We start from the raw sequence: 133,256 nt of genomic DNA on the forward strand, positions 1-133,256 counted from the left end.
CCCTAACAGTAAGTAAGTATTGATCGGTCCCCCTAACAGTAAGTATTGATCGGTTCCCTAACAGTAGGTATTGATCGGTTCCCCTAACAGTAAGTAAGTATTGATCGGTCCCCCTAACAGTAAGTATTGATCGGTCCCCTAACAGTAGGTATTGATCGGTCCCCTAACAGTAAGTATTGATCGGTCCCCTAACAGTAAGTATTGATCGGTTACCCTAACAGTAGGTATTGATCGGTTCCCCTAACAGTAAGTAAGTATTGATCGGTTCCCTAACAGTAAGTATTGATTGGTTCCCCTAACAGTAAGTAAGTATTGATCGGTTCCCCTAACAGTAAGTAAGTATTGATCGGTCCCCTAACAGTAAGTATTGATCGGTTACCCTAACAGTAGGTATTGATCGGTTCCCCTAACAGTAAGTAAGTATTGATCGGTTCCCCTAACAGTAAGTAAGTATTGATCGGTTCCCCTAACAGTAAGTAAGTATTGATTGGTTCCCTCTACATATGTTTAGTGGTGTTTTCTCCACTTGACATCCGTGTCACCAGTCAGATCTGAACCCTGGTCTCCCACATATCAAACCAACACCTTAATCAATAGGCCAAGAGGACATTCTGTCTCAAGCGGAGGGTGACACGTATTTTATGCCTCAGGTAGAACCTCATCAGTAGAGCTTGAGTCCGACTCACCTCCACTACATACAGGGATGATCACCAAGGAAAATGCATGTCTTTTAAAGCTCGTTGTCTAACGGTCTTTTTCAGTATCTGGTCTGGGGATCATTCAGCTGGGGAAGACTGGAGCAGGGATGAGTGTGACAGGAAACACCAAACAGGTGTTTATAGAGGAGTTCTCTTCTGAGTCTGTGACGACACAATGTGATGATGTCCAGAGGATTAAGAGGACAGCTTCAGACACTACTGAAACAGCAGGAGGGGGAGCAGCAGCAGCAGGAGGTGCAGCAGCAGGAGGAGTTGCAGCAGGAGGAGCAGGCATAACAGAAGGTGTACTAGCAGCAGTACTAGGAGGAGTAGCAGGAGGAGGAGCAGCAGGAGAAGGAGCAGCAGGAGCAACAGAAGGTGTACTAGCAGCAGTACTAGGAGGAGTAGCAGGAGAAGGAGCAGCAGGAGAAGGTGCAGCAGGAGCAACAGAAGGTGTACTAACAGCAGTACTAGGAGGAGTAGTAACAGGAGCAGGAGTAACAGAAGGTGTACTAGCAGCAGTACTAGGAGGAGTAGCAGGAGGAGTAGTAACAGGAGCAGGAGTAACAGAAGGTGTACTAGCAGCAGTACTAGGAGGAGTAGCAGGAGAAGGAGCAGCAGGAGAAGGTGCAGCAGGAGCAACAGAAGGTGTACTAACAGCAGTACTAGGAGGAGTAGCAGGAGGAGTAGTAACAGGAGCAGGAGTAACAGAAGGTGTACTAGCAGCAGTACTAGGAGGAGTAGTAACAGGAGCAGGAGTAACAGAAGGTGTACTAGCAGCAGTACTAGGAGGAGTAGCAGGAGGAGTAGTAACAGGAGCAGGAGTAACAGAAGGTGTACTAGCAGCAGTACTAGGAGGAGTAGCAGGAGAAGGAGCAGCAGGAGAAGGAGCAGCAGGAGTAACAGAAGGTGTACTAGCAGCAGTACTAGGAGGAGAAAAGGAAGCAGCAACAGAAGGTGTACTAGCAGCAGCACTAGGAATGTCAGGAGAAGGAGCAGCAGCAGGAGGAGCAGGGGAAGGTGTAGTAGCAGCAGTACTAGGAGGAGTAGCAGGAGGAGCAGCAACAGGAGTATTGGTATTAGCTTTGGGAATACCAGCAGGAATAGCAGGAGCAGGTGTAGCAGCAGTTGCAGGAGTAGCATTTGCAGAGATTTTTCAAAAACTTATGCCGAAATCTACAAAAGGCAGGTGGAAAAGAGAAAGCCTCTGAAAAGGGAGTACAGATCTGGTTAACAACAATGAAACTACATGAGAGGATATTGTATGTTTGTTTCTCTAGTTAAGACTAATGTAAAAATGTATGGGTTCAAATTATAAAACAAAACGTACATCAATATACCTTTATGGAAGGAACTTGTGTACTTTTTAAAATCAGTCCATCCCTCTTATTTATCGTCATTTTTTTTCAATGGAACGTTTAGGGACCCCAAAAAATCATTCTTTAAGTTGCAATGTGAATAAATGTTACTATCATGTTTGTGTAGTGAAACATGGGTAATTTCATGGTGATTTTAAAGTAACCAATGAAGGATATATCACTGATTAAATATAATTTGTCTATTGTGTCTTGCATGCAATATAAATATAAAAACAAACATTTATTGACATGTTGTGTACCGTTAGTAAATGGGTGTGGCGTTAGATGCGCCCCCTCCTGCACCAATAGCAAACAGGTATGAGATTCCATTACGGGTTCTAGAGGAAACTAATGTGAAACTCCCATGTCCCCTGTAATCAGACTCAACACATAGATTGACAGAAAAATCGACGTTGTGAGGATCCATTTCTCTCCGGAGTCGGTTGGATAGAAGATCCTACAGCCACTTTGTCAATTTGAAGGCAAACTGACATAATGCCTAGATTGGTCCCCTGCAGTAATCCTTGGCTAATGCAGTGTTCCATTAAAAAAAAGAGCATCTGTGCCATTATTTCAACTTCTAACAATAATAATAATAATATTTTGTCATTTTAGATTATATTAATTGAGACAGTTTTATATCTTGTGTCATTGCTGTACTGCAACATAAAAACAATAATCAAGATTACACAGTCCGTGACGTCACTGCTTTGAGTTTGCGTAGGCCTACAGTACATATTGCCATCTACTGGGCAGGTTGTGTTACTACATTTGATTTCCCTCAACTGTCATTCAGTGTGTAGAAGAGATGCCCATCTGACTCAATGCGTAGGGTGACAGAAAATCGACTTTGTGTGGATTAGTTTCGGAGTCTGGTGGATAGAAAATCCTACAGCCACTTTGTTCATTTGAAGACAAAGGTAACGTTTAGATATGTCATCTGCTCCCGCGGTAACCATAGGCTACTGCAGCGTTCCATAAAATGTATATTTCAACTTAACAATAATACTTTGTAATTTTAGGATCATATTGAGACAGTTGTATTTCTTGTTCATGCTGTACTGCAACATACAAAAATAAATCAAGATTACACAATCCGTGATGTCACTTACTTTCAGTTTGAATAGGCCTACGATACATATTGCCATCTACTGGGCAGGTTATGTTACTACATTAGATACCCCTCATTGTGGAGAAGAGATGGCTGTGACGTGGAACACATTGTTAAAGTAACTTAGTGTAAATCGATATGATTACTATAGGACGGTAAAAGACGCTTGTAATTTCAGAGCGTCCACCAGGAGAAAGATATGGCATCTTCGTCTGGTTCCGGTAAGTCTGTCAGGGTTGTGGAGAAGTTCTGAAATCTATTTTTAATCTACTAGAGAATGTTGTCAGTACCATGTACTCTAACAATGTGCTTTGTTTTTATATCAACAGTGGAGAGGAAGAGGAGAGCTAGCATTTCAGTTCCTCCCCACAGTAAGTATTGACTGAGCAGTGCTCTCTTTTCACACGCACGTCAGGTGGCAGGCTGCCTAGCGGTTCAGAGCAATCCGCGTGCTGACTAGGGCACATCAGATTTCTCACCTAGTTGCTCCAGGGTCACCTGAGATAATAGCTGATGCCTTGCCCCCACTCTCAGGGTGAGATATGAAAAAAAACATTTAAAAAAAAGCCAATACACACTTGTACATGTGTACATATTAATAATAATAAGGGTGCTTACATTTATCTTAACGCCATATTCTGGCAAGTCCACAGTCAGGGGAAACACATTGTTTTAATGCCTTTGTTGTGCACTGAATATTGCTGATAATCAAAGGGCATTAGGTCTATTACAAGATGCATTATGTAACTTTTTGGGAGACCACACAAAAATTCACATAGAAATTTGAGTTATAGATCTGTCATTCTCATTGAAAGCAAGTCCAAGAAGCGGTAGATAGGTCCTATTTCTAGGCTTCCCATTCTGGAGTTTCATTTTCGCATCTTTTACTTTGTTTCGTACACCAGCTTAAAAACAGATGAAAATACAATGTTTAGAGAAAATATATTTCACAGCAGTTTAGACGGCACAGTGATTCTGGTTAATCAGCTGTGTTTTGCTGGGATGGAGCAAAAGTGTGACCCCAATCGGGCCCTCGAGGACTGGAGTTGCCCACCCCGTTGATCTACACTTTACATACTTGTTTTGTCACAATCTGAAATTAGGCTGACTATCACAATTTATCAACCAGGAAATGGCAGAGCGATATCTGTATAGTGTACCTTCAAAGTCTCTAACTGTTTCTTCTATAGTGCCTGAAGAACCGAATAACTCTGATCTGAGGATTGTTCTGCTTGGTCCAGTTGGAGCAGGGAAGAGTGCCACAGGAAATACCATCCTTGGGAGAGAGGCCTTTAAAGTGGACTCATCTCCTGAGTCAGTCACCAAGGCATGCGAGAAACAGAGTAGGGAGGCAAATGGGAGGAAGATTGAAGTGTTGGACACCCCAGGACTCGGCGAGGACAGGAGAAGCGAGATAGCCAGATGCATCATGGACAAGACAGTCCCGGGTCCCCATGTGTTCCTGCTGGTGATTCGGCTGGGGGTAAGGTTGACAGAGGACGAGAGGAACACTGTGAAGTGGATCCAGCAGACCGTCGGACAAGATGCCTCAGACTACACCATGATATTAGTCACCTGTGCAGATTCACTCAGAGAAAACACAGTGGATGACTACGTGAAACAGAACCAAAACCTACAGACACTCATCGCCAGCTGTGGAGGCAGATATCACTCATTTAATAATGAGGATAGGGACGCCCACAATCAGGTCACAGAGCTGCTGGAGAAGATAGAAGAGATGGTGGAGGTGAATAAAGTGGGGCACTACACCAACGAGATGGACCAGAACGCTCAGAGTGACATCACAGCCCAGAAGATAAAGAGCAGGTCTACAACTTGGGGCGCTACAGCAGCAGCTCTTCTGGCGGCAGCCATTACATTGTTAATACTCTCAGGGGACCAACAGACCTAGCGGAACCAACAGTATCAACCGGACCAGCATTGGGAATAGCAAAGCTAGCGAGATCAAGAGGAAGAGCCGGACCAGCATTGGTAGTACCAACAGAAGTAACGCGAGTAGCAGTCGGACCAGCATTGGAAGAAATAAAAGGAGTATTGGGAGTACTAGTAGGAGTAGCAGGCGTAGCATTGGTAGCACTCACAGGGGTAGATGGACTAGCATTGGTAGTAGCAGCAGGTATGGCAGGAGTAGCAGGGTCAGCAGTAGGAGTTGCAGGACTAGCATTGGGAGTAGCAGCAGGTATGGCAGGAGTAGCAGGGTCAGCAGTAGGAGTTGCAGGACTAGCATTGGTAGTAGCAGCAGGTATGGCAGGAGTAGCAGGGTCAGCAGTAGGAGTTGCAGGACTAGCATTGGTAGTAGCAGCAGGTATGGCAGGAGTAGCAGGGTCAGCAGTAGGAGTTGCAGGACTAGCATTGGGAGTACCAGCAGGAGTAGCAGGGTCAGCAGTAGGAGTTGCAGGACTAGCATTGGGAGTAGCAGGGTCAGCAGTAGGAGTTGCAGGACTAGCATTGGGAGTACCAGCAGGAGTAGCAATAATAGCAGGAACAGGAGTAGCGGGACTGGCAGGAGTAGAATTAGCAAAGAACTTCCAATGGTATCACAATAGACAGCATAATGGACAGGAGAGGGGTGGAAAACTGATAGAGGAATTCTAAATTCCTATATGTTTTGTAGCCAAAACCAAATTCACACTCTTATCTATTTCATGATAAGTTGTAAGTTTATCATTTTGCATGAATTAGCAAGAGACCAGTCTTAAAAACAAGTTCAGCATTTATTCTTGATGAGTACTGACCCAAAATACAAAGAACATTACATTTTAAAGAGAGAACATAAAATGACGTCATCAGTTTCACACTCTCTCCCATCCTTACAATAGCGTAGTATACTAAGGCCTGGAGATCTTCTACTCCCCTCATAAGACAGACATTCCAATCTGTCTAAAATAAATACTTTTTCTCCCCTAATGGAACATAACCCAAACATTCTTATCATCTCTCCCCTTAAACTTCCCAAGAGGCACAGACAATTAATTTGTTCTGCTTACATTTTCAGTAACAGCTTATTAACCAAAAACTCTTACTTTTCATATCATAACATAATAGTATTAGAATAAATGGTTCTAATCAATAATGTATACATAATTAATCATTTCAACTATAATTTCCTCTAACAAAAACAGAAAGCCTCCTAAGATAAGTACAGATCTGGTTAAAACAAAGAAAATCCTAGATGGGATGGTCCTGAAGTGTAAAATAGATTAAAGTCTGGGCGGGATGGCTGGGAGGTAACACAGTGGGTATGTCTGCATGAACAGAAAGAGAGGGTGGACTTTTGACCTTTTATTGAATAGATGTGTATCTTTGGTCTCCGTAGGGTTCAGACGGTGTAACTGTTAACAAAATGATGGCAATGTCAAGGAACAAACAAAAACACAATGTTGATGCAAAACAGAAGCACATGGTAAATAAAAGGGCAAACGTAGCCAAATGAAGGACTCCGCATGCTAGTGTTACAAAAAGCAAATAAGAGAAGTGCACAACAACCAAACAGGAAAAAAATATCAATCTACATACCTTGGCCAACCGCTCACAGGCCGACCCCTCACAGGCCGCTCACCACAGGCAAACCGACCACCACAGGCAACCCGCCCACCACAGGCAACCCGCCCACCACAGGCAACCCGCCCACCACAGGCAACCCGCCCACCACAGGCAACCCGCCCACCACAGGCAACCCGCCCACCACAGGCAACCCGCCCACCACAGGCAAACCGCCCACCACAGGCAACCCGCCCACCACAGGCAAACCCCCACCACAGCCCACCACAGGCAACCCGCCCACCACAGGCAACCCGCCCACCACAGGCAACCCGCCCACCACAGGCAACCCGCCCACCACAGGCAAACCGCCCACCACAGGCAACCCGCCCACCACAGGCAACCCGCCCACCCAGGCAACCACCACAGGCAACTGCACCTCTGAGTGGTCTTTGCTGTTTGGTTGAGAGATAACTAATGACTGCATGTAATTTAAAGGGATAGCCCTACCTCTTTCAGGTGGTGGCGATCGAGTTGATTAGTTGTGTGTGTCGACCAATGAGAAGCAGGCTCCCCTCCTACTCGGGAGGGGTTTCGTACAAGTACTTGTTTCTCTTGGAAGAAACATTTAAATGCTTTAAAAAAAGTGTTGAAACCATGATCTTACGGTCATATCCCGTTGAGTATTGTTGGTATATTGCCCTTTCATTTTATTTTTAAATCTTCACCTTTTTTTATGGGATGTTTAGGGATCAAACTAAATGTGTTCTTACAGTTTCAATGTATATAATATTACTATCATGTCTGTGTTGTGAAACATGGGTCAATTCATGGTGTTTTTAAAATAACCCATGAAGGATATTTAACAGATTCTATTCTGTCCCTTTGTACCTTGCATGCATGTAAGAAAATAAAACACCAACTATTTGATTGAGATTTTCATTGCCGTTTTGTTAAACCAATGTATTTATTCTAAGGAGAATTTGATTTATGTACTGCTGTCTGCTGTCTAAAGATGGTGCCAACATAGAGGGCCGCCTCACTTCTAGTTCTTAGGAAACTTTGCAGTATTTTTTTTTTTTACATTGTTAGCCAAGAAAATGTTATGTGTTATTACATACAACTGGGAATAACTATTTTTCACAAGCTTTTCGCAACACTCGCAATAACATCTGCTAAACACGTGTATGTTCACCAATAAAATTTGATTTGGTCATGTAATATATTTGTGATTATGAGTCGGCCATTTATCCAGGACGACTGGCTTTTACAAATCTGTCCAAAATGAGAAAACACAAAGTAAAGAAAACATAAGATGCTGAAATTGTAGTACAAGTATGTGTGTATATGTGCATGAATACAGCACTGCCTCGTGTGCCCGATGCATCATGAATACAGCACTGCCTTGTGTGCCCGATGCATCATGAATACAGCACTGCCTCGTGTGCCCGATGCATCATGAATACAGCACTGCCTCGTGTGCCCGATGCATCATGAATACAGCACTGCCTCATGTGCCTAATTGCTTTTATACCAACATATTAAAATAACAATGAATTAACATATTTTCATTAAAACGTTATTTGATACTTCAATTCATACAATTTCATTCTTCCACAAGGAGATACACTGCATTCAGAAACTATTCAGACCCCATCACTTTTCCACATTTTGTTACATTACAGCCTTATTCTAAAATTAATTAAATGTTTTTCCCCCCCCCCTCACATCAATCTACACACAATACCGCATAATGTACAGCACTTTGTGACATTGATGATGTAAAAAGGGCTTTATAAAACGGCAGGTCCGGGACAAGGCAGCACGTCTGGTGAACAGGTCAGGGTTCCATAGCCGCAGGCTGGACAGTTACAACTGGAGCAGCAGCACGACCAGGTGGACTGGGGACAGCAAGGAGTCATCATGCGACGTAGTCCCGAGGCACGGTCCTCGGGCTCAGGTCCTCCGGGAGGGGAGAGGGAGAGAATTAGAGGAGCATACTTAAATTCACACAGGAAACCTGATAAGACAGGAGAATTGCACCAGATATAATAGACTGGCCCTAGCCCCGAGGCACATAGACTATTGCAGCATAGATACTGGAGGCTGAGATGGAGGGGGGGGGTCAGGGAACACTGGGGCCAACCAGGCAGGTTAACTCCACCCACTTTGCCAAAGCACAGCCCCTACACCAGCAGAGGGAAATCAACTGACCACCAACTTACTACCAAGACAAGGCTGAGTATAGCCCACAAAGATCTCCTCCACCGCACGAGGCACAACCATACAGAGCTGGAAATTCTAAAGGGAAACATTGTTTCTGAGATCAGGCAGGGAGACAGTAACCCTGTTATTTAAGGGATAATCAATGAGGGGCTATGCATTCTATGGAAAATAATGAAGGAGGTGGAAGGTGTGTTCAGAATTCTGATTGGCTGAAAGCCATGGTATATCAGACAGTATACCATGGGTATGATAAAACATAATTACGTTGGCAACCAGTTTATAATAGCAATAAGGCTCCTCTGGGGTTTGTGATATATTGCCAATATACCACGGCTCAGGGCTGTGTCCATGCACTCCGCGTTCCTAAATACAACCATTAATCGTGGTATATTGGCCATACACCACACCTCCTCTTATTGCTTAAATAAAGCACGCTCTGCAATGCCATTCAAGCCAATCAGAAAGTAGGATTCAACAATGTCATTGTATAAACCAAACTTAATGCTAGGCTAGAAGCAAGAGGGAATATATGTTCGAGATGTGATAAGTACAAGAGATGATTCGGACATCAACTTGAACATGATGGCACAGCGATAATTCATATGAAACTGTTAGCAGGCATAGGCGCTGGAACACTGCTCGTCCAATTAGGATCCATGATCCAAACATCCAGTTTATAATACAAAATAATTTTAAAAAGGCATATAGACTATGGCTGTTAAAATAAGGAAGGATAGTTACCTGTAGCCAGTTCTATTTTATACGTATATTGTGCCTTGGAAAACAAACAAACACGTATTTATTTTTATGTACTGTACATATTGTGTGCTCTCTGACTGTTTCATTCACTGCTGTCCAGGCTTGTAGCATACTACTAATTTTTTATATTTTTTTCATTAGGGAAATCTATAAAATATGATTATTCCCACAGTAACTGATTAGAAAAATTGTTATACCGTCACTCGCTTTTGTTAACTGACAGACTGGATAACCAATTACAGTGTAGAGTTTTCTGGTCAGCCAATAGTCGTATGGGGAGTGGCGTCCTGCTTTCGGATGACCCAATGGGAGAAACGAGGAGGTGTCGTTTGGTGACCCTGGCTAAACATATTCGCCCACTGCTGTGTCCGTTGCTCCTGGTTTGCTAACGGCTACAGTAGCTAGCTTTAAATATATTTTTAAAAATCCGTCAACAACAATAACATATCATCAAATTATGGAAGGTCGTGGCTACAGTTCAGGTATGTATCAAAATATTCCAATGGGTTTATATTTTCACTAGGTTATCCATGTTCAAGATGTTATATTACTAACGTCAGCTAGCTAGCTAATTACTTACAAGCTAACGTTAGCTAGCCATTCAAGGTGGCTAGCAAGCTAAAATAGTAACGTTATTTTGTACGTTATACATTGTCATTTTACAGAACCGGTAATGCATGTAATACGTAGCTAGCTGTGGTTTATATAGAAAGAGAACGCCACAGTCTTGGAGTGTAATCTCATTAAAATGGAGTCCGTCTGCCACGACTTGAACTCACAATAGCGTTAAGAAAATGGCCGCCATATGCCGTTTTTCTACATTCCCCCTCCAGAGAATACGTTCCCCACAGCCCTTCACGTGTATGTAACTATCGTTAACGTACTAACTAGCTATGATTGCCACCGTTAACGGTATAGCTAATGTTTTTTTTTACCAAATGGGTTGTAAAAGTGCAAGGTTGCCGAATAGTTAAGTAACGTTGGCTAGCTAGCTAGATGTTAGCTTACAGGTAAGTTAGCGGGCTAACTAGGTTCTTTGTTGTCAAACGTTCACCCGTGTGAATTCATTAGCTAGCTATGCTACGCGTGTGTTATTCTGATATGCCACATTGCGTTATACAACCCGTTTTGGAGTGTTTGTAGATAACCCTTTAATTTGAAACCTCTTTAATCTGCTAGGAGGATACTCGAGCTGGGGAGGAGGGTCGGGGAGCCGAGGTAAGAGAGAGAGAGAACGTACTAAACCCGTTGAAACCAGTCTAGAACATTACATATCTGAATTGCCCAAGAATATGTGCCAGCGATTTTAGTTGAATAAACAGTAACACTTTACACCACAGAATGTTAGCTGGCACTTTGCTTGGGGAGGACAGGCTCACGGTAATGGCTGGAGTGGAATTAGTGGAACGTATCAAAAACATCGTTTCCAGGCGTGATGCCATTCCTTCCGCTCTGTTCCTGGACATTGTGTGCCGTCCTCCCCTCAGCAGCCTCCTGTGCTTTAAACATAATTGATTGTGTTGACTTATCATATTTATAAAATGCACTTAGCCAAAGGTGCCCATATCAAAATTATTGGAATTTAAACGAGGTAGCCTATGATTTGGCTCATTTTTGATTCAGGTAGCTAGCTAGCTACATCTCTCTACCCCTGCCTGTAAACTGTGATCCTCACCTTAAAATAATCTCTGCTCTCCCCCGAGGCTCAGACAACTATGACCCGTATGGAGGGGGCTACAAGGACTCCATGTCAGGGATGGGGGGCTACGGAGGGGGGCACAAGAGGGGTCTCTCTGGGAGCTCTCTGTTGTCGACGGGGACCAGTGCAGACGCTGTCATCGCTAAGATCAACCAACGCCTTGACATGCTGACCCAGCTGGAGGGAGGCATGAAGGGTGGGGGGCGCAGCGACAGGTAACACACACAGATCTCTAGCTGACATGCACACACTTTTTCCCCCTGGCTGGTAAAGGTGTCCTCGTGCTTCACAGCCCAAAGTGTCCGGAACAGCTCGTGCATATATCATGACGACATTGTGACATTTTTGTGGTCTTCGGTACATTTCCCCCTGGGTTGTTCTGTCAAACAGTATCGATTCTTCAGGAAAGTCTTTGTCATTCAACGAGAGATGATGATTGGTTTTCAAACAAATTCTTTCATTGAGAAATACTGCACAAGACATCTTAGTTACGTGTAAAATTGACTATGATCCCCTCTGCAAAAAAAAACCCGTAAACATTTGATATTCCATGAGTTATTAGATACTGCTACGGTGCCTCACAATGGACAGACTATTGCCGCGTTTCTCATTTTTCAAGCGAAGGTCTTTTCAGGGAGTATGTGATCACACTCGTTCAGTTTGCCTAGTCGACTATTATAGCTAGCACCAGCCGAACTGAAGCAAGCTAACACCATAACTCCTTCACTCTCTCCACTGGTTTCAACTCGCCACACACACACACGTCTTTGCACTCAAGATCAATCACGCACCTTCACACAGTTGTGTAGTCTGCCTTTCCAACACTAAACATACACACACTCAATCATCTGACCTGCACCTCTCCTGTGTTTTCCACACATCTGCAGCTAGCTGTTTTCCATATCAATCCTCCTTTCTCTTCACGCCTCAATCACTCTCAATCATCTCACAATGCTGCTGCCACACCCTCTCTTTCCTGCTTTAATAACCTCTCTGGGATATGTGGGACGCCAGCGTCCCACCTGGCCAACATCCAGTGAAAATGCAGAGCGCCAAAGTCAAATAAATTACTATAAAAATTAAACTTTCGTAAAATCACACATGCAATACACCAAATGAAATCGACACTTGTTGTGAATTCAGCCAGCGTGTCAGATTTCAAAAAGGCTTTACGGCGAACGCAAACTATGCTATTATTTGAGGACAGCACCCCAGCGATCGTATTTCGACCCTACAGGCGCAACGCAGAAATAAAGATATGAATCATGCCGTACCTTTTGACTTACTTCTTCTGTTGGCACTCCAATGTGTCCCATAAACATCACAAATGGTCCTTTTGTTCAATTAATTCTGTCGATATATATCCAAAATGTTCATTTCATTTGGTGCATTTGATCCAGAAAAACACAGGTTCCAACTCGCGCAGCATGACTACAAAATTTCTCATAAATTACCTGTAAGCTTTGTCCAAACATTTCAAACTACTTTCCTAAAACATTTTCGGTAAAAATTTAAGACGGGATTAACTGTGTTCAATACCGGAGGAAAACAAAGTGGATCCTCTAACAAAGAGTACACCTCTCTAGCCTCGTTCTGAACGGTGCTACTTCTTCATTTCTCAAGGGGAAAACCTCAACCAATTTCGAAAGGCTATTGACATCCAGTGGAAGCGATAGGAACTGCAAGAAAGTCCCTTACAAATCTGGATTACCAATGAAAATCCATTGAAAAGAGTGACCTCGAAAAAACAACATCTGAATGGTTTGTCCTTGGGGTTTCACCTGCCAAATAAGTTCTGTTGTACTCACAGACATTATTCAAACAGTTTTTGAAGTTTGAGTGTTTTCTATCCAAATCTAATGATATTCATATCTTAGCTTCTGGGCCTAAGAAGCAGGCAGTTTACTTTGGACACACTTTTCATCCAGACATGAGAATACGGCCACCTATCCCAGAGAAGTTAATCACCTCACAATGCTGTTGCCACAGCCTCTCTCTCCCTGCTTTAATCACCTCACAATGCTGCTGCCACAGCCTCTCTCTCCCTGCTTTAATCACCTCACATTGCTGCTGCCACAGCCTCTCTCTCCCTGCTTTAATCACCTCACAATGCTGCTGCCACAGCCTCTCTCTCCCTGCTTTAATCACCTCACAATGCTGCTGCCACAGCCTCTCTCTCTCTGCTTTAATCACAATGCTGCTGCCACAGCCTCTCCCTCCCTGCTTTAATCACCTCACAATGCTGCTGCCACAGCCTCTCTCCCTGCTTTAATTACCTCAATGCTGCTGCCACAGCCTCTCTCTCCCTGTTTTAATCACCTCACAATGCTGCTGCCACAGCCTCTCTCTCTCTGCTTTAATCACAATGCTGCTGCCACAGCCTCTCCCTCCCTGCTTTAATCACCTCACAATGCTGCTGCCACAGCCTCTCTCCCTGCTTTAATCACAATGCTGCTGCCACAGCCTCTCTCTCCCTGCTTTAATCACCTCACAATGCTGCTGCCACAGCCTCTCCCTCCCTGCTTTAATCACCTCACAATGCTGCTGCCACAGCCTCTCTCTCCCTGTTTTAATCACAATGCTGCTGCCACAGCCTCTCTCTCTCTGCTTTAATCACAATGCTGCTGCCACAGCCTCTCCCTCCCTGCTTTAATTACCTCACAATGCTGCTGCCACAGCCTCTCTCTCCCTGCTTTAATTACCTCACAATGCTGCTGCCACAGCCTCTCTCTCCCTGCTTTCATCACCTCACATTGCTGCTGCCACAGCCTCTCTCTCCCTGCTTTAATTACCTCACATTGCTGCTGCCACAGCCTCTCTCTCCCTGCTTTAATTACCTCACAATGCTGCTGCCACAGGCTCTCGCTGTAATCACTACATACCACCCACATATTTCCTGTCCCCGCCCTCCTTAGCTAGCCCCTCCCCCTGGACACGACTAGGATGTAACGGTAAGGGTTACAGGGTAAATATCCAATGTATTTCGGGTTGGGGAAACGTTTTGATTTAAAGGGTAAACTCAAGGTTGGTTTTGTAGAATTGGGAACCCCCCCCCCCCCCATGGGGATTTTCAGATCTCAAGGATACGTATTGCTTCAATTTGCTGAAACATGACATGTTAAGGATAAGTGGTCTTATTTCTCCGATTCCAGTCCGTTAGTTTGGGTAACACAAGTAGGTTTAGTCTAAACCAGAAGGTAGCTAGCTGTAGTTAGGGGTTTTTAACTGTTGTTGAAGTAACGATAGTAACTATCCAGATGAGCCTCTACCTGGCTCATCCCACCCAGAACTAGAGATATGAGCCTCTTCCTGGCTCCTCCCACCCGGAACTAGAGATATGAGCCTCTTCCTGGCTCCTCCCACCCGGAACTAGAGATATGAGCCTCACCCTGGCTCCTCCCACCCAGTATGTTGTCCTGGGTGTAGTTGGTTTGTCTTCATTATACTGTCATGCTTACGGATTCCCATTCATATACCCAGGTAGATCCCTCACCACCACAGTCACCAGACACGGGGAAGTCAGCAGCAGGTCGTTATAGTATACTGCCCCCTGTGTCATGGAGGTAGAAGTGCAGCACCCACAGATCCCCCAAATGCACTCCCTGTCTGATCTATCTGACTCAGAACAGACAAATACACCAACATGTCCACCTCATCCTGACTCTCTGTGTCTGAGTGGGAGGTTGCTCGAGGGGGGAGGAGAGAGAACCAATGCCGGTGACAACAACCAAGGTTATATTTTGGCTGAGGCCCCACCCTGTAAATGCACAACGAACACCAACTAAATGTGCCCCCCCGCCCCCTCTGTATTGTGGTACAGTCTAATCACCCCCACATGCAATTTGCCACATGGAACAGTCCTGTTTCTATAAGGCTGCTCTTGTCTGTCTCTCTGTGACCCATGAACCAACCCTGATATTCTGTACAGCTCCAGCTCTGTCCCCACCTCCACCCCACACGGTGAGACCTCACCTTGACTAGAAAGGGAGTAAACCCCCCCTCCCCCACTACTGGGGTACCAATCAACCCCCCCTTTGACCTCAGAGAGAAGGGTGGGGTGGATGAGAAATGGGGAATGCTCAAATGTGTGTAAACCAAATGTTGACAGAGAAAAGCCTTCCTGCCATGAATGCCTACATCAAGACTCAGCAGCGTTGGGATTGGCAGAAACATTCTGCATCATTATGACATCACTAATGTGGCTCATCATCTTGGGGGGAAACATGTCATATAGAGAGAGAGAGGAGTAAAAGGAGGGGAAGAGAGATTCCCTCCCTCACTCTCTGCTCGTTCTACCACTCCCTCCCTCCCCCTTTTCGCAGGTTTGACCAATACGAGTCCTTCGACTCGCGGGGCCCCTCCTCCCTCCCCTCCCGGGATCTCTACAGATCCGGTAGCTATGGTTACGGCGATGGCCGAGGGGACATGACCCAAAGAGCTTCAGGCTTCGGAGGAGGTGGTGGTCTAGGCTCAGGCTTTGACAGCTCCTCCTCCTACGGGGCTGCTAAGATGCAGCGGCAGAACATGAGAGATTCCTTCTCCAGTGGCCAAGGAGGAGGAAGCTGGGCCGGAGCAGGCCAGCGCTCCCCGAGAAGGGGGAGGCCGTGGAGGGTTTGGAGGCCGCAGATCCGACCCCACTCCCATGGGTGGAGGTGGTGGTAGGATGGGTGGAAGAGGAGGAGGCCGGGGAGGTGGCGGTCACTCCCCTGGGGGTAGAGGCAAGCTCCCATCCCTCCTGGGGCACCGCATGCCCCCCCCAGACCGGGGCCTTCCACCAGTCCGCTCAACAGGGCCGGGTCCCTGGGCACCAGGACTTCCCAGGGCGCCACTTTGGAGGGGGCCCCCAGGGAGGCCACCAGCGCGGGCGCAAGAGGCCCCTCAACCGAGTAAGTACCCTACCGTACTGCCCGCCAGTCTGCCAGCCCCACAGCAGGGCATGATGACCTACCTACCAACCCCCCCCCCCACCCCTGTTCATCAACCCCCGTACCCCCTAAACGCTCCCCTACCCTGCCTACAGTGCTAAGGGACTGGGGAGGCGTGGATATAATTGACATGACAACTACCAACAACTACGCCCCCAAACTCATAGTTTGGTCATCATACTATCGCCCCCAGTCCCTATTCAATATAGCCACAAATACCTCTTTGATTGAACCGAACTGTCCCCTTCCCATTGAAAGGAAACTGCCCTGCTCCAAGAAATAGTGGCCTCTACCAACACCACCCAGCAGAGATCTGGACCAAACTCCATTATAATGTCCGTTCTCTGGGTTTTATTTTGCCTGGTTCTGCCCCTGATGGAGGCCTTATGGTAATAGTGGAGATATGTCAGGGAGTCCACTGTAAGTTCCTTTTGAGAATCTATTGAAAAGTTCCTTTTGAGAATCTATTGAAAAGTCTATTCTAGTAATGGTGAAGGGATCCAAGTTAAAAATGGAAAAAAAGTTTTATTAGTCCACTGATAGTCCCAAGATATTTTGCATGTCAGCAATCACGTTTTCAAGATATTTGACTTTGAAGAAGCAGTGTCACTGGCCACGTCACCAATGTGATGATGATGTCCCCCAGCAGCAGCAGCAGCCTGGTGGTGGTCAGCGTGACGGTCAGAAGAAGAGAAAACAGACTCTGACCGCAGCAGATGAACCAGAGTCCAAGATGAACAAGACAGAGAGCGCAGGTGGAGAGACCACTGAAGGTACCACACACTGAACAGACAACAATGTCCACACACAGTAACTACCCCTGTGCACTGTCTGACCTGACTGTCTTTCTGTCTCTCTATGACAGAACCAGCAGAGAACAACGGTGAAGAAAATGAGGTGAGGAGCTGCTGTGACTTAACTAACACATCTGTGTGACCGTGTGTGTGTGTGTGTGTGTCAGTACTCATTTTGTTTCTGTCCTCTCCAGGCAACCAAAGCCCCAGCTGATGGAGAGAAAGGTAAGATGGATTCATCTCCTCTGTTATTAGACCTCCTACTCTCCTCTCTTCATCAACTGGCCCCTGTTCTCCTCTTCCTCCTCTCTTCATCAACTGGCCCCTGTTCTCCTCCTCTTCCTCCTCTCTTCATCAACTGGCCCCTGTTCTCCTCTTCTTCCTCTCTTCATCAACTGGCCCCTGTTCTCCTCTTCTTCCTCTCTTCATCAACTGGCCCCTGTTCTCCTCTTCTTCCTCTCTTCATCAACTGGCCCCTGTTCTCCTCCTCTTCCTCCTCTTCATCAACTGGCCCCTGTTCTCCTCCTCTCTTCATCAACTGGCCCCTGTTCTCCTCCTCTTCCTCCTCTTCATCAACTGGCCCCTGTTCTCCTCCTCTCTTCATCAACTGGCCCCTGTTCTCCTCCTCTTCCTCCTCTCTTCATCAATTGGCCCCTGTTCTCCTCCTCTTCCTCCTCTCTTCATCAACTGGCCCCTGTTCTCCTCCTCTTCCTCCTCTCTTCATCAACTGGCCCCTGTTCTCCTCCTCACAAAACGACCCTCAATAGTTTCCATGAACTTGCCCAGTGATTTAAAGTAATGATAATTAGTGGACATTTAGAAAACATTGTAATGAGATGGGACAATAGCCTGCTACGGTGAGTTTCCATTGAACTGTGTTGTCATAGAAACAAACAAACACATTCCCATCTAGTGTCTTGGAGGTATTTCCATGATTTATTTAGCCTGCCCTCCCACCTATCTGTTTCACGTCTCAGTTAGCCTGCGAAAGCCAGCGTGGACAGAATGCAATAATTGACTAATGAGCCATATTCTAATAATTCTCATATGCCAAAGTGTCGCCATGGTGAAACTTGCACTCCTGTAGATCTGGAATAATTGGATGGTGAAACAGGAAGACCAGAGATGCCTCATCCCTGATTGGCAGATGAGTGGCAACCCTGATTAGAAGCACCAGCTGCTCATTGGTTGTTCCCTACAAATGCTGTTTTGAAGATATATATATATATTTTTTTTACCTACGCACTGAAGAAGGCTGCCAAAGCGGAAACATCTGTACGCTATCCTTGATGCAGTGAAAATAATATCAATCGAAAAATTGCCTTTGTCAAATGAACCTGGGTCAATGCAAACCTACTGACAGTCTCTCTTTCCTGCTCCGCTCTTCTTTTATTCAAGCTGGGTGACGTTTCACAGCTCTAGATGTCATTTTCAATAGACTGCCCCTCTCCTTGCTTCCCTCCCCTGCCCGCTTCCTTGTCACCTCCTCCCTCTTTCCCTTCAACTCCAACACGAAAACCTTCTCTCCCTTTCCCTCTCTTTCCCCCGTCTACCCCTCCTCTCTTTCCCCCATCTCTTTCCCCCTCCTCTCTTTCCCCTGTCTTCCTCTCCAACTATAACCTCTCCTCTCTCCCCAGTGGTGTCGATGCAGGAGGAGATCTCTCAGATGAAGAAGAAGCTCCAGACAGGGAAACAGACTCCTCCCCAGGACAAGGTCCCCAAAAACAGGAGGAAGAGGGGCGGCTTCCTGGAAAGGTCAGGGGTCACACTAACACCCAAAAGTCAAACCCAGAGGTCAGTTATTACAAAATACATCTCTTAATTTCTCTTCGTCTAATTTTCTTCCTTTTCTGTCTTTCCTTTACATCTCTTCTCTCTCTTCTCTTTCTCAGAGGTCAGAGTTATTATACAGAATCTTCTTTTCCTAAATACAGAGCCTTCAGAGAGGATTCATACCCCTCGACTTTTTCCACATTCTGTTACAAAGTGGGATTAAAATGGATTTAATTCTCTTTTTTTTGTCCATTACATGTTAGAATAACCTTTTTGTCAACTTGCTTGTTGATCATTGCTAGACAACCATGTTCAGGTCTTGCCATAGATTTGAAAGCAGATTTATGTCAAAACTGTGACTCGGGAACATTCACTGTCGTCTTGGTAAGCAACTCCAGTGTATATATGGCCTTGTGTTTTAGGTTATTCTCCTGCTGAAAGGTGATTTCCTCTCCCAGTCTGTTGGAAGCAGACTGAACCAGGTTTCCCTCGAGGATTTTGCCTGTGATTATCTCCATTCCGTTTTATTTTTATCCAGAAAAATTCCCCAGTCCTTAATACAAGCATACCCATAACATGATGCAGCCACCACTGTGCTTGAAAATATGGAGGGTGGTACTCCATAATGTGTTGCATATGTCCCAAACAACATTGTATTCAGGACAAAAAGTGAAATGCTTTGCCACAATTTGTATTACTTTAGTGCCTTGTTGCAAACAGAATGCATATTTTTGGAATATTTTAATTCTGTTCAGGCTTCCTTCTCACTTTTTCAGTTCGGTTAATATTATGGAGTAACGTTTGTTGATACTCAGTTTCCTCTTAAGTTCTGTGGCTGTAAAAGTCACCATTGGCCTCATGGTGAAATCCCTGAGCGGTTTCCTTCCTCTCCAGAAACGTTAGGAAGGACGTCTGTATCTTAGTAGTGACTGGATGTATTGATACACCATCCAAAGTGTAATTAATAACTTCACCCTGTTCAAAGGGGTATTCAGCATATGCTTTTTCTTTAAATTTTAATTGAGCAATCGGTGCCCTTTGAGGCATTGGAAAACCTCCTTGGTCTTTGTGGTTTAAATTTACCGTGAGATTGAGTGACCTTACAGATAATTGTACATGTGGGGAACAGGGACGAGGTCGTCATTCAAAATCATCTACTGTGCAACAGAGTGAGTCCATGCAACTTATTATGTGAGTTGTTAAGCACATGTTTACTCCTGAACTTAATTAGGCTTGACATAACAAAGGGGTTGAATACTTATTGACCCAAGATATTTCAGCTTTCATTTTAAATACATTTGTAAAAATTTCATGAAACATCATTCCACTATGACATTATGGGGCATTGTGTGCAGCAGGCCAGTGACAATAATAAATGTAATCCGTTTTAGATTCAGTCTGAAACCCAATGTGGAACAAGTCAAGTGGTGAAAACTCTCTGAAGGCTCTGTGTGTTCTCAGTGAGGGCAGAATGACCTGTCTTCTCTCTCCTCCCTCCCCGCTCTCTCTCTCCTCCCTCCCCGCTCCCTCTCTCCTTCCACCGTCTCCTCATTCCTTCTTTTCCTAGATATTCTCTGAGGGCAGAATGACGTCCTGTAGTCTTTCCTCTGTCTCTGTGAATGGATGGGGGGGATAATGCATTACTCAACACTAACCACTTGGCTGTAGTTTCACTCACCACACCGTCCAACATATCTGCCTCTGATTGGGCCGGCAGGCTTGTGGTCTGACGGTTGTTCTGTGTGGTCGACAGGGTGACGTTTGCGTGCTCGGTGTGTAAGTTCCGTTCATTCTACCACGAGGACATGGCAGCCCACCTGGAGAGCAAGTTCCACAAAGATCACTTCAAGTTCCTGTCCAGTCAGCTGTCCAAACCCACCACAGACTTCTTACAGGTAGACACACACGCCCACACACACAATCAAAGGCGAACACACAGGCATACACACACACCCAATCAAAGGTGGACACACACAGGCAGACCCATGCAGATGGGGTCACACTCAGGCAGACCCATGCAGATGGGGACACACACTCAGGCAGACCCATGCAGATGGGCCACACACACACACTCAGGCAGACCCATGCAGATGGACACACACACACACACTCAGGCAGACCCATGCAGATGGACACACACACACACACACACTCAGGCAGACCCATGCAGATGGGGACACACACACACACACACACACAGGCAGACCCATGCAGATGGGGACACACACACACAGGCAGACCCATGCAGATGGGGACACACACACACAGGCAGACCCATGCAGATGGGGACACACACACACAGGCAGACCCATGCAGATGGGGACACACACACACAGGCAGACCCATGCAGACCCATGCAGATGGACACACACACACACACACAGGCAGACCCATGCAGATGGACACACACACACACACACACACACACACACACACACACACACACACACACAGGCAGACCCATGCAGATGGGGACACACACACACACACAGGCAGACCCATGCAGATGGGGACACACACACACACACAGGCAGACCCATGCAGATGGGGACACACACACACACACAGGCAGACCCATGCAGATGGGGACACACACACACACACAGGCAGACCCATGCAGATGGGGACACACACACACACACACAGGCAGACCCATGCAGATGGGGACACACACACACACTCAGGCAGACCCATGCAGATGGGGACACACACACACACTCAGGCAGACCCATGCAGATGGGGACACACACACACACACACACACACAGGCAGACCCATGCAGATGGGGACACACACACACACACACACACAGGCAGACCCATGCAGATGGGGACACACACACACACACACACACAGGCAGACCCATGCAGATGGGGACACACACACACACACACACACACACAGGCAGACCCATGCAGATGGGGACACACACACACACACACACACACACACACACACACAGGCAGACCCATGCAGATGGGGACACACACACACACAGGCAGACCCATGCAGATGGACACACACACACACGCACACAGGCAGACCCATGCAGATGGGGACACACACACACACGCACACAGGCAGACCCATGCAGATGGGGACACAAACACACGCACACAGGCAGACCCATGCAGATGGGGACACACACACACACGCACACAGGCAGACCCATGCAGATGGGGACACACACACACACACAGGCAGACCCATGCAGATGGGGACACACACACACGCACACAGGCAGACCCATGCAGATGGGGACACACGCACACAGGCAGACCCATGCAGATGGGGACACACACACACACACACAGGCAGACCCCTGCAGATGGGAACAAACACACACACAGGCAGACCCATGCAGATGGGGTCACACACACACACACAGGCAGACCCATGCAGATGGGGACACACACACAGGCAGACCCATGCAGATGGGGACACACACACAGGCAGACCCATGCAGATGGGGACATTCACTCAATCTTCTGTAAGATTCCCGTGTGTTTTGAGCGAACCCCCCTCTTACTGTGTGTGTCCCCACACCAGGAGTACCTGAATAACAAGTATAAGAAGACGGAGCAGAGGACCAGTCAGATGGAGAACCACTGTGCTGCCATCTGTCAAGTCTACAAGGAACAGGACCTCACGAGGCGTAAGGACAGCAGTGTGTTTGTGGTGTCTCCCAGGGGTTCCGTTTGTCGCTAATAGCAGGCTATTGTGACATAATGCATTTGAACTTTCCCACCAATGAAAATACCGACTGGTGATTTAAGGTCAGACAGCTGTTTGTTGCTGCTGCTTTAAGCTCAGACAGCTGTTTGTTGCTGCTGCTGCTTTAAGCTCAGACAGCTGTTTGTTGCTGCTGCTGCTTTAAGATCAGACAGCTGTTTGCTGCTGCTGCTTTAAGATCAGACAGCTGTTTGTTGCTGCTGCTTTAAGCTCAGACAGCTGTTTGTTGCTGCTGCTTTAAGCTCAGACAGCTGTTTGTTGCTGCTGCTTTAAGATCAGACAGCTGTTTGTTGCTGCTTTAAGCTCAGACAGCTGTTTGTTGCTGCTGGAGTAAAACATGTCCGTTTAATAAGACCAGTCATTGCGCCACAATCGTAACAACAACCTACTTTGTAATGAGCTGGAGGCCGTGTGAATCTTTTGAAAACATGTACTTCATTCTGTGAAATATGTTTTTTATCTTGCTTCAAAGGAGCCAGAATCCAACCAGCCGTGCAGGCAGTTATTTGATAGACTTCCCTATTGCCATTGAAACCAGGAGCCCCTTTCTCCTGTTCTATTGGTTTTCACATCAACTTTCAGGTTTAAAAATTTTCTTCTCCAAACTTTACTTTTTTTTTTAAACGTCGCATTTATAACAAAACATTACATGTATTCTCGCATAGAGCTTCCTATTCCTCACGTGGTGATTGGATAGACATCGTTTAGCCTAATAGTCGGCCCTAGAGTAGACACAGGCGATATATTACATTTGTTTTCTCTTTTCTTTGCACGGGAAAAAGTTGGCCTTTTTCATAAACACATTTCATGCAATTCTACCAGACTTTAGAGACATTAGCAGAGAGACTGGAGACATTAGCAGAAACTTTTTTTAAATAGGACATTTACGTGATAGCCTACTCTGCTGACAAACAGATCAATAAAAAGCTCATTTGTAGGCTAATTAGGATGTATCATTTTGGCAATTAAAATTAACTTTAGGGGGAAGCCTCCCCCGAGCCTTATGGACACCCCGCCTATGTATTGTATCATCTTCAAATTGCGTCTGAATTACATGTTCAGTTACGAGGTCATTACCATGTAATTATTATTATTTATTACTGAACCGTGGGCAGACGACCTAATCAGGTAATGCAACCAATGCATGTGTGTCTGGTACATGTCTTTCAACGTCCGGGAGATGAAACCGCTGCCGGTCAAATATCCGGCGCTACTTTTTCCTAACGGAAACCATGTTGTGTACGTACTGTGTGTGTACGTACTGTGTGTGTACGTACTGTGTGTTGTGTGTGTACGTACTGTGTGTGTGTTGTGTACTGTGTGTGTGTTACTCTTCTGTGGAACGGGGTGGATTTGTAAAGGCTTTGTTTCTGTGTTTTTCTTTTCTGCTGGTCCAACTGTTTCCCTGTTTGTCCCTCCTCCGTAACAGAGTTGGGTATGGAACACTTCATGAAGAAGGTGGAGGCAGCCCACTGTGCAGCCTGTGACCTCTTCATCCCCATGCAGTTCTACGTCATACAGAAACACCTCAAGTCCCCCGACCACAACTTCAACCGCAAGGTCAGTACGCGACACAGCTCAGTGTATAGTGACTGTAACCAGGTCACTACACAGCTCAGTGTATAGTGACTGAAACCAGGTCACTACACAGCTCAGTGTATAGTGACGGAAGCCAGGTCACTACACAGCTCAGTGTATAGTGACTGAAACCAGGTCACTACACAGCTCAGTGTATAGTGACTGTAACCAGGTCACGACACAGCTCAGTGTATAGTGACTGAAACCAGGTCACTACACAGCTCAGTGTATAGTGACTGAAACCAGGTCACTACACAGCTCAGTGTATAGTGACTGAAACCAGGTCACTACACAGCTCAGTGTATAGTGACTGAAACCAGGTCACGACACAGCTCAGTGTATAGTGACTGAAACCAGGTCACTACACAGCTCAGTGTATAGTGACTGAAACCAGGTCACTACACAGCTCAGTGTATAGTGACTGAAGCCAGGTCACGACACAGCTCAGTGTATAGTGACTGAAACCAGGTCACTACACAGCTCAGTGTATAGTGACTGAAACCAGGTCACGACACAGCTCAGTGTATAGTGACTGAAACCAGGTCACGACACAGCTCAGTGTATAGTGACTGTAACCAGGTCACTACACAGCTCAGTGTATAGTGACTGAAACCAGGTCACTACACAGCTCAGTGTATAGTGACTGAAACCAGGTCACTACACAGCTCAGTGTATAGTGACTGAAACCAGGTCACTACACAGCTCAGTGTATAGTGACTGATACCAGGTCACTACACAGCTCAGTGTATAGTGACTGATACCAGGTCACTACACAGCTCAGTGTATAGTGACTGAAACCAGGTCACTACACAGCTCAGTGTATAGTGACTGAAACCAGGTCACGACACAGCTCAGTGTATAGTGACTGTAACCAGGTCACTACACAGCTCAGTGTATAGTGACTGAAACCAGGTCACTACACAGCTCAGTGTATAGTGACTGAAACCAGGTCACGACACAGCTCAGTGTATAGTGACTGTAACCAGGTCACTACACAGCTCAGTGTATAGTGACTGATACCAGGTCACGATCCCAGGTCACTACACAGCTCAGTGTATAGTGACTGATACCAGGTCACTACACAATATAAACCCTGCTTGGTTGAGATTGGCAGGGAGCACCATACACTATAAACCCAGCTTGGTTGAGATTGGCAGGGAGCACTATACAATATAAACCCTGCTTGGTTGAGATTGGCAGGGAGCACCATACACTATAAACCCTGCTTGGTTGAGATTGGCAGGGGGCACTATACACTATAAACCCAGCTTGGTTGAGATTGGCAGGGAGCACTATACAATATAAACCCTGATTGGTTGAGATTGGCAGGGAGCACTATACACTATAAACCCTGCTTGGTTGAGATTGGCAGGGAGCACTATAAACCTTGCTTGGTTGAGATTGGCAGGGAGCACTATAAACCCTGCTTGGTTGAGATTGGCAGGGAGCACTATACACTATAAACCCTGCTTGGTTGGATACAAAAGATTTGGAGGAACAAGTACTTTTTTATTATTATTTTTTGCTCTGCCCTCTCTGACCTTACCCCCACTGACTCCTGTGTGACCTTTGCTTCCTGCGTGACCCCAGGGTATGATGGAGCAGTCTAAGAGGGCCAGTCTGTCAGTGGCTCGCAGCATCCTCAACCACAAAATCATCGGAAAGAAGCTGGAGAGTTACCTCAAGGTACACAAACGCCTATCTCACACACACACACACACACACACACACACACCTTAGAAACACTGACTCTCTGTGCCTCACGCACTCGTTCACTCACTCACAATCTCTCTCTGACCCTGCCCTTCCTCTCTCCTCTCTGCAGGGTGAGAACCCCTTCCTCGGTAACCAGGACGACCAGGACCCAGAGGACTCAATGATTATGGAGGTGTCAGAGGCTGAGCTGACCAATGAGAGCCTGGCGGAGACCACCAAGGAAGAGGCGGGGCCAGAGACATCGCAGGCGGCCACCGGGGCTGATGGGGTAGAGGAGGAGAAGATGGAGGAGGGGGGAGTGGCGGTAGCAGATGGAGGGGAGGAAGAGGCGCAAGTAGAGAAGCCAGCGGAAGGAGAGGGGGACACGCAGGGTGAGGAGGAGACGCAGGGTGAGGTGGAGGCTGAGGGAGAGCTGGAGCAGGTAGGAGAGGAAGAGGAGGAAGGGTTTGAAGTAGGAGATGAGTTCGGAGAGGAGGATGAGGGAGTGGAAGGAGAGCTGGGAGAGGAAGAGGAGGATGAAGGAGTGGGAGGAGAGGATGAGGGTGTGGCGGTAGAGAAGAAAGACGAGGATGCTGACGTGGTCGTCATAGAGTGACCTTTACCCTCAATGACCCTTTGACCTCCCTCTGGACCAATTAATACATCCCTCTCTCCCTTGTCCAGCCAATCCCACTCTACCCCTTCCACAAACAGCCAATCAGATTCATTTATACTTACCGCCCCCCCCCCCCTTCCTCCATTCAGAACTGAGACTCACTAATATACTTCTGATACATCTGTTTTCATATATAGTTTCTCTTCTGTGTAAGTAGACTTTTTTGTTGTGCCTTTGAATCTGCCGGGCTGCGTTGGAATATTTTGACAATGTTTCAGTGGGTAGAGGACCGTGAACTTAGTGTTATTGATATGACACACCCCCTACCTGGTATTACTACTGGACGCACTCCCTGTCCGTCATAGCTAGATTCCCAGGAAGTCTGAGCTGATTGGTTCGTCTCTTATCGACTCCTCCCAAACGTGCAAAACTTATTTGAAATGTATTTGTTGGTGTGTTTAGATTGAAAGACGGTGCAGGATTTAGTTTTACAGACGGTTGCTGTTGTCATCCATGTTCTTTTTTGGACAGATGAGAATAAATGTTTAAAATGTTTATCTGTTGGTTTGGTTTCTTTGTTGAGCTGATTGCTTCTAGCCTGATCTCAGATCTTTGTGCTTTTGACAATTCCATTGCTGTTGTCAAGACACATGACAAATAATTATAGTCAGCATGATCGCACAAACAAGACTGGCTGATGTTCTGGGTTCAGATTAGAATAGGGTCAAGGGTCAAATTCTTTCTTTATACACATGGTTAAAAGGCTCAGGACAACCTTAACACGACACTGTAAATCCAATCATTCACATTGGGTGCAGCAGGATGGCGGCAGGCAGTGGTTAGAGCGTTGGGCCAGTAACCCGGAAGGTTGCTGCACCCAATCCCCGAGCTGACAAGGTAAAAATCTGTCTTTCTGCCCCTGAGCAAAACAGTTAACCCACTGTTCCCTGGGCGCTGAAGACGTGCCCCCCCCCCACACCTCTCTGATTCAGATGGGTTGGGTTAAATGTGGAAGACATATTTGTTGAATACATTGTTGTTTAACTGACTAGCTTATCCCCCTTTCCCTGATCAGAGCAGTATGTTGTTTAAAAGGGCTTTTGGCAGTAACTACATACATTTTTGGACTTCTAAATGAACATGTACCCATTAATTCATGAACATCACTTCTAAATGAACGTGTACCCATTAATTCATGAAGAACATCACTTCTAAATGAACGTGTACCCATTAATTCATGAAGAACATCACTTCTAAATGAACGTGTACCCATTAATTCATGAAGAACATCACTTCTAAATGAACGTGTACCCATTAATTCATGAAGAACATCACATCTAAATGAACATGTACCCATTAATTCATGAACATCTCTTCAAAACGGCTCCATGAGCTTTTAGTTCAGTTGTCAAACCTTATCAGAATCCAAAATATAAGCTTCATTTACTCCAATGTTTAAAACTATAATGTTGATATCATGGATGGTCAGTCTTTGCATCCATCGCTCTATGAATTTGAGTGGTTATATTTCTGCAGTCCCATCCCTTGGCTTTTTACTGAAACAGCAGGCTTTGTTATTTCTGCTACTTTAAGGTCTCGTCTTAATGTAACACTGCATTCTGCATAATACAATCTTGTTGACTGTGACGACCACGAATCAACTAAAAGGAAGGAACAAGTGGGCTGCATCAGTGAATTTAAATAAATCCATAGATGAGGGCGGAATGAATTTCACATGACTGGGAATAGATATGCATCTGTTGGTCACAGATACCTTAAAAGAAAGGTTAGGGAGTAGATCAGAAAACCAGTCCGTATCTGGCGTGACCTCCATTTGCCTCATGCAGCGCAACACATCTCCTTCACATAGAGGTGATCAGGCTGTTGATTGTGGCCTGAGGAGTGTTGTCCCACTCCTTTACAATGGTTGTGCGAAGTTGCTGGATATTGGCGGGAACTGGAACACGCTGTTGCACACGTCGATCCAGAGCATCCCAAACGTGCTCAATGGGACGGCAGGGGAGCCTAGTGGTTAGAGCGTTGGACTAGTAACCGAAAGGTTGCAAGTTCGAATCCCCGAGCTGACAAGGTACAAATCTGTCGTTCTGCCTCTGAACAGGCAGTTAACCCACTGTTCCTAGGCCGTCATTGAAAATAAGAATTTGTTCTTAACTGACTTGCCTAGTAAAATAAAGGTAAAATAAAAAATAAATGGGTGACTTGTCTGAGTATGCAGGCCACGGAAGAACTTGAACATTTTCAGCTTCCGGGAACTGCAGATTCTTGCGACACGAGCCTTGCATTATACTGAAACATGAGGTGATGCAGCGGATGAATGCCACGACAATGGACCACAGGATCTCAGCACGGAATCTGCATTCAAATTTCCATCGATAAAATGCAATTGTGTTCGTTGTCCATAGCCTATGCCAGCCCATACCATAACCCCACTTCCACCATGGGGTGCTCTGTTTACAACTTTGACATTAAAAAAGGGAGATACTTAAATCAGTTGTACAACTGAATGCCTTCAACTGAAATGTGTGGTGTTATCACAAAACGGCACATTTAGAGTGGCCTTTTATTGTCCCCAGCACAAGGTACACCGGTGTAATGATCATGCTGTTTAATCAGCTTCTTGATATGTGACACCTGTCAGGTGGATGGATTATCTTGGCAAAGGAGAAATGCTCACTAACAGAGATCTAAACAAATTTGTGCACAAAACTTGAGAGATTTAAGCTTTTTGTGCTTATGGTACATTTCTGGGATCTTTTATTTCAGCCCAGGAAACATAGGACCAACAATTGACATGTTGCGTTTCTATTTTTGTTCAGTGTAGGATCAGACACCGCCTGTCCCTATAATTTTGATCTGAAAGACCTGAACACAGAGGATTGATACGACCAAAGATTGTCTATTATATTGACAAGATATTTGAGTGATGGTTTTAAAGATGGAAGACAGGTGGGAGAAGTCAAGATCAGGTGGGAAGGGAAAGTGGGATACCTTGTCAATTGCACAACTGAATGCATTCACCCGAAATGTGTCTTCCGCATTTAACCCAACCCCTCTGAATCAGAGATGTGTGGGGACTTGCCTTAATCGACATCCACGTCCTGGGAGTAGTTGTTGTTGGGGGTTAACCGTCTTGCTCAATGGCAGAACGGCTGATTTTTCCACCTTGCCGGCTCTGGGATTTGAACCAGGGACATTTTGGTTGCTGGCCCAACCCTCTTAGCCAATGTCAGGGCAGATACATGTGTGAACAACAGTCCATAGAGATAGATAGCAGATTCATTATTGTATCTGTGTCATTATAGTGTCTGTGAGGGTATGAGCAGCGCCATTGAGGCTATCTCCATTATGAAGTAGTTATTTTTTTGTTCTTCATTAGCGGACTGCTCCCAATTCATAGGAATCACCACCCAGTTGGCTACTTTAAAATGGTGGAAGCCCTCAATGGCAACGCTAAAACGGTTTATATCCATGAGTCTTCTATCGCTATGACAACAGGCACAACTCCAATAAAAATGTTTTGCCATGTGCGTCCATATCAGTACATTCATGAACAATTTAACCATTAACAAACTTCTATTTTATCAAATAAGCCTCACGTAGCAAATGAGCAATGACATGTTTTGTTGACCAAATTCGGCACTAATTGACCTCCAAACAAACATTTCTCACTTCGTGGCATTATTTTCGTGTATACATTTCGGGCGGAGTAAACCTCTCACTTCGCCTTTTCCTCTCTGATACTACCATACTTGTGATTAATTGACCACTAGGTGGAGGGCTCACTCCACTATAGGTGGAATTAATTGCGTTTCTTCAAGGTAGAATTTACCATAACATGAGTTTATAATAAGAGTATTAAGAACCTATAGTTTATAAGATTATGTGATTTATAGAAGGTGAAATTATGCAATTGTTACAATATCTATTACAATAAATTACCCAGTCCATTGACCGTGTGTGGTTACGCGATAATAGGGCAATTAATTGTGATGCTATGTATGGCCATTTATGCAGACCAGTGTATATTGGGAATTTGTCAATAATAATTTTCAGTGTTTGAAGGTATTGCATGTTCCGGGAGACAGAGGGGATTCGTTCGTGGAGAGGTGACATTCCTCCGAATTACGTCCTGACGTTCCCCTACGTCTGACGTCACTGACGTCGAACGGGGCTGTTTGTTCTGGATTCAGGGGTGAGGAAGACCTGCGCGCGCTGACAACCGACAGAAAAAGGTAAATAAACGTGTTTTGGTGTGTCGCTCTACCGACACCGGTAGGGTAAACGAAGGCATTCAATCTCAGGAATCCGATAAAACACTCAGAACCACACTCGGTGCAGTATTTCGGTTGGTGTCAGTGCGCGAGGTGCCTAGTGGGGCATGGACTGTCTTATCACAGGCCTGTCGCCGGTGCGGGCGCACGGGAAAATGATGATTCTCCCTATTTACGTTACCTGATTTGCAGTTTAGTGCACATCTTGTGTTTTCGTTCTCTATGCTCCTTGGTGGTACATTAACGGTGTTTTTCAGGGGCATGGGCGCTCCCTGTTGTCATTGCGCACGGTAGTTGGGGGACGGTAGCAGGCTAACGTTAGTAGCTAGCTAGGTTGTTTGTTTGTAGCCCCGTAGGCCGTATTCTTGACAGAAGTTACGCCTGGTTTGGGGCGTATTTTACGCTCCGTGGCGCTGAAAGCACGTGAAATACGACGTAGGTTTTTTTTCTAGAATAACGTCACAGTCCAAGTTGTATTCTGAAAGGGTGTTTACGTACGGAGCTGTCAGAAAAATGCTGACAGCGATCATGACTAGCTGTTGTATCTCTAGACCAGGGGTCCCAAACTTTTGCAGGTTTTAATTTTATTTCCTGCAATTCTACACATGTTGTCATGGCATGCAAATATTTTTTTTGCAGTTGTAAAGCACATTTCTTGCCATTCTGCCATCTAATGTGTATTCATGTGATATTTGAGTGACAAAAAAATACTATCTATGGGCTAAAAAAATCTATATTTAAAAAAAAACGTTAGCTGACATGAGCTACTTGATCTGGACATTTCTGACAAGTTATAAATAGTTCTCCTAAGGTCTGTAATGACTAACAAGACAAGAGGAACTGATGATGTACTACCCAATTTAGAGATTACAATTTTCAAGAGTAAGTTTAAAGCTGGACTGAGTTCCTAAAATCAATAAATAACCTGTGGCGACCCCTCCAGTTGGGGAACCACTGCCCTCGACAACTCAACCTAATCATCTGCTATGCATATTGCATCTCTAGAAATAGTTTTATTTGAATAAAAGACTGCCATATGTGACAAGAAGCACCATTTTCTATATTTACTCGTTGGTTTGGGACCTTATATTCAGGGTGTTTTGACTTTGCCTGATCATTTTTCTCACTTCATTATCTAGTCTGATAAATCAGGCTGTAATACACAATTAATTGGTATAGCTAGACAGCCTTAGACATTTGTGTGAAAGACAAAATGTTCTATGAAATTGCATTTAAACTCTACCTGTTGTCTGTGCGGTTTGTCCTTCTGCTGCTTGAAATTTGAGACAAAATATCCACAGGAAAGTATTGTTTACACAACTTATTAGAGAGCCCTTAGGTACCGGGTTTAAGTTAGTTTTATATTGGATATTCAGATTTAGATATTCCAAAAAATAAAACAAAGGCATGCATTGTTCTCCATCCTACCTTGACTCAGAATATAGCCTTCAATTTTCATTGTCATGGCATGCTTGGTTCAGTAGCTATTGACAAGAGAAATGAATATCCAATGTAAAACACATTTTTACCAACGTAACCAATATAAAACTACCTTTACCGTAATACCAACCATATACTGAACCTAAAAAGTCAGTTAAACAGTCATTTCCTGTGGATATTTTGTCTCAAATTTCGGGCAGCAGGTCAACTGCACAGACAACCAGTAGAGTAAGTTTAAATGTAATTTTATTCAATATCAAAATGATTTTTCACACACATGTCTTAGGCTGTTTTTACCAATTCATCGTATTACAGCCTGATTAATCAGACTATTGGTTATCTAGCTAGTTAAAACTCTTTAAAGTTAATGTTATTTGAGGGTAGAGGCCTATATGTTCTGGAGAAATGTGCGTAGCTAAAATGACCCACTTGCTGTGAGATTGGGTTCCAATGTTTTGACAGTGTTGGGTTTGTCATTGTCAATTGTGTGTGTGTGTGTGTGTGTGTGTGTTTTCCTCCAATAACATAAGCAGTAAAACATCATGCTTTACCCCACAGGTGTCAGTCATTCCACGGAGGGCCGAATGTCTGTGGGTTTTTGCTCCTCCCTTGTACTTGATTGATGAATTAAGGTCACTGATTAGTAAGGAACTCTCCCTCACCTGGTTGTTTTGGTCTTAATTGAAAGGGAAAAACGTAACCCAGCAGACACTCGGCTCTCCATGGAATGAGTTTGACTCCCCTGCTTCACCCCTCTCTCTCTCTCTGCTGTGGGCAGAGACTTAGACAAAGGCTCTCATTTACAATGATTGTCAGTCACATGGAGACATGACTACTTGTTTTCACGGTTTCATCACAACAGACAGACGCTCTGCATATTGTTGTCTTTGTCTATGCAAACATACAGTGCAGTCAGAAAGTATTCAGACCCCTTGACTTTTTCCACGTTGTTACGTTACAGCCTTTTTCGAAAATTGATTAAATATTTTTTTTCTCCTCGTCAATCTACACACACTACCTCATAATGACATCACAATACCTCATAATTACATCACAATACCTCATAATGACATCACAATACCCCATAATGACAAAGAAAAAACAGTTTTTTTTTAGAAATGTTAGCAAATTGATTAAAAAAACAACTCAAATATCACATTATTCAGACCCTTTACTCAGTACTTTGTTGAAGCTCCTTTGGCAGCGATTACAGTCTTGAATCTTCTTGGTATGACGCTACAAGCTTGGCACACCTGTATTTGGGGAGTTTCTCACATTCTTCTCTGCAGATATTCTCAAGCTCTGTCAGGTTGGATGGGGAGCGTCACTGCACATTTATTTTTTCTCCAGAGATGTTTGATCGGGTTCAAGTCTGGGCTCTGGCTGGGTCACTCACGTCACTCAAGACGTGTCCCAAAGTCACTCCTGCGCTGTCTTGGCTGTCTGCTTAGGGTCGTTCGCCCCAGTCTGAGGTTCTGAGCGCCCTGGAGCAGGTTTTCATCAAGGATCTCTCTGTACTTTGCTCCATTCATCTTTCCCACAATCCTGACTAGTCTCCCAGTCCCTGCCGCTGAAAAACATCCCAACAGCATGATGCTGCCACCGCCATGCTTCACCGTAGGGATGGTGCCAGGTTTCCTCAAGACGTGATGCTTGGCATTCAGGCCAAAGAGTTCAATCTTGGTTTCATCAGACCAGAGAATTTTGTTTCTAATGGCCTGAGAGTTCTTTGGGTGTCTTTTGGCAAACTCCAAGCGGGCTGTCATGAGCATTTTATTGAGGAGTAGCTTCTATCTGGCCACTCTACCATAAATGCCTGACTGGTAGGATGCTGCAGAGATGGTTGTCCTTCTAGAAGGTTCTCCCATCTCCACAGAGGATCTCAGGAGCTCTGTTAGTGACCATCGGCCCTTCTCCCCGATTGCTCAGTTTGGCCAGGCGGCCAGCTCTAGGGAGAGTCTTGGTGGTTCCAAACTTCTTACATTTTAGGAATGATGGAGGCCACTTCTTGGGGACTGTCAATGCTGCAGAATGTTTTGGTACCCTTCCCCAGATCTGTGCCTCGACATAATCTGTCTCTGAGTTGAATTTACCACAGGATGGAATTTACCACACAATGGAAACCTGAGCTCAATTTCGAGTCTCATAGCGAAGGGTTTGACTACTTATGTGGTATTTCTGTAATTGTTTTTATTTTATACAAATTGTCTAAAAACCTGTTTGCTTCTGTCATTATGAGGTATTGTGTGTAGATTGCAGAGGACATTTTTTAAATACATTTTAGAATAAGGCTGTAACAAAATGTGGAAAAGACAAGGGGTCTGAATACTTTCCAAAATGCACCGTACACTACGCCTTCTAGACACACCACACACACGGCTGACGTACAGTCACACTTCAACCATTCTCCCCCCCCCCACCCCCTCACCAGTGTTGTGATTCCTTGTCTTTCTACAGCTCTCTCTCAGACCCCCTCTACTCCCCTCGTCAACCAACCGAAGACTGGTTGGTCTCTGTTTCTCTCTCCACCAGTGTTGTGATTCCTTGTCCTTCTACATCTCTCTCTCTCTTTCTCTCTCTCAGACCCCTCGTCAACCAACCAACTAAACAATCGAAGACTGGTCGGTCTCTCTGTTTGTCTCTCTCTCTCCACCAGTGTTGTGATTGCTTGTCCTTCTACATTTCTCTCTATCTCGCTCGCTCGCTCTCTCTCAGACCCCCTCTACCCCCTCTTGTCAACCAACAAACCAAAGGAAGTCTAGCCACTCTCTCCTGCCCCCCTCCAGGTCACTACTCTTCCTCTCCATTCTGAGAGATGACACTCCCTCTGGACTAGACCAAGCCTGCACCACAACAGACAAACATGTAAGTCCAGCTGTAAGCTAGCAGCCTGTGTGTGTGTGTGTGTTCTAGACTAATTGACAACCTACTGGGACTAAACATCATCATTGGGGAAAGGGGGAGACCTCGTCAGTTGCACAACTAAATGCATTCCAAAAAAATGTGTCTTCTGTATTTGAACCAAACCCCTCTGAGTGGGCTCTGGATTCAAACCTGTCTTAAAGGTTGGTAGGTGTATTTATGTCAGGCTAATGAGTAAACGACTACTACACATAATCATTAGATGGGGGGGGGGGTTGATGCAGTTACATATTTTTTTTAATAAATCCTAAAGTTTTGACAGTATCCTAATATTATTTTTTACGCTAGTTGGCTGTGCCTGCACCAAAACTCCAGTATTTTTTTCTTCATAGCTTTGTTCTTCATCTTCTTTTTATGTTGGGAGTCAATTTGTTTTCAGCACTTTTATTTCCATGACTGATCAACACTTGTTTTCTCATATCTCTCTCTTGTCTCTCTGCAGCATCAGTATGGTGAGCAATATGTTTGGAACATCGAATCGCAATAAAATCCCAGTGTTGAATCACAATACATATAGAATCCTGAGAATCACAATACGTATCGAATCCTGAGAATCACAATACGTGTAGAATCCTGAGAATCACAATACGTATAGAATCCTGAGAATCACAATACGTGTAGAATCCTGAGAATCACAATACGTGTAGAATCCTGAGAATCACGATACGTGTAGAATCCTGAGAATCACGATACGTATAGAATCCTGAGAATCACGATACGTATAGAATCCTGAGAATCACAATACATATAGAATCCTGAGAATCACAATACATATAGAATCCTGAGAATCACAATACATATAGAATCCTGAGAATCACGATACGTATAGAATCCTGAGAATCACGATACGTATAGAATCCTGAAAATCACGATACGTATAGAATCCTGAGAATCACTATACATATAGAATCCTGAGAATCACAATACGTGTAGAATCCTGAGAATCACAATACGTATAGAATCCTGAGAATCACAATACGTATAGAATCCTGAGAATCACAATACGTGTAGAATCCTGAGAATCACAATACGTATAGAATCCTGAGAATCACAATACGTATCGAATCCTGAGAATCACGATACGTATAGAATCCTGAGAATCACGATACATATAGAATCCTGAGAATCACAATACGTGTAGAATCCTGAGAATCACAATACGTGTAGAATCCTGAGAATCACGATACGTGTAGAATCCTGAGAATCACAATACGTGTAGAATCCTGAGAATCACAATACGTGTAGAATCCTGAGAATCACAATACGTATAGAATCCTGAGAATCACGATACGTATAGAATCCTGAGAATCACAATACGTATAGAATCCTGAGAATCACAATACGTGTAGAATCCTGAGAATCACAATACGTGTAGAATCCTGAGAATCACAATACGTATAGAATCCTGAGAATCACAATATGTATAGAATCCTGAGAATCACAATATGTATAGAATCCTGAGAATCACAATACGTGTAGAATCCTGAGAATCACAATACGTATAGAATCCTGAGAATCACAATACGTATAGAATCCTGAGAATCACAATACGTATAGAATCCTGAGAATCACGATACGTATAGAATCCTGAGAATCACAATACGTATAGAATCCTGAGAATCACGATACGTATAGAATCCTGAGAATCACAATATGTATAGAATCCTGAGAATCACAATATGTATAGAATCACAATACATATAGAATCCTGAGAATCACAATACATATAGAATCACTATATGTATAGAATCACAATACGTATAGAATCCTGAGTGTCCTGAGAATCTCAGTATAAATCATATCGTGACAATATTGTATCTTGAGGTTCTTGGCCATTTCCAGCCCTGTTGGTAGGAGTGTTAAAAATTCAACTACTACTACACATCATCATTAGATAGTCTTATTGGATTAGTTAGTAAACTAGATATCTACCTCAAAAGGACTTCCCTGAAATGAGGATGTATTGTGTTATGTTGGGGTTTTGGTTCTATTTTTAGTCTTCATTTAAGTAGACAAGCCAGTTAAGAACAAATACTTATTTACAATGACGGCCTACCGGGGAACAGTGGGTTAACTGCCTTGTTCAGGGGCAGAATGAGAGATTTTTACCATGTCAACTCGGGGATTCGATCCAGCAACCTTTTGGTTACTGCCCCAACACACTAACCACTATCTGTCGCCCCAATTTTTTGTTGTCTATTGAATGGAAAAGTCCATCATCATCGGTTTGCTTCCTCTACATGGTGTGTGTTTTTGTGCATGCCTGAGTGTGTGTACTTGTGTGTGTCGGCATCTGTGTTTGAGCAAGCTGCCTCAGGCTAGTGCTGGGTTAAGGGGGGTGGAGCGAGTGGGCGAGAAAACGGAGGGATGGGTGGAAGGGGGTGTGGCGCTTTAAAGTATGACCAACCAGAAAGAGACAGGCGTTCTGTCTGAGAGAGGGAGAGGCGTTCTGTCTGAGAGAGGGAGAGGCGTTCTGTCTGGGAGAGGCATTCTGTCTGAGAGAGGGAGAGGCATTCTGTCTGGGAGAGGCATTCTGTCTGAGAGAGGGAGAGGCATTCTGTCTGAGAGAGGGAGAGGCATTCTGTCTGAGAGAGGGAGAGGCATTCTGTCTGAGAGAGGGAGAGGCGTTCTGTCTGAGAGAGGGAGAGGCATTCTGTCTGAGAGAGGGAGAGGCGTTCTGTCTGAGAGAGGGAGAGGCATTCTGTCTGAGAGAGGGAGAGGCATTCTGTCTGAGACAGGGAGAGGCATTCTGTCTGAGAGAGGCATTCTGTCTGAGAGAGGGAGAGGCGTTCTGTCTGAGAGAGGGAGAGGCATTCTGTCTGAGAGAGGGAGAGGCATTCTGTCTGAGACAGGGAGAGGCATTCTGTCTGAGACAGGGAGAGGCATTCTGTCTGAGACAGGGAGAGGCATTCTGTCTGAGACAGGGAGAGGCATTCTGTCTGAGACAGGGAGAGGCATTCTGTCTGAGACAGGGAGAGGCATTCTGTCTGAGACAGGGAGAGGCATTCTGTCTGAGAGAGGGAGAGGCATTCTGTCTGAGAGAGGGAGAGGCATTCTGTCTGAGAGAGGGAGAGGCATTCTGTCTGAGAGAGGGAGAGGCATTCTGTCTGAGAGAGGGAGAGGCATTCTGTCTGAGAGAGGGAGAGGCATTCTGTCTGAGAGAGGGAGAGGCGTTCTGTCTGAGAGAGGGAGAGGCGTTCTGTCTGAGAGAGGGAGAGGCGTTCTGTCTGAGAGAGGGAGAGGCGTTCTGTCTGAGAGAGTGAGAGGCGTTCTGTCTGAGAGAGGGAGAGGCATTCTGTCTGAGAGAGGGAGAGGCATTCTGTCTGAGAGAGGGAGAGGCATTCTGTCTGAGAGAGGGAGAGGCATTCTGTCAGAGAGGGAGAGGCATTCTGTCTGAGAGAGGGAGAGGCATTCTGTCTGAGAGAGGGAGAGGCATTCTGTCAGAGAGAGGGAGAGGCATTCTGTCAGAGAGGGAGAGGCATTCTGTCTGAGAGAGGGAGAGGCATTCTGTCAGAGAGAGGGAGAGGCATTCTGTCTGAGAGAGGGAGAGGCATTCTGTCAGAGAGGGAGAGGCATTCTGTCTGAGAGAGGGAGAGGCATTCTGTCTGAGAGAGGGAGAGGCATTCTGTCTGAGAGAGGGAGAGGCATTCTGTCTGAGAGAGGGAGAGGCGTTCTGTCTGAGAGAGGGAGAGGCGTTCTGTCTGAGAGAGGGAGAGGCATTCTGTCTGAGAGAGGGAGAGGCGTTCTGTCTGAGAGAGGGAGAGGCGTTCTGTCTGAGAGAGGGGAGAGGCATTCTGTCTGAGAGAGGGAGAGGCATTCTGTCTGAGAGAGGGAGAGGCATTCTGTCTGAGAGAGGAGAGGCATTCTGTCTGAGAGAGGGAGAGGCATTCTGTCTGAGAGAGGGAGAGGCATTCTGTCTGAGAGAGGGAGAGGCATTCTGTCTGAGAGAGGGAGAGGCATTCTGTCTGAGCCAGGGAGAGGCGTTCTGTCTGAGAGAGGGAGAGGCATTCTGTCTGAGAGAGGGAGAGGCGTTCTGTCTGAGCCAGGGAGAGGCGTTCTGTCTGAGCCAGGGAGAGGCATTCTGTCTGAGCCAGGGAGAGGCATTCTGTCTGAGAGAGGGAGAGGCATTCTGTCTGAGAGAGGGAGAGGCATTCTGTCTGATAGAGGCATTCTGTCTGAGAGAGGGAGAGGCGTTCTGTCTGAGAGAGGGAGAGGCATTCTGTCTGAGAGAGGGAGAGGCATTCTGTCTGAGAGAGGGAGAGGCATTCTGTCTGAGAGAGGGAGAGGCATTCTGTCTGAGAGAGGGAGAGGCATTCTGTCTGAGACAGGGAGAGGCATTCTGTCTGAGAGAGGGAGAGGCATTCTGTCTGAGAGAGGGAGAGGCATTCTGTCTGAGAGAGGGAGAGGCATTCTGTCTGAGCCAGGGAGAGGCATTCTGTCTGAGAGAGGGAGAGGCATTCTGTCTGAGAGAGGGAGAGGCATTCTGTCTGAGAGAGGGAGAGGCGTTCTGTCTGAGAGAGGCATTCTGTCTGAGAGAGGGAGAGGCATTCTGTCTGAGAGAGGGAGAGGCATTCTGTCTGAGAGAGGGAGAGGCATTCTGTCTGAGAGAGGGAGAGGCGTTCTGTCTGAGAGAGGCATTCTGTCTGAGAGAGAGAGAGGCATTCTGTCTGAGAGAGGGAGAGGCATTCTGTCTGAGAGAGGGAGAGGCATTCTGTCTGAGAGAGGGAGAGGCATTCTGTCTGAGAGAGGGAGAGGCATTCTGTCAGAGAGGGAGAGGCATTCTGTCTGAGAGAGGGAGAGGCATTCTGTCTGAGAGAGGGAGAGGCATTCTGTCTGAGAGAGGGAGGCATTCTGTCTGAGAGAGGAGAGGCATTCTGTCAGAGAGGGAGAGGCATTCTGTCTGAGAGAGGGAGAGGCATTCTGTCTGAGAGAGGGAGAGGCATTCTGTCTGAGAGAGGGAGAGGCATTCTGTCAGAGAGGGAGAGGCATTCTGTCTGAGAGAGGGAGAGGCATTCTGTCAGAGAGAGGGAGAGGCATTCTGTCAGAGAGGGAGAGGCATTCTGTCAGAGAGGGAGAGGCATTCTGTCTGAGAGAGGGAGAGGCATTCTGTCTGAGAGAGGGAGAGGCATTCTGTCAGAGAGGGAGAGGCATTCTGTCTGAGAGAGGGAGAGGCATTCTGTCTGAGAGAGGGAGAGGCGTTCTGTCTGAGAGAGGGAGAGGCATTCTGTCTGAGAGAGGGAGAGGCATTCTGTCTGAGAGAGGGAGAGGCATTCTGTCTGAGAGAGGGAGAGGCATTCTGTCTGAGCCAGGGAGAGGCGTTCTGTCTGAGAGAGGGAGAGGCATTCTGTCTGAGAGAGGGAGAGGCATTCTGTCTGAGAGAGGCATTCTGTCTGAGAGAGGGAGAGGCATTCTGTCTGAGAGAGGGAGAGGCATTCTGTCTGAGCCAGGGAGAGGCGTTCTGTCTGAGCCAGGGAGAGGCATTCTGTCTGAGAGAGGGAGAGGCGTTCTGTCTGAGAGAGGGAGAGGCGTTCTGTCTGAGAGAGGGAGAGGCATTCTGTCTGAGAGAGGCATTCTGTCTGAGAGAGGGAGAGGCATTCTGTCTGAGAGAGGGAGAGGCATTCTGTCTGAGAGAGGGAGAGGCATTCTGTCTGAGAGAGGGAGAGGCATTCTGTCTGAGAGAGGGAGAGGCATTCTGTCTGAGAGAGGAGAGGCATTCTGTCTGAGAGAGGGAGAGGCATTCTGTCTGAGAGAGGGAGAGGCATTCTGTCTGAGAGAGGGAGAGGCATTCTGTCTGAGAGAGGCATTCTGTCTGAGAGAGGGAGAGGCATTCTGTCTGAGAGAGGGAGAGGCATTCTGTCTGAGAGAGGGAGAGGCATTCTGTCTGAGAGAGGGAGAGGCATTCTGTCTGAGAGAGGCATTCTGTCTGAGAGAGGGAGAGGCATTCTGTCTGAGAGAGGCATTCTGTCTGAGAGAGGGAGAGGCGTTCTGTCTGAGAGAGGGAGAGGCGTTCTGTCTGAGAGAGGGAGAGGCGTTCTGTCTGAGAGAGGGAGAGGCGTTCTGTCTGAGAGAGGGAGAGGCGTTCTGTCTGAGAGAGGGAGAGGCGTTCTGTCTGAGAGAGGGAGAGGCATTCTGTCTGAGACAGGGAGAGGCATTCTGTCTGAGAGAGGCATTCTGTCTGAGAGAGGGAGAGGCATTCTGTCTGAGAGAGGGAGAGGCATTCTGTCTGAGAGAGGGAGAGGCGTTCTGTCTGAGAGAGAGGGAGAGGCGTTCTGTCTGAGAGAGGGAGAGGCATTCTGTCTGAGAGAGGCATTCTGTCTGAGAGAGGAGAGGCATTCTGTCTGAGAGAGGGAGAGGCGTTCTGTCTGAGAGAGGGAGAGGCGTTCTGTCTGAGAGAGGGAGAGGCATTCTGTCTGAGAGAGGGAGAGGCGTTCTGTCTGAGAGAGGGAGAGGCGTTCTGTCTGAGAGAGGGAGAGGCGTTCTGTCTGAGAGAGGGAGAGGCATTCTGTCTGAGACAGGGAGAGGCATTCTGTCTGAGAGAGGCATTCTGTCTGAGAGAGGGAGAGGCGTTCTGTCAGAGAGGGAGAGGCGTTCTGTCAGAGAGGGAGAGGCATTCTGTCTGAGAGAGGGAGAGGCGTTCTGTCTGAGAGAGGGAGAGGCATTCTGTCTGAGAGAGGCATTCTGTCTGAGAGAGGGAGAGGCATTCTGTCTGAGAGATGGAGAGGCATTCTGTCTGAGAGAGGCATTCTGTCTGAGAGAGGCATTCTGTCTGAGAGAGGCATTCTGTCTGAGAGAGGCATTCTGTCTGAGAGAGGGAGAGGCATTCTGTCTGAGCCAGGGAGAGGCGTTCTGTCTGAGAGAGGCATTCTGTCTGAGAGAGGGAGAGGCATTCTGTCTGAGAGAGGGAGAGGCATTCTGTCTGAGAGATGGAGAGGCATTCTGTCTGAGAGAGGCATTCTGTCTGAGAGAGGCATTCTGTCTGAGAGAGGCATTCTGTCTGAGAGAGGCATTCTGTCTGAGAGAGGGAGAGGCATTCTGTCTGAGCCAGGGAGAGGCGTTCTGTCTGAGAGAGGCATTCTGTCTGAGAGAGGGAGAGGCATTCTGTCTGAGAGAGGGAGAGGCATTCTGTCTGAGAGAGGGAGAGGCATTCTGTCTGAGAGAGGCATTCTGTCTGAGAGAGGGAGAGGCATTCTGTCTGAGAGAGGGAGAGGCATTCTGTCTGAGCCAGGGAGAGGCGTTCTGTCTGAGAGAGGGAGAGGCGTTCTGTCTGAGAGAGGGAGAGGCATTCTGTCTGAGAGAGGGAGAGGCATTCTGTCTGAGAGAGGGAGAGGCGTTCTGTCTGAGAGAGGCATTCTGTCTGAGAGAGGGAGAGGCATTCTGTCTGAGAGAGGGAGAGGCATTCTGTCTGAGAGAGGGAGAGGCGTTCTGTCTGAGAGAGGGAGAGGCATTCTGTCTGAGAGAGGCATTCTGTCAGAGAGGGAGAGGCATTCTGTCTGAGAGAGGGAGAGGCATTCTGTCTGAGAGAGGGAGAGGCGTTCTGTCTGAGAGAGGGAGAGGCGTTCTGTCTGAGAGAGGGAGAGGCATTCTGTCTGAGAGAGGGAGAGGCATTCTGTCTGAGAGAGGGAGAGGCATTCTGTCTGAGAGAGGGAGAGGCATTCTGTCTGAGAGAGGGAGAGGCATTCTGTCTGAGAGAGGGAGAGGCATTCTGTCTGAGCCAGGGAGAGGCGTTCTGTCTGAGAGAGGGAGAGGCATTCTGTCTGAGAGAGGGAGAGGCTTTCTGTCTGAGCCAGGGAGAGGCGTTCTGTCTGAGCCAGGGAGAGGCATTCTGTCTGAGAGAGGGAGAGGCATTCTGTCTGAGAGAGGGAGAGGCGTTCTGTCTGAGGGAGAGGCATTCTGTCTGAGGGAGAGGCATTCTGTCTGAGGGAGAGGCATTCTGTCTGAGAGAGGGAGAGGCATTCTGTCTGAGGGAGAGGCATTCTGTCTGAGAGAGGGAGAGGCATTCTGTCTGAGAGAGGCATTCTGTCTGAGAGAGGGAGAGGCATTCTGTCTGAGAGAGGGAGAGGCATTCTGTCTGAGAGAGGGAGAGGCATTCTGTCTGAGAGAGGCATTCTGTCTGAGAGAGGGAGAGGCATTCTGTCTGAGAGAGGGAGAGGCATTCTGTCTGAGAGAGGGAGAGGCATTCTGTCTGAGAGAGGGAGAGGCATTCTGTCTGAGAGAGGCATTCTGTCTGAGAGAGGGAGAGGCATTCTGTCTGAGAGAGGGAGAGGCGTTCTGTCTGAGAGAGGGAGAGGCGTTCTGTCTGAGAGAGGGAGAGGCGTTCTGTCTGAGAGAGGGAGAGGCGTTCTGTCTGAGAGAGGGAGAGGCGTTCTGTCTGAGAGAGGGAGAGGCGTTCTGTCTGAGAGAGGGAGAGGCGTTCTGTCTGAGAGAGGGAGAGGCATTCTGTCTGAGACAGGGAGAGGCATTCTGTCTGAGAGAGGGAGAGGCATTCTGTCTGAGAGAGGGAGAGGCATTCTGTCTGAGAGAGGGAGAGGCGTTCTGTCTGAGAGAGGGAGAGGCGTTCTGTCTGAGAGAGGGAGAGGCATTCTGTCTGAGAGAGGCATTCTGTCTGAGAGAGGGAGAGGCATTCTGTCTGAGAGAGGGAGAGGCGTTCTGTCTGAGAGAGGGAGAGGCGTTCTGTCTGAGAGAGGGAGAGGCATTCTGTCTGAGAGAGGGAGAGGCGTTCTGTCTGAGAGAGGGAGAGGCGTTCTGTCTGAGAGAGGGAGAGGCGTTCTGTCTGAGAGAGGGAGAGGCATTCTGTCTGAGACAGGGAGAGGCATTCTGTCTGAGAGAGGCATTCTTTCTGAGAGAGGAGAGGCATTCTGTCTGAGAGAGGGAGAGCGTTCTGTCAGAGAGGGAGAGGCATTCTGTCTGAGAGAGGGAGAGGCGTTCTGTCTGAGAGAGGGAGAGGCATTCTGTCTGAGAGAGGCATTCTGTCTGAGAGAGGGAGAGGCATTCTGTCTGAGAGAGGGAGAGGCGTTCTGTCTGAGAGAGGCATTCTGTCTGAGAGAGGGAGAGGCATTCTGTCTGAGAGATGGAGAGGCATTCTGTCTGAGAGAGGCATTCTGTCTGAGAGAGGCATTCTGTCTGAGAGAGGCATTCTGTCTGAGAGAGGCATTCTGTCTGAGAGAGGCATTCTGTCTGAGAGAGGGAGAGGCATTCTGTCTGAGAGAGGCATTCTGTCTGAGCCAGGGAGAGGCGTTCTGTCTGAGAGAGGCATTCTGTCTGAGAGAGGGAGAGGCATTCTGTCTGAGAGAGGGAGAGGCATTCTGTCTGAGAGAGGGAGAGGCATTCTGTCTGAGAGAGGGAGAGGCATTCTGTCTGAGAGAGGGAGAGGCATTCTGTCTGAGAGAGGGAGAGGCATTCTGTCTGAGCCAGGGAGAGGCGTTCTGTCTGAGAGAGGGAGAGGCGTTCTGTCTGAGAGAGGGAGAGGCATTCTGTCTGAGAGAGGGAGAGGCATTCTGTCTGAGAGAGGGAGAGGCGTTCTGTCTGAGAGAGGGAGAGGCATTCTGTCTGAGGGAGAGGCGTTCTGTCTGAGAGAGGCATTCTGTCAGAGAGGGAGACATTCTGTCTGAGAGAGGGAGAGGCATTCTGTCTGAGAGAGGGAGAGGCGTTCTGTCTGAGAGAGGGAGAGGCATTCTGTCTGAGAGAGGGAGAGGCATTCTGTCTGAGAGAGGGAGAGGCATTCTGTCTGAGAGAGGGAGAGGCATTCTGTCTGAGAGAGGGAGAGGCATTCTGTCTGAGAGAGGGAGAGGCGTTCTGTCTGAGAGAGGGAGAGGCGTTCTGTCTGAGAGAGGGAGAGGCATTCTGTCTGAGAGAGGGAGAGGCATTCTGTCTGAGAGAGGGAGAGGCATTCTGTCTGAGAGAGGGAGAGGCATTCTGTCTGAGAGAGGGAGAGGCATTCTGTCTGAGAGAGGGAGAGGCATTCTGTCTGAGAGAGGGAGAGGCATTCTGTCTGAGAGAGGGAGAGGCGTTCTGTCTGAGAGAGGGAGAGGCATTCTGTCTGAGAGAGGCATTCTGTCAGAGAGGGAGAGGCGTTCTGTCTGAGAGAGGGAGAGGCGTTCTGTCTGAGAGAGGGAGAGGCATTCTGTCTGAGAGAGGGAGAGGCATTCTGTCTGAGCGAGGGAGAGGCGTTCTGTCTGAGAGAAGGAGAGGCGTTCTGTCTGAGAGAGGGAGAGGCATTCTGTCTGAGAGAGGGAGAGGCATTCTGTCTGAGAGAGGGAGAGGCATTCTGTCTGAGAGAGGAGAGGCGTTCTGTCTGAGCGAGGGAGAGGCGTTCTGTCTGAGAGAGGGAGAGGCATTCTGTCTGAGAGAGGGAGAGGCATTCTGTCTGAGAGAGGGAGAGGCATTCTGTCTGAGAGAGGGAGAGGCGTTCTGTCTGAGAGAGGGAGAGGCGTTCTGTCTGAGCGAGGGAGAGGCGTTCTGTCTGAGCGAGGGAGAGGCGTTCTGTCTGAGAGAGGGAGAGGCATTCTGTCTGAGAGAGGGAGAGGCATTCTGTCTGAGAGAGGGAGAGGCATTCTGTCTGAGAGAGGGAGAGGCATTCTGTCTGAGAGAGGGAGAGGCATTCTGTCTGAGAGAGGGAGAGGCATTCTGTCTGAGAGAGGGAGAGGCATTCTGTCTGAGAGAGGGAGAGGCATTCTGTCTGAGAGAGGGAGAGGCATTCTGTCTGAGCGAGGGAGAGGCGTTCTGTCTGAGAGAGGGAGAGGCGTTCTGTCTGAGAGAGGGAGAGGCATTCTGTCTGAGAGAGGGAGAGGCATTCTGTCTGAGAGAGGGAGAGGCGTTCTGTCTGAGAGAGGGAGAGGCGTTCTGTCTGGGAGAGGGAGAGGCGTTCTGTCTGAGAGAGGGAGAGGCGTTCTGTCTGAGAGAGGGAGAGGCGTTCTGTCTGAGAGAGGGAGAGGCATTCTGTCTGAGAGAGGGAGAGGCATTCTGTCTGAGAGAGGGAGAGGCATTCTGTCTGAGAGAGGGAGAGGCATTCTGTCTGAGAGAGGGAGAGGCATTCTGTCTGAGAGAGGGAGAGGCATTCTGTCTGAGAGAGGCATTCTGTCTGGGAGAGGGAGAGGCGTTCTGTCTGAGAGAGGGAGAGGCGTTCTGTCTGAGAGAGGGAGAGGCGTTCTGTCTGAGAGAGGGAGAGGCATTCTGTCTGAGAGAGGCATTCTGTCTGAGAGAGGCATTCTGTCTGAGAGAGGGAGAGGCATTCTGTCTGAGAGAGGGAGAGGCATTCTGTCTGAGAGAGGGAGAGGCATTCTGTCTGAGAGAGGCATTCTGTCTGAGAGAGGCATTCTGTCTGAGAGAGGGAGAGGCATTCTGTCTGAGAGAGGCATTCTGTCTGAGAGAGGGAGAGGCATTCTGTCTGAGAGAGGGAGAGGCATTCTGTCTGAGAGGGAGAGGCATTCTGTCTGAGAGAGGGAGAGGCATTCTGTCTGAGAGAGGGAGAGGCATTCTGTCTGAGAGAGGGAGAGGCGTTCTGTCTGAGAGAGGGAGAGGCATTCTGTCTGAGAGAGGGAGAGGCATTCTGTCTGAGAGAGGGAGAGGCATTCTGTCTGAGAGAGGGAGAGGCATTCTGTCTGAGAGAGGGAGAGGCATTCTGTCTGAGAGAGGGAGAGGCATTCTGTCTGAGAGAGGGAGAGGCGTTCTGTCTGAGAGAGGGAGAGGCATTCTGTCTGAGAGAGGCATTCTGTCAGAGAGGGAGAGGCGTTCTGTCTGAGAGAGGGAGAGGCGTTCTGTCTGAGAGAGGGAGAGGCATTCTGTCTGAGAGAGGGAGAGGCATTCTGTCTGAGCGAGGGAGAGGCGTTCTGTCTGAGAGAAGGAGAGGCGTTCTGTCTGAGAGAGGGAGAGGCATTCTGTCTGAGAGAGGGAGAGGCATTCTGTCTGAGAGAGGGAGAGGCATTCTGTCTGAGAGAGGGAGAGGCGTTCTGTCTGAGCGAGGGAGAGGCGTTCTGTCTGAGGGGGAGAGGCATTCTGTCTGAGAGAGGGAGAGGCATTCTGTCTGAGAGAGGGAGAGGCATTCTGTCTGAGAGAGGGAGAGGCATTCTGTCTGAGAGAGGGAGAGGCGTTCTGTCTGAGAGAGGGAGAGGCGTTCTGTCTGAGCGAGGGAGAGGCGTTCTGTCTGAGAGAGGGAGAGGCATTCTGTCTGAGAGAGGGAGAGGCATTCTGTCTGAGAGAGGGAGAGGCATTCTGTCTGAGAGAGGGAGAGGCATTCTGTCTGAGAGAGGGAGAGGCATTCTGTCTGAGAGAGGGAGAGGCATTCTGTCTGAGAGAGGGAGAGGCATTCTGTCTGAGAGAGGGAGAGGCATTCTGTCTGAGAGAGGGAGAGGCATTCTGTCAGAGAGGGAGAGGCATTCTGTCTGAGCGAGGGAGAGGCGTTCTGTCTGAGAGAGGGAGAGGCGTTCTGTCTGAGAGAGGGAGAGGCGTTCTGTCTGAGAGAGGGAGAGGCATTCTGTCTGAGAGAGGGAGAGGCGTTCTGTCTGGGAGAGGGAGAGGCATTCTGTCTGAGAGAGGGAGAGGCGTTCTGTCTGAGAGAGGGAGAGGCGTTCTGTCTGAGAGAGGGAGAGGCATTCTGTCTGAGAGAGGGAGAGGCATTCTGTCTGAGAGAGGGGAGAGGCATTCTGTCTGAGAGAGGGAGAGGCATTCTGTCTGAGAGAGGGAGAGGCATTCTGTCTGATAGAGGGAGAGGCATTCTGTCTGAGAGAGGCATTCTGTCTGGGAGAGGGAGAGGCGTTCTGTCTGAGAGAGGGAGAGGCGTTCTGTCTGAGAGAGGGAGAGGCGTTCTGTCTGAGAGAGGGAGAGGCATTCTGTCTGAGAGAGGCATTCTGTCTGAGAGAGGGAGAGGCATTCTGTCTGAGAGAGGGAGAGGCATTCTGTCTGAGAGAGGGAGAGGCATTCTGTCTGAGAGAGGCATTCTGTCTGAGAGAGGCATTCTGTCTGAGAGAGGGAGAGGCATTCTGTCTGAGAGAGGCATTCTGTCTGAGAGAGGGAGAGGCATTCTGTCTGAGAGAGGGAGAGGCATTCTGTCTGAGAGAGGGAGAGGCATTCTGTCTGAGAGAGGAGAGGCATTCTGTCTGAGAGAGGGAGAGGCATTCTGTCTGAGAGAGGGAGAGGCATTCTGTCTGAGAGAGGGAGAGGCATTCTGTCTGAGAGAGGGAGAGGCGTTCTGTCTGAGAGAGGGAGAGGCGTTCTGTCTGAGAGAGGGAGAGGCATTCTGTCTGAGAGAGGGAGAGGCATTCTGTCTGAGAGAGGGAGAGGCATTCTGTCTGAGAGAGGGAGAGGCGTTCTGTCTGAGAGAGGGAGAGGCATTCTGTCTGAGAGAGGCATTCTGTCTGAGAGAGGGAGAGGCATTCTGTCTGAGAGAGGCATTCTGTCTGAGAGAGGGAGAGGCGTTCTGTCTGAGAGAGGGAGAGGCATTCTGTCTGAGAGAGGCATTCTGTCTGAGAGAGGGAGAGGCGTTCTGTCTGAGAGAGGGAGAGGCGTTCTGTCTGAGAGAGGGAGAGGCGTTCTGTCTGAGAGAGGGAGAGGCGTTCTGTCTGAGAGAGGCATTCTGTCTGAGAGAGGGAGAGGAGTTCTGTCTGAGAGAGGGAGAGGTGTTCTGTCTGAGAGAGGGAGAGGCATTCTGTCTGAGAGAGGGAGAGGCGTTCTGTCTGAGAGAGGGAGAGGCGTTCTGTCTGAGAGAGGGAGAGGCGTTCTGTCTGAGAGAGGGAGAGGCGTTCTGTCTGAGAGAGGGAGAGGAGTTCTGTCTGAGAGAGGGAGAGGTGTTCTGTCTGAGAGAGGGAGAGGCGTTCTGTCTGAGAGAGGGAGAGACGTTCTGTCTGAGAGAGGGAGAGGCGTTCTGTCTGAGAGAGGGAGAGGCATTCTGTCTGAGAGAGGCATTCTGTCTGAGAGAGGGAGAGGCGTTCTGTCTGAGAGAGGGAGAGGCGTTCTGTCTGAGAGAGAGGAGAGCATTCTGTCTGAGAGAGGCATTCTGTCAGAGAGGGGAGAGGCATTCTGTCTGAGAGAGGGAGAGGCATTCTGTCTGAGAGAGGGAGAGGCATTCTGTCTGAGAGAGGCATTCTGTCTGAGAGAGGCATTCTGTCTGAGAGAGGGAGAGGCATTCTGTCTGAGAGAGGGAGAGGCATTCTGTCTGAGAGAGGGAGAGGCATTCTGTCTGAGAGAGGGAGAGGCATTCTGTCTGAGAGAGGCATTCTGTCTGAGAGAGGGAGAGGCATTCTGTCTGAGAGAGGGAGAGGCATTCTGTCTGAGAGAGGGAGAGGCATTCTGTCTGAGAGAGGCATTCTGTCTGAGAGAGGGAGAGGCATTCTGTCTGAGAGAGGGAGAGGCGTTCTGTCTGAGAGAGGGAGAGGCGTTCTGTCTGAGAGAGGGAGAGGCGTTCTGTCTGAGAGAGGGAGAGGCGTTCTGTCTGAGAGAGGGAGAGGCGTTCTGTCTGAGAGAGGGAGAGGCGTTCTGTCTGAGAGAGGGGAGAGGCATTCTGTCTGAGACAGGGAGAGGCATTCTGTCTGAGAGAGGCATTCTGTCTGAGAGAGGGAGAGGCATTCTGTCTGAGAGAGGGAGAGGCGTTCTGTCTGAGAGAGGGAGAGGCGTTCTGTCTGAGAGAGGGAGAGGCGTTCTGTCTGAGAGAGGGAGAGGCATTCTGTCTGAGAGAGGGCATTCTGTCTGAGAGAGGGAGAGGCATTCTGTCTGAGAGAGGGAGAGGCGTTCTGTCTGAGAGAGGGAGAGGCGTTCTGTCTGAGAGAGGGAGAGGCATTCTGTCTGAGAGAGGGAGAGGCGTTCTGTCTGAGAGAGGGAGAGGCGTTCTGTCTGAGAGAGGGAGAGGCGTTCTGTCTGAGAGAGGGAGAGGCATTCTGTCTGAGACAGGGAGAGGCATTCTGTCTGAGAGAGGCATTCTTTCTGAGAGAGGGAGAGGCATTCTGTCTGAGAGAGGGAGAGGCGTTCTGTCAGAGAGGGAGAGGCATTCTGTCTGAGAGAGGGAGAGGCGTTCTGTCTGAGAGAGGGAGAGGCATTCTGTCTGAGAGAGGCATTCTGTCTGAGAGAGGGAGAGGCATTCTGTCTGAGAGAGGGAGAGGCGTTCTGTCTGAGAGAGGCATTCTGTCTGAGAGAGGGAGAGGCGTTCTGTCTGAGAGAGGGAGAGGCGTTCTGTCTGAGAGAGGGAGAGGCGTTCTGTCTGAGAGAGGGAGAGGCGTTCTGTCTGAGAGAGGCATTCTGTCTGAGAGAGGGAGAGGAGTTCTGTCTGAGAGAGGGAGAGGCATTCTGTCTGAGAGAGGGAGAGGCGTTCTGTCTGAGAGAGGGAGAGGCGTTCTGTCTGAGAGAGGGAGAGGCGTTCTGTCTGAGAGAGGGAGAGGAGTTCTGTCTGAGAGAGGGAGAGGTGTTCTGTCTGAGAGAGGGAGAGGTGTTCTGTCTGAGAGAGGGAGAGGAGTTCTGTCTGAGAGAGGGAGAGACGTTCTGTCTGAGAGAGGGAGAGGCGTTCTGTCTGAGAGAGGGAGAGGCGTTCTGTCTGAGAGAGGGAGAGGCATTCTGTCTGAGAGAGGCATTCTGTCTGAGAGAGGGAGAGGCATTCTGTCTGAGAGAGGGAGAGGCATTCTGTCTGAGAGAGGGAGAGGCATTCTGTCTGAGAGAGGCATTCTGTCTGAGAGAGGCATTCTGTCTGAGAGAGGCATTCTGTCTGAGAGAGGCATTCTGTCTGAGAGAGGAGAGGCATTCTGTCTGAGAGAGGGAGAGGCATTCTGTCTGAGAGAGGGAGAGGCATTCTGTCTGAGAGAGGCATTCTGTCTGAGAGAGGCATTCTGTCTGAGAGAGGCATTCTGTCTGAGAGAGGGAGAGGCATTCTGTCTGAGAGAGGGAGAGGCATTCTGTCTGAGAGAGGGAGAGGCATTCTGTCTGAGAGAGGCATTCTGTCTGAGAGAGGGAGAGGCATTCTGTCTGAGAGAGGGAGAGGCGTTCTGTCTGAGAGAGGGAGAGGCGTTCTGTCTGAGAGAGGGAGAGGCATTCTGTCTGAGAGAGGGAGAGGCATTCTGTCTGAGAGAGGGAGAGGCATTCTGTCTGAGAGAGGAGAGGCATTCTGTCTGAGAGAGGCATTCTGTCTGAGAGAGGAGAGGCATTCTGTCTGAGAGAGGGAGAGGCATTCTGTCTGAGAGAGGGAGAGGCATTCTGTCTGAGAGAGGGAGAGGCATTCTGTCTGAGAGAGGGAGAGGCATTCTGTCTGAGAGAGGGAGAGGCGTTCTGTCTGAGACAGGGAGAGGCATTCTGTCTGAGAGAGGGAGAGGCATTCTGTCTGAGAGAGGGAGAGGCATTCTGTCTGAGAGAGGGAGAGGCATTCTGTCTGAGAGAGGGGAGAGGCATTCTGTCTGAGAGAGGGAGAGGCATTCTGTCTGAGAGAGGGAGAGGCATTCTGTCTGAGAGAGGGAGAGGCATTCTGTCTGAGAGAGGGAGAGGCATTCTGTCTGAGACAGGGAGAGGCATTCTGTCTGAGAGAGGCATTCTGTCTGAGACAGGGAGAGGCATTCTGTCTGAGACAGGGAGAGGCATTCTGTCTGAGAGAGGGAGAGGCGTTCTGTCTGAGAGAGGGAGAGGCATTCTGTCTGAGAGAGGCATTCTGTCTGAGAGAGGGAGAGGCATTCTGTCTGAGAGAGGCGTTCTGTCTGAGAGAGGGAGAGGCGTTCTGTCTGAGAGAGGGAGAGGCGTTCTGTCTGAGAGAGGGGAGAGGCGTTCTGTCTGAGAGAGGGAGAGGCGTTCTGTCTGAGAGAGGGAGAGGCGTTCTGTCTGAGAGAGGGAGAGGCGTTCTGTCTGAGAGAGGGAGAGGCGTTCTGTCTGAGAGAGGGAGAGGCGTTCTGTCTGAGAGAGGGAGAGGCGTTCTGTCTGAGAGAGGGAGAGGCGTTCTGTCTGAGAGAGGGAGAGGCGTTCTGTCTGAGAGAGGGAGAGGCATTCTGTCTGAGAGAGGGAGAGGCATTCTGTCTGAGAGAGGTAGAGGCGTTCTGTCTGAGAGAGGGAGAGGCATTCTGTCTGAGAGAGGGAGAGGCATTCTGTCTGAGAGAGGGAGAGGCATTCTGTCTGAGAGAGGGAGAGGCATTCTGTCTGAGAGAGGGAGAGGCATTCTGTCTGAGAGAGGGAGAGGCATTCTGTCAGAGAGGGAGAGGCATTCTGTCTGAGAGAGGGAGAGGCATTCTGTCTGAGAGAGGCATTCTGTCTGAGAGAGGGAGAGGCATTCTGTCTGAGAGAGGCATAGGCATTCTGTCTGAGAGAGGCATTCTGTCTGAGAGAGGGAGAGGCATTCTGTCTGAGAGAGGGAGAGGCGTTCTGTCTGAGAGAGGGAGAGGCATTCTGTCTGAGAGAGGGAGAGGCATTCTGTCTGAGAGAGGGAGAGGCGTTCTGTCTGAGAGAGGGAGAGGCATTCTGTCTGAGACAGGGAGAGGCATTCTGTCTGAGACAGGGAGAGGCATTCTGTCTGAGACAGGGAGAGGCATTCTGTCTGAGAGAGGGAGAGGCATTCTGTCTGAGAGAGGCGTTCTGTCTGAGAGAGGGAGAGGCATTCTGTCTGAGAGAGGGAGAGGCGTTCTGTCTGAGAGAGGGAGAGGCGTTCTGTCTGAGAGAGGGAGAGGCGTTCTGTCTGAGAGAGGGAGAGGCATTCTGTCTGAGAGAGGGAGAGGCATTCTGTCTGAGAGAGGGAGAGGCATTCTGTCTGAGAGAGGGAGAGGCATTCTGTCTGAGAGAGGGAGAGGCATTCTGTCTGAGAGAGGGAGAGGCATTCTGTCTGAGAGAGGGAGAGGCATTCTGTCTGAGAGAGGGAGAGGCATTCTGTCTGAGAGAGGGAGAGGCATTCTGTCTGAGAGAGGGAGAGGCATTCTGTCTGAGAGAGGCATTCTGTCTGAGACAGGGAGAGGCATTCTGTCTGAGAGAGGGAGAGGCATTCTGTCTGAGAGAGGGAGAGGCATTCTGTCTGAGAGAGGGAGAGGCATTCTGTCTGAGAGGGGAGAGGCATTCTGTCTGAGAGAGGAGAGGCATTCTGTCTGAGAGAGGGAGAGGCATTCTGTCTGAGAGAGGGAGAGGCATTCTGTCTGAGAGAGGGAGAGGCATTCTGTCTGAGAGAGGGAGAGGCATTCTGTCTGAGAGAGGGAGAGGCATTCTGTCTGAGAGAGGGAGAGGCATTCTGTCTGAGAGAGGCATTCTGTCTGAGAGAGGGAGAGGCATTCTGTCTGAGAGAGGGAGAGGCATTCTGTCTGAGAGAGGGAGAGGCATTCTGTCTGAGAGAGGGAGAGGCATTCTGTCTGAGAGAGGCATTCTGTCTGAGACAGGGAGAGGCATTCTGTCTGAGAGAGGCATTCTGTCTGAGACAGGGAGAGGCATTCTGTCTGAGAGAGGGAGAGGCGTTCTGTCTGAGAGAGGGAGAGGCATTCTGTCTGAGAGAGGGAGAGGCATTCTGTCTGAGAGAGGGAGAGGCGTTCTGTCTGAGAGAGGGAGAGGCGTTCTGTCTGAGAGAGGGAGAGCGTTCTGTCTGAGAGAGGGAGAGGCGTTCTGTCTGAGAGAGGGAGAGGCGTTCTGTCTGAGAGAGGGAGAGGCGTTCTGTCTGAGAGAGGGAGAGGCATTCTGTCTGAGAGAGGGAGAGGCATTCTGTCTGAGAGAGGGAGAGGCATTCTGTCTGAGAGAGGTAGAGGCATTCTGTCTGAGAGAGGGAGAGGCGTTCTGTCTGAGAGAGGGAGAGGCGTTCTGTCAGAGAGAGGGAGAGGCATTCTGTCTGAGAGAGGCATTCTGTCTGAGAGAGGGAGAGGCGTTCTGTCTGAGAGAGGGAGAGGCGTTCTGTCTGAGAGAGGGAGAGGCGTTCTGTCTGAGAGAGGGAGAGGCATTCTGTCTGAGAGAGGGAGAGGCGTTCTGTCTGAGACAGGGAGAGGCATTCTGTCTGAGAGAGGGAGAGGCATTCCGTCTGAGAGAGGGAGAGGCATTCTGTCTGAGAGAGGCATTCTGTCTGAGAGAGGGAGAGGCATTCTGTCTGAGAGAGGGAGAGGCATTCTGTCTGAGAGGGAGAGGCGTTCTGTCTGAGAGAGGGAGAGGCATTCTGTCTGAGAGAGGGAGAGGCGTTCTGTCTGAGACAGGGAGAGGCATTCTGTCTGAGAGAGGGAGAGGCATTCCGTCTGAGAGAGGGAGAGGCATTCTGTCTGAGAGAGGCATTCTGTCTGAGAGAGGGAGAGGCATTCTGTCTGAGAGAGGGAGAGGCATTCTGTCTGAGAGAGGGAGAGGCATTCTGTCTGAGAGGGAGAGGCATTCCGTCTGAGAGAGGGAGAGGCGTTCCGTCTGAGAGAGGGAGAGGCGTTCCGTCTGAGAGAGGGAGAGGCGTTCCGTCTGAGACAGGGAGAGGCATTCCGTCTGAGACAGGGAGAGGCATTCCGTCTGAGACAGGGAGAGGCATTCCGTCTGAGAGAGGGAGAGGCATTCTGTCTGAGAGAGGCATTCTGTCTGAGAGAGGGAGAGGCATTCTGTCTGAGAGAGGGAGAGGCATTCTGTCTGAGAGAGGGAGAGGCATTCTGTCTGAGAGGGAGAGGCATTCCGTCTGAGAGAGGGAGAGGCGTTCCGTCTGAGAGAGGGAGAGGCGTTCCGTCTGAGAGAGGGAGAGGCGTTCCGTCTGAGAGAGGGAGAGGCGTTCCGTCTGAGAGAGGGAGAGGCGTTCCGTCTGAGACAGGGAGAGGCGTTCCGTCTGAGACAGGGAGAGGCGTTCCGTCTGAGAGAGGGAGAGGCGTTCCGTCTGAGACAGGGAGAGGCGTTCCGTCTGAGAGAGGGAGAGGCGTTCCGTCTGAGACAGGGAGAGGCATTCCGTCTGAGACAGGGAGAGGCATTCCGTCTGAGACAGGGAGAGGCATTCCGTCTGAGACAGGGAGAGGCATTCCGTCTGAGACAGGGAGAGGCATTCCGTCTGAGAGAGGGAGAGGCATTCCGTCTGAGAGAAGGGAGAGGCATTCTGTCTGAGAGAGGGAGAGGAATATAAAAGAAAGATCTAGAATGAAATTCCTCTTGTTATTCCTTCATCTGCTTTTCTCTTTCTTTCCCCTCTATCTCTCTTTTTGTTTCACTGTTTCCTTCGCTCCATCCCTCTTTCTGTGCTCTGGGATCATGGAGAGAGGAAGGGCAGGATGAATAGAAGGAGAGATGTGGTCTTTCTCTTTCTATCGCACTGTTGGAGCTGGCACCAGGTCGTCTTCAGACTCTTCTGTTCCTAAAGAACACGAGGAATCCTTTCTCCTGCTCTTCACTCTTCTGTTCCTAAAGAACACGAGGAATCCTTTCTCCTGCTCTTCACTCTTCTGTTCCTGAAGAACATGAGGAATCCTTTCTCCTGCTCTTCACTCTTCTGTTCCTGAAGAACATGAGGAATCCTGTCCCTGCTCTTCACTCTTCTGTTCCTGAAGAACACGAGGAATCCTGTCCCTGCTCTTCACTCTTCTGTTCCTAAAGAACACAAGGAATCCTGTCTCCTGCTCTTCCAGAACTCCTGTTAGTGTGTGTGTGGTGTGTGTGTGTGTGTTGGGATTGTTCCGAGGTTTGTTTAAGACTTTTTCTATGGACTTTAAGATGCAGTCTAGATCTAACAGTCTGCTAGACTTCCAGACACGGTATCTCTTACCGGAGAAGATAGCACGTTACTGTGAGGAGGTAACTCTCACACACACACCCTCACTCACGTGGTTGTCCTTGACTGGTGTCTGTCCTTTTCTTCAGTCTCTTCCTGGTTTCCACTTGTGCGTTATCTTGGTTTCCATGTAAACTCTTGTTTTTGTTATGGAATACTAGCATGAGGTATTAGGTCAGTGTTCTGGTGATGTCAGAGGATGGCCGAACTCTTTCTCTGTCAGTGTTCTGGTGATGTCAGAGGATGGCTTAACTCTTTCTCTGTCAGTGTTCTGGTGATGTCAGAGGATGGCTTAACTCTTTCTCTGTCAGTGTTCTGGTGATGTCAGAGGATGGCTTAACTCTTTCTCTGTCAGTGTTCTGGTGATGTCAGAGGATGGCCTAACTCTTTCTCTGTCAGTGTTCTGGTGATGTCAGAGGATGGCCGAACTCTTTCTCTGTCAGTGTTCTGGTGATGTCAGAGGATGGCCGAACTCTTTCTCTGTCAGTGTTCTGGTGATGTCAGAGGATGGCCTAACTCTTTCTCTGTCAGTGTTCTGGTGATGTCAGAGGATGGCCGAACTCTTTCTCTGTCAGTGTTCTGGTGATGTCAGAGGATGGCCGAACTCTTTCTCTGTCAGTGTTCTGGTGATGTCAGAGGATGGCCTAACTCTTTCTCTGTCAGTGTTCTGGTGATGTCAGAGGATGGCCTAACTCTTTCTCTGTCAGTGTTCTGGTGATGTCAGAGGATGGCCTAACTCTTTCTCTGTCAGTGTTCTGGTGATGTCAGAGGATGGCCGAACTCTTTCTCTGTCAGTGTTCTGGTGATGTCAGAGGATGGCCGAACTCTTTCTCTGTCAGTGTTCTGGTGATGTCAGAGGATGGCCGAACTCTTTCTCTGTCAGTGTTCTGGTGATGTCAGAGGATGGCCGAACTCTTTCTCTGTCAGTGTTCTGGTGATGTCAGAGGATGGCCGAACTCTTTCTCTGTCAGTGTTCTGGTGATGTCAGAGGATGGCCTAACTCTTTCTCTGTCAGTGTTCTGGTGATGTACTCTATACTCCTCTGTAAACTGTCCATCGATATATATGTGACGCAAGATCCACTGGTTGATGCTTATTTATAAAATCCTCTTAGGCCTCACTCCCCCTTATCAACCGTGTTGTCATGTTGTGTTGCTGTCGTGGTATTGTTGTGTTGCTGTCGTGTTGTGTTGCTACAGTGCTGTGTTGTCATGTTGTGTTGCTGCAGTGTTGTGTTGCTGTGGTGCTGTATTGTTGTGTTGCTACAGTGCTGTGTTGTCATGTTGTGTTGCTACAGTGCTGTGTTGTTGTGTTGCTGTCGTGCTATTGTTGTGTTGCTGTCGTGTTGTGTTGCTACAGTGCAGTTGTTGTTGTGTTGCTGCCGTGCTGTGTTGTTGTCTTAGATCTTTCTTTATGTAGTGTTGTGGTGTCTCTCTTGTCGTGTTTTGTCCAAATGTTTATTTTGAATCCCAGCCCCCGGCCCTGCAGGGGGCCTTTTGCCTCTTGGTAGGCCGTCTTTGTGAATAAGAAGTGGTCCTTAATTGATTTGCCTCTTTAACCTCTCTAGGGTATGTAGGGACGCGTCCCACCTGGCCAACATCCAGTGAGATTGCAGAGCGCCAAATTCAAATACAGAAATACTCATTATAAAAATTCAGAAAACAAAACAGATTTTACATAGCTTTAAAGATTAACTTCTTGTGAATCCAACCACGGTGACAGATTTAAAAAATGCTTTACAGCGAAAGCATACCTTACGATTATTTGAGAACATAGCCCAGCAGACAAATCATTACAAACAGTAACCAGCCAAGTAGAAGAGTTACACAAGTCAGAAATAGAGATAAAATGAATCCCTTACCTTTTGATGATCTTCATATGGTTGCACTCAGAAGACATTAATTTACTCAATAAATGTTCCTTTTGTTCGATAAAGTCTCTTTATATCCAAAAACCTCAGTTTTCTTTGTCCACAGGCTCAAATGCAGTCAAAACAGGCAGACAAAAAAAATCCAAATTGTATCTGGAAAGTTCATAGAAACATGTCAAACGATGTTTATATTCAAACCTCAGGTTGTTTTTGGCCTAACTAATCTATAATATTTCAACCGGACAATAACGTTAATATAAAAGGTAAACAAGAAAGGCACTCTCTCTGATCGTGCGCATGATAAAGCTCTGTGACACGGCAGCGTCCACTCATTCAGACGGCTCTTCCTCGCCATTTATAAGAATACAAGCCTGAAACGATTTCTAAAGCCTGTTTGACATCTAGTGGAAGGCATAGGAACTGCAATTTGAGTCCTAAGTCAATGGGTACTGTAATGGCATTAAATAGAAAACTACAAAACCAACAACAAAAACGACTTCCTGAATGGATATTTCTCAGGGTTCTGCCTGCCAAATCAGTTTTGTTATACTCAGACACTCTTTTAACAGTTTTGGAAACTTTAGAGTGTTTTCTATCCAAATCTAGTTCTATGCATATCATGTCTTCTGGGCCCGAGTAGCAGGCAGTTTAATTTGGGCACGCTTTTCATCCAAAATTCCTAATGCTGCCCCCTACCCTGGAGAAGTTAAATCAAACCATGTTAGAGGACCTTTTATCTGTTAGACTATGTCTGTGTTTACTGTGTGTGTGTGTGTGTTAGCGCAGTGTGTGTGTTAGCGCAGTGTGTGTGTTAGCGCAGTGTGTGTTAGCGCAGTGTGTGTTAGCGCAGTGTGTGTGTGGTAGCGCAGTGTGTGGTTGTCTGTGTGTGGTTGTGTGTGTGTGTGTGTGTAGTGCAGTGTGTGTGTTAGTGCAGTGTGTGTGTGTTAGTGCAGTGTGTGTTAGCGCAGTGTGTGTGTGTGGTTGTGTGTGTGTGGTTGTGTGTGTGTGTGTGTGTGTGTGTGTGTGTGTGTGTGTGTGTGTGTGTGTGGTAGCGTGCGCGTGGGTGGTAGCGTGTGTGGTAGCGCAGTGTGTGTGTGTGTGTGGTAGCACAGTGTGTGTGTGTGGTAGCGCAGTGTGTGTGTGTGTGGTAGCGCTGTGTGTGTGTGTGTGTGTGTGTGTGTGTGCTGTTTGGGGATGTCCAGTTTGGTGGTTAGTCTGGGCAGTCAGTGTGTGCAGGGGTCGGTATATAGATCTGTGTGAGTTAGGGTAGTGTGTGTGTGGCTGTAGGTGTGTGTGTTGGAAAGTTTGGGAAAGTCCAGTTCTGTTGATTAGTCACTGAGACGGGGGGCTGATATGCCTGTGTATGCCGGTGTCAGTGTATAGGTCTGTGTGTATGTAGTGGGGTTGGTGTATAGGACTGTGTGTTCATGTATGTATGTAGTGGGGTCAGGACTGTGTTTATATAGTGGGGTCAGGACTGTGTTTATATAGTGGGGTCAGTGTACAGGACTGTGTTTATATAGTGGGGTCAGGACTGTGTTTATATAGTGGGGTCAGTGTACAGGACTGTGTTTATATAGTGGGGTCAGGACTGTGTTTATATAGTGGGGTCAGTGTACAGGACTGTGTTTATATAGTGGGGTCAGGACTGTGTTTATATAGTGGGGTCAGTGTACAGGACTGTGTTTATATAGTGGGGTCAGGACTGTGTTTATATAGTGGGGTCAGTGTACAGGACTGTGTTTATATAGTGGGGTCAGGACTGTGTTTATATAGTGGGGTCAGTGTATAGGACTGTGTTTATATAGTGGGGTCAGGACTGTGTTTATATAGTGGGGTCAGGACTGTGTTTATATAGTGGGGTCAGTGTACAGGACTGTGTTTATATAGTGGGGTCAGGACTGTGTTTATATAGTGGGGTCAGTGTACAGGACTGTGTTTATATAGTGGGGTCAGGACTGTGTTTATATAGTGGGGTCAGTGTATAGGACTGTGTTTATATAGTGGGGTCAGGACTGTGTTTATATAGTGGGGTCAGGACTGTGTTTATATATTGGGGTCAGTGTATAGGACTGTGTTTATATAGTGGGGTCAGTGTATAGGACTGTGTTTATATAGTGGGGTCAGTGTGTAGGACTGTGTTTATATAGTGGGGTCAGGACTGTGTTTATATAGTGGGGTCAGTGTATAGGACTGTGTTTATATAGTGGGGTTAGGACTGTGTTTATATAGTGGGGTCAGGACTGTGTTTATATAGTGGGGTCAGGACTGTGTTTATATAGTGGGGTTAGGACTGTGTTTATATAGTGGGGTCAGTGTATAGGACTGTGTTTATATAGTGGGGTCAGTGTGTAGGACTGTGTTTATATAGTGGGGTCAGGACTGTGTTTATATAGTGGGGTCAGTGTATAGGACTGTGTTTATATAGTGGGGTCAGTGTACAGGACTGTGTTTATATAGTGGGGTTAGGACTGTGTTTATATAGTGGGGTCAGTGTATAGGACTGTGTTTATATAGTGGGGTTAGGACTGTGTTTATATAGTGGGGTCGGTGTAAAGGACTGTGTTTATATAGTGGGGTTAGGACTGTGTTTATATAGTGGGGTCAGGACTGTGTTTATATAGTGGGGTCAGGACTGTGTTCATGTATGTATGTATGTAGTGGGGTTGGTGTATAGGACTGTGTGTTCATGTATGTATGTAGTGGGGTTGGTGTAAAGGACTGTGTTTATATAGTGGGGTCGGTGTATAGGACTGTGTTTATATAGTGGGGTCAGGACTGTGTTTATATAGTGGGGTCAGTGTATAGGACTGTGTTTATATAGTGGGGTCAGGACTGTGTTTATATAGTGGGGTCAGGACTGTGTTTATATAGTGGGGTTAGGACTGTGTTTATATAGTGGGGTCAGTGTATAGGACTGTGTTTATATAGTGGGGTTAGGACTGTGTTTATATAGTGGGGTCAGGACTGTGTTTATATAGTGGGGTCAGGACTGTGTTTATATAGTGGGGTTAGGACTGTGTTTATATAGTGGGGTCAGTGTATAGGACTGTGTTTATATAGTGGGGTCAGGACTGTGTTTATATAGTGGGGTCAGTGTATAGGACTGTGTTTATATAGTGGGGGCAGTGTATAGGACTGTGTTTATATAGTGGGGTCAGTGTACAGGACTGTGTTTATATAGTGGGGTCAGTGTATAGGACTGTGTTTATATAGTGGGGTTAGGACTGTGTTTATATAGTGGGGTTAGGACTGTGTTTATATAGTGGGGTCGGTGTAAAGGACTGTGTTTATATAGTGGGGTCGGTGTAAAGGACTGTGTTTATATAGTGGGGTCAGGACTGTGTTTATATAGTGGGGTCAGTGTATAGGACTGTGTTTATATAGTGGGGTTAGGACTGTGTTTATATAGTGGGGTCAGGACTGTGTTTATATAGTGGGGTCAGGACTGTGTTTATATAGTGGGGTTAGGACTGTGTTTATATAGTGGGGTCAGTGTATAGGACTGTGTTTATATAGTGGGGTCAGTGTATAGGACTGTGTTTATATAGTGGGGTCAGGACTGTGTTTATATAGTGGGGTCAGTGTATAGGACTGTGTTTATATAGTGGGGTCAGTGTATAGGACTGTGTTTATATAGAGGGGTTAGGACTGTGTTTATATAGTGGGGTCAGGACTGTGTTTATATAGTGGGGTCAGGACTGTGTTTATATAGTGGGGTTAGGACTGTGTTTATATAGTGGGGTCAGTGTATAGGACTGTGTTTATATAGTGGGGTCAGTGTATAGGACTGTGTTTATATAGTGGTGTCAGTGTACAGGACTGTGTTTATATAGTGGGGTTAGGACTGTGTTTATATAGTGGGGTCAGTGTATAGGACTGTGTTTATATAGTGGGGTTAGGACTGTGTTTATATAGTGGGGTTGGTGTATAGGACTGTGTTTATATAGTGGGGTTAGGACTGTGTTTATATAGTGGGGTCGGTATATAGGACTGTGTTTATATAGTGGGGTCAGTGTGTAGGACTGTGTTTATATAGTGGGGTCAGGACTGTGTTTATATAGTGGGGTCAGTGTATAGGACTGTGTTTATATAGCGGGGTTAGGACTGTGTTTATATAGTGGGGTCAGGACTGTGTTTATATAGTGGGGTTAGGACTGTGTTTATATAGTGGGGTCAGTGTATAGGACTGTGTTTATATAGTGGGGTCAGTGTATAGGACTGTGTTTATATAGTGGGGTCAGTGTATAGGACTGTGTTTATATAGTGGGGTCAGGACTGTGTTTATATAGTGGGGTCGGTGTATAGGACTGTGTTTATATAGTGGGGTTAGGACTGTGTTTATATAGTGGGGTTAGGACTGTGTTTATATAGTGGGGTCAGGACTGTGTTTATATAGTGGGGTCAGGACTGTGTTTATATAGTGGGGTCAGGACTGTGTTTATATAGTGGGGTCAGTGTATAGGACTGTGTTTATATAGTGGGGTCAGTGTATAGGACTGTGTTTATATAGTGAGGTCAGTGTATAGGACTGTGTTTATATAGTGGGGTCAGTGTACAGGACTGTGTTTATATAGTGGGGTTAGGACTGTGTTTATATAGGGGGGTCAGTGTATAGGACTGTGTTTATATAGTGGGGTTAGGACTGTGTTTATATAGTGGGGTCAGTGTATAGGACTGTGTTTATATAGTGGGGTTGGTGTAAAGGACTGTGTTTATATAGTGGGGTCAGTGTATAGGACTGTGTTTATGTAGTGGGGTCAGTGTATTGGACTGTGTTTATATAGTGGGGTCAGGACTGTGTTTATATAGTGGGGTCGGTGTATAGGACTGTGTTTATATAGTGGGGTCAGTGTATAGGACTGTGTTTATATAGTGGGGTCAGGACTGTGTTGTATATAGTGGGGTCAGTGTATAGGACTGTGTTTATATAGTGGGTTCAGTGTATAGGACTGTGTTTATATAGTGGGTTAGGACTGTGTTTATATAGTGGGGTCAGGACTGTGTTGTATATAGTGGGGTCGGTGTATAGGACTGTGTTTATATAGTGGGGTCAGTGTATAGGACTGTGTTTATATAGTGGGGTCGGTGTATAGGACTGTGTTGATATAGTGGGGTTGGTTTATAGGACTGTGTTTATATAGTGGGGTCAGTGTAAAGGACTGTGTTGATATAGTGGGGTCAGTGTATAGGACTGTGTTGATATAGTGGGGTCAGTGTATAGGACTGTGTTTATATAGTGGGGTCAGTGTATAGGACTGTGTTTATGTAGTGAGGTCAGTGTATAGGACTGTGTTTATATAGTGGGGTCAGTGTAAAGGACTGTGTTGATATAGTGGGGTCAGTGTATAGGACTGTGTTTATATAGTGGGGTTGGTAAACAGGACTGTGTTTATATAGTGGGGTCAGTGTATAGGACTGTGTTTATGTAGTGAGGTCAGTGTATAGGACTGTGTTTATATAGTGGGGTCAGGACTGTGTTTATATAGTGGGGTTAGGACTGTGTTTATATAGTGGGGTCAGTGTATAGGACTGTGTTTATATAGTGGGGTCAGGACTGTGTTTATATAGTGGGGTCAGTGTATAGGACTGTGTTTATATAGTGGGGTTAGGACTGTGTTTATATAGTGGGGTTAGGACTGTGTTTATATAGTGGGGTCAGGACTGTGTTTATATAGTGGGGTCAGGACTGTGTTTATATAGTGGGGTCAGTGTATAGGACTGTGTTTATATAGTGGGGTCAGTGTATAGGACTGTGTTTATATAGTGGGGTTGGTGTATAGGACTGTGTTTATATAGTGGGGTCGGTGTGTAGGACTGTGTTTATAGTGGGGTCAGGACTGTGTTTATATAGTGGGGTTGGTGTATAGGACTGTGTTTATATAGTGGGGTCAGTGTAAAGGACTGTGTTTATATAGTGGGGTCGGTGTAAAGGACTGTGTTTATATAGTGGGGTCAGTGTATAGGACTGTGTTTATATAGTGGGGTCAGTGTAAAGGACTGTGTTTATATAGTGGGGTCAGTGTATAGGACTGTGTTTATGTAGTGAGTTTAGGACTGTGTTTATATAGTGGGGTTGGTGTAAAGGACTGTGTTTATATAGTGGGGTTGGTGTATAGGACTGTGTTTATATAGTGGGGTCAGTGTATAGGACTGTGTTTATATAGTGGGGTCAGTGTATAGGACTGTGTTTATATAGTGGGGTCAGTGTATAGGACTGTGTTTATATAGTGGGGTCAGTGTATAGGACTGTGTTTATATAGTGGGGTCAGGACTGTGTTTATATAGTGGGGTCAGGACTGTGTTTATATAGTGGGGTCAGTGTATAGGACTGTGTTTATATAGTGGGGTCAGTGTATAGGACTGTGTTTATATAGTGGGGTCAGGACTGTGTTTATATAGTGGGGTTGGTGTATAGGACTGTGTTTATATAGTGGGGTCAGGACTGTGTTTAAATAGTGGGGTCAGTGTATAGGACTGTGTTTATATAGTGGGGTCAGTGTATAGGACTGTGTTTATGTAGTGGGGTCAGTAAACAGGACTGTGTTTATATAGTGGGGTCAGTGTACAGGACTGTGTTTATATAGTGGGGTCACTGTATAGGACTGTGTTTATATAGTGGGGTCAGGACTGTGTTTATATAGTGGGGTTAGGACTGTGTTTATATAGTGGGGTCAGTGTATAGGACTGTGTTTATATAGTGGGGTCAGGACTGTGTTTATATAGTGGGGTTGGTGTAAAGGACTGTGTTTATATAGTGGGGTTAGGACTGTGTTTATATAGTGGGGTCAGTGTACAGGACTGTGTTTATATAGTGGGGTCAGGACTGTGTTTATATAGTGGGGTCAGGACTGTGTTTATGTAGTGGGGTCAGTGTATAGGACTGTGTTTATATAGTGGGGTTAGGACTGTGTTTATATAGTGGGGTCAGTGTATAGGACTGTGTTTATATAGTGGGGTCAGTGTATAGGACTGTGTTTATATAGTGGGGTCAGGACTGTGTTTATATAGTGGGGTCAGGGTAAAGGACTGTGTTTATATAGTGGGGTCAGTGTATAGGACTGTGTTCATATAGTGGGGTCAGTGTATAGGACTGTGTTTATATAGTGGGGTCAGTGTATAGGACTGTGTTTATATAGTGGGGTCAGGACTGTGTTTATGTAGTGGGGTCAGTGTATAGGACTGTGTTTATATAGTGGGGTTAGGACTGTGTTTATATAGTGGGGTTGGTGTAAAGGACTGTGTTTATATAGTGGGGTCAGGACTGTGTTTATATAGTGGGGTCAGTGTATAGGACTGTGTTTATATAGTGGGGTCAGTGTATAGGACTGTGTTTATATAGTGTGGTCAGTGTATAGGACTGTGTTTATATAGTGGGGTCAGGACTGTGTTTATATAGTGGGGTCAGTGTATAGGACTGTGTTTATATAGTGGGGTCAGGACTGTGTTTATATAGTGGGGTTGGTGTAAAGGACTGTGTTTATATAGTGGGGTTAGGACTGTGTTTATATAGTGGGGTCAGTGTACAGGACTGTGTTTATATAGTGGGGTCAGGACTGTGTTTATATATTGGGGTCAGGACTGTGTTTATATAGTGGGGTTAGGACTGTGTTTATATAGTGGGGTCAGTGTATAGGACTGTGTTTATATAGTGGGGTCAGTGTATAGGACTGTGTTTATATAGTGGGGTCAGGACTGTGTTTATATAGTGGGGTCAGTGTATAGGACTGTGTTTATATAGTGGGGTCAGTGTATAGGACTGTGTTTATACAGCTGTGACGATGATGACGTTACTCTTCCTCCCCTCCTAGAGAATCCAGTGGGCTGTGATGATGATGATGATGATGTTACTCTTCCTCCCCTCCTAGAGAATCCAGTGGGCTGTGATGATGATGATGTTACTCTTCCTCCCCTCCTAGATTATCCAGTGGGCTGTGATGATGATGATGATGTTACTCTTCCTCCCCTCCTAGAGAATCCATTGGGCTGTGTTGATGATGATGTTACTCTTCCTCCCCTCCTAGAGAATCCAGTGGGCTGTGATGATGACGATGATGACGTTACTCTTCCTCCTCCCTTCAGACAGTCCAGCGTTTTGTGTGATGGCCTGAGAGGGCTTCCCAGTCTAGCCTGCCTGCCTCTCCCGGGTCCAAACTGTCTGACTGGGACTCCCCCCCTCCCCGCCTGCTACGCCCTGCCTCCGTCGCCATGGGAGACGGCCTGGAGGCGGGCAGCAGCCTAGACCCCGCCCCCCGCTCCCTCTCCTGTAACCCCCGCCCCCGAGACATGGAACCCCTCGAGGCCCAAACGACAGACCAACCAGCTACAGGTAGTGTGTGTGTGTAAGTCGCTCTGGATAAGAGCGTCTGCTAAATGACTTAAATGTAAATGTAAATGTACTATGTAGTGTGTGTGTGTGTGTGTGTGTGTGTGTGTGTGTGTGTGTGTGTACTCTGTAGTGTGTGTGTGTGTGTGTGTGTGTGTGTGTGTGTGTGTGTGTGTGTGTGTGTGTGTGTACTCTGTAGTGTGTGTGTGTGTGTGTGTGTGTGTGTGTGTGTACTCTGTAGTGTGTGTGTGTTTGTGTGTGTGGAACCACAGAACAACGAGCTTTGACTGCTGATACTGTACTGTTTGATGGATTGGTTGGTCGTTCGGGGCCATATCAAATAATATGAAATGTGTTTTAGTTTCCGTGGAGTTTTCAGGTTTCCGTTTTCCTCAGTTTTCTCTCTCAAACTCACACCTTTTTGTTTATAGAACAAAATTTGATATTCAGTCCACATCAATTCTTAAACCACATCATGACGAGACGTCGACCGACTATATGATTTTTCAACGCCAATACCGATTATTGGAGGACCAAAAAGCTTGTACCGATTAATCGGCCGATTGTTATATCAAATGGACTGAATATTTGTAATAATGACCTATAACAATACTGAATGAACACTTTTATTTTAACTTCATATAATACATCAATAAAATCAATTTAATCTCAATTAAATAATGAAACGTGTTCAATTTGGTTTAAATAATGCAAAAACAAAGTGTTGGAGAAGAAAGTAAAAGTGCAATATTTGGCATGTAAAAAGTTTACCTTTTGACTATTGGATGTTCTTATAGGCACTTTAGTTTTGCCAGTCTAATCTCGGGAGTTGATGGGCTTGAAGTCATAAACAGCGCAATGCTTGAAGCACAGCAAAGAGCTGCTGGCAAACGCAGGAAAGTGCTGTTTGAATGAATGCTTACGAGCCTGCTGCTGCCTGCCACCACTCAGTCAGTAATTATAATATAACGACACACAGGAATACGAGCCTTTGGTCATTAATATGGTCAAATCCGGAAACTATCATTTCGAAAGCAAAATGTTTATTCTTTCAGTGAAATACGGAACCGTTCCGTATTTTTATCTAACGGAAAGGGTCTTCACACAGTTGGCAATGTAACAGGTGGTCAGCCTGCCACTCAGTCTCCTCGTGGAGATCAATGTAACAGGTGGTCAGCCTGCCACTCAGCCTCCTCGTGGAGATCAATGTAACAGGTGGTCAGCCTGCCACTCAGCCTCCTCGTGGAGATCAATGTAACAGGTGGTCAGCCTGCCACTCAGTCTCCTCATGGAGATCAATGTAACAGGTGGTCAGCCTGCCACTCAGCCTCCTCGTGGAGATCAATGTAACAGGTGGTCAGCCTGCCACTCAGCCTCCTCGTGGAGATCAATGTAACAGGTGGTCAGCCTGCCACTCAGCCTCCTCGTGGAGATCAATGTAACAGGTGGTCAGCCTGCCACTCAGCCTCCTCGTGGAGATCAATGTAACAGGTGGTCAGCCTGCCACTCAGTCTCCTCATGGAGATCAATGTAGCAGGTGGTCAGCCTGCCACTCAGCCTCCTCGTGGAGATCAATGTAACAGGTGGTCAGCCTGCCACTCAGTCTCCTCGTGGAGATCAATGTAACAGGTGGTCAGCCTGCCACTCAGTCTCCTCATGGAGATCAATGTAACAGGTGGTCAGCCTGCCACTCAGTCTCCTCGTGGAGTGCAATGTTATCGGCCACAATCGGTGTCCGAAAATGCCGATTACCGATTGTTATGATAACTTTAAATCGGCCCTAATTAATCGGCCATTCCGATTATTTGGTCGACCTCTAATCATGACACCACTTTTGAGGTCTGGGAAAATGGATTTAACTACCCTTTAATTCAACTGTGCCCCAGACTGGGAAAATGGATTTAACTACCCTTTAATTCAACTGTCCCCCAGTCTGGGAAAATGGATTTAACTACCCTTTAATTCAACTGTGCACCAGCCTGGGAAAATGGATTTAACTACCCTTTAATTCAACTGTCCCCCAGTCTGGGAAAATGGATTTAACTACCCTTTAATTCAACTGTGCACCAGCCTGGGAAAATGGATTTAACTACCCTTTAATTCAACTGTCCCCCAGTCTGGGAAAATGGATTTAACTACCCTTTAATTCAACTGTCCCCCAGTCTGGGAAAATGGATTTAACTACCCTTTAATTCAACTGTCCCCCAGTCTGGGAAAATGGATTTAACTACCCTTTAATTCAACTGTGCCCCAGTCTGGGAAAATGGATTTAACTACCCTTTAATTCAACTGTCCCCCAGTCTGGGAAAATGGATTTAACTACCCTTTAATTCAACTGTCCCCCAGTCTGGGAAAATGGATTTAACTACCCTTTAATTCAACTGTGCCCCAGCCTGGGAAAATGGATTTAACTACCCTTTAATTCAACTCTGCCCCAGCCTGGGAAAATGGATTTAACTACCCTTTAATTCAACTGTGCCCCAGACTGGGAAAATGGATTTAACTACCCTTTAATTCAACTGTGCCCCAGACTGGGAAAATGGATTTAACTACCCTTTAATTCAACTGTGCCCCAGACTGGGAAAATGGATTTAACTACCCTTTAATTCAACTGTCCCCCAGCCTGGGAAAATGGATTTAACTACCCTTTAATTCAACTGTGCCCCAGACTGGGAAAATGGATTTAACTACCCTTTAATTCAACTGTGCCCCAGCCTGGGAAAATGGATTTTACTACCCTTTAATTCAACTGTCCCCCAGCCTGGGAAAATGGATTTAACTACCCTTTAATTCAACTGTCCCCCAGCCTGGGAAAATGGATTTAACTACCCTTTAATTCAACTGTGCCCCAGACTGGGAAAATGGATTTAACTACCCTTTAATTCAACTGTGCCCCAGCCTGGGAAAATGGATTTAACTACCCTTTAATTCAACTGTGCCCCAGTCTGGGACAGTTGTTTGGTTCGTGATGTTTCTGCCCTCGTGACTGCAGAGTGAGCTAAACAAAATGGCAACTGGATTGATGTAAATAATCATGATATCATTCTGCCAGGTAGACATACACTACTCTGTAGTTAACATTTAATAGAGAAGGTTTCTGGGAAAGCCTTTTCATCTACCAGAAGGTTATCATTAACATCATCGCTTACGGCTACACACATTGGGAGACAAAAAGCACACAGATGGGCATTCCTGTTCCCTTGCCTCTGAGAGAGAGGGAGGGAGAGAGAGAGAGAGAGAGGGAGGGAGGGAGAGATAGAGAGAGAATCACCGATGCATTTTGAAGTTCAACATTTAGTTGATTTCCTACTGAGTTCTTCAATACATTTTTTTATATTGTTGAATCCTGTTTTAATATCTGGATTCCATTATTCTGTCCGTGTTCCCCATTGCAGATCTATAGGGCCCTAGTTGGTTCATTGATGGGTTGGTTCATTGATGGGTTGGTTCGTTGATGGGTTGGTTCGTTGATGGGTTGGTTCGTTGATCGGTTGGTTGGTTGATTGAGTGGTGGGTTGATTGATGGGTTGAGTGGTGGGTTGATTGAGTGGTGGGTTGATTGATGGGTTGGTTGGTTGATGGGTTGATTGATTGAGTGGTGGGTTGATTGATGGATGGATTGATTGATTTATTGAGTGGTGGGTTGATTGAGTGGTGGGTTGATTGGTTGGTTGAGTGGTGGGTTGATTGAGTGGTGGGTTGATTGAGTGGTGGGTTGATTGATGGGTTGGTTGATTGAGTGGTGGGTTGATTGATGGGTTGGTTGGTTGATGGGTTGATTGATTGAGTGGTGGGTTGATTGATGGGTTGGTTGGTTGATGGGTTGATTGATTGAGTGGTGGGTTGATTGATTGAGTGGTGGGTTGATTGATTGAGTGGTGGGTTGATTGAGTGGTGGGTTGATTGATGGGTTGGTTGGTTGATGGGTTGATTGATTGAGTGGTGGGTTGATTGATGGGTGGGTTGGTTGATGGGTTGATTGATTGAGTGGTGGGTTGATTGATGGATGGCTTGATTTATTGAATGGTGGGTTGATTGAGTGGTGGGTTGATTGATTGAGTGGTGGGTTGATTGATGGGTTGGTTGGTTGATGGGTGGATTGATTGAGTGGTGGGTTGGTAATAGGTTTATTGTGTTGCAGTACCTGTTGAAGGTGCTGCTGAAGACGCTGTGGAAACATCACTTCTCATGGCCCTTCCAGGCTCCCGTAGACGCCATCAAACTCGGCCTGCCTGTAAGTAGTGTGTGTGTGTGTGTGTGTGTGTGTGTGTGGGGGATCACTTCTCATCGCCCCTCCAGGTTACCGTAGAGCAGGAGGGAGACATGGGGGAGAAAGGGAGACATGGTGTAGAGAGATTGAGGTGAGAGATGGAGGTGAGAGGTGAGACATGGAGGTGAGATGGAGGTGAGAGATGGAGGTGAGAGGGAGACATGGGGTAGAGAGATGGAGGTGAGACATGGGGTAGAGAGGGAGACATGGGGGAGGGAGATGGAGGTGAGAGGGAGACATGGAGGTGAGAGATGGAGGTGAGAGGGAGACATGGGGGAGAGAGGGAGACATGGGGGAGGGAGGTGAGAGATGGAGGTGAGAGATGGAGGTGAGAGATGGAGGTGAGAGGGAGACATGGGGTAGAGAGGGAGACATGGGGGAGGGAGATGGAGGTGAGAGGGAGACATGGAGCTGAGAGATGGAGGTGAGAGGGAGACATGGGGTAGAGAGGGAGACATGGGGGAGGGAGATGGAGGTGAGAGGGAGACATGGGGGAGAGAGATGGAGGTGAGAGGGAGACATGGGGGAGAGAGATGGAGGTGAGAGGAAGACATGGGGGAGAGAGATGGAGGTGAGAGATGGGGGTGAGAGCGAGACATGGGGGAGAGAGGGAGACATAGGGGAGGGAGATGGAGGTGAGAGATCCCCCCCTTCCTCTGTCCTCCCTCTCTCAATCTCTCCATCCCTCACTCCTCCATCCCTCTCTCCTCCCTCTAACCCCTCTCTCCCCCCCTTCCTCTGTCCTCCATCTCCCTCTCTCCCCCCCTTCCTCTGTCCTCCCTCCCCCCTCTCTCCCTCCCCCATCTCCCTCTCTCTCTCCCATCCCCCCCTCTCCCTCCCCCATCTCTCTCTCTCTCTCTCCTCCCCCCCCTCTCCCCCCCCCCTCTCCCTCCCCCTCTCCCTCTCTTCTCCCTCTAACCCCTCCCCCCCCTTCCTCTGTCCTCTCTCCCTCTCTCTCTCCCTCCCCCATCTCCCCCCCTCTCTCCCCCCATCCCTCTCTCCTCCATCCCTCTCTCCCTCCCTCTAACCCCTCTCCCCCATCTCCCTCTCCCTCCCCCATCCCCCCCTCTCCCTCTCCCTCCCCCCCCTCTCCCCCTCCTCCCCTCTCCAGGATTACTATCAGATCATCAAGGTTCCTATGGACATGGGGACCATCAAGAAGAGACTGGAGAACAGCTACTATTGGAACGCCCAGGAATGTATACAGGACTTCAACACCATGTTCACCAACTGTTACATCTACAACAAGGTACAGCACACACACACACACACACACACACACACACACACACACACACACACACACACACACACACACACACACACACACACACAATAACACACACACACACACACAATAACACACACACACACAATAACACACACACACACAATAACACACACACACAATAACTCACACACACACACACACACACACAATAACACACACACACACACACACACACACAATAACACACACACACACAATAACACACACACACACAATAACACACACAATAACACACACACACACAATAACACACACACACACAATAACACACACACACACAATAACACACACACACACACACACACATACAATAACACACACACACACACACACACAACACACACACACACACAATAACACACACAATAACACACACAATAACACACACACAATAACACACACACAAACACACACACACACACACACACACACACACACACACACACACACACACACACACACACAATAACACACACACACACAATAACACACACACACACACACACAATAACACACACACACACACACACACACACAACACACACACACACACAATAACACACACACACACACACAATAACACACACACACACACAATAACACACACACACACACACAATAACACACACACACACAATAACACACACACACACAATAACACACACACACACACACACAATAACTAACACACACACACACACACAATAACTAACACACACACAATAACACACACACACACACACAATAACACACACACAATAACACACACACACACACACAATAACACACACAATAACACACACACACACACACACACAATAACACACACACACACACACACACACACACACACACACACACACACACACAATAACTCACACACACACACACACACACAATAACACACACACACACAATAACACACACACACACACAATAACACACACACACACACACACACACACACAATAACACACACACACACAATAACACACACACACACACAATAACACACACACACACAATAACACACACAATAACACACACACACACAATAACACACACAATAACACACACACACACACACACACACACAATAACACACACACACACACAATAACACACACACACACAATAACACACACACACACACACACACACAACACACACACACAATAACACACACACACACACACACACACACACACACACACACACACACACACACACACACACACACACAATAACACACACACACACAATAACACACACACACACAATAACACACACACACACACACACATAACTAACACACACACACACACACACAAATAACTAACACACACACAATAACACACACACACACACACACAATAACACACACACAATAACACACACACACACACACAATAACACACACACAATAACACACACACACACACACACAATAACACACACACACACACACAATAACACACACACACACACACACAATAACACACACACACACAATAACACACACACACACACACACACAATAACACACACACACACACACAATAACACACACACACACACACAATAACACACACAATAACACACACACACACACACACACATATAACACACACACACACAATAACACACACACACACAATAACACACACACACACACAATAACACACACACACACAATAACACACACACACACAATAACACACACACACACAATAACTAACACACACACACACACACACACAATAACACACACACACACACACACAAAACACACACACACACACACACAATAACACACTAACACACACACACACAATAACACACTAACACACACACACACAATAACTCACACACAATAACACACACACACACACAATAACACACACACAATAACACACACACACACACACAATAACACACACACAATCACACACACACACACAATAACACACACAATAACACACACACACAATAACACACACACACAATAACACACACACACACAATAACACACACAATTACACACACACACACAATAACACACACAATAACACACACACACACACACACACACAATAACACACACACACACACAATAACACACACACACACAATAACACACACACACACACAATAACACACACACACACACACACAATAACACACACACACACACAATAACACACACACACACACAATAACACACAGACACACACAATAACACACACACACAATAACACACACAATAACACACACACAATAACACACACACACAATAACACACACACAGACAGACAGACACACAATAACACACACACACACACACACATAAATCTGATTGTAGGGCGAGGGTTAACTGACGTGTGTGTGTGCGTGTTATTGTGTGTGTTATTGTGTGTGTGTGTGTGTGTGTGTGTGTGTGTGTGTGTGTGTGTGTGTGTGTGTGCGCAGCCTGGTGATGACATAGTGTTGATGGCAGAGGCTCTCGAGAAGATGTTTCTTCAGAAGATCTCTGAGATGCCCCAAGAGGAGACTGAGATCCCCATGGTTACCAAGGGGCGGAGGGCGGGGCAGAGAGAAGCAGGTATGATGTATGGAAAGTGGCTTTTAGTTCCAACAGTCTGATGGAGGGATTCAGATCACTGTTGTCATTACTGATGGAGGGATTCAGATCACTGTTGTCATTACTGATGGAGGGATTCAGATCACTGTTGTCATTACTGATGGAGGGATTCAGATCACTGTTGTCATTACTGATGGTGGGATTCAGATCACTGTTGTCATTACTGATGGAGGGATTCAGATCACTGTTGTCATTACTGATGGGGGGATTCAGATCACTGTTGTCATTACTGATGGAGGGATTCAGATCACTGTTGTCATTACTGATGGAGGGATTCAGATCACTGTTGTCATTACTGATGGAGGGATTCAGATCACTGTTGTCATTACTGATGGAGGGATTCAGATCACTGTTGTCATTACTGATGGAGGGATTCAGATCACTGTTGTCATTACTGATGGAGGGATTCAGATCACTGTTGTCATTACTGATGGAGGGATTCAGATCACTGTTGTCATTACTGATGGAGGGATTCAGATCACTGTTGTCATTACTGATGGAGGGAATCAGATCACTGTTGTATTACTGATGGAGGGATTCAGATCACTGTTGTCATTACTGATGGAGGGATTCAGATCACTGTTGTCATTACTGATGGAGGGATTCAGATCACTGTTGTCATTACTGATGGAGGGATTCAGATCACTGTTGTCATTACTGATGGAGGGATTCAGATCACTGTTGTCATTACTGATGGAGGGATTCAGATCACTGTTGTCATTACTAATGGAGGGATTCAGATCACTGTTGTCATTACTGATGGAGGGATTCAGATCACTGTTGTCATTACTGATGGAGGGATTCAGATCACTGTTGTCATTACTGATGGAGGGATTCAGATCACTGTTGTCATTACTGATGGAGGGATTCAGATCACTGTTGTCATTACTGATGGAGGGATTCAGATCACTGTTGTCATTACTGATGGAGGGATTCAGATCACTGTTGTCATTACTGATGGAGGGATTCAGATCACTGTTGTTATTACTGATGGAGGGATTCAGATCACTGTTGTCATTACTGATGGAGGGATTCAGATCACTGTTGTCATTACTGATGGAGGGATTCAGATCACTGTTGTCATTACTGATGGAGGGATTCAGATCACTGTTGTCATTACTGATGGAGGGATTCAGATCACTGTTGTCATTACTGATGGAGGGATTCCGATCACTGTTGTCATTACTGATGGAGGGATTCAGATCACTGTTGTCATTACTGATGGAGGGATTCAGATCACTGTTGTCATTACTGATGGGGGGATTCAGATCACTGTTGTCATTACTGATGGGGGGATTCAGATCACTGTTGTCATTACTGATGGGGGGATTCAGATCACTGTTGTCATTACTGATGGGGGATTCAGATCACTGTTGTCATTACTGATGGTGGGATTCAGATCACTGTTGTCATTACTGATGGGGGGATTCAGATCACTGTTGTCATTACTGATGGGGGGATTCAGATCACTGTTGTCATTACTGATGGAGGGATTCAGATCACTGTTGTCATTACTGATGGAGGGATTCAGATCACTGTTGTCATTACTGATGGAGGGATTCAGATCACTGTTGTCATTACTGATGGAGGGATTCAGATCACTGTTGTCATTACTGATGGAGGGATTCAGATCACTGTTGTCATTACTGATGGAGGGATTCAGATCACTGTTGTCATTACTGATGGAGGGATTCAGATCACTGTTGTCATTACTGATGGAGGGATTCAGATCACTGTTGTCATTACTGATGGAGGGATTCAGATCACTGTTGTCATTACTGATGGAGGGATTCAGATCACTGTTGTCATTACTGATGGGGGATTCAGATCACTGTTGTCATTACTGATGGGGGATTCAGATCACTGTTGTCATTACTGATGGGGGGATTCAGATCACTGTTGTCATTACTGATGGGGGGATTCAGATCACTGTTGTCATTACTGATGGAGGGATTCAGATCACTGTTGTATTACTGATGGAGGGATTCAGATCACTGTTGTCATTACTGATGGAGGGAATCAGATCACTGTTGTCATTACTGATGGGGGGATTCAGATCACTGTTGTCATTACTGATGGAGGGATTCAGATCACTGTTGTCATTACTGATGGGGGGATTCAGATCACTGTTGTCATTACTGATGGGGGGATTCAGATCACTGTTGTCATTACTGATGGAGGGATTCAGATCACTGTTGTCATTACTGATGGGGGGATTCAGATCACTGTTGTCATTACTGATGGAGGGATTCAGATCACTGTTGTCATTACTGATGGGGGGATTCAGATCACTGTTGTCATTACTGATGGAGGGATTCAGATCACTGTTGTCATTACTGATGGCGGGATTCAGATCACTGTTGTCATTACTGATGGAGGGATTCAGATCACTGTTGTATTACTGATGGAGTGCTTTCTCTTCTCTTCTGTTCCTTTCTTGTCTTCACCTCTCTGTTACTTATTCTCTCTTATATTTTACTCTGGGTGGACTTCCACCCCCCCCCCCCTCCCCTGTCTCTCTCTACCCCCCTCTCTCCTCTCCAGGTCTCCTGTCTAAGTCTGACTCCGGCCAGGATTCATCTCCCTCCTCCACCCCCCACACCCGAGGTTTCTCCTCCCCGTCGCCGGTCCCTCAGACTCGGGGTCTCCCCGTATCCCAGGGGCCCCCCACCCTCCCCTCGCCCTCCCCCTCAGACCCAGCCCCCTCGCGTTCCCCCCACCCCCTCCCTCCCACGCCCCCAGCTGGGACCACCCTTCCCCATCAGCCCTCTGGATATCCTGGCCCAGGGCCTCACCTCCGTACCCCACCACCCCCAGCCCACCCAGGCCTTCACCCTGCTGCCCCACCCATCCCCCAGAGCATCGCACCCCCAGCAAAGGTGAGGAGACCAGAGGGAGAGAAGAAGGGGTGGGGGTACGGGAGTCTGAAAGTGTGTGGTTGAACGGGGACGAGGAGACAGACCTATATTAATTGACGTCTGATATAGGAAGTCGCTCTCTCTTTCCTCCAGTCGCGCCCTGAGATGTTCCCATGGACCGTCATTATCTTCCTGGTTGTTGAATGTCTCTTCATTCCTGACCCTGGGGATCCAGCTGGGGCCATGTTTACTTTTCTACTTTTAGCACATCGACTTATCCACTCATCATGTGTCATGCTGAGGGAATGTGTGGTGTTGTCTTGACCTCTAACCCCTGACCTTTAACCCCCCCCCCCACCTGCAGCAGAGGAAGAGCCAGAAGAGGAAGGCTGACACCACCACACCCACCGCCAACGACCAGCTCAGCGAGTCGTCTCCCGTGGCGACGGAGCCCCCCCGACCCCGCCGTGAGAGCAGCAGCCGCCCGCTGAAGCAGCCCAAACGAGAACCCGCCCAGCCCGACTCCCAGCACCACCTGGGGCTAGGCGGGGGGGTTCCCGGGGGCGGAGCGTTAACGAGTCACGGCGGGAGCCCCAAACGACAGGTATTATTCTCCTAATACAACAAGAGGTTAAAACAGTCTGTCTGTCTGTCTGTCTGTCTGTCTGTCTGTCTGTCTGTCTGTCTGTACAGGGTTAGGGTTGTCTGTCTGTCTGTACAGTGTTAGGGTTGTCTGTCTGTCTGTCTGTACAGTGTTAGGGTTGTCTGTCTGTCTGTCTGTACAGGGTTAGGGTTGTCTGTCTGTCTGTCTGTACAGGGTTAGTGTTGTCTGTCTGTCTGTCTGTCTGTACAGGGTCAGGGTTGTCTGTCTGTCTGTCTGTACAGGGTCAGGGTTGTCTGTCTGTCTGTACATGGTTAGTGTTGTCTGTCTGTCTGTACAGGGTTAGGGTTGTCTGTCTGTCTGTCTGTACAGGGTTAGTGTTGTCTGTCTGTCTGTACAGGGTTAGTGTTGTCTGTCTCTCTGTACAGGGTTAGGGTTGTCTGTCTGTCTGTCTGTCTGTACAGGGTTAGGGTTGTCTGTCTGTCTGTCTGTACAGGGTTAGGGTTGTCTGTCTGTCTGTACAGGGTTAGCGTTGTCTGTCTGTCTGTCTGTCTGTACAGGGTTAGGGTTGTCTGTCTGTCTGTCTGTCTGTACAGGGTTAGCGTTGTCTGTCTGTCTGTCTGTACAGGGTTAGCGTTGTCTGTCTGTCTGTCTGTACAGGGTTAGGGTTGTCTGTCTGTCTGTCTGTACAGGGTTAGGGTTGTCTGTCTGTCTGTCTGTACAGGGTTAGGGTTGTCTGTCTGTCTGTACAGGGTTAGGGTTGTCTGTCTGTCTGTACAGGGTTAGGGTTGTCTGTCTGTCTGTCTGTACAGTGTTAAGGTTGTCTGTCTGTCTGTACAGGGTTAGGGTTGTCTGTCTGTCTGTCTGTACAGGGTTAGGGTTGTCTGTCTGTCTGTCTGTACAGGGTTAGTATTGTCTGTCTGTCTGTACAGGGTTAGGGTTGTCTGTCTCTCTGTACAGGGTTAGCGTTGTCTGTCTGTCTGTCTGTACAGGGTTAGGGTTGTCTGTCTGTCTGTCTGTACAGGGTTAGGGTTGTCTGTCTGTCTGTCTGTACAGGGTTAGTATTGTCTGTCTGTCTGTACAGGGTTAGGGTTGTCTGTCTCTCTGTACAGGGTTAGCGTTGTCTGTCTGTCTGTCTGTACAGGGTTAGGGTTGTCTGTCTGTCTGTCTGTACAGGGTTAGTATTGTCTGTCTGTCTGTACAGGGTTGGGTTTGTCTGTCTGTCTGTACAGGGTTGGGGTTGTCTGTCTGTCTGTCTGTCTGTACAGGGTTAGGGCTGTACATCTGTATATCAGAGTGGTTGGGGTTGTCTGTCTGTATATCAGAGTGGTTGGGGTTGTCTGTCTGTGTATCAGAGTGGTTGGGGTTGTCTGTCTGTATATCAGAGTGGTTGGGGTTGTCTGTCTGTGTATCAGAGTGGTTGGGGTTGTCTGTCTGTGTATCAGAGTGGTTGGGGTTGTCTGTCTGTGTATCAGAGTGGTTGGGGTTGTCTGTCTGTATATCAGAGTGGTTGGGGTTGTCTGTCTGTGTATCAGAGTGGTTGGGGTTGTCTGTCTGTATATCAGAGTGGTTGGGGTTGTCTGTCTGTATATCAGAGTGGTTGGGGTTGTCTGTCTGTATATCAGAGTGGTTGGGGTTGTCTGTCTGTATATCAGAGTGGTTGGGGTTGTCTGTCTGTGTATCAGAGTGGTTGGGGTTGTCTGTCTGTATATCAGAGTGGTTGGGGTTGTCTGTCTGTGTATCAGAGTGGTTGGGGTTGTCTGTCTGTGTATCAGAGTGGTTGGGGTTGTCTGTCTGTCTGTACAGGGTTAGGGTTGTCTGTCTGTCTGTCTGTACAGTGTTAGGGTTGTCTGTCTGTCTGTACAGGGTTAGCGTTGTCTGTCTGTCTGTCTGTACAGGGTCAGGGTTGTCTGTCTGTCTGTACATGGTTAGTGTTGTCTGTCTGTCTGTACAGGGTTAGGGTTGTCTGTCTGTCTGTCTGTCTGTACAGGGTTAGTGTTGTCTGTCTGTCTGTACAGGGTTAGTGTTGTCTGTCTCTCTGTACAGGGTTAGGGTTGTCTGTCTGTCTGTCTGTCTGTACAGGGTTAGGGTTGTCTGTCTGTCTGTCTGTACAGGGTTAGGGTTGTCTGTCTGTCTGTCTGTACAGGGTTAGGGTTGTCTGTCTGTCTGTACAGGGTTAGCGTTGTCTGTCTGTCTGTCTGTCTGTACAGGGTTAGGGTTGTCTGTCTGTCTGTCTGTACAGGGTTAGCGTTGTCTGTCTGTCTGTCTGTACAGGGTTAGGGTTGTCTGTCTGTCTGTCTGTACAGGGTTAGGGTTGTCTGTCTGTCTGTCTGTACAGGGTTAGGGTTGTCTGTCTGTCTGTACAGGGTTAGGGTTGTCTGTCTGTCTGTACAGGGTTAGGGTTGTCTGTCTGTCTGTCTGTACAGTGTTAGGGTTGTCTGTCTGTCTGTACAGGGTTAGCGTTGTCTGTCTGTCTGTCTGTACAGGGTTAGGGTTGTCTGTCTGTCTGTCTGTACAGGGTTAGTATTGTCTGTCTGTCTGTACAGGGTTAGGGTTGTCTGTCTCTCTGTACAGGGTTGGGGTTGTCTGTCTGTCTGTACAGGGTTGGGGTTGTCTGTCTGTCTGTCTGTCTGTACAGGGTTAGGGCTGTACATCTGTATATCAGAGTGGTTGGGGTTGTCTGTCTGTGTATCAGAGTGGTTGGGGTTGTCTGTCTGTATATCAGAGTGGTTGGGGTTGTCTGTCTGTGTATCAGAGTGGTTGGGGTTGTCTGTCTGTATATCAGAGTGGTTGGGGTTGTCTGTCTGTGTATCAGAGTGGTTGGGGTTGTCTGTCTGTGTATCAGAGTGGTTGGGGTCGTCTGTCTGTGTATCAGAGTGGTTGGGGTTGTCTGTCTGTATATCAGAGTGGTTGGGGTTGTCTGTCTGTGTATCAGAGTGGTTGGGGTTGTCTGTCTGTATATCAGAGTGGTTGGGGTTGTCTGTCTGTATATCAGAGTGGTTGGGGTTGTCTGTCTGTATATCAGAGTGGTTGGGGTTGTCTGTCTGTGTATCAGAGTGGTTGGGGTTGTCTGTCTGTATATCAGTGGTTGGCTGCAGCTGACAACACATTTCTCATATGGATTAATAGTCTTCTTCCCTCTGCCTTCGTTTTCCTTCCTTTTTCCTCTTTCCTTCTGTCTCCCTCTCCTCTGTCTCCCTCTTCTGTCTCCCTCTCCTGTCTCCCTCTCCTCTGTCTCCCTCTTCTGTCTCCCTCTCCTCTGTCTCCCTCTTCTGTCTCCCTCTTCTGTCTCCCTCTTCTGTCTCCCTCTCCTCTGTCTCCCTCTTCTGTCTCCCTCTCCTCTGTCTCCCTCTCCTCTGTCTCCCTCTCTTCTGTCTCCCTCTCTTCTGTCTCCCTCTCTTCTGTCTCCCTCTCCTCTGTCTCCCTCTCCTCTGTCTCCCTCTCCTCTGTCTCCCTCTCTTCTGTCTCCCTCTCTTCTGTCTCCCTCTCCTCTGTCTCCCTCTTCTGTCTCCCTCTTCTGTCTCCCTCTTCTGTCTCCCTCTCCTCTGTCTCCCTCTCCTCTGTCTCCCTCTCCTCTGTCTCCCTCTCCTCTGTCTCCCTCTCTTCTGTCTCCCTCTCTTCTGTCTCCCTCTCTTCTGTCTCCCTCTCTTCTGTCTCCCTCTCTTCTGTCTCCCTCTCTTCTGTCTCCCTCTCTTCTGTCTCCCTCTCCTCCCCTCTTCCCCTCTCCTCTGTCTCCCTCTCCTCCCCTCTTCCCCTCTCCTCTGTCTCCCTCTCCTCTGTCTCCCTCTCCTCTGTCTCCCTCTCCTCTGTCTCCCTCTCCCCTGTCTCCCTCTCCTCTGTCTCCCTCTCCTCTGTCTCTGTCTCCCTCTCCTCTGTCTCTGTCTCCCTCTCCTCTGTCTCTGTCTCCCTCTCCTCTGTCTCTGTCTCCCTCTCCTCTGTCTCTGTCTCCCTCTCCTCCTCTTCTAGGAGCAGCTGCTGTTCTGTGGCGGTCTTATCAGAGACATGTTGTCTAAGAAACACATTGCGTACGCGTGGCCCTTCTACAAGCCTGTCGACGCGCACGCCCTCGGCCTCCACGACTACCATCACATCATCAAACACCCTATGGACCTCGGAACCGTCAAGGTGAGCTCATCAAAAGTGGACCCTCACTCACTCATTGTTCATTTCGATGAGTGATGATGTCATCAGCAGTGGACCTCCCAGCTGTCTGAGAGGAAGACCAGACAGACCGTAGAGGAACTTCTATCTGCTCCTATAGATCTGAATACATTGAAGGTGTAGCACCAGGGGGTTCTGGGTAATACATTAAAGGTGTAGCACCAGGGGGTTCTGGGTAATACATTGAAGGTGTAGCACCAGGGGGTTCTGAGTAATACATTAAAGGTGAAGCACCAGGGGGTTCTGGGTAATACATTAAAGGTGTAGCACCAGGGGGTTCTGGGTAATACATTAAAGGTGTAGCACCAGGGGGTTCTGGGTAATACATTGAAGGTGAAGCACCAAGGGGTTCTGGGTAATACATTAAAGGTGTAGCACCAGTGGGTTCTGGGTAATACATTAAAGGTGTAGCACCAGGGGGTTCTGGGTAATGCATTAAAGGTGTAGCACCAGGGGGTTCTGGGTAATACATTAAAGGTGTAGCACCAGGGGGTTCTGGGTAATACATTGAAGGTGATGGGTTATACACCCAATGCATGTGGATCCGGCACCACATTTTCCTCACTGAAGCCCTGCTTTTCACATCCCGGTGGTGTTAATTGGTAACCGTGTCTCTGTCGCCTCACCGTGTGTGTTTGTTCCCTCAGGATAAGCTGGACAGCAGGGCAGGACAGAGATGCTCAGCACTGTGTGTTTGTTCCCTCAGGATAAGCTGGACAGCAGGCAGTACAGAGATGCTCAGCACTGTGTGTTTGTTCCCTCAGGATAAGCTGGACAGCAGGCAGGACAGAGATGCTTAGCACTGTGTGTTTGTTCCCTCAGGATAAGCTGGACAGCAGGGCAGTACAGAGATGCTCAGCACTGTGTGTTTGTTCCCTCAGGATAAGCTGGACAGCAGGGCAGTACAGAGATGCTTAGCACTGTGTGTTTGTTCCCTCAGGATAAGCTGGACAGCAGGGCAGTACAGAGATGCTTAGCACTGTGTGTTTGTTCCCTCAGGATAAGCTGGACAGCAGGGCAGTACAGAGATGCTTAGCACTGTGTGTTTGTTCCCTCAGGATAAGCTGGACAGCAGGCAGTACAGAGATGCTCAGCACTGTGTGTTTGTTCCCTCAGGATAAGCTGGACAGCAGGGCAGTACAGAGATGCTTAGCACTGTGTGTTTGTTCCCTCAGGATAAGCTGGACAGCAGGGCAGTACAGAGATGCTTAGCACTGTGTGTTTGTTCCCTCAGGATAAGCTGGACAGCAGGCAGTACAGAGATGCTCAGCACTGTGTGTTTGTTCCCTCAGGATAAGCTGGACAGCAGGGCAGTACAGAGATGCTCAGCACTGTGTGTTTGTTCCCTCAGGATAAGCTGGACAGCAGGGCAGTACAGAGATGCTCAGCACTGTGTGTTTGTTCCCTCAGGATAAGCTGGACAGCAGGGCAGTACAGAGATGCTCAGCACTGTGTGTTTGTTCCCTCAGGATAAGCTGGACAGCAGGCAGTACAGAGATGCTCAGCACTGTGTGTTTGTTCCCTCAGGATAAGCTGGACAGCAGGGCAGTACAGAGATGCTCAGCACTGTGTGTTTGTTCCCTCAGGATAAGCTGGACAGCAGGCAGTACAGAGATGCTCAGCACTTTGCTGCTGATGTCCGGTTGATGTTCTCCAACTGTTACAAATACAACCCCCCAGACCATGACGTGGTCAATATGGCACGCAAACTACAGGTAAACTACACAGCATGGTTGCTATGGCACGCAAGCTACAGGTAAACTACACAGCATGGTTGCTATGGCACGCAAGCTACAGGTAAACTACACAGCATGGTTGCTATGGCACACAAGCTACAGGTAAACTACACAGCATGGTTGCTATGGCACGCAAGCTACAGGTAAACTACACAGCATGGTTGCTATGGCACGCAAGCTACAGGTAAACTACACAGCATGGTTGCTATGGCACGCAAACTACGGGTAAACTACACAGCATGGTTGCTATGGCACGCTAGCTACAGGTAAACTACACAGCATGGTTGCTATGGCACGCAAGCTACAGGTAAACTACACAGCATGGTTGCTATGGCACGCAAGCTACAGGTAAACGACACAGCATGGTTGCTATGGCACGCAAGCTACAGGTAAACGACACAGCATGGTTGCTATGGCACGCACACTACAGGTAAACTACACAACGTGGTTGCTATTTACATTTAAGTCATTTAGCAGACGCTCTTATCCAGAGCGACTTACAAATTGGTGAATTCACCTTCTGACATCCAGTGGAACAGCCACTTTACAATAGTGCATCTAAATCATTAAGGGGAGGGGGGTGAGAAGGATTACTTATCCTATCCTAGGTATTCCTTGAAGAGGTGGGGTTTCAGGTGTCTCCGGAAGGTGGTGATTGACTCCGCTGTCCTGGCGTCGTGAGGGAGTTTGTTCCACCATTGGGGGGCCAGAGCAGCGAACAGTTTTGACTGGGCTGAGCGGGAACTGTACTTCCTCAGTGGTAGGGAGGCGAGCAGGCCAGAGGTGGATGAACGCAGTGCCCTTGTTTGGGCGTAGGGCCTGATCAGAGCCTGGAGGTACTGCGGTGCCGTTCCCCTCACAGCTCCGTAGGCAAGCACCATGGTCTTGTAGCGGATGCGAGCTTCAACTGGAAGCCAGTGGAGAGAGCGGAGGAGCGGGGTGACGTGAGAGAACTTGGGAAGGTTGAACACCAGACGGGCTGCGGCGTTCTGGATGAGTTGTAGGGGTTTAATGGCACAGGCAGGGAGCCCAGCCAACAGCGAGTTGCAGTAATCCAGACGGGAGATGACAAGTGCCCGGATTAGGACCTGCGCCGCTTCCTGTGTGAGGCAGGGTCGTACTCTGCGGATGTTGTAGAGCATGAACCTACAGGAACGGGCCACCGCCATGATGTTGGTTGAGAACGACAGGGTGTTGTCCAGGATCACGCCAAGGTTCTTAGCGCTCTGGGAGGAGGACACAATGGAGTTGTCAACTGTGATGGCGAGATCATGGAACGGGCAGTCCTTCCCCGGGAGGAAGAGCAGCTCCGTCTTGCCGAGGTTCAGCTTGAGGTGGTGATCCGTCATCCACACTGATATGTCTGCCAGACATGCAGAGATGCGATTCGCCACCTGGTCATCAGAAGGGGGAAAGGAGAAGATTAATTGTGTGTCGTCTGCATAGCAATGATAGGAGAGACCATGTGAGGTTATGACAGAGCCAAGTGACTTGGTGTATAGCGAGAATAGGAGAGGGCCTAGAACAGAGCCCTGGGGGACACCAGTGGTGAGAGCGCGTGGCGAGGAGACAGATTCTCGCCACGCCACCTGGTAGGAGCGACCTGTCAGGTAGGACGCAATCCAAGCGTGGGCCGCGCCGGAGATTCCCAACTCGGAGAGGGTGGAGAGGAGGATCTGATGGTTCACAGTATCGAAGGCAGCCGATAGGTCTAGAAGGATGAGAGCAGAGGAGAGAGAGTTAGCTTTAGCAGTGCGGAGCGCCTCCGTGATACAGAGAAGAGCAGTCTCAGTTGAATGACTAGTCTTGAAACCTGACTGATTTGGATCAAGAAGGTCATTCTGAGAGAGATAGCGGGAGAGCTGGCCAAGGACGGCACGTTCAAGAGTTTTGGAGAGAAAAGAAAGAAGGGATACTGGTCTGTAGTTGTTGACATCGGAGGGATCGAGTGTAGGTTTTTTCAGAAGGGGTGCAACTCTCGCTCTCTTGAAGACGGAAGGGACGTAGCCAGCGGTCAGGGATGAGTTGATGGGTGAGGTAAGGGAGAAGGTCTCCGGAAATGGTCTGGAGAAGAGAGGAGGGGATAGGGTCAAGCGGGCAGGTTGTTGGGCGGCCGGCCATCACAAGAAGCGAGATTTCATCTGGAGAGAGAGGGGAGAAAGAGGTCAGAGCACAGGGTAGGGCAGTGTGAGCAGAACCAGCGGTGTCGTTTGACTTAGCAAACGAGGATCGGATGTCGTCGACCTTCTTTTCAAAATGGTTGACGAAGTCATCTGCAGAGAGGGAGGAGGGGGGGAGGGGGAGGAGGATTCAGGAGGGAGGAGAAGGTGGCAAAGAGCTTCCTAGGGTTAGAGGCAGATGCTTGGAATTTAGAGTGGTAGAAAGTGGCTTTAGCAGCAGAGACAGAGGAGGAAAATGTAGAGAGGAGGGAGTGAAAGGATGCCAGGTCCGCAGGGAGGCGAGTTTTCCTCCATTTCCGCTCGGCTGCCCGGAGCTCTGTTCTGTGAGCTCGCAATGAGTCGTCGAGCCGCGGAGCGGGAGGGGAGGACCGAGCCGGCCTGGAGGATAGGGGACATAGAGAGTCAAAGGATGCAGAAAGGGAAGAGAGGAGGGTTGAGGAGGCAGAATCAGGAGATAGGTTGGAGAAGGTATGAGCAGAGGGAAGAGATGATAGGATGGAAGAGGAGAGAGTAGCGGGGAGAGAGAGCGAAGGTTGGGACGGCGCGATACCATCCGAGTAGGGGCAGTGTGGGAAGTGTTGGATGAGAGCGAGAGGGAAAAGGATACAAGGTAGTGGTCGGAGACTTGGAGGGGAGTTGCAATGAGGTTAGTGGAAGAACAGCATCTAGTAAAGATGAGGTCGAGCGTATTGCCTGCCTTGTGAGTAGGGGGAAGGTGAGAGGGTGAGGTCAAAAGAGGAGAGGAGTGGAAAGAAGGAGGCAGAGAGGAATGAGTCAAAGGTAGACGTGGGGAGGTTAAAGTCGCCCAGGACTGTGAGAGGTGAGCCGTCCTCAGGAAAGGAGCTTATCAAGGCATCAAGCTCATTGATGAACTCTCCGAGGGAACCTGGAGGGCGATAAATGATAAGGATGTTAAGCTTGAAAGGGCTAGTAACTGTGACAGCATGGAATTCAAAGGAGGCGATAGACAGATGGGTAAGGGGAGAGAGAGAGAATGACCACTTGGGAGAGATGAGGATCCCGGTGCCACCACCCCGCTGACCAGAAGCTCTCGGGGTGTGCGAGAACACGTGGGCGGACGAAGAGAGAGCAGTAGGAGTAGCAGTGTTATCTGTGGTGATCCATGTTTCCGTCAGTGCCAAGAAGTCGAGGGACTGGAGGGAGGCATAGGCTGAGATGAACTCTGCCTTGTTGGCCTCAGATCGGCAGTTCCAGAGGCTACCGGAGACCTGGAACTCCACGTGGGTCGTGCGCGCTGGGACCACCAGGTTAGGGTGGCCGCGGCCACGCGGTGTGGAGCGTTTGTATGGTCTGTGCAGAGAGGAGAGAACAGGGATAGATAGACACATAGTTGGCAGGCTACAGAAGAGGCTACGCTAATGCAAAGGAGATTGGAATGACAAGTGGACTACACGTCTCGAATGTTCAGAAAGTTAAGCTTACGTAGCAAGAATCTTATTGACTAAAATGATTGAAATGATACAGTACTGCTGGAGTAGGCTAGCTGGCAGTGGCTGCGTTGTTGACTTTGTAGGCTAGCTGGTAGTGGCTGCGATGTTGACACTACACTAGTCAAGTCGTTCCGTCGAGTGTAATAGTTTCTATGGCACGCACACTACAGGTAAACTACACAACATGGTTGCTATGGCACGCAAACTACACAACATGGTTGCTATGACATGTAAACTACAGGTAAACTACACAACATGGTTGCTATGGCACGCACACTACAGGTAAACTACACAACTTGGTTGCTATGACATGCAAACCACAGGTAAACTACACAACGTGGTTGCTATGGCACGCAAACTACACAACGTGGTTGCTATGACATGCAAACTACAGGTAAACTACACAACATTGCACACAAGCTACAGGTATAATGCAACACAGCAGATACACAACTACACAAACTACAGGTGAACAACTACAACACATCTGACGATCTTAACAGACAGAAAATACTAGCAACCAACAGCACTTTCAGACAAATGTCAGGTGTCAACATAAACGGTGTTGAATGGATGAACTACAAATCTCATAGTGCCACGGACTAAAGTTCCCATGGTTCATAGCTCTGACCGCTTTCAATTCAAGGGGCTTTGTTGGCATGGGAAACATGTTAACATTGACAAAGCTCTCTCTTTCTCTCTCTCTACAGGACGTGTTTGAGATGCGCTTTGCCAAAATGCCTGACGAGCTTGAGGAGACGGCCCTCCCCTCCCCCTCCCCAGTCCTCAAACCCCTCCCCACCATCTCCCCTGCCCTCCACCCCGTCCCCCCCATCCACCCCCTCCCCACCCCTTCGGCCAGACAGCCCCCTGCCCCCCGACCCCCCTCCTCCTCTGATGACAGCTCCTCCTCGTCGGAATCAGAATCCTCTGAGGGAGGTTTGGAACACGAGAGAACACAGAGACTGGCTGAACTACAGGAACAGGTGAGGGGGAGGGGGAGGAGAAGGGGTCTCCCGAGGGCGAAGGGGTCTCCCGAGGGCGAAGGGGTCTCCCGAGGGCGAAGGGGTCTCCCGGGGGCGAAGGGGGTGAAAGAGGTAAAGAAAGTTTAGGAAGGATAAAACACTGTGTTGACACCTGACTGACTGACTGACTTACCGACCGACCGACCGACCGACCAGAAAGAATAAGAAAGAAAGGGATTAGGAAGAGAGAGAGCAAGGGATTTTCACCTGAACACAGAACCGGTAAGAGAAGAGAGGAAGTGGAGAAAATGAAAGAGTTGAGAGGAAGCTGTGTTTCTCTTTTAACATCCTCCTGTGTGTGTCTGTCCTACAGCTCAAAGCTGTTCACGAACAGCTGGCCGCTCTGTCCACACCCCAGGCCACCAAGCCCAAGAGAAAAGAGAGGGAGAAGGAGAAGAATAAAGACAAGTTCAAGAAGAAGATGGGAGGGGAGGAGCCACCAGAGATCCCGCCCCCTGCCATCCTCCAGCCAATCAGAAAGAGCAAAAACAGCAAGGAGCTGGTGACCACGCCCAAGAAAATCAAGAAGCCCAGGTAGGATGGATGGAGAGAAGCCCAGGTAGGATGGATGGAGAGAAGCCCAGGTAGGATGGATGGAGAGAAGCCCAGGTAGGATGGATGGAGAGAAGCCCAGGTAGGATGGATGGAGAGAAGCCCAGGTAGGATGGATGGAGAGAAGCCCAGGTAGGATGGGATGGAGAGAAGCCCAGATAGGATGGGATGGAGAGAAGCCCAGATGGGATGGGATGGAGAGAAGCCCAGGTGGGATGGGATGGAGAGAAGCCCAGATGGGATGGGATGGAGAGAAGCCCAGGTAGGATGGATGGAGAGAAGCCCAGATAGGATGGGATGGAGAGAAGCCCAGATGGGATGGGATGGAGAGAAGCCCAGATGGGATGGGATGGAGAGAAGCCCAGATGGGATAGGATGGAGAGAAGCCCAGGTGGGATGGGATGGAGAGAAGCCCAGATGGGATGGGATGGAGAGAAGCCCAGGTGGGATGGGATGGAGAGAAGCCCAGATGGGATGGAGAGAAGCCCAGATGGGATAGGATGGAGAGAAGCCCAGATGGGATGGAGAGAAGCCCAGATGGGATAGGATGGAGAGAAGCCCAGATGGGATGGGATGGAGAGAAGCCCGGATGGGATGGAGAGAAGCCCAGGTAGGATGGATGGAGAGAAGCCCAGGTAGGATGGATGGAGAGAAGCCCAGGTAGGATGGATGGAGAGAAGCCCAGGTAGGATGGGATGGAGAGAAGCCCAGATAGGATGGGATGGAGAGAAGCCCAGATGGGATGGGATGGAGAGAAGCCCAGATGGGATAGGATGGAGAGAAGCCCAGGTGGGATGGGATGGAGAGAAGCCCAGATGGGATGGGATGGAGAGAAGCCCAGGTAGGATGGATGGAGAGAAGCCCAGATAGGATGGGATGGAGAGAAGCCCAGATGGGATGGGATGGAGAGAAGCCCAGATGGGATGGGATGGAGAGAAGCCCAGATGGGATAGGATGGAGAGAAGCCCAGGTGGGATGGGATGGAGAGAAGCCCGGATGGGATGGGATGGAGAGAAGCCCAGGTAGGATAGGATGGGATGGAGAGAAGCCCAGATAGGATGGGATGGAGAGAAGCCCGGATGGGATGGGATGGAGAGAAGCCCGGATGGGATGGGATGGAGAGAAGCCCAGGTAGGATAGGATGGGATGGAGAGAAGCCCAGGTAGGATAGGATGGGATGGAGAGAAGCCCAGGTAGAATAGGATGGGATGGAGAGAAGCCCAGGTAGGATGGGATGGAGAGAAGCCCAGGTAGGATAGGATGGGATGGAGAGAAGCCCAGGTAGGATAGGATGGGATGGAGAGAAGCCCAGATGGGATGGGATGGAGAGAAGCCCGGATGGGATGGGATGGAGAGAAGCCCAGGTAGGATAGGATGGGATGGAGAGAAGCCCAGATAGGATGGGATGGAGAGAAGCCCGGATGGGATGGGATGGAGAGAAGCCCAGGTAGGATAGGATGGGATGGAGAGAAGCCCAGGTAGGATAGGATGGGATGGAGAGAAGCCCAGATAGGATGGGATGGAGAGAAGCCCGGATGGGATGGGATGGAGAGAAGCCCAGGTAGGATAGGATGGGATGGAGAGAAGCCCAGGTAGGATAGGATGGGATGGAGAGAAGCCCAGGTAGAATAGGATGGGATGGAGAGAAGCCCAGGTAGGATGGGATGGAGAGAAGCCCAGGTAGAATGGATGGAGAGAAGCCCAGGTAGGATAGGATGGGATGGAGAGAAGACCAGGTAGGATAGGATGGGATGGAGAGAAGCCCAGGTAGGATGGGATGGAGAGAAGCCCAGGTAGGATGGGATGGAGAGAAGCCCAGGTAGGATGGATGGAGAGAAGCCCAGGTAGGATAGGATGGGATGGAGAGAAGCCCAGGTAGGATAGGATGGGATGGAGAGAAGCCCAGGTAGGATAGGATGGGATGGAGAGAAGCCCAGGTAGGATAGGATGGGATGGAGAGAAGCCCAGGTAGGATAGGATGGGATGGAGAGAAGCCCAGGTAGGATAGGATGGGATGGAGAGAAGCCCAGGTAGGATGGGATGGAGAGAAGCCCAGGTAGGATGGGATGGAGAGAAGCCCAGATAGGATAGGATGGGATGGAGAGAAGCCCAGATAGGATAGGATGGGTTGGAGAGAAGCCCAGGTAGGATAGGATGGGACGGAGAGAAGCCCAGGTAGGATAGGATGGGACGGAGAGAAGCCCAGGTAGGATAGGATGGGACGGAGAGAAGCCCAGGTAGGATAGGATGGGACGGAGAGAAGCCCAGGTAGGATAGGATGGGACGGAGAGAAGCCCAGGTAGGATGGGATGGGATGGAGAGAAGCCCAGGTAGGATAGGATGGGACGGAGAGAAGCCCAGGTAGGATAGGATGGGACGGAGAGAAGCCCAGGTAGGATAGGATGGGACGGAGAGAAGCCCAGGTAGGATAGGATGGGACGGAGAGAAGCCCAGGTAGGATAGGATGGGACGGAGAGAAGCCCAGGTAGGATAGGATGGGACGGAGAGAAGCCCAGGTAGGATAGGATGGGACGGAGAGAAGCCCAGGTAGGATGGGATGGGATGGAGAGAAGCCCAGGTAGGATAGGATGGGATGGAGAGAAGCCCAGGTAGGATGGGATGGAGAGAAGCCCAGATAGGATGGGATGGGACGGAGAGAAGCCCAGGTAGGATGGGATGGGACGGAGAGAAGCCCAGGTAGGATGGGATGGGATGGAGAGAAGCCCAGGTAGGATAGGATGGGATGGAGAGAAGCCCAGATAGGATGGGATGGGATGGAGAGAAGCCCAGGTAGAATAGGATGGGATGGAGAGAAGCCCAGATAGGATGGGATGGGATGGAGAGAAGCCCAGGTAGAATAGGATGGGATGGAGAGAAGCCCAGGTAGAGAGATCTGGGTATGATGGCTAAACCCAGGATGGACAATGGAGATTTCTGATTGATTAATCATTTCTCTCTGACACGCTCTGCCAACTCGCTCTCATCTGTCTCTTCCTCCACAGTAAGAAAGAGAGTATGAAGAGCAGTCGTCCGGGCGCCCCACATCAGACCGGCTCCACCCCCCTTGCCCCCTCTGCCTCGCTGGAGGCAGAAGATCACATGAGTGAGTGAGTGAGTGAGTGAGTGAGTGAGTGAGTGAGTGAGTGAGTGATTTTGTAAGATGTATATAAAGAAAAAATTTTTTTTTTCAAAAATGTTAATGTATTTGTCTGTGTCCCAGGTGTGTTTGTGGGCGGGGCAGCTGACAGGTGTAAGCCAATGTCCTACGAGGAGAAACGCCAGCTCAGTCTGGACATCAATAAACTGCCCGGCGACAAGCTTGGCCGCGTCGTCCACATCATCCAATCACGAGAGCCATCGCTCAAGAACACCAACCCAGACGAGATAGAGATCGACTTTGAGACGCTGAAACCCTCGACGCTCCGAGAGCTGGAGAAATATGTCTGGACCAGCCTTAGAAAGAAGAAGAAATCACAGCCAGGTAAGAGAGGTGGGGAGGGAGAGAGAGCCTGAGAAATGCGTCTTGACTAGAGAAATCACAGACAGGTAAGAGAGGTGGGGAGGGAGAGAGAGCCTGAGAAATGCGTCTTGACTAGAGAAATCACAGCCAGGTAAGAGAGGTGGGGAGGGAGGGACGGAAGAGGGTGAGTGGTGGTGAAATAATGGAGAGAGAGAGAGAAGGATAAAGAGAAGGAGGGAGAGAGAAGGAGGGAGAGAGAAGGAGAAGGAGGGAAGGAGAAGGAGAAGGAGGGAGAGAGAAGGAGAAGGAGGGAGAGAGAAGGAGAAGGAGGGAGAGAGAAGGAGGAGGAGGGAGAGAGGAGAAAGAGGGAGAGAGAAGGAGAAAGATAGGGAGTCAAGGATAGAGGAGAAAGAGAGGGAGGGAGAGAAGGAGAAAGAGAGGGAGAGAAGGAGAAAGAGAGGGAGAGAGAGAAGGAGAAAGAGAGTGGTGGTGAAATAATGAAACACCAGGAGAGGAAGTGTGTGTTCAGTGTGTGTGAGAGAGAGAGAGATGGTGAAATAATATTGACCAGAATGACCAGTTAACCCATCCTGTGTGTGTGTGAAGCAGTAGAGAAGGCTCTGGAGGTGACCAGTGTGATGAAGATGAAGACAGGATCTTCATCAGGCAGCAGTGACTCCTCTGACAGCGACGACACAGGTAACACACACGACACTACACACACACACGACACTACACACACACTACTCATAATGCATAGTTTGAGTGGGGCAGCAAGAATGCGCAGCTCTCTGTCATCTGGTTGTGAAGCAGCTCTCAGTCAACTGGTTGTGAAGCAGCTCTCAGTCAACTGGTTGTGAAGCAGCTCTCAGTCAACTGGTTGTGAAGCAGCTCTCAGTCATCTGGTTGTGAAGCAGCTCAGTCATCTGGTTGTGAAGCAGCTCAGTCATCTGGTTGTGAAGCAGCTCTCAGTCATCTGGTTGTGAAGCAGCTCTCAGTCATGTGGTTGTGAAGCAGCTCTCAGTCATCTGGTTGTGAAGCAGCTCTCTGTCATCTGGTTGTGAAGCAGCTCTCAGTCATGTGGTTGTGAAGCAGCTCTCAGTCATCTGGTTGTGAAGCAGCTCTCTGTCATCTGGTTGTGAAGCAGCTCTCAGTCATCTGGTTGTGAAGCAGCTCTCAGTCATGTGGTTGTGAAGCAGCTCTCTGTCATCTGGTTGTGAAGCAGCTCTCAGTCATCTGGTTGTGAAGCAGCTCTCAGTCATCTGGTTGTGAAGCAGCTCTCAGTCATCTGGTTGTGAAGCAGCTCTCAGTCATCTGGTTGTGAAGCAGCTCTCAGTCATCTGGTTGTGAAGCAGCTCTCAGTCATCTGGTTGTGAAGCAGCTCTCAGTCATGTGGTTGTGAAGCAGCTCTCAGTCAACTGGTTGTGAAGCAGCTCTCAGTCATCTGGTTGTGAAGCAGCTCAGTCATCTGGTTGTGAAGCAGCTCTCAGTCATCTGGTTGTGAAGCAGCTCTCAGTCATGTGGTTGTGAAGCAGCTCTCAGTCAACTGGTTGTGAAGCAGCTCTCAGTCATCTGGTTGTGAAGCAGCTCAGTCATCTGGTTGTGAAGCAGCTCTCAGTCAACTGGTTGTGAAGCAGCTCTCAGTCAACTGGTTGTGAAGCAGCTCTCAGTCAACTGGTTGTGAAGCAGCTCAGTCATCTGGTTGTGAAGCAGCTCTCAGTCATCTGGTTGTGAAGCAGCTCTCAGTCATCTGGTTGTGAAGCAGCTCTCAGTCAACTGGTTGTGAAGCAGCTCAGTCATCTGGTTGTGAAGCAGCTCAGTCATCTGGTTGTGAAGCAGCTCAGTCATCTGGTTGTGAAGCAGCTCTCAGTCAACTGGTTGTGAAGCAGCTCAGTCATCTGGTTGTGAAGAGGAGGCGGGTAGCGCGGAGGAGGCGGGTAGCGCGGAGGAGGCGGGTAGCGCGGAGGAGGCGGGTAGCGCGGAGGAGGCGGGTAGCGCGGAGGAGGCGGGTAGCGCGGAGGAGGCGGGTAGCGCGGAGGAGGGTAGGGCGGAGGAGACGGGTAGAGGAGGCGGGTAGGGCGGAGGAGACGGGTAGAGGAGGCGGGTAGGGCGGAGGAGACGGGTAGAGGAGACGGGTAGAGGATGCGGGTAGCGCGGAGGAGGCGGGTAGCGCGGAGGAGGCGGGTAGCGCGGAGGAGGCGGGTAGCGCGGAGGAGGCGGGTAGCGCGGAGGAGGCGGGTAGAGGATGCGGGTAGCGCGGAGGAGGCGGGTAGCGCGGAGGAGGCGGGTAGCGCGGAGGAGGCGGGTAGCGCGGAGGAGGCGGGTAGCGCGGAGGAGGCGGGTAGCGCGGAGGAGACTGGTAGAGGATGCGGGTAGCGCGGAGGAGACTGGTAGAGGATGCGGGTAGCGCGGAGGAGACCTGAAGCGCGGAGGAGACCGGTAACGCGGAGGAGACCGGTAACGCGGAGGAGACGGGTAGCGCGGAGGAGACGGGTAGCGCGGAGGAGACGGGTAGCGCGGAGGAGACGGGTAGCGCGGAGGAGACGGGTAGCGCGGAGGAGACGGGTAGCGCGGAGGAGACGGGTAGCGCGGAGGAGACGGGTAGAGGAATGCGGGTAGAGGAGGCGGGTAGCGCGGTGGAGACGGGTAGCGCGGTGGAGACGGATAGCGCGGAGGAGACGGGTAGCGCGGAGGAGACGGGTAGCGCGGAGGAGGCAGGTAGCGCGGAGGAGACCTGTAACGCGGAGGAGACGGGTAGCGCGGAGGAGACTGGTAGAGGATGCGGGTAGAGGAGGCGGGTAGCGCGGAGGAGACGGGTAGCGCGGAGGAGACGGGTAGCGCGTAGGAGACGGGTAGCGCGGAGGAGACGGGTAGCGCGGAGGAGACAGGTAGAGGAATGCGGGTAGAGGAGGCGGGTAGCGCGGTGGAGACGGGTAGCGCGGTGGAGACGGATAGCGCGGAGGAGACGGGTAGCGCGGAGGAGACGGGTAGCGCGGAGGAGACGGGTAGCGCGGAGGAGGCAGGTAGCGCGGAGGAGACGGGTAGCGCGGAGGAGACTGGTAGCGCGGAGGAGACTGGTAGAGGATGCGGGTAGAGGAGGCGGGTAGCGCGGAGGAGGCGGGTAGCGCGGAGGAGGCGGGTAGCGCGGAGGAGGCGGGTAGATCGGAGGAGGCGGGTAGCGCGGAGGAGGCGGGTAGCGCGGAGGAGACGGTCATTTCTGAAGGCTTGCCCCTTCCATATTAAATGTTGTCTGTGAAGTAGGACCACCTGACAGAATGATATCATGATGATTTCTATCGTTGTACAGAAACGCCGCGAGCCAAACACAACTGTCTCTTCCTTGGTGCGCAATTCAATTAATGGTGAACTTCAGTATGGTTTTTGTTAGTTTTTTTTTTCCAGACCTCAGAAGTGGCCTTTTGATGTGATTTTAAAGCATTGCTGTGGACTTAGAACATCCAATTTAGCTGTCAGAAAGAAACAAGGTGTGATTTTTGAGAGTGAAAAAAAACCGAGGAAAGCTGAACCTTAATAAATCTAATGTTCTAGAGTCTTACAAGCCTGCTCACTGTTCAGTCACTAACAACAAAACACTTGTTGAGATTGTTTTTTTTCATGTCAATATGATCTTCAGTTACAATGTAATGATTTGTGTGTGGAGGGTAGGTTATTGTAGTTATTATAGACTATTAGACTACTGGGCCAATAGTTTCTCCATTCGGGCCAGTAGCTTTCAGTTGGCACTGGCCTGGTGTGCCGCTGGGAAATTGACCTAAATGTCAAGCCCTGTACACACATAATTTTCATTGTTTTCTCTCTCCCTCTCTCTCCTGCTCCCTCTCCTTCCCTCTCTCTCCTGCTCCCTCTCCTTCCCTCTCTCTCCTGCTCCCTCTCCTTCCCTCTCTCTCCTGCTCCCTCTCCTTCCGTCTCTCTCCTGCTCCCTCTCCTTCCCTCTCTCTCCTGCTCCCTCTCCTTCCCTCTCTCTCCTGCTCCCTCTCATTCCCTCTCTCTCCTGCTCCCTCTCATTCCCTCTCTCTCCCTGCTCCCTCTCCTTCCCTCCCTCTCCTGCTCCCTCTCCTTCCCTCTCTCTCCTGCTCCCTCTCCTTCCCTCTCTCTCCTGCTCCCTCTCCTTCCCTCTCTCTCCTGCTCCCTCTCTCTCTCTCTCTCCCTCTCTCTCCTCTCTCTTTCTCTCTTGCTATCTCTCCCTCTCCTTCCCTCTCTCTCCTGCTCTCTCTCTCTCCTGCTATCTCTCCCTCTCTCTCCTTCTCTCTCTCCTTCTCTCTCTCAGGGCTGGCCCCCCAGCAGCAAAAGTCCTCCTCTAGCAATATATACTGTAAGAGACCCCACCAGTCCAGCAGAGGCGGGGTCAGCATCACTGCCCCTCTGGACCCCTCCTCCTCCCCCCAGACCCCCCTAGTTCAGTCCAAACCCCCCCAGCATCTGCATCAACACCCCTTCGCCCCCCCTCCTCCTCCCTCCATCCCCACTGTCCCCGTGACCTCTCTGGACTCCTCTTTGACCTTTGACCCCCTAGCTCACTTCCTGGCCCCCCATCTGAGCCAGCAGGTGGGGGAGCCCCTCCGTAATGAACTGGGGGCCCCTGCCGCCGGACCCCCCCACCTCAACGCTACCAACACACACACCTCTGAGAGCACACAGCCCTTCCTCAACCAGCAGGCCGTCATGCCCTCCGTCATGCTCTCCCCAGGTATGTGGATAAACACATTTCTACACTTCATTGTGTCGAGGGGTTTTGGTTTTAATGAAACATTTCGATTTTTAGAAATATAATTTATTTCTGTACTTTTTTGTCTTTTTGTCCCTCCCCCCCATTCTCATCTCTTTCTCTCTCCTCCCTCCCTCCCTTCTCTCCTCCCTCCCTCCCTTCTCTCCTCCCTCCCTCCCTTCTCTCTCTCCTCCCTTCTCTCTCTCCTCCCTCCTCTCTCTCCCCTCTCCCTCCTCTCTGTAGCACTCCACAATGCTCTCCCCCAACAGCCGTCCCGCCCCAGCAACCGAGCGGCCCCCAAACCCCCTCAGCCTCCCCCCTCCTCCCTCTCCACCCCCTCCACTCCTCCTCCCCCCCAGCCCTCCCTCCACATTCCCCAACCGTCCTTCCCTCGCCCTTGTGTCCCCTCTCCCCCCACCCCCCACGGAATCCTGGGGGTCTCGGCCCAACCCCCTCAAGCCCTATTTGAGGACGACGAGGAGGCCGTGCCCACAAACTCTGAAACCCCTCCCCTCCCGCTCAGCCAGGTGCACATGTACCTGCAGTCGTCTCGGCCCCCGGCACACATACACCCCCACACACAGTCTCCTGGGGGGGTCCAGTCTCGGCCCCCGGCACACATACACCCCCACACACAGTCTCCTGGGGGGGTCCAGTCTCGGCCCCCGGCCCACATACACCCCCACACACAGTCTCCTGGGGGGGTCCAGTCTCGGCCCCTGGCCCACACACAGTCTCCTGGGGGGGTCCAGTCTCGGCCCCTGGCCCACACACAGTCTCCTGGGCGGGTCCAGTCTCAGCTCATGTCCCGGGCCCCGGCCCACACACAGTCTCCTGGGGGGGTCCAGTCTCGGCCCCCGGCCCACACACAGTCTCCTGGGCGGGTCCAGTCTCGGCCCCCGGCCCACACACAGTCTCCTGGGCGGGTCCAGTCTCGGCCCCCGGCCCACACACAGTCTCCTGGGCGGGTCCAGTCTCGGCCCCCGGCCCACACACAGTCTCCTGGGGGGGTCCATTCTCAGCTCATGCAGGCCATGCAGACTCAGTCACAGGCAGCGGCCGCTCCAACCCAGCAACAGCAGAGGCTCGCAACACACCCTCACTCACACCCTCACGCACACCCTCACTCACACGCTCACACACACGCTCACGCACACATGCAGCAGGCGGGTCAGGGGATGTCGTTCCCCCAGCAACAGAGCACCATGCACCCGGCACAGAAAGGGATCAAGCAGATACTACATCCACAACCATCACCACGGATCAAAACGGAGCCTTTCAACACAGGTAGGAGAGATAATACACACACAGGCAGACAGGCAGGCAGACAGACAGGCAGACAGACAGGCAGGCAGACAGACAGACAGACACGCAGGCAGACAGACAGGCAGGCAGACAGACAGACAGACACGCAGGCAGACAGGCAGACAGACAGACAGACAGACAGACACGCAGGCAGACAGGCAGGCAGGCAGACAGACAGGCAGGCAGACAGACAGACAGACAGGCAGACAGACAGACACACAGACAGGCAGACAGACACGCAGACAGACACGCAGACAGGCAGACAGACAGGCAGACAGACAGGCAGACAGACAGGCAGACAGACAGGCAGACAGACAGACAGACAGACAGACAGACAGGCAGACAGACAGACAGAATAACAGACAGGCAGACAGACAGACAGACAGACAGACAGACACTAGAGGGATTCTTGGATGCTGAAAAAGGAAGATCTGAACCGAATTGGATCCGTGAAATGTCCCGTTCGACACAGACAGGATATATCCAAATCGATTCGGATCCGAGCTGAACCGGATCCGACCCAAAGCAGGTCCGTGATGAGGGAGAATTGGATCCAAATTGGGTCGGATCTGTATCAGATAAAAAAATGGGTCTTTATTGCTGCTCAAAGCCAGCAGAACTGTTTTGACGTCATGATTTATCTTTTTGACTGAACCAACTGCCACGTGTACCGAATGTGATCTGTAGAGGATATTTATTTTCTTCAATATAATATTGGATCCGGTCGGTATTTGACACATATTTTCAGACTGTTTGGATCTCAGGTAATCAGGTTCTGGTATATCCGTGGAGACCTCCACCCCACTCATTTCCATACGGGTGTTTCCCCCGTTGTGATAGGTCCTCTGAGGGAGAGCCCCTCCCCTCTGATGATACATTCTCCCCAGATGCCTCAGTTCCCACCAATGAGACAGTCCCCTTCCCAGCCCAAGAAACTTGTGAGTACACAAAGAGAGTGTGTGTTTGTGTACTGTACACTGTGTGTGTGTTAACCCTGTGTTCTCTCTAGAACCGGGGGGAGGGGGGTTATTAGGGGTTAAAGAGGACCTGTGTGTGTGTGTGTTAACCTTGTGTTCTCTCTAGAAGTGGGGGGGTTATTAGGGGTTAAAGAGGACCTGTGTGTGTGTGTGTTAACCTTGTGTTCTCTCTAGAAGTGGGGGGGGTTATTAGGGGTTAAAGAGGACCTGTGTGTGTGTGTGTTAACCTTGTGTTCTCTCTAGAAGTGGGGGGGGTTATTAGGGGTTAAAGAGGACCTGTGTGTGTGTGTTAACCCTGTGTTCTCTCTAGAACCGGGGGGGGGGGGGGTTATTAGGGGTTAAAGAGGACCTGTGTGTGTGTGTGTGTGTATTAACCTTTGTGTTCACTGCAGAACCAAAGGGTGAAAGAGGAGAAGCCACTCCCCCCCCCGGTGCTGCCCCCCTCCCCTTTCAGCCCCACCCAGCGACACCACAAACCACAAGACAACAAACACACACACAGTGAGTACACACACCTGGCTCTGTGTGTGTGAGAAGCGTTAGGGAGAGAGCAGGAGAGATTTGTCTGTGTCTCTCTCTGCCTCGACGGTAGAGTGTCTCTATTTCAGAATTTCTTCACAGTCAATAGGTCACCTGAATCAACCGATCAATTGACTCCTGCAGGATCAGATGTGAAGCTATTGGACAGTTCTCGTCCTGGGCTCCGCCTCCCGGACTCCCCGGCCCCTCCCCCTTCCCATCAGGACAGCAAACTGAAGCAGGAGGCTAAAACACCCATCACCGCCAAGAAGACACAGGTGAGAGTCAGAATCATACTAGAACAAAGCATGTAGATTCAGTACTTCATTTAAAGGAGAGGTTTCCTTTTTTATAACCAAATCTCACATTTGTTTTATATGTAAACGGCATGTTATATATTGGTTCATGTGATTTCACATTTTTGAGAAACCTGAGCAGATCACTTCCTCATCCTCGTTGTGTAGCATGGGAGCTCTGATACAAACATGAACAAAGGCTCCAAAAACACCCAAATAGGAAACAGATCACTTCCTCGTCCTCGTTGTGTAGCATGGGAGCTCTGATACAAACATGAACAAAGGCTCCAAAAACACCCAAATAGGAAACAGATCACTTCCTCGTCCTCGTTGTGTAGCATGGGAGCTCTGATACAAACATCAACAAAGGCTCCAAAAACACCCGAACATGTCCTTTAATAAAAGGACAAAGCTCTCAGTATTGTAATGCAGGTCTGTAGATGTTGGACCCGTGACGTTGTGTCATTCTGAACTTCAGCTACAATGTTGTGTTCTATTTTGTTCAACTAAAGAGATTTCTATGTATTTCTATGTAAACACACAGCTGGGGGTTACTAATCTACAATAAGGTGTTTGCTGTAAACACACAGCTGGGGGTTACTAATCTACAATAAGGTGTTTGCTGTAAACACACAGCTGGGGGTTACTAATCTACAATAAGGTGTTTGCTGTAAAACACAGCTGGGGGTTACTAATCTACAATAAGGTGTTTGCTGTAAACACACAGCTGGGGGTTACTAATCTACAATAAGGTGTCTGCTGTAAACACACAGCTGGGGGTTACTAATCTACAATAAGGTGTTTGCTGTAAACACACAGCTGGGGGTTACTAATCTACAATAAGGTGTTTGCTGTAAACACACAGCTGGGTGTTACTAATCTACAATAAGGTGTGTGCTGTAAAACACAGCTGGGGATTACTAATCTACAATAAGGTGTTTGCTGTAAACACACAGCTGGGGGTTACTAATCTACAATAAGGTGTTTGCTGTAAACACACAGCTGGGGGTTACTAATCTACAATAAGGTGTCTGCTGTAAACACACAGCTGGGGGTTACTAATCTACAATAAGGTGTTTGCTGTAAACACACAGCTGGGGGTTACTAATCTACAATAAGGTGTTTGCTGTAAACACACAGCTGGGGGTTACTAATCTACAATAAGGTGTGTGCTGTAAAACACAGCTGGGGATTACTAATCTACAATAAGGTGTTTGCTGTAAACACACAGCTGGGGGTTACTAATCTACAATAAGGTGTTTGCTGTAAACACACAGCTGGGGGTTACTAATATACAATAAGGTGTTAGCTGTAAACACACAGCTGGGGGTTACTAATCTACAATAAGGTGTTTGCTGTAAACACACAGCTGGGGGTTACTAGTATCAGTTCAGTAGCATGGACTACATGTTAGATGGGAGGATACATATTGACAGTATCATGGACTACATGGTGGATGGGAGGATACATATTGACAGTATCAGTTCAGTATCATGGACTACATGGTAGATGGGAGGATACATATTGACAGTATCATGGACTACATGGTAGATGGGAGGATACATATTGACAGTATCATGGACTACATGGTAGATGGGAGGATACATATTGACAGTATCATGGACTACATGGTAGATGGGAGGATACATATTGACAGTATCATGGACTACATGGTAGATGGGAGGATACATATTGACAGTATCATGGACTACATGGTAGATGGGAGGATACATATTGACAGTATCATGGACTACATGGTAGATGGGAGGATACATATTGACAGTATCATGGACTACATGGTAGGTGGGAGGATAAATATTGACAGTATCATGGACTACATGGTAGATGGGAGGATACATATTGACAGTATCATGGACTACATGGTAGATGGGAGGATACATATTGACAGTATCCGTTCAGTATCATGGACTACATGGTAGATGGGAGGATACATATTGACAGTATCATGGACTACATGGTAGATGGGAGGATACATATTGACAGTATCATGGACTACATGGTAGATGGGAGGATACATATTGACAGTATCATGGACTACATGGTAGATGGGAGGATACATATTGACAGTAACATAGACTACATGGTAGATGGGAGGATACATATTGACAGTATCCGTTCAGTATCATGGACTACATGGTGGATGGGAGGATACATATTGACAGTATCATGGACTACATGGTAGATGGGAGGATACATATTGACAGTATCATGGACTACATGGTAGATGGGAGGATACATATTGACAGTATCCGTTCAGTATCATGGACTACATGGTAGATGGGAGGATACATATTGACAGTATCATGGACTACATGGTAGATGGGAGGATACATATTGACAGTATCATGGACTACATGGTAGATGGGAGGATACATATTGACAGTATCATGGACTACATGGTAGATGGGAGGATACATATTGACAGTATCATGGACTACATGGTAGATGGGAGGATACATATTGACAGTATCATGGACTACATGGTAGATGGGAGGATACATATTGACAGTATCATGGACTACATGGTAGATGGGAGGATACATATTGACAGTAGCATGGACTACATGGTAGATGGGAGGATACATATTGACAGTAGCATGGACTACATGGTAGATGGGAGGATACATATTGACAGTATCATGGACTACATGGTAGATGGGAGGATACATATTGACAGTATCATGGACTACATGGTAGATGGGAGGATACATATTGACAGTATCATGGACTACATGGTAGATGGGAGGATACATATTGACAGTATCATGGACTACATGGTAGATGGGAGGATACATATTGACAGTATCATGGACTACATGGTGGATGGGAGGCTAAAGTGATTGGATTTAAATAGTAAAATATATAATCAAGCGTACATTAGGTACATAGTTGTTATTGCAGTGTGTGTGTGTGTGTGTAAGCCTGTGTTTCCCAACTCCAGTCCTCAACAACCACCAACAGTACACGTTTCTATTGTAACCCTGGACAAGCACACCTGATTTAACTTCTCATTTAATCACCAGGCCCTCAATGAGTTGAATCAGGTGAGTTTGTCTGGGGCAACAACGACCATGTGTGCTGTTGGGGGTACAGGTGTAAGGAAACAGACACGGCTTCAATCTTGACAATAGGCAATCTTTTACTCCCAATTAAAGTAGTGGAAGACCAGTACACACGCAGCTCTCTCGATCAGCCCAGTCCTTCTAGAATGCTCCACAGATAAGACGGCCATCAAACCATCGTTGTCTCGGCCCCATTCACCGTTGGAGTCTGGGACCCTGAGATGGGCCGTTTTAGCATCATTGTTCTGTAAGTCAAGGTTACTGACCCAACTCCGGCAGTCCCTTGTGAATAATGTGCGCCCCGTTTTGCTTCGACTGGTTTGTTTATTATTCTGTAAATCAAGACGTATGGCCTAAACTGGTTTTGAGATGACCATTTGTGTGGTGGCTGTGAAATTTGCTTCTCCAAACCAGTTTAGGTCAACTTGAACATTTATTGTCCTGATTTTACAGAACGATGGCAAACGCCTCTCTCGTCTTTACAGCGATGACTTTTCTTCTCTGTGGTGGTTTTACTCATCATCAGAGAAATGCTCCCTGCAGACCAGTAGTAGATTTAACGTGCGAAGTCTGTAGACGGGAGTGTTTATGCGTCTGTACAGAACAACTAGCCAACGCCTCATTAGATATCAGTCCTCCACAGGAAGTCTGTAGATGGGAGTGTTTATGCGTCTGTACAGAACAACTAGCCAACGCCTCATTAGATATCAGTCCTCCACAGGAAGTCTGTAGACGGGAGTGTTTATGCGTCTGTACAGAACAACTAGCCAACGCCTCATTAGATATCAGTCCTCCACAGGAAGTCTGTAGACGGGAGTGTTTATGCGTCTGTACAGAACAACTAGCCAACGCCTCATTAGATATCAGTCCTCCACAGGAAGTCTGTAGACGGGAGTGTTTATGCGTCTGTACAGAACAACTAGCCAACGCCTCATTAGATATCAGTCCTCCACAGGAAGTCTGTAGACGGGAGTGTTTATGCGTCTGTACAGAACAACTAGCCAACGCCTCATTAGATATCAGTCCTCCACAGGAAGTCTGTAGACGGGAGTGTTTATGCGTCTGTACAGAACAACTAGCCAACGCCACATTAGATATCAGTCACAGGAAGTCAGTGAAAAGTTATAGTATTATGTTTTTTTTTGTGTTTTGGGGGATTTTGTGAACCATCTTCAGCAATATTCAGCAAACCTAACAACTAAAATTACTTTGGTTCGCGGTTTCCCTTCTCGTCTGTTTTCTGGTGAGTTACTGACATCGTAAGGAAAGCTATACCTTACCTATATCAGTAGCACCCCCCCCCCCCCCCCCCCCAATTTAGCCTATATGCACACAATAGGATTTGGGAACGAGGAAGTACACCCATGCACGCCAATATGCACGTGCATAAAATTGTTTGAGTTTAACAAAATGTAATACAGAGTTGTGGCTGAAGTTGAGAATGACATCATCATCATGCATATATCTACAGACCTGCATTACAATACTGAGAGCTTTATCCTTTTATTAAAGGACATGTTTGGGTGTTTTTGGAGCCTTTGTTTGTGCTGTTTTTGGGACCCCCATATACTATCACAACGAGGACGAGGAAGTGATTTGCTCAGGTTTCTCAAAAACATGATTTGCTGGTTTGTGTAAGTTCCTCAAAAGCACGTGGAATCACACAAAAAGTGTCTGGGACCCTTCCTGTGAAATTCCACTTACATAAATAAAATAGATTTAAATAAAATGTACTTTTCCTGTAAGGCGTTATTGTTATTAAAATGATGGAGGTGAAATGTCTTTTAAAAAGTGGGTGTTAACGAAATGTCTGTCGCACTCTCTTCCCCCTCCCACTGCACTCTCTTCCCCCTCCCACTACACACTCTTCCCCCTCCCACTACACTCTCTTCCCCCTCCCACTACACTCTCTTCCCCCTCCCACTGCACTCTCTTCCCCCTCCCACTACACTCTCTTCCCCCTCCCACTACACTCTCTTCCCCCTCCCACTACACTCTTCCCCCTCCCACTACACTCTCTTCCCCCTCCCACTACACTCTCTTGCCCCTCCCACTTCCCCCTCCCACTACACTCTCTTCCCCCTCCCACTACACTCTCTTCCCCCTCCCACTACACTCTCTTCCCCCTCCCACTTCCCCCTCCCACTACACTCTCTTCCCCCTCCCACTACACTCTCTTCCCCCTCCCACTACACTCTCTTCCCCTCCCACTACACTCTCTTCCCCCTCCCACTACACTCTCTTCCCCCTCCCACTACACTCTCTTCCCCCTCCCACTACACTCTTCCCCCTCCCACTACACTCTCTTCCCCCTCCCACTACACTCTCTTGCCCCTCCCACTTCCCCCTCCCACTACACTCTCTTCCCCCTCCCACTACACTCTCTTGCCCCTCCCACTTCCCCCTCCCTCTACACTCTCTTCCCCCTCCCACTACACTCTTCCCCCTCCCACTACACTCTCTTCCCCCTCCCACCTTCTCCCTCCCACTACACTCTCTTCCCCCTCCCACCTTCTCCCTCCCACTACACTCTCTTCCCCCTCCCACTACACTCTCTTCCCCCTCCCACTACACTCTCTTCCCCCTCCCACTACACTCTTCCCCCTCCCACTACACTCTCTTCCCCCTCCCACTACACTCTCTTGCCCCTCCCACTTCCCCCTCCCACTACACTCTCTTCCCCCTCCCACTACACTCTCTTCCCCCTCCCACTTCCCCCTCCCACTACACTCTCTTCCCCCTCCCACTACACTCTTCCCCCTCCCACTACACTCTCTTCCCCCTCCCACTACACTCTCTTCCCCCTCCCACCTTCTCCCTCCCACTACACTCTCTTCCCCCTCCCACCTTCTCCCTCCCACTACACTCTCTTCCCCCTCCCACTACACTCTCTTCCCCCTCCCACTACACTCTCTTCCCCCTCCCACTTCCCCCTCCCACTACACTCTCTTCCCCCTCCCACTACACTCTCTTCCCCTCCCACTACACTCTCTTCCCCCTCCCACTACACTCTCTTCCCCCTCCCACTACACTCTCTTCCCCCTCCCACTACACTCTCTTCCCCCTCCCACTACACTCTCTTCCCCCTCCCACTACACTCTCTTCCAGGAGGTGAAGTTAAAGAACATGGGTTCTTGGGCCAGCTTGGCCCAGCGTTCTCAGTCCACCCCCACCTCCGCTGTCCGCTCCTCTAGCGACAGCTTCGAACAGTTCCGTCGTGCCGCCCGAGAGAAGGAGAGAGAGAAACAGCTAAAAGCACAGGCCGAGCAGGCCAGGAGAGAGCAGGAGAAACTACGGTAAGAGGGAGGGATGGATGAAGGGAAAGGGAAGGGAGTGGAGGAGAGAGAGAACTGAAATCACAGGCCGAGCAGGAGAAACTACGGTAAGAGGGATGGAGGGAGGGAAAGGGAAGAGATAGTGGAGGAGAGAGAGAGAGAACTGAAATCACAGGTCGAGCAGGCCAGGAGAGAGCAGGAGAAACTATGGTAAGAGGGATGGAGGGAAGGAAAGGGAAGAGATAACTGAAATCACAGGCCGAGCAGGCCAGGAGAGAGCAGGAGAAACTATGGTAAAAAGGGAAGAGGGAGATGGAGGAGAGGGAGAAGACTTCTCTGCCGAGGTAGATACTATGGTGAGAAAAAGGGGAAGGATGGAAGCTCATTCTTGCACCCCAGCTAAGCTCCTCCCCCTCTGACACACGCTTCCTCTTCTCCAGTAGCCGTGACGACGAGGACTCTGTGGAACAGCAGGGGAGGGTGCGTGTCCAGGACTCTCGCCGTCGCCAGGAGCAACTTTCACCTCAAGCCCCCACGCCCCCTGCCTCAACCCCTCCCGCCGTCTCCCCACAGGCCCCTCCCACTGAACAGGCCACACCCCCACCCTCGGCCGCAGCACAGAACGCCATGGACCAGCAGAGGGAGCTGGCAAGACGCCGCGAGCAGGAGAGGAGGCGTAGAGAGGCGGTAATACTTTATAGCAGTTATTCTACTATAATACTAACATGATATACTAGTATAGTAGGAGAGAGGCGTTAATACTTTATAGCAGTTATTCTACTATAATACTAACATGATATACTAGTATAGTAGGAGAGGGGCGGTAATACTTTATAGCAGTTATTCTACTATAATACTAACATGATATACTAGTATAGTAGGAGAGGGGCGGTAATACTTTATAGCAGTTATACTACTATAATACTAACATGATATACTAGTATAGTAGGAGAGGGGCGGTAATACTTTATAGCAGTTATACTACTGTAATACTAACATGATATACTAGTATAGTAGGAGACAGGAGGAGAGAGGCGGTAATACTTTATAGCAGTTATACTACTGTAATACTAACATGATATACTAGTATAGTAGGAGAGAGGAGGAGAGGGGCGGTAATACTTTATAGCAGTTATACTACTATAATACTAACATAATATACTAGTATAGTAGGAGAGGGGTGGTAATACTTTATAGCAGTTATACTACTATAATACTAACATGATATACTAGTATAGGAGGAGAGTGGCGGTAATACTTTATAGCAGTTATACTACTGTAATACTAACATGATATACTAGTATAGTAGGAGAGAGGCGGTAATACTTTATAGCAGTTATACTAGTATAATACTAACATGATATACTAGTATAGTAGGAGAGAGGCGGTAATACTTTATAGCAGTTATACTACTATAATACTAACATGATATACTAGTATAGTAGGAGAGGGGAGGAGAGAGGCGGTAATACTTTATAGCAGTTATACTACTATAATACTAACATGATATACTAGTATAGTAGGAGAGAGGCAGTAATACTTTATAGCAGTTATACTACTATAATACTAACATGATATACTAGTATAGTAGGAGAGAGGCAGTAATACTTTATAGCAGTTATACTACTGTAATACTAACATGATATACTAGTATAGTAGGAGAGAGGAGGTAATACTTTATAGCAGTTATACTACTATAATACTAACATGATATACTAGTATAGTAGGAGAAAGGAGGTAATACTTTATAGCAGTTATACTACTGTAATACTAACATGATATACTAGTATAGTAGGAGAGAGGAGGTAATACTTTATAGCAGTTATACTACTGTAATACTAACATGATATACTAGTATAGTAGGAGAGAGGCGGTAATACTTTATAGCAGTTATACTACTGTAATACTAACATGATATACTAGTATAGTAGGAGAGAGGAGGAGAGGGGCGGTAATACTTTATAGCAGTTATACTACTATAATACTAACATGATATACTAGTATAGTAGGAGAGAGGCGGTAATACTTTATAGCAGTTATACTACTGTAATACTAACATGATATACTAGTATAGTAGGAGAGGGGCGGTAATACTTTATAGCAGTTATACTACTATAATACTAACATGATATACTAGTATAGTAGGAGAGAGGAGGTAATACTTTATAGCAGTTATACTACTGTAATACTAACATGATATACTAGTATAGTAGGAGAGAGGAGGTAATCATCCCTCTCTCTCATATCCCTCTCTCTCTCATCCCCCTCTCTCTCTCTCATCCCCCTCTCTCTCTCATCCCCCTCTCTCTCTCATCCCCCTCCCTCTCTCTCATCTCCCTCTCTCTCATCCCCCTCCCTCTCTCTCATCCCCCCTCTCTCTCTCTCTCTCTCTCTCATCCCCCCTCTTTCTCATCCCCCTCCCTCTCTCTCTCTCTCTCTCTCTCTCTCTCTCATCCCCCTCTCTCTCTCATCCCCCTCCCTCTCTCTCTCTCTCTCTCATCCCCCTTTCTCTCTCATCCCCCCCTCTCTACAGATGGCCGACACCATTGACATCAACTTCCAGAGCGACCTGATGGCCATCTTTGAAGAGAACCTGTTCTGAGAGAGAGATTGAGAAAGGAGGAGAGGGAGACAAATGAACTCTACCTTATCCCACCGGGGATTTCACACACAACACCCCCCCTCCCTCTCTGTGATTAGAGACCTCAGACCAGGATGTGAGCTCCAGAGACTTGACGGAGACTGAGGTAATAAGGTGGAGCCCCCCCCCCAGCGGTGGGGACCGGGAGTACAACTTCCACTTTTTGCAATTTCAGATGCGTTTTTTGTGTCTAACTGCCCGTTTTATCGTCGATGATTGGTTGTTGCCGTGGGCAACGGTGAAACCGGATACCTATCGATAAACAGATATTTGAACTCCTCTTGTATTCTGAAACGAAACAGAGGGAGGAGGGGAGGACTGAGAACTATTACCTGAACATAAAGAAGAGGGGAAAATAAAGAGGGTTTAATGTAGAAAGAAGAAGAAGATGATGATGAGCACCTTGTGTTCTTCTGACGTGAGAGAGGGAGGGAGGGAGGGAGGGGCGGGCGAACGAGAGGACGGACAGACTTCTTTCTCTCTGATTCATTTCTCTCTTCATCTAGTATTTTTCTCACCCTGTTTTCTGATGTTGGCCTTTAAGCGGGGTGGGTGAGGGGTTAGGGAAGGGATGGGTTAGGGAAGAGGTTGGGGAGGGGTTAGGGAAGGGAGGGGTTAGGGAAGAGGTTGGGGAGGGGTTAGGGAGGAGGTTGGGGAGGGGTTAGGGAAGGGAGGGGTAAGGGAAGAGGTTGGGGAGGGGTTAGGGAGGAGGTTGGGGAGGGGTTAGGGAAGGGAGGGGTTAGGGAAGAGGTTGGGGAGGGGTTAGGGAAGAGGTTGGGGAGGGGTTAGGGAAGAGGTTGGGGAGGGGTTAGGGAAGAGGTTGGGGTGGGGTTAGGGAAGAGGTTGGGAAGGGGTTGGGGAGGGGTTAGGTAAGAGGTTGGGGAGGGGTTAGGGAAGAGGTTGGGGAGGAGGTTGTGGAGGAGGTTGGGGAGGTGTTAGGGAAGAGGTTGGGGAGAAGTGAGCAGGCTGTGTGTGTTATCATGCTTGCGTCCCAAAAGGGCACCCTAATTCCCTTCATATAGTGCACTACTTGTGTCCAGGGCCCATGGGGATCTGATCAAAGGTGGTGCACTATACAGGGAGTAGGGGGCCATTTGGGACGTATCCCCTGAGATGGGTTCAGTTGCTCTCCGGACAGCAGGATGAACCCCGGGGTCACACCCCAACACTATAAAGAGGCGCCCTTCCTTCCTTCCTTCCTTCTCCTTGTTCTCTGTGACATCACTGACGTGACACAAGTTGAAAGTGTAAAAGCTTGAACTCCATTTTTTTTCAGTCATGTCTGATTCATTGATTATTTCAAGAAAGGAGGCAGAGAGGGAAGAAAGGAGGGAAAGCAGGATAAAGAGGAAGGATGAGTGAAGAAAGGAGGGAAAGAGGAAAAGAGAGGATGGAAGAGAGGGAGGGAGGGAGGGGTACATTTTAAAGGTGTTGGAATGTGGCTCTTGCCTTACAGCTCTGACCTGTAAATTAACACACGCCACAGATTATACATATATATATATATATAAATAGATGCATAAATATATATTATATACGATGAAAAGTCCCTAAAAATAATAGGATGATGTTGTTGGGAGGGAGAATGACTTATCTGCCTTCGGCTCAATTCCCTTTTGGTTTTTTAGAGAAGTGACTGTAAGAAAAACAACTTTTTTATGATGCTATAAAAAATAGTTTGTCTTGTTCATAACCTCCTTTCTCTCATCCTGTTTTTCTCTGTATCAAGTTCAGATATTCAAGAGTCTAAAGGCCTCTGTTTTTATTTAAATATCAAATCATTTTTGGTGTAACAATTAGGTACGTTACTTGTGATTTGTTTTCAGTTGAAATTGCCCAAAATAAACAAGAAATAGATTCTTAGCTGAGAGCAATTTCTCAAGCAAGAATGTTGCTCGGACTGTCTGGGAGTGGTCTGGGTGGGGAGGGGAGACTGAAAAGTAGCTGTTAATGGCAGAGAGATTTGGAACTCTTTCTTATTGGTCGATCAACTAATTTAACGCATGGTGATGTCACCAGGCAGGCCAAAACTCCACCCCACCAAAACAGGCTGATTTCCTTTTCAAACAGCTCCTACACTAAAAGGGTATTTTCATCATTTTCACAATGTAACAGTGTTATTCCAGCCTTATAGTGTGGAAATAGACATATAAACACAGGAAGATCACTCTTTTGACGGCACTGGCCTGTAACTACTTACCTTTGTTCTACTGTTCTGTAGCTGCATCCACCTGCTACTATACTTCCTTTCTTTTCTTCTTCAGCTTCTTACTCGTTTTCTTTTTTATATTCATGTCCATCTGTCGATCTCTCTCTCTCCTGTCATCATCATCGTCCTCTACCATCCGTATCATAGCTTTTATTTACTTTTTATTCCCTTCCTGTTTTTTGGTTCCATTGTTCTGCTCTGTTTTTAGTTTCCGTGGTAACAGTCGGGGTTGTTGTCATGTGCCATAGCTCTGAGTGTTCTGGGTGCGCGGCCTGCTGTGTTGTCACGTCCAGATATACATCAAACCCCTGTATTCTTTTTTGGGATGTTTTTTTAATTTAATTTAGCCTTTCTTTTCATATTTGACGGTTGTTTTTTTTGTTTCTTGTCATTGTTTTTGTTTTGAATCACCGGTTGGTTTGTTGATGAGTGAGGTGTTAAGGTCGATGGATACATTCTGTTCTGATTATGGAGTAAAACATCTTCTTCTTTTTTTTTAAAGAAAAGTATTAAAATTATATAAAAATGACACGGTGTTGTTTGGTTGGCCGGAGTCACTGGGTGGGACATGCCTGGGTCGACACAAAGAATTGCCTTGCTAACATATTTCCTCGATACTTCGCATTCCCATTGGAGGAGAAGGTCTGAGGGGAGGTGACCTAGGACCTTCTCCTTCAATACAGTTGAGAAGGAGGTGAGGACATAGGATGTGAGGAATCGAGGAAATGCGACTTGAGAGAGAGCCCTATAATGAGGTTCAGTATAATGGGTATTTACCCTGCAGTTCTGGTCGTACCCAGCAGAGGCTGTGTGTTGTGTTAGAAGTCAAAGGTTATTTTGTCTATTCCCTTCATAGTGCACTACTTGAGTCCAGGGCCCATAGGGATCTGGTCGAAGCTAGTGCACTATATAGGGAGTAGATTGCCATTTGGGACATATTCCAAATGGAAATGTGACTTAAGAGGTAGGAAACAACACCGCCACTTCACTGACTTTAACACTGGGGCCCTACAAGCGTGCTCAGCCCCCTCCAGTCTCCCTGTCCACCCATGACTGCGTGGCCAAGCTCGCCTTCAACTCAATCATCAGGTTTGCAGATGACACAACAGTGGTGGGCCTGATTACCAACGATGACGAGACGGTCTGCAGCGAGGAGGTGAGGGCCCTGGGTGTGTGCGGCCAGGAAAAGTATCTCTCACTCAACATCAACAAAACAAAGGAGCTGATCGTGGACTTCAGGAGACAGCAGAGGGAGCCCCCTATCCACATCGACGGGACCACAGTGGAGAAGGTGAAAAGCCTTAAGTTCCTCTGAGTACACATCACTGACAAACTGAAATGGTCCACCCACACAGACAGTATGGTGAAGAAGGCGCAACAGTGCCTCTTGAACCTCAGGAGGCTGATGGAATTTATCTCGGGCCCCTAAGACCCTCACAAACATTTTCCAATGCACAATTGAGAGCATCCTGTCGGGCTGTATCACCGCCTGGTACGGCAACTGCACCGCCCACAACCGCAGGGCTCTCCACAGGGTGGTGCGGTCTGCCCAACTCATTACCGGGGGCAAACTACCTGCCCTCCAGGACACCTACTGCACCCGATGTCACAGAAAGGCCATAAAGATCATCACCCCGCTATAATCCAGAAGGTGAGGTCAGTACAGGTGTATCAAAGCTGGGACCAAGAGACTGAAAAACAGCTTTTATCTCAAGGCCGTCAGACTGTTAAACAGCCGCCACTAACACAGAGGGGCTGCTGCCTACATACATAGTATATAAAGAAAATAACTAGGTAAGTCAGTTAAGAACAAATTCTTATTTACAATGACGGCCTACCCCAGCCAAACCCGGACGACGCTGGGCCAATTGTGTGCCGCCCTACGTGACTCCCAATCACAGCTGGATGTGATGCAGCCTTTATAGACTTGAAATCACTGGCCGTTTTGAACAATGTAACACTAGTCACTTTAATAATGTTTACATATTTTGCACTCTATTCTATTGTACTGTATCTTAGTCTATGCATTACTCATCTCATATGTATATACTGTATTCTATTCTATTGTACTGTATCTTAGTCTATGCCGTGCTGACATTGCCCGTCCAAAGAGAGCCTTCCGTGGTTCAGTTTAATGGGTATTCACCCTGCAGTTCCGGTGGTAACCAGCAGAGGGCGTGGTTGAGGTGAGAGAGCGAGAGAGTGTGGTTGCGTGCGTATATACCTGAAAGTTATTGAATGTGTGTGTACAGTGTAGTGTAAAGTATTGTGTAAATACTATGAGTGTGTGTCTGAAGTAGATCAAGGGAGAGGGGGAAGTGCTAGTCTGTCTGTGTGCTTCCATACCTGTCTGTGGTATTAAATACACACTAGTCTGTCTGTGTGCTTCCATACCTGTCTGTGGTATTAAATACACACTAGTCTGTCTGTGTGCTTCCTTACCTGTCTGTGGTATTAAATACACACTAGTCTGTCTGTGTGCTTCCATACCTGTCTGTGGTATTAAATACACACTAGTCTGTCTGTGTGCTTCCATACCTGTCTGTGGTATTAAATACACACTAGTCTGTCTGTGTGCTTCCATACCTGTCTGTGGTATTAAATACACACTAGTCTGTCTGTGTGCTTCCATACCTGTCTGTGGTATTAAATACACACTAGTCTGTCTGTGTGCTTCCATACCTGTCTGTGGTATTAAATACACACTAGTCTGTCTGTGTGCTTCCATACCTGTCTGTGGTATTAAATACACACTAGTCTGTCTGTGTGCTTCCATACCTGTCTGTGGTATTAAATACACACTAGTCTGTCTGTGTGCTTCCATACCTGTCTGTGGTATTAAATACACACTAGTCTGTCTGTGTGCTTCCATACCTGTCTGTGGTATTAAATACACACTAGTCTGTCTGTGTGCTTCCATACCTGTCTGTGGTATTAAATACACACTAGTCTGTCTGTGTGCTTCCATACCTGTCTGGTATTAAATACACACTAGTCTGTCTGTGTGCTTCCATACCTGTCTGTGGTATTAAATACACACTAGTCTGTCTGTGTGCTTCCATACCTGTCTGTGTGTGCTTCCATTAAATACACACTAGTCTGTCAGTGTGCTTCCTTACCTGTCTGTGGTATTAAATACACACTAGTCTGTCTGTGTGCTTCCATACCTGTCTGTGGTATTAAATACACACTAGTCTGTCTGTGTGCTTCCATACCTGTCTGTGGTATTAAATACACACTAGTCTGTCTGTGTGCTTCCATACCTGTCTGTGGTATTAAATACTAGTCTGTCTGTGTGCTTCCATACCTGTCTGTGGTATTAAATACACACTAGTCTGTCTGTGTGCTTCCATACCTGTCTGTGGTATTAAATACACACTAGTCTGTCTGTGTGCTTCCATACCTGTCTGGTATTAAATACACACTAGTATGTCTGTGTGCTTCCATACCTGTCTGTGGTATTAAATACACACTAGTCTGTCTGTGTGCTTCCATACCTGTCTGTGGTATTAAATACACACTAGTTTGTCTGTGTGCTTCCTTACCTGTCTGTGGTATTAAATACACACTAGTCTGTCTGTGTGCTTCCTTACCTGTCTGTGGTATTAAATACACACTAGTCTGTCTGTGTGCTTCCTTACCTGTCTGTGGTATTAAATACACACTAGTCTGTCTGTGTGCTTCCATACCTGTCTGGTATTAAATACACACTAGTCTGTCTGTGTGCTTCCATACCTGTCTGTGGTATTAAATACACACTAGTCTGTCTGTGTGCTTCCATACCTGTCTGTGGTATTAAATACACACTAGTCTCTCTGTGCTTCCATACCTGTCTGTGGTATTAAATACACACTAGTCTGTCTGTGTGCTTCCATACCTGTCTGTGGTATTAAATACACACTAGTCTGTCTGTGTGCTTCCATACCTGTCTGTGGTATTAAATACACACTAGTCTGTCTGTGTGCTTCCATACCTGTCTGTGGTATTAAATACACACTAGTCTGTCTGTGTGCTTCCATACCTGTCTGTGGTATTAAATACACACTAGTTTGTCTGTGTGCTTCCATACCTGTCTGTGGTATTAAATACACACTAGTCTGTCTGTGTGCTTCCATACCTGTCTGTGGTATTAAATACACACTAGTTTGTCTGTGTGCTGTCTCTGTGCTTCCTTACCTGTCTGTGGTATTAAATACACACTAGTCTGTCTGTGTGCTTCCATACCTGTCTGTGGTATTAAATACACACTAGTCTGTCTGTGTGCTTCCCATACCTGTCTGTGGTATTAAATACACACTAGTCTGTCTGTGTGCTTCCATACCTGTCTGTGGTATTAAATACACACTAGTCTGTCTGTGTGCTTCCATACTGTCTTCCATACCGTCTGTGGTATTAAATACACACTAGTTTGTCTGTGTGCTTCCATACCTGTCTGTGGTATTAAATACACACTAGTCTGTCAGTGTGCTTCCTTACCTGTCTGTGGTATTAAATACACACTAGTCTGTCTGTGTGCTTCCATACCTGTCTGTGGTATTAAATACACACTAGTCTGTCTGTGTGCTTCCATACCTGTCTGTGGTATTAAATACACACTAGTCTGTCTGTGTGCTTCCATACCTGTCTGTGGTATTAAATACACACTAGTCTGTCAGTGTGCTTCCATACCTGTCTGTGGTATTAAATACACACTAGTCTGTCTGTGTGCTTCCTTACCTGTCTGTGGTATTAAATACACACTAGTCTGTCTGTGTGCTTCCATACCTGTCTGGTATTAAATACACACTAGTCTGTCTGTGTGCTTCCCTGTCTGTGGTATTAAATACCTAGTCTGTGTGTGCTTCCATACCTGTCTGTGGTATTAAATACACACTAGTCTGTCTGTGTGCTTCCATTACCTGTCTGTGGTATTAAATACACACTAGTCTGTCTGTGTGCTTCCATACCTGTCTGTGTATTAAATACACACTACTGTCTGTGTGCTTCCATACTAGTCTGTCTGTGTGTTCCATACCTGTCTGTGGTATTAAATACACACTAGTCTGTCTGTGTGCTTCCATACCTGTCTGTGGTATTAAATACACACTAGTCTGTCTGTGTGCTTCCATACCTGTCTGTGGTATTAAATACACACTAGTCTGTCTGTGTGCTTCCATACCTGTCTGTGGTATTAAATACACACTAGTCTGTCTGTGTGCTTCCATACCTGTCTGTGGTATTAAATACACACTAGTCTGTCTGTGTGCTTCCATACCTGTCTGTGGTATTAAATACACACTAGTCTGTCTGTGTGCTTCCATACCTGTCTGTGGTATTAAATACACACTAGTCTGTCTGTGTGCTTCCATACCTGTCTGTGGTATTAAATACACACTAGTCTGTCTGTGTGCTTCCATACCTGTCTGTGGTATTAAATACACACTAGTCTGTCTGTGTGCTTCCATACCTGTCTGTGGTATTAAATACACACTAGTCTGTCTGTGTGCTTCCATACCTGTCTGTGGTATTAAATACACACTAGTCTGTCTGTGTGCTTCCATACCTGTCTGTGGTATTAAATACACACTAGTTTGTCTGTGTGCTTCCATACCTGTCTGTGGTATTAAATACACACTAGTTTGTCTGTGTGCTTCCATACCTGTCTGTGGTATTAAATACACACTAGTCTGTCTGTGTGCTTCCATACCTGTCTGTGGTATTAAATACACACTAGTTTGTCTGTGTGCTTCCATACCTGTCTGTGGTATTAAATACACACTAGTCTGTCTGTGGGCTTCCATACCTGTCTGTGGTATTAAATACACACTAGTCTGTCTGTGTGCTTCCATACCTGTCTGTGGTATTAAATACACACTAGTCTGTCTGTGTGCTTCCATACCTGTCTGTGGTATTAAATACACACTAGTCTGTCTGTGTGCTTCCATACCTGTCTGTGGTACCTGTCTGTGGTGTTAAACACTACTGTCTGTGTGCTTCCATACCTGTCTGTGGTATTAAATACTGTCTGTCTGTGTGCTTCCATACCTGTCTGTGGTATTAAATACACACTAGTCTGTCTGTGTGCTTCCATACCTGTCTGTGGTATTAAATACACACTAGTCTGTCTGTGTGCTTCCATACCTGTCTGTGGTATTAAATACACACTAGTCTGTCTGTGTGCTTCCATACCTGTCTGTGGTATTAAATACACACTAGTCTGTCTGTGTGCTTCCATACCTGTCTGTGGTATTAAATACACACTAGTCTGTCTGTGTGCTTCCATACCTGTCTGTGGTATTAAATACACACTAGTCTGTCTGTGTGCTTCCATACCTGTCTGTGGTATTAAATACACACTAGTCTGTCTGTGTGCTTCCATACCTGTCTGTGGTATTAAATACACACTAGTCTGTCTGTGTGCTTCCATACCTGTCTGTGGTATTAAATACACACTAGTCTGTCAGTCTTCCTACCTGTGTGGTTTAAATACACACTAGTCTGTCTGTCCATACCTGTCTGGTATTAAATACACACTAGTCTGTCTGTGTGCTTCCATACCTGTCTGTGGTATTAAATACACACTAGTCTGTCTGTGTGCTTCCATACCTGTCTGTGGTATTAAATACACACTAGTCTGTCTGTGTGCTTCCATACCTGTCTGTGGTATTAAATACACACTAGTCTGTCTGTGTGCTTCCATACCTGTCTGTGGTATTAAATACACACTAGTCTGTCTGTGTGCTTCCATACCTGTCTGTGGTATTAAATACACACTAGTCTGTCTGTGTGCTTCCATACCTGTCTGTGGTATTAAATACACACTAGTCTGTCTGTGTGCTTCCATACCTGTCTGTGGTATTAAATACACACTAGTCTGTCTGTGTGCTTCCATACCTGTCTGTGGTATTAAATACACACTAGTCTGTCTGTGTGCTTCCATACCTGTCTGTGGTATTAAATACACACTAGTCTGTCTGTGTGCTTCCATACCTGTCTGTGGTATTAAATACACACTAGTCTGTCTGTGTGCTTCCATACCTGTCTGTGGTATTAAATACACACTAGTCTGTCTGTGTGCTTCCATACCTGTCTGGTATTAAATACACACTAGTCTGTCTGTGTGCTTCCATACCTGTCTGTGGTATTAAATACACACTAGTCTGTCTGTGTGCTTCCATACCTGTCTGTGGTATTAAATACACACTAGTCTGTATTAAATACACACTAGTCTGTCTGCTTCCATACCTGTCTGTGGTATTAAATACACACTAGTCTGTCTGTGTGCTTCCATACCTGTCTGTGGTATTAAATACACACTAGTCTGTCTGTGTGCTTCCATACCTGTCTGTGGTATTAAATACACACTAGTCTGTCTGTGTGCTTCCATACCTGTCTGTGGTATTAAATACACACTAGTCTGTCTGTGTGCTTCCATACCTGTCTGTGGTATTAAATACACACTAGTCTGTCTGTGTGCTTCCTTACCTGTCTGTGGTATTAAATACACACTAGTCTGTCTGTGTGCTTCCTTACCTGTCTGTGGTATTAAATACACACTAGTCTGTCTGTGTGCTTCCATACCTGTCTGTGGTATTAAATACACACTAGTCTGTCTGTGTGCTTCCATACCTGTCTGTGGTATTAAATACACACTAGTCTGTCTGTGTGCTTCCATACCTGTCTGTGGTATTAAATACACACTAGTCTGTCTGTCTGTGTGGTATTAAATACTTCCATACCTGTCTGTGGTATTAAATACACACTAGTCTGTCTGTGTGCTTCCATACCTGTCTGTGGTATTAAATACACACTAGTCTGTCTGTGTGCTTCCATACCTGTCTGTGGTATTAAATACACACTAGTCTGTCTGTGTGCTTCCATACCTGTCTGTGGTATTAAATACACACTAGTTTGTCTGTGTGCTTCCTTACCTGTCTGTGGTATTAAATACACACTAGTTTGTCAGTGTGCTTCCATACCTGTCTGTGGTATTAAATACACACTAGTCTGTCTGTGTGCTTCCATACCTGTCTGTGGTATTAAATACACACTAGTTTGTCTGTGTGCTTCCATACCTGTCTGTGGTATTAACTACACACTAGTCTGTCTGTGTGCTTCCATACCTGTCTGTGGTATTAAATACACACTAGTTTGTCTGTGTGCTTCCATACCTGTCTGTGGTATTAAATACACACTAGTCTGTCTGTGTGCTTCCATACCTGTCTGTGGTATTAAATACACACTAGTTTGTCTGTGTGCTGTCTCTGTGCTTCCTTACCTGTCTGTGGTATTAAATACACACTAGTCTGTCTGTGTGCTTCCATACCTGTCTGTGGTATTAAATACACACTAGTCTGTCTGTGTGCTTCCCATACCTGTCTGTGGTATTAAATACACACTAGTCTGTCTGTGTGCTTCCATACCTGTCTGTGGTATTAAATACACACTAGTCTGTCTGTGTGCTTCCATACCTGTCTGTGGTATTAAATACACACTAGTCTGTCTGTGTGCTTCCATACCTGTCTGTGGTATTAAATACACACTAGTCTGTCAGTGTGCTTCCTTACCTGTCTGTGGTATTAAATACACACTAGTCTGTCTGTGTGCTTCCATACCTGTCTGTGGTATTAAATACACACTAGTCTGTCTGTGTGCTTCCATACCTGTCTGTGGTATTAAATACACACTAGTCTGTCTGTGTGCTTCCATACCTGTCTGTGGTATTAAATACACACTAGTTTGTCTGTGTGCTTCCATACCTGTCTGTGGTATTACATACACACTAGTCTGTCAGTGTGCTTCCTTACCTGTCTGTGGTATTAAATACACACTAGTTTGTCAGTGTGCTTCCATACCTGTCTGTGGTATTAAATACACACTAGTTTGTCAGTGTGCTTCCATACCTGTCTGTGGTATTAAATACACACTAGTCTGTCAGTGTGCTTCCATACCTGTCTGTGGTATTAAATACACACTAGTCTGTCAGTGTGCTTCCATACCTGTCTGTGGTATTAAATACACACTAGTTTGTCAGTGTGCTTCCATACCTGTCTGTGGTATTAAATACACACTAGTTTGTCAGTGTGCTTCCATACCTGTCTGTGGTATTAAATACACACTAGTTTGTCTGTGTGCTTCCATACCTGTCTGTGGTATTAAATACACACTAGTCTGTCTGTGTGCTTCCATACCTGTCTGTGGTATTAAATACACACTAGTCTGTCTGTGTGCTTCCTTACCTGTCTGTGGTATTAAATACACACTAGTCTGTCTGTGTGCTTCCATACCTGTCTGTGGTATTAAATACACACTAGTCTGTCTGTGTGCTTCCATACCTGTCTGTGGTATTAAATACACACTAGTCTGTCTGTGTGCTTCCATACCTGTCTGTGGTATTAAATACACACTAGTCTGTCAGTGTGCTTCCTTACCTGTCTGTGGTATTAAATACACACTAGTCTGTCTGTGTGCTTCCATACCTGTCTGTGGTATTAAATACACACTAGTCTGTCTGTGTGCTTCCATACCTGTCTGTGGTATTAAATACACACTAGTCTGTCTGTGTGCTTCCATACCTGTCTGTGGTATTAAATACACACTAGTTTGTCTGTGTGCTTCCATACCTGTCTGTGGTATTACATACACACTAGTTTGTCAGTGTGCTTCCTTACCTGTCTGTGGTATTAAATACACACTAGTTTGTCAGTGTGCTTCCATACCTGTCTGTGGTATTAAATACACACTAGTTTGTCTGTGTGCTTCCATACCTGTCTGTGGTATTAAATACACACTAGTCTGTCTGTGTGCTTCCATACCTGTCTGTGGTATTACATACACACTAGTCTGTCTGTGTGCTTCCATACCTGTCTGTGGTATTAAATACACACTAGTCTGTCTGTGTGCTTCCATACCTGTCTGTGGTATTACATACACACTAGTCTGTCTGTGTGCTTCCATACCTGTCTGTGGTATTAAATACACACTAGTCTGTGTTACACACGTCTCTATGAAGAGGGAACGCAACACCCTGCTACAACTCAACTCTCCGTGAAGTGAAAGAGGTATGGACTGTAGGTGCGAGTAAGGATGACAACAGACAGAATGTGGTACCGTTTACCAGGACTTTATTCCATTAGACGGTAATATGGGGAAAAGGGGCTGGATGGAATGAGTCCATAGTGATATGTGCGGAAGACACATTTCAGTTGAATGCATATTTGTAAAATTGACTAGGTATTTCCCTTTCACTTTCTTGCAATTTGTTGTCTATGACATTTCAGATTTCGATATGATAATTCATCCTTAACTACTTTTGAAAAGTGATTTTAATTAAGCTACACTAACGGAAAATATTTTCTAAACTAGTGTAGCTTAACTTCTTCCAGTGTGATGTAATAGGTAAACTATATTTTCAGAGTAGCTTCCCCGACACTGTACTGTAAGTCCTGTGTGTGTGTTGTCTCCATGGAGACATTGTTTAGGTTGCTATGACCTTCGTAGGACTGATAGCCGTGTGTCTCTACTGTGCTGCTGATAATCACAGGGAGAGAGAGGTGTGTGACTGTCCGACAGATTTAAAGCAGAACTCCTCTCTTATTAAAAACAGACTAGAACGTTCAGTAACAAATGAGTGCAAATGTTCTCCTCGCACTCCCTCTCTCTCACACACACACTGACATCATGACCATTGTGCTTTTGCATATTGATTTTGTTTGTGAGAATCAAGTCAAGGGCGTGACAGAAACACAGAGCGTTTCCAGAACCCCACCGAGTAGAAACCAAATTAGAGGGCTCGCCGCCAGAGCACATCCATGACTTTATCATCACCCAGGGAGAGAGGGGGGGAAGAGAGTGGGGGGAGAGATGAGGGGAGGGAGGGGGAGTGTAGGGGAAAATATCAGGGAAATTAGCATGGGGCAGGGGAGAGAGGGAGGGAAGAGAGTGGGGGAGAGATGAGGGGAGGGGGAGGGGGGGGAGTGTAGGGGAAAATATCAGGGAAATTAGCATGGGGCAGGGGAGAGAGGGAGGGAAGAGAGTGGGGGGAGAGATGAGGGGAGGGGAGGGGGGGGGTAGGGGAAAATATCAGGGAAATTAGCATGGGGCAGGGGAGAGAGGGAGGGAAGAGAGTGGGGGGAGAGATGAGGGGAGGGGAGGGGGGGGGTGTAGGGGAAAATATCAGTGAAATTAGCATGGGACAGGGGAGAGAGGGTGGGAAGAGATGAGGGGAGGGGAGAGAGGGAGGGGAGAGAGTGGGGGGAGAGATGAGGGGAGGGGAGAGAGGGAGGGGAGAGAGTGGGGGGAGAGATGAGGGGAGAGAGGGTGAAGCTGTGTACATAGGAGGGGGAGAAGTTGTTAGAGAGAGAAAATGATAGAGAGGTGAAAAAAGGCGAGAGGAAGAATGAGTGAGGGAGTTGATGAGTAGAAAGGAGAGAGGGAGGGGGAGAAAATGAGGGAAGGGTGGGAGGATGAGAGAGAGAAGGATAGGAGGAAGAGAGAGAGAGAGAGAAGGGTGGGAGGATGAGAGAGAGAGAAGGGTGGGAGGATGAGAGAAGGATGGGAGGAAGAGAGAGAGAGAGAAGGATGGGAGGAAGAGAGAGAGAGAGAGAAGGGTGGGAGGATGAGAGAGCGAAGGGTGGGAGGATAAGAGAAGGATGGGAGGAAGAGAGAGAGAGAGAGAAGGGTGGGAGGATGAAAGAGAGTGAGACAAAGCTGGAAGGAAGATAGAAAGTGAAGGGGAGAGTGAGAAGCTGGCTCAGTCACTACAGTGGTTTTGGTGAATGAAAATAGAGGGTCTCCCTCCCTGATACTGTTTCTCTGGTTCTCTTGTGTGTTTTTGTGTGATCCATGTTCTAATCATGTGCCTCTTGTAGCAGTGAGTCACATTCATTCCCTTCTCAAGGCAGACCTTGTCCCTAACAACAGATCAAGGATCAGTTTTGCTTACCCAATGGAAACGTTCAGGGGGTGGACATGACTGACCTTAGTTAAGCCCTTAGTCTCCTTTCTGGTTAACTGACCTTAGTTAAGCCCTTAGTCTCCTTTCTGGTTAACTGACCTTAGTTAAGCCCTTAGGGGAAAGTTAACCAGGAAGGAGACTGATGATCTACTCCTGTAAAAAAAAATAGAATCGATAAATAATTGGAGAGGTGCTATGAGTTATAGAGAGGTGCTATGAGTTATAGAGAGGTGCTATGAGTTATAGAGAGGTGCTATGAGTTATAGAGAGGTGCTATGAGTTATAGAGAGGTGCTATGAGTTATAGAGAGGTGCTATGAGTTATAGAGAGGTGCTAGGAGTTATAGAGAGGTGCTAGGAGTTATAGAGAGGTGCTAGGAGTTATAGAGAGGTGCTAGGAGTTATAGAGAGGTGCTAGGAGTTATAGAGAGGTGCTAGGAGTTATAGAGAGGTGCTAGTAGTTATAGAAAGCTGCTATGAGTTATAGAGAGGTGCTAGGAGTTATAGAGAGGTGCTAGGAGTTATAGAGAGGTGCTAGGAGTTATAGAGAGGTGCTAGTAGTTATAGAGAGGTGCTAGTAGTTATAGAGAGGTGCTAGTAGTTATAGAGAGGTGCTAGTAGTTATAGAGAGGTGCTAGTAGTTATAGAAAGCTGCTATGAGTTATAGAGAGGTGCTAGGAGTTATAGAGAGGTGCTAGGAGTTATAGAGAGGTGCTAGGAGTTATAGAGAGGTGCTAGGAGTTATAGAGAGGTGCTAGGAGTTATAGAGAGGTGCTAGGAGTTATAGAGAGGTGCTAGGAGTTATAGAGAGGTGCTAGGAGTTATAGAGAGGTGCTAGGAGTTATAGAGAGGTGCTAGGAGTTATAGAGAGGTGCTAGGAGTTATAGAGAGGTGCTAGGAGTTATAGAGAGGTGCTATGAGTTATAGAGAGCTGCTATGAGTTGTAGAGCGGTGCTATGAGTTATAGAGAGCTGCTATGAGTTATAGAGAGCTGCTATGAGTTATAGAGAGCTGCTATGAGTTATAGAGAGGTGCTATGAGTTATAGAGCGGTGCTATGAGTTATAGAGCGGTGCTAGGAGTTATAGAGAGGTGCTAGGAGTTATAGAGAGGTGCTAGGAGTTATAGAGAGGTGCTAGGAGTTATAGAGAGGTGCTAGTAGAGATGCTATGAGTTATAGAGAGGTGCTAGTAGTTATAGAGAGGTGCTAGTAGTTATAGAGAGGTGCTAGTAGTTATAGAGAGGTGCTAGGAGTTAGAGAGGTGCTAGGAGTTATAGAGAGGTGCTAGGAGTTATAGAGAGGTGCTAGGAGTTATAGAGAGGTGCTAGTAGTTATAGAGAGGTGCTAGGAGTTATAGAGAGGTGCTAGGAGTTATAGAGAGGTGCTAGGAGTTATAGAGAGGTGCTAGGAGTTATAGAGAGGTGCTAGGAGTTATAGAGAGGTGCTAGTAGTTATAGAGAGGTGCTAGTAGTTATAGAGAGGTGCTAGTAGTTATAGAGGTGCTAGGAGTTATAGAGAGGTGCTAGGAGTTATAGAGAGGTGCTAGGAGTTATAGAGAGGTGCTAGGAGTTATAGAGAGGTGCTAGGAGTTATAGAGAGGTGCTAGGAGTTATAGAGAGGTGCTAGGAGTTATAGAGAGGTGCTAGGAGTTATAGAGAGGTGCTAGGAGTTATAGAGAGGTGCTAGGAGTTATAGAGAGGTGCTAGGAGTTATAGAGAGGTGCTAGGAGTTATAGAGAGGTGCTAGGAGTTATAGAGAGGTGCTAGGAGTTATAGAGAGGTGCTAGGAGTTATAGAGAGGTGCTAGGAGTTATAGAGAGGTGCTATGAGTTATAGAGAGCTGCTATGAGTTATAGAGCGGTGCTATGAGTTATAGAGCGGTGCTATGAGTTATAGAGAGCTGCTATGAGTTATAGAGAGCTGCTATGAGTTATAGAGAGGTGCTATGAGTTATAGAGCGGTGCTATGAGTTATAGAGCGGTGCTATGAGTTATAGAGAGGTGCTAGTAGTTATAGAGAGGTGCTAGTAGTTATAGAGAGGTGCTAGTAGTTATAGAGAGGTGCTAGTAGTTATAGAGAGGTGCTAGTAGTTATAGAGAGGTGCTAGGAGTTATAGAGAGGTGCTAGGAGTTATAGAGAGGTGCTAGGAGTTATAGAGAGGTGCTAGGAGTTATAGAGAGGTGCTAGGAGTTATAGAGAGGTGCTAGGAGTTATAGAGAGGTGCTAGGAGTTATAGAGAGGTGCTAGGAGTTATAGAGAGGTGCTAGGAGTTATAGAGAGCTGCTATGAGTTATAGAGAGGTGCTAGTAGAGATGCTATGAGTTATAGAGAGGTGCTAGTAGTTATAGAGAGGTGCTAGTAGTTATAGAGAGGTGCTAGGAGTTATAGAGGTGCTAGGAGTTATAGAGAGGTGCTAGGAGTTATAGAGAGGTGCTAGGAGTTATAGAGAGGTGCTAGGAGTTATAGAGAGGTGCTAGGAGTTATAGAGAGGTGCTAGGAGTTATAGAGAGGTGCTAGGAGTTATAGAGAGGTGCTAGGAGTTATAGAGAGGTGCTAGGAGTTATAGAGAGGTGCTAGGAGTTATAGAGAGGTGCTAGGAGTTATAGAGAGGTGCTAGTAGAGATGCTATGAGTTATAGAGAGGTGCTAGGAGTTATAGAGAGGTGCTAGTAGAGATGCTATGAGTTATAGAGAGGTGCTAGTAGTTATAGAGAGGTGCTAGTAGTTATAGAGAGGTGCTAGTAGTTATAGAGAGGTGCTAGGAGTTATAGAGAGAGGTGCTAGGAGTTATAGAGAGGTGCTAGGAGTTATAGAGAGGTGCTAGGAGTTATAGAGAGGTGCTAGGAGTTATAGAGAGGTGCTAGTAGAGATGCTATGAGTTATAGAGAGGTGCTAGTAGTTATAGAGAGGTGCTAGTAGTTATAGAGAGGTGCTAGTAGTTATAGAGGTGCTAGGAGTTATAGAGAGGTGCTAGGAGTTATAGAGAGGTGCTAGGAGTTATAGAGAGGTGCTAGGAGTTATAGAGAGGTGCTAGGAGTTATAGAGAGGTGCTAGGAGTTATAGAGAGGTGCTAGGAGTTATAGAGAGGTGCTAGGAGTTATAGAGAGGTGCTAGGAGTTATAGAGAGGTGCTAGGAGTTATAGAGAGGTGCTAGTAGAGATGCTATGAGTTATAGAGAGGTGCTAGGAGTTATAGAGAGGTGCTAGTAGAGCTGCTATGAGTTATAGAGAGGTGCTAGGAGTTATAGAGAGGTGCTAGTAGTTATAGAGAGGTGTAGTAGTTATAGAGAGGTGCTAGGAGTTATAGAGAGGTGCTAGGAGTTATAGAGAGGTGCTAGGAGTTATAGAGAGGTGCTAGGAGTTATAGAGAGGTGCTAGGAGTTATAGAGAGGTGCTAGGAGTTAAAGAGAGGTGCTAGTAGTTAAAGAGAGGTGCTAGTAGTTATAGAGAGGTGCTAGTAGTTATAGAGAGGTGCTAGGAGTTATAGAGAGGTGCTAGTAGTTATAGAGAGGTGCTAGTAGTAATAGAGAGGTGCTAGGAGAGGTGCTAGGAGTTATAGAGAGGTGCTAGGAGTTATAGAGAGGTGCTAGGAGTTATAGAGAGGTGCTAGGAGTTATAGAGAGGTGCTAGGAGTTATAGAGAGGTGCTAGGAGTTAAAGAGAGGTGCTAGTAGTTATAGAGAGGTGCTAGTAGTTATAGAGAGGTGCTAGTAGTTATAGAGAGGTGCTAGGAGTTATAGAGAGGTGCTAGTTATAGAGTTTATAGAGAGGTGCTAGTAGTAATAGAGAGGTGCTAGGAGGGGTGCTAGGAGAGGTGCTAGGAGAGGTGCTAGGAGTTATAGAGAGGTGCTAGGAGTTGTGCTAGGAGAGGTGCTAGGAGAGGTGCTAGGAGTTATAGAGAGGTGCTCGGAGTTAGAGAGATGCTAGTAGTTATAGAGAGGTGCTAGGAGTTATAGAGAGGTGCTAGGAGAGGTGCTAGGAGTTATAGAGAGGTGCTAGGAGTTATAGAGAGGTGCTCGGAGTTATAGAGAGATGGTAGTAGTTATTGAGAGGTCCTAGGAGTTATAGAGAGGTGCTGGGAGAGGTGCTAGGAGTTATAGAGAGGTGCTGGGAGTTATAGAGAGGTGCTAGGAGTTATAGAGAGTGCTAGGAGAGGTGCTGGGAGTTATAGAGAGGTGCTAGGAGTTATAGAGAGGTGCTAGTAGTTATAGAGAGGTGCTAGGAGTTATAGAGAGTGCTAGGAGAGGTGCTAGGAATTATAGAGAGGTGCTAGGAGAGGTGCTAGGAGTTATAGGGGTGCTAGGAGTTATAGAGAGATGCTAGGAGAGGTGCTAGTAGTAATAGAGAGGTGCTAGGAGTTATAGAGGTGCTTGGAGTTGTGCTAGGAGTTATAGAGAGGTGCTAGGAGTTATATAGAGGTGCTAGGAGTTATAGAGAGGTGCTAGTAGTTAGAGAGGTGCTAGGAGAGATGCTAGTAGTTATAGAGATGCGCTAGGAGTTATAGAGAGAGGTGCTAGGAGTTATAGAGAGGTGCTAGGAGTTATAGAGAGGTGCTAGGAGTTATAGAGAGGTGCTAGGAGTTATAGAGAGCTGCTATGAGTTATAGAGAGGTGCTAGTAGAGATGCTATGAGTTATAGAGAGGTGCTAGTAGTTATAGAGAGGTGCTAGGAGTTATAGAGGTGCTAGGAGTTATAGAGAGGTGCTAGGAGTTATAGAGAGGTGCTAGGAGTTATAGAGAGGTGCTAGGAGTTATAGAGAGGTGCTAGGAGTTATAGAGAGGTGCTAGGAGTTATAGAGAGGTGCTAGGAGTTATAGAGAGGTGCTAGGAGTTATAGAGAGGTGCTAGGAGTTATAGAGAGGTGCTAGGAGTTATAGAGAGGTGCTAGTAGAGATGCTATGAGTTATAGAGAGGTGCTAGGAGTTATAGAGAGGTGCTAGTAGAGATGCTATGAGTTATAGAGAGGTGCTAGTAGTTATAGAGAGGTGCTAGTAGTTATAGAGAGGTGCTAGTAGTTATAGAGAGGTGCTAGGAGTTATAGAGAGGTGCTAGGAGTTATAGAGAGGTGCTAGGAGTTATAGAGAGGTGCTAGGAGTTATAGAGAGGTGCTAGGAGTTATAGAGAGGTGCTAGTAGAGATGCTATGAGTTATAGAGAGGTGCTAGTAGTTATAGAGAGGTGCTAGTAGTTATAGAGAGGTGCTAGTAGTTATAGAGGTGCTAGGAGTTATAGAGAGGTGCTAGGAGTTATAGAGAGGTGCTAGGAGTTATAGAGAGGTGCTAGGAGTTATAGAGAGGTGCTAGGAGTTATAGAGAGGTGCTAGGAGTTATAGAGAGGTGCTAGGAGTTATAGAGAGGTGCTAGGAGTTATAGAGAGGTGCTAGGAGTTATAGAGAGGTGCTAGGAGTTATAGAGAGGTGCTAGTAGAGATGCTATGAGTTATAGAGAGGTGCTAGGAGTTATAGAGAGGTGCTAGTAGAGATGCTATGAGTTATAGAGAGGTGCTAGTAGTTATAGAGAGGTGCTAGTAGTTATAGAGAGGTGCTAGTAGTTATAGAGAGGTGCTAGGAGTTATAGAGAGGTGCTAGGAGTTATAGAGAGGTGCTAGGAGTTATAGAGAGGTGCTAGGAGTTATAGAGAGGTGCTAGGAGTTATAGAGAGGTGCTAGGAGTTAAAGAGAGGTGCTAGTAGTTAAAGAGAGGTGCTAGTAGTTATAGAGAGGTGCTAGTAGTTATAGAGAGGTGCTAGGAGTTATAGAGAGGTGCTAGTAGTTATAGAGAGGTGCTAGTAGTAATAGAGAGGTGCTAGGAGAGGTGCTAGGAGTTATAGAGAGGTGCTAGGAGTTATAGAGAGGTGCTAGGAGTTATAGAGAGGTGCTAGGAGTTATAGAGAGGTGCTAGGAGTTATAGAGAGGTGCTAGGAGTTATAGAGAGGTGCTAGGAGTTAAAGAGAGGTGCTAGTAGTTATAGAGAGGTGCTAGTAGTTATAGAGAGGTGCTAGTAGTTATAGAGAGGTGCTAGGAGTTATAGAGAGGTGCTAGTAGTTATAGAGAGGTGCTAGTAGTAATAGAGAGGTGCTAGGAGGGGTGCTAGGAGAGGTGCTAGGAGAGGTGCTAGGAGTTATAGAGAGGTGCTAGGAGTTGTGCTAGGAGAGGTGCTAGGAGAGGTGCTAGGAGTTATAGAGAGGTGCTCGGAGTTAGAGAGATGCTAGTAGTTATAGAGAGGTGCTAGGAGTTATAGAGAGGTGCTAGGAGAGGTGCTAGGAGTTATAGAGAGGTGCTAGGAGTTATAGAGAGGTGCTCGGAGTTATAGAGAGATGGTAGTAGTTATTGAGAGGTCCTAGGAGTTATAGAGAGGTGCTGGGAGAGGTGCTAGGAGTTATAGAGAGGTGCTGGGAGTTATAGAGAGGTGCTAGGAGTTATAGAGAGTGCTAGGAGAGGTGCTGGGAGTTATAGAGAGGTGCTAGGAGTTATAGAGAGGTGCTAGTAGTTATAGAGAGGTGCTAGGAGTTATAGAGAGTGCTAGGAGAGGTGCTAGGAATTATAGAGAGGTGCTAGGAGAGGTGCTAGGAGTTATAGGGGTGCTAGGAGTTATAGAGAGATGCTAGGAGAGGTGCTAGTAGTAATAGAGAGGTGCTAGGAGTTATAGAGGTGCTTGGAGTTGTGCTAGGAGTTATAGAGAGGTGCTAGGAGTTATATAGAGGTGCTAGGAGTTATAGAGAGGTGCTAGTAGTTAGAGAGGTGCTAGGAGAGATGCTAGTAGTTATAGAGATGCGCTAGGAGTTATAGAGAGAGGTGCTAGGAGTTATAGAGAGGTGCTAGGAGTTATAGAGAGGTGCTAGTAGAGATGCCAGGAGTTATAGAGAGGTGCTAGTAGAGATGCTAGGAGTTATAGAGAGGTGCTTGGAGTTTTACAGGCAAAGCACATGCCTCTCCCTCTCTCACCCCCCCATCTCTCTCTCTCTCTCATCCTCTCTCTCTCTCTCTCTCTCTCTCTCTCTCTCTTTTCTCTCTCAGAAGGGATGGGGGGGGGGGGGGGTAATCATTGAGACATCAAGGCCCTCCCTAAATTGATGCCAGATGACAATAATCTACTCCATATGTGATTCACACACACAGAACTCTCTCTCACACACTGATAATTGCAAATGCTCACACATCAAATTGAGATTGACTGACGCATTGTAGCAGGCCCAGTCACTGTTCCAGGCTGGGAGTGGGTTTTATGATGGGAGGGTGATGCAGTTTGGCTGTCATTCCCCACTTCTTTCCTCCTTCCTTCTCTCTCTCGCTCTTACATGTTTCCAATTCTTGCAACCTCTCTCTTTCTCTCCTACCCCCCTTCCTCCTCTCTCTCTCTCTCTTTTACATGTTCCCAATTCTCGCAACCTCTCTCTTTCTCTCCTACCCCCCCTCTTTCTGTCCTACCCTCGCTCTTTCTCCTACCTCCCTTCTCTCTTTCTCCTACCACCCTTCTCTCTTTCTCTCCTACTATCCTTCTCTCTTTCTCTCCTCCCTCTCTCTTTCTCTCCCTCCCCCTCCCTCTCTCCTCCCCTCCCTCTCTCTCTCTTTCTCTCCTCCCCCCCTCTCTTTTCTCTCCTCCCCTCCCTCTCTTTTCTCTCCTATCACCCCTCTCTCTTTCTCTCCTACCACCCCTCTCTCTTTTCTAAACATATTCTCCCAGCTTCCTCGCCCTCTTTCTCATCTTCCTATCTCCAATTACACTTCCTCTCACAGGTGTGTGTGTGTGTGTGCACAGGGCACAGGGCATGCACGTCTGGGTTGCCTAGCAGCGGCACTGCTTCCTGTGACACGAAGAACACAGCAGGAAGTTGAGACGGCTAGTTAAATAACTGGAAACAATGACAGACGCGCGCACACACACACACACACACACATACTGGGGACACACATGCTGGACACGCACGTTTGTATGTCTGATAGCTAATCTTCCGTAAACATTGAACATTGTGTCGCAACAGTTTAATCATCTCCAAACCAAACAGCCAAGAATTCATATCCTTACATTTGATCATCTCAAGTCAATAGTTCCTTCAAACTGGCCCTGTGGTTGCCAAGTAATGAGGCACAGCTAGACCTAGTTTTCCGTGGGTCACTGATTAAAACTAGCCTTGTTCAACCATCCTGATCTTGTCAGTTTGCCTTCTGTTCACGAAACAGATTGTGTTGGTCAGGATGATGGATCAGGCTGTGATCACACAGAGACACACACACACACACACAGAGAAATACACAGACACACACGCACACACGCAGAGAAATACACAGCCACACACACACACGCACACACACAGAGAAATATACAGACACACACACACACGCACACACACAGAGAAATATACAGACACACACGCACACACACACAGAAATACACAGCCACACACACACACGCACGCACACACACAGAGAAATATACAGCCGCACACACACACACACACGCACACACACACACACACAGAGAGACAGACAGCTACACAGAGAGCCATACATACAGCAACACACAGAGACACATGCAGAGAGACACACAGCTACACAGAGACACACACACACACACACACAGAAATACACAGCCACACACACACACGCACACACAGAGAAATATACAGCCGCACACACGCACACACACGCACACACACACACAGAGAGACAGACAGCTACACAGAGAGCCATACATACAGCAACACACAGAGACACATGCAGAGAGACACACAGCTACACAGAGACATACATACAGCAACACACAGAGACACACAGCTACAGAGAGACATACATACAGCAACACACAGCTACACAGAGAGACATACATCCAGCAACACACAGAGAGACGCTTGCGCAAAGAAACTGCTTGTAACACACACAGAATGAGGGACTGCTGCTAGGAAACTAGACTGTGGTCTTGAGGATAGTCGTATAAGGAGGGGCTCATGTGTATATTGGAAGTCAAGCCAACATGTAGGGCTCTAGTCGAAAGTAGTGCACTCGATAGCCTAGTGGTGAGAGCGTTGGACTCGTAACCGAAAGTTTGCCAGATCGACTCCTCGAGCTGACGAGGTAGAAATCTGTCATTCTGCCCCTGAACAAGGCAGTTAACCCAGTTAACCTAGTCCCTCATTGAAAATAAGAATTTGTTCTTAAATGACTTGCATAGTTTAAAAAAATAATAATAATAGAGAATAGGGTTCTATTTGAGACGTAAAATAAAACCGTTTCATTAGTCTAGTTTAAATGTTTTGATTACGTCTGTTGTCATTACAACAAGCTGGAGAGATGAACCTCTCCTTAAACAACACTGTGTGTCACAGAAAAAACCATCCCTGTTTTAAAAACGTAAACCATAACAAATGTGGGGAACATATTGAGTAACTATGTGGCACTGGAGCGAAGGGCTGGGGTTTGAGTCATTCATAATGTGAAGCAGAGAGGAGAGGGGGAGGGGTTAGAGAGACGGGGGAGGGGTTAGAGAGATGGGGGAGAAGGGTGGAGAGAGATGAAGGTGAGCGAGACGGTAGAGAGAGAGGAGAGAGACTGTAGAGAGGAGGGGAAAGAGAGAGAGTAAGGGGTGAGGGCGATTCTGATTTTCAACTGGGTGGCTCGAGCCCTGGCCGACAGCCGTGGTACATCAGACAGTATACTACTGTAGGACAAAACATACATTTGTACTGTTTTAATTACGTTGGTAGCCAGTTCATAATAGCAACACGGCACCTCAGAGTTTGTTGTATATGGCTCATATACCACTGCTTAGAGCTGTGTCCAGGCACTCCGCGTTGCGTCATGCCCAAGAACAGCCCTTAGCCGTGGTATATTGGCCATATACCACACCACCTTGGACCTTATTGCTTAAATATAAACATCTACACATTTATCATCGTAATTACATTTACATTTAAGTCATTTAGCAGACGCTCTTATCCAGAGCGACTTACAAATTGGTGAATTCACCTTCTGACATCCAGAGACACAGTCCCATAGTACCACTGCCCACCGTCCTGCCTAAAAGGAGCTTGTGAAAATGTGTTTATTTTGTATTTTTGGGGGGAGGCTTTGTCCAGGCACTCCGCATAAGAACAGACGTTTTTTTAATTGAACTTTTATTTAACTAGGCA

At 47.7% G+C, this 133,256-nt stretch overlaps 3 protein-coding genes across 3 annotated transcripts; all 3 read left to right on the forward strand.

The window, feature by feature from the left end:
* The first annotated feature begins 881 nt into the window (after window positions 1–881).
* Window positions 882–7,135, forward strand: LOC135537046 (GTPase IMAP family member 6-like). Its single transcript, XM_064963256.1, has 5 exons — window positions 882–989; window positions 1,563–1,597; window positions 4,206–4,219; window positions 4,382–4,994; window positions 6,724–7,135. The coding sequence occupies exons 1-5, from the start codon at window positions 882–884 to the stop codon at window positions 7,133–7,135; spliced, it is 1,182 nt and encodes a 393-aa protein (XP_064819328.1).
* Window positions 7,136–9,969: 2,834 nt separating this feature from the next.
* Window positions 9,970–27,020, forward strand: LOC135537047 (A-kinase anchor protein 8-like). The gene is given in 15 exon segments (XM_064963257.1): window positions 9,970–10,135; window positions 10,833–10,871; window positions 11,357–11,567; window positions 15,675–15,947; window positions 15,949–16,102; window positions 16,104–16,238; window positions 16,924–17,050; window positions 17,143–17,174; window positions 17,266–17,296; window positions 18,709–18,865; window positions 20,598–20,739; window positions 22,394–22,499; window positions 24,006–24,136; window positions 25,745–25,840; window positions 25,980–27,020. Coding segments are annotated over 15 exon segments (2,145 nt in total). The 5' UTR covers window positions 9,970–10,110; the 3' UTR covers window positions 26,466–27,020.
* A 3,640-nt stretch (window positions 27,021–30,660) lies between these two features.
* Window positions 30,661–109,590, forward strand: LOC135537051 (bromodomain-containing protein 4-like). The gene is given in 23 exon segments (XM_064963265.1): window positions 30,661–30,718; window positions 65,704–65,895; window positions 65,897–65,950; window positions 70,089–70,181; window positions 71,329–71,466; window positions 73,978–74,110; window positions 76,694–77,028; window positions 77,372–77,611; window positions 81,575–81,733; window positions 83,356–83,484; window positions 87,847–88,122; window positions 88,475–88,695; window positions 91,716–91,816; window positions 91,934–92,194; window positions 92,780–92,872; window positions 96,462–96,881; window positions 97,143–98,186; window positions 99,045–99,142; window positions 99,574–99,682; window positions 99,803–99,978; window positions 106,188–106,375; window positions 106,795–107,041; window positions 108,888–109,590. Coding segments are annotated over 22 exon segments (4,650 nt in total). The 5' UTR covers window positions 30,661–30,718; window positions 65,704–65,829; the 3' UTR covers window positions 108,957–109,590.
* The last annotated feature ends 23,666 nt before the right edge of the window (window positions 109,591–133,256 follow it).

The sequence above is a fragment of the Oncorhynchus masou genome, unplaced genomic scaffold, assembly GCF_036934945.1.
Source record: "Oncorhynchus masou masou isolate Uvic2021 unplaced genomic scaffold, UVic_Omas_1.1 unplaced_scaffold_704, whole genome shotgun sequence".
Lineage (NCBI taxonomy): Eukaryota > Metazoa > Chordata > Actinopteri > Salmoniformes > Salmonidae > Oncorhynchus > Oncorhynchus masou.

Coding starts and splice junctions, on each gene's coding strand:
- LOC135537046 (XM_064963256.1), top strand. CDS start 882: ATGTCCAGAGGATTAAGAGGACAGCTTCAGACACTACTGAAACAGCAG. Junction 990..1,562: donor AGTTGCAGCAGGAGGAGCAG/GCATAACAGAAG, acceptor TAGGAGGAGTAG/CAGGAGAAGGAGCAGCAGGA. Junction 4,995..6,723: donor GCCCAGAAGATAAAGAGCAG/GTCTACAACTTG, acceptor AACCGCTCACAG/GCCGACCCCTCACAGGCCGC.